We start from the raw sequence: 133,946 nt of genomic DNA, 5'->3' as shown, positions 1-133,946 counted from the left end.
CACTTCTCAACATCTGCCTTCCCTTGCATTTTATGCCTGAGAACATCTCCAGTTTTTTCTCAAGGCCAACATTATCCAAGATTATCTTAGCAAGTAGTTCTTGAGTGCAGCAAGCAGGGGCAACAGCCCCTGGTAAGAAACAAATATAATAACCAAAAAGGCAGGAGGCCAAAGTTAGAGCAGGAAGCTACAAGCCCAAGATTCTCATTCAAATTACTTGAATTGATTGCTCTGTTGATGTAATTACAATGCTGTTCTTATTCCATTCTTAATCTTCGTAATATATTGCTATCTTACATTTCTTTTTCTTGCTATGTTTGCCTTCCAAGTGCAGAATGTCATTATCTTCCATATGAAGATAATCATATGCCTTGAATGAAGCATTGTGCAACTTTAAATGGATTCATTTGGTTCAGTTCTAATCTTGAGTCTGTGGTCTGAACTTCCCAACCCTCTGCTAATGTACAACGTTGAAGTCCGGTTAGATAACCAGTCTGACACTATTCTTACTCTGGTAGAGACTCACCAAAATATTGCACACAAATGAGCAATACACTCTTGCAGTACACCCTTCATGTGATTCCTTTTCTTTGGGGCTGGAGGAGCAAAGAATTAAATATAATTATAAGCTACGGTGATCTGCTCTGAACCAAGAGGCATTTCTTTTCATTGTTGAGGTGTGTGGAAAGGATGATATTAAGAATAAAGTACTGCTTATATTTGCATCTTACTGTCATACAGTCTCTCGTCTCTCTTTCTCCCTCTCTCCCTCTCTCTTTCATCATTGCATTTCATTTTATGCACACACCATTCTCTGCCCTTCCTCCCCACTTGAAAAGGTTGTACCACATACTAGAGAAAGCAGCTTAGGTGGCTAATGAGAAGGCGCTGCAACTGTGGCCAGGGCAGGCCTGAGCTTCCTTTTCCCTTCCCAAGCGCCTTTGATGTAAGCCAAGACCTGGGAATCCCACTTGCAAAGCCACAGTGGAGACTGGGAGGAATATAGCTCTCTGCTCTCAGTTGCCTCAGCAGGATTTCGGTATTGGGAATTTCTCAGAGCACCGGACAGGAATTGTAGAGTTGAAAGGGACCCTGAGGGTCATCTAATCCAACCCCCTGCAAAGCAGTCTTTTCTCCTGGAGCTGACATATTATTCCAGCTGTTGCACTGGATGCATGAAATAGTGCTATAAAAATAAATCAGCGGTAATAAAAAAATTACTGTTTTTTTTTATTAAAAAATGTATTTATATTCAGTATTCCAGACTGGGTTCAGTGCGGCTTACGGCATATGAAAACATCTTTTTAAATACACAGTAATACAGCATTTCTTAACTGTTCTTAAAAACAATAGTTAAAATATATTGAAACACATTTAAAATCAGCATTGCATTATAGCAGGGGTCAGCAAACTTTTTCAGCAAGGGGCCGGTCCACTGTCCCTCATACCTTGTGGGGGGCTGGACTATATTGGGGGGGGGGAATAATGAACAAATTCCTATGCCCCACAAATAATCCAAATATGCATTTTAAATAAAAGCACACATTCTACTCATGTAAAAACACCAGGAGGCCCCACAAATAACCCAGAGATGCATTTTTAATAAAAGAACACATTCTATTCATGTAAAATGGCGCTGATTCCCAGACCATCCATGGGCCGGATATAGAAGGTGATTGGGCCGGATCCAGCCCCCAGGCCTTAGGTTGCCTACCCATGCATTATAGCACAGTGCCCAGCATTGGCTGTATTTTTCAAAGGCCTGTCTGCCAGCAGAAGAATAACAAAGAGGAAGCCAGTCTAACCTTTGGGGGGGGGGGATTCCATAACCTGGGAGCAGCCCCACAGAAAATGCTCTCTCTCTCTCCTGTGTCACCACCAACTGGGCCATTGATGTTGATGGGGCAAAGAGACGGTGCTCACCTGAAGATTTAAACTCCATGTTAAACTCTCCAGAAGATATAACACAGCCTATCAGTAGATATTTCATGTCCCACAACTTCTATGGTGCTTTGTTGCAAACATAGGCAACTTCTTCAGTGATAACTTCATTCTTTACTTTCCTACGGAAAACCGTTTTTCCTATTTTTTTCTGGGGAGGCCAGAATCCCACCCTAACTAGCCACGAGTTCTGCAACATTTTCAGAATTGAATCACATAAGCCACACTTGAGCAGTTGTGTTGCTTCTCTCCAACTGCCTGTGTAGAGTCCGGCATCAGAGTAAAGGTAAAGGTAAAGGGACCCCTGACCATTAGGTCCGGTCGTGAATGACTCTGGGGTTGTGGCTCATCTCACTTTACTGGCCAAGGGAGCAGCTTCCAGGTCACGTGGCCAGCATGACTAAGCCACTTCTGGCGAACCAGAGCAGCGCACGGAAATGCCGTTTACCTTCCCGCTGGAGTGGTACCTATTTATCTACTTGCACTTCGTGCTTTTGAACTGCTAGGTTGGCAGGAGCAGGGACCAAGCAACGGGAGCTCACCCCATCACTGGGATTTGAACCACCGATCTTCTGATCGGCAAGCCCTAAGCTCTGTGGTTTAACCCACAGTGCCACCTGCATCAGACTGCAAGGCATGAAAATGCTCTTCTAATAAAATGCTCTTCTGCATTTTAACACAAATCTACCTGGTTTGCACTTCCTGAAACAATATTAAATTTGCACTTCCCTGAATTTTGCAATGCAGTTCTCCAGCCAAGTAATGTGTACATAAATGCAAACCCAGGGGCAAGTTGTGCATAAATGTGCATATTAGTGATCATGACATCGAAAACTGCATTACAATAGGAAAAATTGCTTTGCAAAACTATGCATGTTAGGTTAAATTTCATACAAGCATCTCTGCTAGTTGAAATGCTGATGAGTTTTCATGAGGAATGCTTAAAAAAAAAAAAGTCCCACTGATGGAGAACTTCTGTGTTTGAAGCATCTCTGAAAATATACCCCAACATCCCTGTGTGCCGCCAGATCACATGCAATGTTTTTAATGTGGTTGTGTTGGGGCCCCAAGTTGTTTGAAAGCTGCCTTCTAAAGGAAAGCAGGCTGCACGAGGGAACGGATCAGGAAGACCTCCAGTCTAGTGAAGATGGGAAGAGAGGCAGCACTTCTGAGTCAAGGCATTGGGAAGAGGCTGCACTGGAGACAGCCAAAAGCCATGTGCCGAAATCTGCTGCTTTTTAGTTTTTCAAATAGGCAGGCATGCTATTTCTGTAACTTACCATCCAAAATAGTATACTTTTGTGAAACGAAGCAGGCCTGATGCTTTAGTATTTACAGCTGGGACTATAATTAAGCAGAGAATTGGTTCACCATCACTTGATGAATTCAACATGACTAAAATACATTCTTTCCCCAGACCTGACTGCTGGACTTCACCCCAAAGGTAAATTCCCACCCCAGGGTTCCTCCACTGCACTGATGATATATGTACTCTGAAAAAGTTCATGCGCCCTACAGAGCCGGTTGCAGGAACACCTGGGCCCAGGCAAAAAAAGTCCTTTCTCACTGAAGGCGCAACACACGCTCAGAGATACAGCACGGCTATTTCTTTCGTCAGACATAATGAAGCTGTAGCAAAAAGCCACGGGAAGGCTTCAGACGGCTATGACTTGCCACCCTGGGAGGCCAGCCTGAAGCAGGGAGCTTTTTTTCAAGTGAGCTCGCCATACAGATGAGTGACTGATGTGCATGCCAAAAACATTAAAGGCACCTTAGACCACATTTGCATACCTTTGATCTGCAAGAACAGCCAAGGCAATAACTTTTTACTTTATGCCAGCTTATCTATATTGTATGGTGCTGGTGGCAATGAACCTACTGATGTGGAGCAGCTGAGCTAGTGCAATGGCAAAGAATGTGCATCAACATTCCACCTGTTCAGGCAATTAAACACCAACGGTGTTTGCTGTTCTTTTCCTGTGAGAGAAGGGGAGCCGTCTGTTTGGATGAGATTAAAGAGGTCCTAAAAACAGGAATAGCTTTGTATGGCAGGCTGAGACATGGGAAGAGGACCCAGGAGAGAGACGCTTTGGGAGATAGAGAACCCAAGAATCCCCGTGCAGGGATTGGAGTGAAGTGTCATCAGTATGCTGAGGCTGATGGGAGATGTAGTCCAACAACATCAGAAGGGCCACAAGTTGCTCACCTGATTTAGTTATTTGCCTCAGTGCCAGAAATGTCCACATTTGGCCCATTTATATAACAATATCCCACCAGGGGCGGACTTTGATCATCTTTCGTAACATGGCACCCCATGTCAGACCAAAATTCAGCGCCCCCAAATGGATCTTCTCAATTATGAATCTTCACAATTTTTCACCCCTTTGGCTTGATGCCCTGTGCAAGGGAACCGTCCATAGCACCCTAAATCTGGCACTATATCCAAGAAAGAATGTTTCGCCAGAGCCACACACCGAATTTTCAAGTGACAAAATAATTCAAGAAGCACTTAAGATCTCATTAGGCCTAAAACAGGCTTCATGTCAAAGGCAAATGTGCTATGAAATTTCTGCCTGTTTCTTCCTCAAATCAGGAAAACTTGCAAGGGAAGAGCTGACACTAAATCTGAATTCAGCATGTGGAGAGGAACTTCACATTCCTCAAGTCTCGAGTGTATAGAACCTTTTATCTAAATAGTAGCCACCATAATAAACTTGTAATAGAGCTTGCACAGAAACACACAGAAACACAGAGAGAGAGGGAGGGAGGGAGAGAGTTACAGGAGGAAAAGGAGGCAGAAGCTTGAAAATGTTAAACTATGAAGACTGGGATATTTTGCCATGCAAAATTATCTTCATATAGAATCATAGAATCTTATAGTTGGAAGGGACCCCCTGCAATGTGGTAATCTCAGCTAAAGCATCCATGACAGATAGCCATCCAGCCTCTGCTTACAAACATCCAACAAAGGAGAGTCCACAACCTCTTGTGGGAGTCTGTTCCACTGTCAAAACGCTCTTACTATCAGAAAGTTTTTCCGTATGTTTGGTCGGAATCTCCTTTCTTGTAACTTAAAGCCTTTGGTTTGAGTCCTACCCTCTAGAGCAGGAGAAAACAAGCATGTTCCCTCTTCCACGTGACAGCCCTTGAGATATTTGAAGATGGCTCTCATATCTCCCTCTCAGTCTCCTCTTTTCCAGGCTAAACATACCCAGCTCTACTCCCCTCTCTCGTAAATGCTCCAGTCACCCACACAATATTCCCAATGCCCCACTTGAGCTGCCCACCTCTCTCCCAGCAGCCCTTGCCCCTGGAAGATGGTTGCCCTTCCCACTTTCCTCGCTCCACATTCTGGCTCCAACATCTGCCTGCTGCCCTCCTACATTCTCAGGCTTCCTCCCAAGCCTTCCTGAATGTAAAGGCTCCTCCGCCATCCCCCTCACAGCCGCTATCACTGCCCACCTCAACCACATACCTGCTGCCGTCACTGCAACTTGGCTCCCCACCCACAGACCTCCCAAGCAGCCATAGAGAGGGAAAGTGGAAGGGGGAAGAGCATGCCAGCTTCAGGCGCCACCATGTTCACCAGAGGTGAGGAGAAGAAAATCTTTGTTCCTCTTGGCAATGTTGTGATGGCCTGGGACTGGGGCTCGGACTTGGAACAAGAGGAGTCTCAGTCTGCACTGGATCCATTGCCTCAGGCATCATCTGAACCAAGTCTGGGGCCTGATCCTGAAGAGTTCCAGTCTGCACAGGTTTCCCTGCAACAAGCACCAGCTGGGCCGAGTCAGGGGCCTTAGCCTGCCCTGGCTCCAGATGCGGGGATGACCTCGTTGCCTCCAGCTGGGCCATCACTTACAGCTGCTCCACTACTGGTGGTCTAGTAACCCACCGATGTCTCCTGAGCTGCAGAGACTGAGGTCTGAGAGAAGGAGAGACCTGAGTACTCGCAGGGAGGTGAGTCGCCGGGGGATCAGGACCGGCCGCTACCGTGGCAAAGATAAAAGGCTGTCGGACCCCGCCCCAGGCTGCGGGAGCAACATTGCTATAGGCTAGATCCTGTGCCTGTCCTTGCCTGATTTCCTGCCTCGTGTCCTGCCTTGGCCCTGTCAGACTGACTCTTAGCAGAACCTCTGGATTCTGCTCCAGTCCTGGACCGCGTTTCCCAGGTTACCCCTGGGCCCAGCACAAATGTCCAGGACATTCCAGGATGCAATTAGAAGCCAGGAATGGCTTCTGTCAATTTGGAATGTTCCAGTCAAAATGGGGCAGTTGTGAGGTATGGTGAAGCTGATAGAGACAGCAATTATTTTAGGGGCATCTGATATGTGAGCAGGAAATCACTAGTTTTCTTGAACCAGAATATAATTGTAACAAATATAACTTTCTATATGGAAAAAAGAATAAAATGTTATTACAAGAAACCCAAAAAAGGGGCAGGGTGGGGGCAGAACATGGTGTTTGCTGGCTTTTTCAATGGTTTTTAAAATATACACAATTTTAATGTGCAGTGCCTTCGAACATAAACCCCATGTAAATTGGGAGTTGCCTGTACAGTTTTGTGACACACAGGATTTTTCTTTTTGGCTTGGCAGTCCTGAGAATCTGGGGTGAGGGGGGAAGTATTTTAGACTTTGTCAATTAATTGCTGTGGCAATGTTTAAATTTGACATAAGGGTTGGCACCCCCCAAAGAATCCTGGGAGGTGTAATTTGGTAAGAGTGCTGAGAGTTCTCTGGAGACTTTGCAGAACTATAATTCTGCCACAACCCTAACCCTTAACAAACTACAGTTCCAAACATTCTGTGAGGAAAGCCATGAAGTTTTTGAAGTGTTGTGATGCTGCTTTAAATGTGTAGTGCGGATGGGTCCATTTTTTCTGTCACAGAATATTTGCTGTCTGTGCGCAGTGCTTTTTTGTCAGAAATTATGTATGCTGAAGCAAGCTATGTCCCCCCTGCCCCCGCATCTAAGCATTCACTGATGCCTTGAACCATGAAACCCAACCAGACATGATGTGCTCCCTTCTGGATTTTTGTAGAAGCCCCTTTTCATTGCTTGGCTCCAGATTCTCCAGCCGCTTTGCACATTTTACAAATTCCAACTTCATTTCAAATTTGCTTTTCAGACTTGGGCTTTGTTTCAGGGCTTTGTCCTCACATGCCTTTGTCCTTCCTCCTCTCTGGGCTGACATTTGGGGTTTGCTCTCCTAAATGTTTTGCCTCTGAAGTGGCACCATCAAAACAGCCCTCAAACACGGATCGCTTTTCAAGCTCTTTCCTGCCTCTTTATTTATCTTCTTTGAAAGCCACTTTCAAACACCTCATCTGCAAAGACGTCACTGTTGCAGCCAGCCCTGCCTGGCTTGTACTTGCTGTACAAACTGTTATTAATCTCTTCCTGAAACAGAACCCCTGTTATCAGAAAAAAGGGAGCCCTGCCTTTCCACCTGGAGCGAGTGGAGCAAGGGCCCTTGTCTCTCGTAGGCCTCTCAGATCTTTTCCTGTTTGAAGAAAGAGAGGTGAACAAGCAAGGTAGCTTCAAAAGAAAACGGTCCCTGACGTTGCAGGTTTCACTTCAGTCCTCTTCCTGGAACAGAGAAGAAAAAACACACAAACCTGAAGAATCCCAGATCTGACAAGTTGGGGCTCAGCAGGGCAAACAGCCTGAGCAGTTCCTTTTTTACATTTTACTTATAAAAATATCTACAGTATATACCCCATTCATTGGAGAAAAAAAACAGTTTACAACAATTGCACATAAAACCATTAAATGAAAACTATATTAAAAAGTTAAAATAGGAAATAAGCTAATATTGTAAGATGTACAGTGGTACCCGCAGGTTACAGATGCTTCAGGTTACAGACTCCGCTAACCCAGAAATAGTACCTCGGGTTAAGAACTTTGCTTCAGGGTGAGAACAGAAATCGTGCGGTGGCGGGAGGCCCCGTTAGCTAAAGTGGTACCTCAGGTTAAGAACAGTTTCAGGTTAAGAACAGACCTCCAGAATGAATTAAGTTCTTAACCCGAGGTACCACAGTAATTCTGAATTGTGTGTATAAGCCTGATGGAACAGAAATGTTTTCAGCACAGGGTTGCGATACGTCCGGAATTTCCCAGACATAGCCAAGATTCGGTCATTGGAAACAGTGTCCAGGTGGAAATTGCTTAAATGTCTGGGAAAATGCGGATGTATGGCAATTTTTGTGTCTTGATTTTCACTTTTTGATATATGGTGACCCTACTTCAGCAGGTGTTTAAAAGTTGCCACAGAAGGCGCCTGCTGCACCTCTGTTGGCAGAGTTCCCCAGGACTTGCCCAAGGACACTAAAGGCTTGGCTCCCTGTTGTTGTCAAATGAGCCTTGCTACCACAGACAACAGCCAATGATGCTCCTGCAGATGATATTGGAGACTGAGCTGGGATATAAGGGTTTGGGTGGTTCCTGAGGCACCCTGGACCTAAGTTGTTCTGGGCTTTGTAAATAAATGCAAAGCAGCCGACTCCAGCAGTGGAAACGCAAGAGGTGTTGCCTCGCCCGCCCCACCACATCCACCACTGGTGGAACGCCCGCCTCTCACCAAGTTTCAGCAAGAGGGAGGCATTCCAGCACATGATGTCACTGCTCATCTTCCCCACTGCCGGGATAGAGAAGACAAGTGGCAAGGCCTTTCAGAATGCCCCCTTCTCCTGCCAAGCTCAGCAAGAGCGAGGGGCATTCAGCCAGCGGCAGAAGTGGTGGGGCAAGCGGGGGGCAGAAGGCAGCACATCTCCATTTTGCCTCAGGTGGTGAAATGGGATGGGCCAACCCAGACCTTGAACCTAGCTCAGTAGTAGATAGGCAGCCAGTGCAGATGCTTTAACAATGGCGTCACTTGTTGTCAACCAGGTAATGGTGCAGGAGAACTTTCTCCACCCACAGCCAGCCCCAGATTTGAGGGGGTCCTGGACAGAATGCCTCCAGGTGGGCCCTGCGGATGCGCAGCAGCTGTAACCTGGACAGTGCTGGGTGACTGAGGGGGGGCATTTAATTACCCCCAAATTCCACTTACTGAAGAGGCAATTTCCCCAGGGCATATTCAGTGCCCCCCCTGCAAAAAGGCACAACAACCAGGCTCTCCCCAAGCTCTCAGATTACTTTAGAACAGAGTTTAGAGGTAACCAGCCAATTTTCTCCCTCCCTTTTTAGTTCTCCTTTAGCAAACGTTAACGTTCGTGGTGCAAAACTGAGAGTACTGCTCTCCCTTAGGGCACCATCTGTTGCCATCTGAGAGGTGAAGAGGAGAGCGCTGGGCTTCCCCAGCTAGTTCTTTTGTATTTTCACCCAACTTCAATATATTTTAAGTGGTGCTTTGGGCAGAATAGAATCCACCTTCCAGCCATGCTCTTTCCGCTAATCACGAAAGTGCACCTTTCATTTTGGACATGCAGGTCCGCCTCTAATTGGCACACTAGCCTGGGAGCAGATGGAGGGCCTGATTAAGAGCAGCCCTTCTGGCAATCACAGATTCTCACAACTCAGACAGTGGCGTCAGTGGGCGAAGGGGGGTGCCACTGGGGAAAGGCCAGGAGAGGAAGAGAGCTTGAAATGTATGCAGTCTCCATCTCTGGGGAGAGTGATCCAGGGACTCAAATTTGCAAGCTAGGCTTTAAATGAAACCAAATTTGTTACCTTTAAAACTTGACTTTGGTGGGTGAAGAAGAGGAACTCTTCTAATTGGTCCCCACCTGGTGCTGAATAAAATACATTTTGCATTCTTTCATATGCCTCTAAGTAAGGACTTAAAAAACACTTGCTCTTTTCAAGAGGTATGTTAGAAAAATGTCCATTGTTTGGGCAGGCAAGAAACACAGTGCTTGTTTTACGAGAAAGATTTTTGGTGGCGTCAAGTGAATGCCTAAACCACCCCAAGCTCTGTAGCTACAGTGGTGCCTCGGGTTACAAACGCTTCAGGTTACATACGCTTCAGGTTACAGACTCCGCTAACCCAGAAATATTACCTCGGGTTAAGATCTTTGCTTCAGGATAAGTACAGAAATTGGGGTGCAGCAGCAGCAGGAGGCCCCATTAGCTAAAGTGGTGCTTCAGGCTAAGAACAGTTTCAGGTTAAGAACGGACCTCCAGAACAAATTAAGTACTTAACCCGAGCCACCACTGTATACACTTTTTCAATGGCTTTTGATGACTGGTGGCTACTAGTTAGAAAGGACACCCTGCTTGCTCTGGTGGGGGTTTTATGGGAGGGGCTAGTTGAAGGACATTTGTGCAGTCAAACCAACAATTCCTGCTTTGGCAGATGGGCACATGAAAAGACTGCGATTCATAGAGCTTTCTTGTAAAATTTGCTAGCGAGAACTCTGTGAGATACTTTCCTTTGTCTGCCTTGGCAGGAAGCTGTAACACTACAGACATCCTGATTGCATCTTTCTTCATAATGTTGGCAAGCTGACCACGTGTGCATGTCTGAGCTCTGCAGCTCGGACACCATTTTTGAACTTACATTTTGTACTTTTGTAACTTAGATAGTAGTTTTAAACCTGCCTTCATTTTGCTGCTGTAAACTGCTACTTCAAGACCTGCAATATGTATTTAAAAACTTTTTATTTTTTTATATACAGTGGTGCCTCGCAAGACGAAATTAATTCGTTCCGCGAGTTTTTTCGCCTAGCGAATTTTTCGTCTTGCGAAGCACGGTGTTGGAAAAGTTTTGGAAAAGCTTCAAAAATCACCAAAAACCTCAAAAAGGCTACCACACCACGTTCTATGAGTTGCTCCTCGAAGTCAAGTCGCAACTGTATTAACGGTGTTAAGAAAAAGGAAACAAACTTGCAAAAAACGCAAGACGTTTTCATCTTGCGAAGCAAGCCCATAGGGAAATTCGTCTTGCGAAGCAGCTCAAAAACCACAAAACCCTTTCGTCTAGCGAGTTTTTCGTCTTGCGAGGCATTCGTCTTGCGGGGCACCACTGTAACCATGTTTGTGTCATTATTTTTTTTAAGGGGGAGAAAGGATGTAATACCAGGAAAATCCAGTCTGTCTAGATTGTTGTGGTAGAAGGTTAAATAAACCTCGTCTTAGCTTCCAAGTTTAAACTTCAAAGGGTGGCGCTCTGTTGATCTCACAAACATGAGCATGGAAGGACAATACCTAAACAATATATCCTCTCCTAGTGTCTGAATCCTAGAAATGACATTTTTATTATTGTTTCCCATATTCCAAAGCTAAAAGATGAACATCCAGGCACCCAAGAATCAAAATCCCGGTTCCAGGAGTTGCTGGTTCAATCACAATTTGGATCCATGACGCAAAGGACATGGGCAGAAACCCAATTCCATTGAGCAACAGTGTTTTGCTGCAGGCTGGTCATTCTTCACTTGATGAGTGCACATTAAAATTAATTGGAATTACTCATGTACATCAAATAGAGAAGAGGGTCATTTTTTATTTTACTTTAAAGGGAAAGAAGAAGCAGACCCTTGAAAACACACACGCTGCAACAAGCCAGCAACCAAGGCAGGAGGGGGCAGAACACAGCCTTGTCAAAAGCAGCAACAAAGGAGGGAGACTTATGCGTTTGTGGCTTGCAATGTGGAGATACATAAATTCTCTCTGGAGCACAGTCGTGAATCTCGCAAGCCTGCCTGCTGATGTGCCTCCAAACGTCACAAGTGACTACAAAATATCCGGATGTTTGCCCATAGACCCCAACAGCGCCATCCCCACAGTCCTGTGATGTGCTTGGCTATGGAATTCCACAAGGATGAAGGGAAAATGGGAACCAGGACACCATCAGAATGGTAACCCAGCTGAAATCCATAGAAGTGTGTGTGTTTTTGTGCTGGTGTCATGTGCAGAGGAAGGATCCCAAGGCAGCAGGAGGGGGATGGCTCAAGGAGCTCAAAGAATCTTAGAGTTGGCCCAAAAAATTAGGGTCATCTACAGGTTTGGGGGGGGGGCTTGGCAAAGTGCCATCTGTGAGGTGCATCAGGGGCCCCACTGGTTGCAACCTTCATCAACCATCCACAATTTCATCAGTCATCCATAGCGATTGTGTTACACCTCACACCCATAGCAGGATGTACACACACACACACACATTTGCAAATACCCCCAGTAACCTGGGAAAGGTAAGTTGCATAAGAACCTAAAAAGAGCTCTGCTGGATCAGGCCAATGGCTTCAATGGGAAGCCCCAAAGAGGACCTGATCGCAACAGCAGCACTCCCCGCCCCCCCCCTGCAATTCCCATCAACTCACATTCAGAGACACATTGCCTCCAACACTGGAGACAGAGCATGGCCTTGTTATCCTCTGTGGATTTGTCTAATCCTCTTTTAAAGCAACCCAAATTGATGGACATTATTACCTCTTGTGGGAGCAGATTCCACATTCCCTCTTGTAACTAATAAAATTACTTTCAGGATATCCTTCGGCTAATTTGCACTTTGCAGCTGGAGGAGGAGAGTGCAGAGGGTGAAGCCAGAGCAGTGCGTGGAGCAGGGCCCTTTCCCCATCCTTTGCACCCCCAAGGAAACCCAGCAAACCTGCTGCACCTGGAACTGGGTGTGGAGAGTGCCCATAAAAAGCAAGTTTAGAGCAGGAGACCAGGGCCATGTCTGCTGTTTCCAGGAACTCTTCTTGTTGTGAGATTTTTGTGGGTGAGCTGAGAGCTCGTTTGGACCCTCAGTGAGAACCCAGAGACTGAGAGGGAGGGTGTGTCAGAATGAAAATGTGTGTGTGTGTGTGTGTAACTTTGTATTAATGTAACATTTTCATATGTACAGTGGTACCTCAGGTTAAGTACAGGTACTTAATTCGTTCCAGAGGTCCGTTCTTAACATGAAACTGTTCTTAACCTGAAGCACCACTTTGCTAATGGGGCCTCCCGCTGCCATGGCGCCGCCGGAGCACGATTTCTGTTCTTATCCTGAAGCAAAGTTCTTAACCTGAAGCACTATTTCTGGGTTAGCGGAGTCTGTAACCTGAAGCATATGTAACCTGAAGCGTATGTAACCCGAGGTACCACGTTAACTGTTTTTGTAATTTTTAAAAATTTAGCTGTTGCTGCTTCAGTTTTTTTGTACACCACTTAAAGACATTTTAAATATATTCAGCAGTATAGAAATTAAATAATCAATCAATCAATCAATCTTCATACCGGCTGAAGAACAGCCGCAAAATTTGATTTTATCTTTTTGCACAAAGCCCTGGGTGTGACTGTTCTGCTGCATCATGGAATTATGCCAGAAAGTATTAGGCTTTTGTTGCAGAGAATGCTAGATAAGCAAGGGCAGCAGGGCACGACCCCTTTCTCTACAGCAGGCTGGTCTCTATGGGTGTCAGGCTGGGACCTGACCCATCAGGGCCCTTACTGATGGCATTCCCTCCCTCACTGTTTCCTTATGACCTGGTTATACATTTTCCTGTTGTTAAGGTGTGCAAACATCTGGAATTGTCCTTGGTGTCTGTCCTAGCCTAAAGCTTTTCCCTGCTCCATAACGTCACTACATCTTCAGAAAAACCACTTTTCCCCACCCAGATCCCTGTTTTGGTCAGTCTGGCAAAAGCAGACACCGAGGGTGTGAGCACCATATTTTATTTTCTGCCTTTTCCAGCCTCTGCTGAAAAAGGCCCTCAGCAGCCTTTCCCATTGCCAACTGGTTTTATGTTTATATTAGGGCAGGGCGATATCTGGTTTTCAACATTGTGATATATCACCAGCTAACCATCACTATATACCGAAATACCACAGTCTGAAATAAGAGGCATTGGCTGGCTTCACGGTTTTTTGCACATTGTGATTTTTGCATAGCACACACACACACACACACACACACACACACACCATGTTTCACAATATATTGTTAGGTAAAAAAAAATTGAAACCAATATCATACTGACTTGAAACCAGTTTTGGACAATATATTGATATATATCACCCAGCCCTAGTTTATATATTGTTTTAAATGTGCACCCTGCTTTTCTTTATAAAATCAAATCAAAGCTGCTTACAAGTAATTCATAAAAAAGCATAAAGCACAAGGACAATTACTAAAATCAGTGTCACACCACAGAGGGGCCTTAGGGATCATCTGATTACATCCCAGCTCGATAACTGAGATTGTCAGCAGGAACATCACTGGTTGCTCTCCGAGTTGGCAAGGCTCATTTGACAACATCAAGAAACTAAACCTTTAGTGTCATCAGTCCTGTGGAATACTTTACCAATAGAGATTAAGCTGGTGCTTTCTGTGACAACTTTTTAATGCCTGCTGAAAACCTTGATATTCCACACGCAATTAAAAATACATCCTTCCACATTGGTTAATGGATGCCTGTTTTTAACTTTTAAATAAGTTTTTATTATGGTATTATGCTTTATTGCTGCAAATTACTTCTCTAGCTGAACAATGTTTACAAAGATGCATCATAACAAGGGACAATGCTGCCAAAAATGTGTCCGTTAGTCAAAACTGCATACAAAAAATGTGTTTATCAGGAGAAAGTCGTACCAAAAAAAGATGATGAATTTTCACGAAGATTTAAATCTGCAAATTGCTGGAGAAATGTGATGAACTGAATTTTAATATTGGAAAAATGAAAAATGGAGAGAACCAACATGGAGAGATCATTGCATCCTGCACTGTTTCTTCCTAGATTCACCACCTCCATCACCATGGGCGAGCCAGGATTTGGGGGGGCAGGACTTTTGTTAGGTGGGACGTGGGTGGCGCTGTGGGTTAAACCACAAAGCCTAGGACTTGCCGATCAGAAGGTCGGCGGTTTGAATCCCCGTGACGGGGTGAGCTCCCGTTGCTCGGTCCCTGCTCCTGCCAACCTAGCATTTCGAAAGCACGTCAAAGTGCAAGTAGATAATAGGTACCGCTCCGGCGGGAAGGTAAGTGGCTTAGTCATGCTAGGCACATGACCCTGGAAGCTGTACGCCGGCTCCCTCGGCCAATAAAGCGAGATGAGCGCCGCAACCCCAGAGTCGGCCACGATTGGACCTAATGGTCAGGGGTCCCTTTACCTTTACCTTTAGGACTTTTTTTGGGAGGGCAGAACCAATGTGATTGGTTAGTTAGTTAAGTGTTTCTATTGTTTTACTTGATCTAGGAGGGTAGCTGCCCCCCGCCCCTTAGCTACACCCGTGTCCACCACTCTGCTTAGCTTTGTGGGCACACACGCTAAACCCTGTCTGTGATGCCTACCCCTTTTCCCCAAAGAATGAGACAAGAGACCAGAGTGTGGGTTCAAATTAGCCACAACTTTATTGAGCTTCAGAAGTGGGAAACTTGGCACAGGCCTTGGCAGGTAACCCTCTCAGCCCATCTGGCTGAGGATACGCAGGCAGGTGAGATCCAGTGAGAGGGGAGTGTAAAGCACAAACTTACACAGCATGTCCTTCCACCAAGACTGTTTGAAATCGCTTCTTGTGGACGCAAATCCCCAAATTTCACATGGGGTGGCAATCTTCATAGTGCAGGCTCTGAAACTCAGGGCTACTCTGACAGGGTAGTGTGTCCTAGACCTGGACCTGTTTTAATTCTTTTTATTACATTTTTTTTAACTCGTGCTTATTTTGGGGCCATTTTATGCTTTATATTTATCCACATATTAGATTTTTGGCGCTGGCAACTAAATCTTTGCATTATTGTCTTAGGGTAATTTAAATGTCATTACGCCAGCAATATCGCCTTGAATTTTGCTTGGTTGCTTATCTCTAGCATTTTTGTATTGTCTTATTTTGCTATGGCTGTATGCTAATGCAATAAAGGTGTGTGTTTTTTTGCCCTTCCACCGACCTCGTCCCGGGAGTTTGACCTACATGCCGCCGCTCTAGGGCCAGGGACTCCGGGTTTTTTGCCCTTTAACGGGCCCTGCAAACACGACCGCATGGGGAGGGAGCATGAATGCATCCACCCCGACTTGATTCTGGAAGGAAGAGAACCAAAAGAGGCTTGGACAAAAGGGGTCAGCCTCTTTTCTTTGGCCTTTGCCCCACCCCCGGCCAGCTGTCCATTGTCCTCCCTGACCAAGGGCGGGAGGCACCTGGCCAGTGAGCCCTCGCTTGGTGCCGCAAACCCCGCCTGTTATGTACTGAAGTTCTCATCCTGGGCCAGCAGGGGGATGCTGTAGATACTTTTCACTCGGGTCCACATATGCAAATAAGGGATTGAAAGTGACATTCAGTGATTGGATAGTTACAGAAAATGGTTACAGTTGCGTTGTAGTGGAGCTCTATATAAGCAGGCTGGCTGAATCCTTCAGTTCAATTCTGTTCTGGCCTGTGAATAAACAAGAGCTGTTTGAAGAATCGCTGTGTCGTCTGATATGTTCACCCACAACTTAACACCGCCCACCTGTGGGGAAGGGAGGGTGGAAATTATCACAATATAGTTCAGAGAAGGGGGGAGGGTGGGCAGGCTTCATTTCCTGTACCCATTTTGCAATACAGTATGTTTGAACTAAGATCAACCAAAACTGAGTGAACTACCACAGTATTTCATAAAACAAAACACACAACCTCACATTTTGATCTGTGCAAAATTGATCAAAGTTCAAAAAAACCATAAAAGGTTAGTTCCGTTATGGTCTTGGGTTAGGCTAGGGGTGGTTCTGCGCTGTTAGGCCTAAAAGAAAAGACCAACTCTGATTAAGGTGATGTTTCTTTGGGGCCAAAGAGGGGGAGACACTGAACTCCATTTTAAAGGTTAATCATTAATGAGCTGCTGATCCTCACTATGTATTGATGAGCAGGGGGGGCTATTCCTTTCCTTCCTGTGCCCACATCACACAGGAAAGCAGCCTCTCTTGTTGTGTAAAAAGGCAAAGAGATGAGAAGCTTCCTGATCTTTTCACTTCTGTTCCTTTCCTGCCTTGCTGTTAGTCCTGAGATTCCAAAGAACAGGAAGAAGAAAGGTGAGTTGCCAACTTTCCAGATTTTTAACATGCATCTGTGGAAACTGCGCTGTGGCCGTGCTGAGTAAATGGTAGATGCTGTATGAGGACAGATAATGGGAAAATTCGAAAAAATGTGGGTCTGCTTCGAGCGCAAGGTGGGCAGGATTGGGCTCACGTTCTCCCCGAATTGGTAACTCTTATAACAGGACTGAAGTGGCTTTGCAAAAGAAAAAGAAAAAAAGATTAGCACCCATAAGTATCTGCTCATTGGGAAACTGAGTACAGTCTTCTGTTACTAAGACTGAAATACTTGTGAAAATCTAGGCGACCTCAAGGTAGCTGAGCAAAGCCAGCCATAGCTGGATCGAGCAAGGCACATCTGCTTGCAATAGTTTAATCGTGTGTGTGTGTGTGTGTGTGTGTGTGTGTGTAATATTTGTGGTCTCAAGGAAAATCCCACATCTGGGCTCTCATTCTCAGCTCCCTTTTGTTCATCTGAGTTGCCTGAAGTAGCACAGCATCCTGTTCCTTTGAATCAAAGAGACCCTGGCAAAACATCCGTTTGTGGAAGATCATTGTAAAGCGAGGAGGGCTGCTGCAAGCTCTGGTGGTTTAACCAATAGGTTTATAAAGTAATGTTTTCATTGGTCTCCAAGTGGACGGAGGCCAACTTCAACATGGTGGGAGCAAATTTTGGATCACTGGGCCTGAGAGCCCAGACCACTCCTGGAGCCAACTGGGCAGTGGCGATGGAGGAGGAAACAGATGGAGGAGGTGGCAATTTGTAGCATGGTGGGGGAAGCGCAGTGGGGGGGGGGTCAGGTTAAGCATGTCTACACCATCACTTCTCAAAACAGCCCCTTCTGAAGACTATGTTTCCTTTGTAAAAACATTGCGACTGTATGACCCTCCTTGCATTGCCTCCCCTTATAGCAACATGGGTGCTTACACACAGGTGAATATGCCTACTGCAAGAATGGAGTGGTGCTTTTTTATTATTTTACCAGGAATATATTATTATTTTTTAGCTACTTTGAAGGCTTGGGACATGGGTGGCACTGTGGGTTAAACCACAGAGCTTAGGACTTGCCAATCAGAAGGTCGGTGGTTCAAATCCCTGCGATGGGGTGAGCTTCCGTTGCTCGGTCCCTGCTCCTGCCAACCTAGCAGTTCAAAAGCACATCAAAGTGCAAGTAGATAAATCGGGAAGGTAAACGGTGTTTCCGTGTGCTGCTCTGGTTCGCCAGAAGCAGCTTAGTCATGCTGGCCACATGACCCAGAAGCTGTACGCCGGCTCCCTTGGCCAATAAAGCGAGATGAGCGCCACAACCCCAGAGTCGTCTGCGACGGGACCTAATGGTCAGGGGACCCTTTACCTTTTTACTTTGAAGGCTTATTGGTGGAACAGCAGTCTAGAAATATTAGTAAAAAATTAATACCATGATTTTTTTTTTTTAAATACAGGATGTAAGTGACCATTGGGCAGCTCCAGAAAGGCTGCTTTTTGGTTTCGAACTCACTCCTGCACCAACAATTGCTTGCTCTCTTTTGCTCTCACTCTCCTGCTCTTATAGGAGGCTGAAGTAATAGCTCTGTAGGCTCAACACTTATAAGAATAATAATTTTATTATTTATACCCCACCCATCTGGCTGGGTTTCCCCAGCCACTCTGGGCGGCTCCCAATAGAGGACTAAAAACAGAATAAAACTTCAAACAGTAAAAACTTCCCTAAACACTTAAGTTGGAATGAGTCTGAAACCTGAATTTAGAAGAGTTTAGGAGCAGCCTTTTAGAGCGGGGGTGGGGATCGAATCTGAACAGCCAGCTTTCTCTGAATAGCCTCCACCTGCCCTGGTATCGTTTAACTCTTCCTTGTAGCTAAAGTTTTGATAATTTCTATTGCTGCTCATAACCCACCTTACCTGTTCAAATCTGCCAGTGGTTGTGATGTAATTGGCACAGCAATCAGTTCTGCTTAAACCATTTCTCAAGGGAAAAAGTCACCCCTTTACATCGACCTGTACTGGGTTTGGGGGTTTTCATGAAAACCATATGTACAACCCTCTAGCAAACAGAGGAGCCCCTTCGCTTCTGTCCTTTAACAGCAGTCCTGCTGAACCATGTGTTGAAATGGTCCCATTGCAAAAGGCATGATTGCAAAAGGATATTGCAAACTCTTTTTTTAAAAAATGCACCCACTTGCAAAGGGAATACCTACTTAAAAGAGCACACCTAATAAAACATCAACTTGTGTGCTGAATACACTATAGAGGTCAAGTCTAGTTTTGGTGAGGGTCAATTTAGTCTTGTTGATTTTCTGCAATTTGCAGGAAGCACATTCAAAATGGAGACTGCATACAGCACATAATGTAAGGTTATGCCACCCTGCAAGTAGGTTTGTATCAAAATGCGAACCAAATCAACCTCTTAGGGACATGGGTCTCTTTATTGCGTCGTGCTTGCCATTTCCATGAAGAACTGGATGTTCCAGGAGTGGTTTGTAACCACGTCAGTAAAAAAAGAGCCTTTTTTTTGGTAAGCCTTTAATAAAGTACAAGCTGCTTATTTGCAAATAGACAAGCTGAGCCGCAGAAAGTAGTCACTAGGCCTAGGAATGCCAACCTTTCTTTTTTTTTTGTAAATAATTTTTATTTGATTTCACAAGTGTAAAATTATAATAATATCAAATACATACTCAGATTTAGAGATTTCTCTGAATCTCAAGACTTCCCACCATCCCCTCCATGGGTCCTATATTGTCATCAATTTCAGCTGCATATTATTTCATCATCCAGATTTTAAGCCTATCCATATCATCCAAAGTATTTGTTACATTACTAGTGTTGTTAAAATCCTGCTATTGTTTTCATTTGCTTACAGTGGTCCCTTAAATAAATTATAAATCTTTCCCATTCTTTCTTGAAAGTTTTGTCTTGGTTCCTGAGCCTTCTGGTCAGCTTTGCCATTTTGGCGTAGTCCAACAGCTTAATATGCCATTCTTCTCTGGCAGGGACTTTGTCTTCTTCCCATCTCTGGGCTAGTAGCATCCGTGCGGCCGCCGTAGCATACATGAAAAGTCTTTTCTGCTCCTTTGGAATCTTGGTACCTGTTATTGTTGTTGTTTAGTCGTTTAGTCGTGTCCGACTCTTCGTAACCCCCTGGACCAGAGCACGCCAGGCACTCCTGTCTTCCACTGCCTCCCACAGTTTGGTCAAACTCATGCTGGTAGCTTCGAGAACACTATCCAGCCATCTCGTCCTCTGTCGTCCCCTTCTCCTTGTGCCCTCCATCTTTCCCACATCAGGGTCTTTCCCACGGAGTCTGCTCTTATCATGAGGTGGCCAAAGTATTGGAGCCTCAGCTTCACGATCTGTCCTTCCAGTGAGCACTCAGGGCTGATTTCCTTAAGAATGGAGAGGTTTGTTCTTCTTGCAGTCCATGGAACTCTCAAGAGTCTCCTCCAGCACCATAATTCAAAAGCATCAATTCTTCGGCGATCAGCCTTCTTTATGGTCCAGCTCTCACTTTCATATATCACTACTGGGAAAACCATAGCTTTTACTATACGGATCTTTGTTGGCAAGGTTATGTCTCTGCTTTTTAAGATGCTGTCTAGGTTTGTCTACAATTCCTTAAAAAAATGCTTCTGGTTTCTTTATAAAGGTTATTTTAAACATTTTTTTTTCATTTCATTATATATCATTTCCCAGAGTGCTTTTACTACCTTACACGTCCATTAGGAATGCTAACCTTTCAAACAGCATTGACCCCCCGCAAAAGCACACACTCTTGCAGTTTCCACCGAGACTGCTTTTTTCCAGCCAATAGCGGAATTCAGTGCTTTTCTCACTGCTAGCATGAAGCTCTTTCTCCGGTCTCCAGCTACAAATGCACACAAGCACAACACTCATTTCCCGTCCTAGCTCTGCCTGTGACGTGTAAGCTGCAGATACCAGTTGCTCAGAGTAGCCACCGGTCATCACAAGCCATTAAGCAAGCGACTGAGCTGTCGAAAAGCCAAGAGAGGTGGGCACCTCTCCACTCAGCGCAGCGCAGCAGCACCCCGTAATGCTCTTTTAATGAGAACTTTGGACCCAGCCCTCTCAGCCAGCTTTTATCTCTGACAGGCATAGCTGAACAGTGCTTGCTTAGCAACGGCAGCCATTCTTCTGTCAAATACCACACTCACTTTCACTATGGTTAATTGGAATGATGTTGCCCAGTGCCACAGTCATCAAGATGCTGAATTCTTTTTCCGATGGGTGGAGAAATGCAAAGAAAAGCAGGAGCAGGAGCAGGAGGAGAATGCTGGCTCCACGACAACATCTGAGAAATTGATTTTAGCGCCAATTAAAGATTTGTAGCTTCAGGAAAGTTAGGGGATTTTGCTTCCACCTTGCTTTTGTATACTGAAATGGATTAAATAGAATACAACCAGCTTCAAAATATTATTTCCCAAGGCCTGGAAAACACCCACACCTGCTTCTTAACAATTGTAGGGTGACTTTTGAAATTCTAAGCATTTGCCATTCCTCCATATTGCTGGTGGCTAAATAGATAGCATTACCCACAGGCATTTCACAGGTGGAAATAGAAAGGATTACAGTGGTGCCTCGCAAGACGAAATTAATTTGTTCTGCAAGTTTTTTTGTCTAGCGAATTTTTCGTCTTGCGAAGCGCGGTGTTGGAAAAGTTTTGGAAAAGCTTCAAAAATCACCAAAAACCTCAAAAAAGGCTACCACACCGCGTTCTGTGAGTTGCTCCTCGAAGTCAAGTCGCAACTGTATTAACGGTGTTAAGAAAAAGGAAACAAACTTGCAAAAAACGCAAGACGTTTTCATCTTGCGAAGCAAGCCCATAGGGAAATTTGTCTTGCGAAGCAGCTCAAAAACCGCAAAACCCTTTCGTCTAGCGAGTTTTTCGTCTTGCGAGGCATTCGTCTTGCGGGGCACCACTATACTGCCTCCCTCCTCGCACATTTGAGGTGGGGAAAGCTCATTTACATTGGATATGTTGTTGTTGTTTTAATGCAGTAGTAGCCTGTCCTCAACTGGTTTCAAAGTCAAGAGTGTTGAATATATACTAGGACAGGGGATGAGGAACCTGGAATTGGGTTCCAACTCCCATCAGTCCCTGTCAGTACAGCAAAAGGTCAGGGATTGTGGGAATTTCAGCCCTGCAGCATCAGGAGGTCCACAGCTTTCCCATCCCTGATCTGGAGGCTGCTTTTCAAAGTGCGAGGCACACATTTGGCACCTGCTTTGAGGGTTCTGCTCTGGAAAAAAAGGAAACAGAAATAGCGCCTGAAATATACTCAGAGTCGCAAAGTGATTTCATGCTCTTTATTCAGCTCATAGTGGTGAGGAGGAATGAATGAATGTCCCCTCACAGTATCTGCTTTATATACACTATTTACACAATGGGCTGCACATGATTGGCTAATTCCGGAATTCTACTGTAAGCCAATCAGGTTGTGGATTCACTTCTATCTGGAGCATGATTGGGTGGTTCCTGCCAACCAATCATACTGCTGCATTGTTCTAGGACCAATCAGACTGCTGCCTTCTGAATCCTATTGTTCTAGGACTAATCAGACTGCTGCAATTTGGATCCTATTGTTCTAGGACCAATCAGACTGCTGCAGTTTGGATCCTATTCAACTCAGTACATAACACCCCTCCCCTCTAAGTTCCAGTCCTGCCCGGGAGGTCGCATTCATAGTCCTCAAGGTATGCCGGCAGCCTACGTGTGCGTTGCGGCCTGGGGTGTTCTCTGGTCCGGGCTCCAGGTTCTGGCTCGTGTTCCAAGGATGCTGGCTGTGATGCGGCTGTTTGGTCTGGTGCAACCGGCTCGCTCCGTCGTGCTTCTGGTTCCGATGTCCTTTCGGCCTCACGGGTTCTCTCTGTATTTACTGATTCTGCCTCTCCTGCTGGCCCCTCCTGCTCTATGGGCCTCACTGCCCCGCTGTTCCCTTGGGACTCCTCTGACCTGTCCTCCTCCTGGGTTTCTCCCGGGAATCGTCGCCGTATCTGGTCGCAGTGGCGGCGCCAGCATTGTCCCCCATCCGTTAGCACCTCGTACAACACGGGGCCAGTGACCCTGGTGACTGTGGCGGGTACCCATGCTGGGCCTGCCCCAAAATTCTTTGCGTACACTGGGTCCTGGGCCTCGAAGGTCCGGGGGTTCCTGCCTTTCCCCACCACTACCTCATCCTGAGCTCTATCGGGGTGAAGGCGGTCCAATCTGATTGCAAGGCGCCGACCCATTATTAGTTCAGCGGGGCTCCGGCCAGTCGTTGAGCTGGGGGTGCTGTGCTGTGCTAGAAGGAATGTGGCAAGGCGGTACTCCCAGTCCCCTTGCGTCATGCGGCGAAGGGTGTCCTTGGTGGTCCGCACCATGCGTTCTGCTTGGCCATTGGTGGCAGGGTGGAACGGCGCCGAACGGATGTGGCGGATGGCGTTCTGTGCTGTGAAGGTTTGGAATTCTCCTGACGTAAATGCAGTCCCGTTGTCTGAGACAAGAGTGTCAGGGAGCCCGTGGGTTGCAAACAGCCTGCGTAGTACCCGGATGGCTGCGGACGTGGAAGTGGACGGTACCAGTGCGACTTCCAGCCATTTGGTGTAGGAGTCTACCACTATGAAGAATGTTTTCCCCTGAAAGGGGCCAGCAAAATCCACATGCAGGCGTGACCATGGTGCTCGGGCAGACTCCCAGGACTGGACTGGGGCCCTTGGGGGATCTGGGCGGGATTCTTGGCAGGCCTGGCAGTGTTTGACCCAGGCTTCTATCTCTCCATCCATCCCCGGGCACCACACATAACTCCTGGCAAGGGCCTTCATTCTTACTACCCCTGGATGTGTCTCGTGTAGGGCTGTGAGGACCCTTTTGCGGAGCGGCTGGGGAACAACGACTCTGCTTCCCCATAACAGGCACCCCTTGTGGGCCGACAGTTCATGTTTGCGGGTTGTGTAGCCGGCGAATTCTGGCCCAGGGCTGCTGCTGGGCCATCCCCTCCACACCCAGTCCAGGACCCGGGAGATGACCCTATCTTTCTTGGAATGGTGGGCAACTTCTGGTGCCTGGATGGGGCGGTCAGGAAGCAGCTCCAGGCTCATAACCTCTTGTGCAGGTGCTGGGTCAGGGCCTGTTTCCGGTAGTGGTAGCCTGCTGAGGGCGTCCGCATGGCCCATCGCCTTCCCAGGTCAGTGAATCAGTGCATACTGGTAGCTGGCAAGGAAAATTGACCACCTGAGGACGCGAGGAGACAGCACTTGGGGGGTCTGCTTTTCGGGGGCAAACAAGCCAAGCAACGGCTTGTGGTCAGTCACCACGGTGAAGGGCCGCCCGTACAAGAAATCATGGAATTTTTTTACTCCCTTCGCGATTGCCAGACCCTCCTTGTCAATTTGCGAGTAGTTCCGCTCGGTTGCGTTGAGTGTCTGGGAAAAGTACGCCACCGGTACCTCTCTTCCATCCGGGAGTTGGTGCCCCAGGACAGCGCCAATGCCATAGGGTGAGGCGTCGCATGCTAGCACCACTGGCAGCCTCTCATCGAAGTGTGCCAAGACAGAGTTTGAGACAAGCAAGTCCTTGACTGCCTGGAATGCGGCCTCCTGGCGCTGGCCCCACACCCAAGGGGCCCGCTTGTCCAGGAGTCTGTGTAGGGGCTCCGCTACCGCAGCCTTGTGGGGAAGGAAGGAATGGTAAAAGTTCAATAGTCCCAAGAAGGCCTGAAGTTCAGTCTTGCTCTTGGGCGCTGGGGCGTCGCAAATGGCCCGTACCTTGTCCCCAGTCGGGTGGACCCCTTCTGCGTCCACCATAAATCCCAGAAAGTCCACCTGAGGCACTCCTAGTAGACATTTTTCCCGCTTCACCTTGAGACCCGCCGTCTGGAACGGTGCAGAACGGTGCGGAGGCGGTCCTCGAACTCCTCTGGTGTGGGCCCGGCAATCAACACATCATCGAAGAAGGGGGTGACGCCAGGAATCCCTTTAAGGAGAGAGTCCATTAGATTCTGGAATATGCCTGGTGCCACGCTGACCCCGAATTGCAGCCGCTTTACCCTGAACGCTCCTCTGTGCGTCACAATCGTCTGTGCCTCTGCTGTGGCCTCATCTACTGGCAGCTGTTGATATGCTTGGGCCAAGTCCAGCTTGCCAAAAATTTTCGACCCAGCCAGGGTGGCAAGGACATGGCTGACCACTGGCACTGGGTATGCGTGGGCCGTGAGGGCCTTGTTTATGGTACATTTGTAGTCTGCGCAGATGCGGACCGAACCATTAGGTTTGACGGGTGTGACAATTGGGGTTTCCCAGGGGGCATTAGGCACTGGCTCCAGCACTCCTTGCTCCACGAGTCAGTCCAATTCCTCGTCTATACGGGGTTTCAAGGCAAACGGGACCCGGCGGGCCTTGAGCCTGACCGGTCGTACTGTGGGGTCAAGCTGTAGCGCAATGGGGGGGCCCGTATACTGTCCCAATTTCCCGTCGAAAACCCCTGGAAATTCCTTGCATATAGCGTCCACGTCCACTTGTAAGCTAGTGTGGTTCACCCCAGTGACAGCTAGCCCCAGTGGTCCAAACCATGCCAATCCCAGTAAGCTAATGTAGGGGCCCTTGACCACAAGCAAGTCCAGTTGCCGCGTCCGCCCTCGGTATTGCACCCTGAAGGTCCCCACCCCCATTGTGGGGACCTTACGTTTCTGGAAGTCCCGTAGGGTGAATGGGGCCGGCCTGAGTTTGGGACCCCCAGTAGGACACAGTTTCCTTAAGGTCCTTGCCGAGATTATGGATAGAGTTGAACCCGTGTCAAGCTCCATGCGGCATGGGGCCCCCTCTATCTGCACCTCTACATAAATTTTCTCTACGTTGGGGTGGGGCAACTGGTATACCTGGCAGTCCGTGAGCTCCGTCGAGTTGCCTTGGTGCGTTGGGCCCCGGGACCTGGGGCTCTTGGGTTGGTCATCTGATGTCTGGTGTCGGGTGGGCCGAGCCCGACACACCCGGGCGATGTGTCCCGATTTTCTGCACTGCCTGCACTCTGCGTTGCGGAAACGGCAGGTCCTCCTCTCGTGACTCTCCCCGCAGCTTGCGCAGTTTCCTCGTCGAGGCAGCTGTGGTTTGTGCGCTGCTTGAGTGCGCTGCTGTACTCGGTGCACTTCCTCCCTGTCGGATCCTGAGTCGTCGGTGAGGTCTTCGTGGTGGACCCTCGGTTGGGATGGCAGGCTCGGCCGTGCCTCTTGCGTCGACCTCTCGGCAGCTTCCGTTGCCAGTGCCTCCTCCAGAGCGACCTGGAACGTTAGGTCCTTCTTAGCGTAGAGGCGTCGTTGCAGCTTCTCATCCTTCAGGCCACCGACGAGGCGGTCACGAAGCATATTCTCCAGCTCTGAGAAGTTGCAGAACCGGGCGGCTTGGCGGAGAGAGGTCACAAACCCAGTTATGGTTTCCCCAGGGGCTTGTCGCTTTGCGTAGAAGGCATTTCGACGAGCCACCACTGAGGGCTGCGGCGAAAAGCGCCCCTTCAGCTGTTCCATTATTGTTTTGTATGGAACAGTAGCGACATCTTCAGGCGCAAGGAGAGCCCGGGCGATTTCAAACGTCTCCTCTCCGCAGACGCTGAAGAATATCGCCCTCTTCTTGGCGTCTTCTTCGTCGGTGACCCCTTTGGCTTCTAGGAGGAAGGTGAAACGGGAGGCGTACGCTTCCCAGTCTCCAGATGCTGGGTTGAATGGCGAGAAGCTGCTGTTGGCTGCCATTCTGGGTTCCTTGTGTCCCGGAGCTGAAGCCTGCATACACGGTGCGAGGCAGCGGTGCGGCAGGTGGCGGTGCTGCGGTGCTGTGTGTGGCAGTCAGCTCAGCGGGATCCCACCTTCGTCGCCAGTGAAATATACTCAGAGTCGCAAAGTGATTTCATGCTCTTTATTCAGCTCATAGTGGTGAGGAGGAATGAATGAATGTCCCCTCACAGTATCTGCTTTATATACACTATTTACACAATGGGCTGCACATGATTGGCTAATTCCGGAATTCTACTGTAAGCCAATCAGGTTGTGGATTCACTTCTATCTGGAGCATGATTGGGTGGTTCCTGCCAACCAATCATACTGCTGCATTGTTCTAGGACCAATCAGACTGCTGCCTTCTGAATCCTATTGTTCTAGGACTAATCAGACTGCTGCAATTTGGATCCTATTGTTCTAGGACCAATCAGACTGCTGCAGTTTGGATCCTATTCAACTCAGTACAAAACAGCGCCGCAACCCCAGAGTTGGTCACGACTGCACGACTGGACCTAATGGTCAGGGGTCCCTTTACCTTTACTCCTGAGCAGGTGCAGAGTGCATTTCCCTCACTGCTGAAGGACTCCAGAGAGTCCTCTGTAAAATGAAATCTGGAAGGGGAGGAGGGTCGGAAGATGGAGCCTTTGAAACCCTGGACAGAAGAGGCCACATGTTCACATGGCAACAGTTGCTTGCAAATCCCTCACCTTGACACTCTCAACTACAAGGTTTGTTCAGGAGACATTGGGGCTGCAATAAGATTGCACCCAAATTTTCACTGACTGTTTTAAAAACATGCACGTGTTTTCGGGTTTCTTTGTCGCTTTGCCAAACTGCTTTCACTGGGGCTGTTTACCAGATAACACTTATCTAAAAAGCACCTCCAGGCGACAGAAAACAAATGAGAAATGCCAGCCAGAAGGAAACACAAGTCTGGAATTCTGTTTTCTCTCCGCCCCACTGCCCTGTATATTGCGAGATGATTTTGCAGCTTGGTCTTCTGGTGCTGAATGTGCAAAATGAATAAATGGTTGACACGACATGGCTTCTCCAAGGGGATCCTCTCCCCTTCCTTAGCATTTCAGAAAGAGAGAAACCACACCTTTGGCAAAGGTTAGGCTGGGCCTCGGGGAAAACGCTTGGCACCAGGCAGCTCTGCCTGCAACCATTTCCGATCAGCATAAGTACGTTTTTCATGGCAGTCACTGACAAGAGTGACAGAAGGGCCCAGCTCCAGGCATTTGCCAAGGCTGCCTCGTGAAGGCCACCCATTTGCCAGTGGCACTGAGTAAACTATTTCCTGACGGGGCCTGATGTGGATAAGCAACTAATCAGTGTTTTCCTACTCCATGGCGGAAGAAGAATAGGGCCACAGCAACAGTCCATCCAATAAACTGGTGGGACATTTGGCCCCAGAAGTGGCTCAGCCATAGGACAGTGTTGCTTTGGGTACAGAAAGAGCAGCACTTGGAGAAATGAATGCTGGAAGCAAACAGCCTAAGAAACTCAAAAAAGAATCTTTTGCTTAGTGCCAGGCGTGAGTCCTGTGAAGCAAAAGGAACTGTTTCTTTGCCATCTTCCATCCCTTTTTTCAAAATGTGCCAAAGGCTGGAGGTTTTCTGCAGACCCAAGGCTCAGGTACAGTTACCAGTTACTTAAACAGCATTAGGGTGCAATGAAGGGCATTGCATATCTTTAAAACAACAACAGGTGCAGCTGTTTTTTACATTATGTATCTCTCGCTAAAAAAAAGAAACCACTTTGGAACAGTAGCTGAATCGCTGTGGGAGTACCAGGAAACAGCAGACAGAGAGAACCCCTCTGGGCAGTAGCCTAAGCAGACTTTTGTGATTAATGTAACCCTTGAACATGCCATACTGTAAAGGACTTTTCAATATGAACGCATTCTGGTCATAACTCCAGGGACTCCGTTTATGGCCAGATGAGGACTGGTTTGTTTTCATTAAACCTTTTGTAGCAGGAGAATGTGCTGAGATTGGAAGGATGAGATTTCCCAGAACCTGACATCCTGTCCTTCCCTTCTCCTCTTCCTCTTTCACAAACAAGGTGGACACATGGATTGAATTAAGCGGAGCTGAATTTGCCATTCACCTCCACCACATCCCTCCCAGGGCCTCAGACTCTCTCCATTCAATTATTCCAAATTCTGCCAACAAGAAATACTAGCTAGAATGTGTGAAATATTCCCCCCTAGTTAATTATGAATGGAGGGACTTAATTTCTCCCTTGGTCTTCAGGCTCTAAATTCAATTATTCCAAAACCTGCAAATAAGAAATACTCACTAGAAATGCGTGTGTGAAGTTTTCACCCTAGTTAATTATGAATAGAGGGATTTAATAGCAACCCAGCAGTAAATAAGTACTGTACACTCCTTGAATTAATATCTTCCCCAGGCCTGAGAGTGTCTCTTTCTAGTCAGGAACAGTCTTCCCAGAGTACAAGCTGAGCAACAGGAACCAAAAACTGGGCACTATTAAAGACAACAGAGAGTGAGACATCTGCATCATATGAACAAAGGCTGTACTACTGGGCACTGAACCAAGGGAGTGTCCTCTCAAAGCCTAATAAGCGAGCCACTGGGCTTTGGAAGGAGACATGAGCTTCTGACTGGGTCCTCCAGTCCTGGAGTCCTCCCTCCTCCTTCCCAAAGCCTAGTTAGTGCTTTTCCAGCTTTGGGAAGGAGGCACAAGGACTGGGGTGGGGCTGCCAAATTTTGGCCTCACACAGGGCACCATAGTATCCAATTCCACTGCTGCCAATGCACATTTGCTCCAATATAAATTAAATGGAGTTCAATGAGGCACAGGTCACTGGGTTCAGGATTTCAGCATAGTTCTACAGGTGAGGTATGTTACTTTTATGCTCATTTAACAGATGGGGAAGTAAGCCTGAGAAAGAGTGATAGCTGATGCAAGTAGTCCCAGGCCCCAGTTAACTCATGAAGGCATTCCACTCCAAACAGGGACAGGCAGCCTTTTCCTGCTGAAGGTGCCGGAATTACCCTTGAAGGTAATCATAAAATAAGTGGAGAATGTGCTGTGTCTGCAGAACCAATGAGTGTGTGGCAGTTAGGGGTGGGCACAATTCTGCCCCCCTTCTTTGTGCCCATTACACAATTTTGACCTCTTCACGGCCATTTTAGACAGTCAGAGGAGCTGGGTGCCAATGTCTTCTTGGAAGGCCTACTGTGGGCTGGTGGGGCTGAGATGTTTGATGCCCCACAAGTGCAAGAAAACAGCATGTATGGAAGACAATGAGCCCAGAGCTCTTCTCCTTCACATGCTAAATTTCTATGCATCAGGGACGTCTTTCCTTTCTTCACATATACAACACTGTCAGCAAGCCTGAAGAGGTTGAGTCCATGCATCATTCTAACACTTAGTTCAGCTGACTGCACAAACTGGAATTAACCTTTGGGTAAGGAGAGGTGATGGGGACCACCAAAGGTCATGCATTAATGTTTAACTAAGTGTTTGCTATGCTTCCTTTCCAAAGGTTGTACTATTAAGAGCCCCAGGAGGAGATACATTTTTCCACCTCACTTTTTAAAAGGCTCGGATACATATAAAGTGGACGCTCCGTACGGGATGCATGTTCTCAACCTGCAGCGGCTCACCTGCGCACACATGAGTTGCAGTTCGACACTTCTGCGCATGCACAAAGCTCGATTTAGTGCTTCTGCGCATGCACGCCCGCCAAAACCTGGAAGTAACCCGTTCCGGTACTTCTGGGTTTTGGCGGTCCATAACCCGAAAAAACGCAACCTGAAGCGTCTGTAACCTGAGGTATGACTGTAGATTCCAAATCCTTTAAAATTCATACATAATAGTTACACTTTGCCTTCAAACAGCTCTTTAACATAGTTACGCTCTGTCACATTATTTCACAGTAATCCTCATAACAACCCTCTAACGTGGGTGAGCACCATGAGCCTACAGGATCAGGCCAGTGGAACCATCTAGTCCAGCATCCTGTTCTCACAACAGCCAGCCAGGTACTGACAAAAATAGAGTGGCTTGCCAAATTATTGGAGTACTACAATATATCCAAAACAATGGGAGAAATTGGAAGGATCTCAAAAGAGAAGATAGACAGGGACTGGAAGAAAAATCTCTTTGACCCATGCCTGCCAATCACAAGACAAACAGAAGTGTAGATGACCCTTGACTCTGCAGAAGGCAACTTCCTATGTCCAACAATCAACACACCAGCAGTGAGGCCCCAGGCGCAGGTGCCTCAAACTCTGCTTAAAAAAACCAAAAACTTCCCCCTCTGCAAAAAAAAGGAACGAAGATACCCCAGTACAAGCAGCATTTCCACTCTACAGCTCCCATGTCTTGCCTTGATGAAATAATACATTTTTTAATGAACATTGTGTGCCCATTTCCTAGAATGATTGGCAGCACAGAAAGCTGGAGGATATTTTCATTCTCCGGGCTAACAACACGCAGTTTATATCAAGGAAAACACAGGAGAGAGAAATATAAATATGTACCAATGGGAATTATGGTACCAATTCACGCTTACCCACGGTGGCATGAAGCACTTTCCCCAAGGTGTGATCACACCCTGCTCTGACAATCTGTGTGTGAAGGAGCCATGACTGGAGATTGGGGGGGGGGTCATATGCGTGGGGGTGGGAAAACCTTGTCCTCAGCTGCTCTTGTCCCAAGGGGCTGGGCTCAATCTGAAGGGCTCAAGGGACAAAAGGGGAGATTTTGGTTGCTGAGTGCAATTTGGAAATGGAACCAATTATTTCCCAATTCTATTAAATTTTGTATTTAAAACATTTCAAAACCTCTCTTCTGACACGTTTTAAAAATAAAACTGGTTGGCTTGTGGAATACAGTCGTACCTTGGTTGTCAAACAGAATCCTTTCCCAAAGTCCGTTCGACTTCCACAACATTCAAAACCCAAGGCATGGCTTCTGGTTGGCTGATTGGCCCCGGAAACAATGGCAACAACCAAAGCAGACGTTCAGCTTCCAAAAATACGTTTGCAAACCAGAACACTAAACTTCAGGGTTTGCGGCATTCTGAGTACCAAGGCGACTGTATATCATACCCTCCAACATGCTGCAGAGGAAAATCAGGACACACATCTTTTGGGGCCATGTCCTCACTGAAGCCAGAACATGACATCCCAGAATCTAATCAGAAGCCAGGATGGCTTCTGTAATTCCAGGGTGCCCCAGTCAAATCAGGAAATTTAATTAACAACAACAACACACACAGAGATAGGTAGCCGTGTTGGTCTGCCATAGTCAAAATAAAAAAATTCCTTCCAGTAGCACCTTAAAGACCAACTAAGTTAGTTCTTGGTATGAGCTTTCGTGTGCATGCACACGAAAGCTCATACCAAGAACTAACTTAGTTGGTCTTTAAGGTGCTACTGGAAGGAATTTTTTTATTTTAACACACACACAGAGAGAGAGAGAGAGAGAGCGTAGTTCTTGATCTTGTTTGCTTTTTGTTTATTGAGGCATGCCAAGGTCAACCCCCAAATGCCAATGCCTTTGTGAGTCAAAGATATTCATCGTTCAAACCCTGTGGTTTTCCCTAGGTGGGGCAGCCCTGCCTATTTGTCCCAGGCTTGCTCAACTGCTTCCCAAAATTTTAAACAAAGTGGCTTAGACCTCAAGATCACTTAGGAGGGGGCAAGTTTACCGCCTCCTCCCAGCAGCGGCCCCCACCCCACTCAAGGGCAGTGAGTTCAAGTCTGCTGAGTGGGCTCAAAGCACCAACCTTTTGGCCAATGGCAGCTGATGTCCCCCAGACCTGGTGGGGCTGCTAGAAGGTCCCAAGGGCATGGCCAAGTTGCTCTGGTTTTCTCTCCATCCTCAGTACTCTTAGAATCATAGAATCATAGAGTTGGAAGAGACCACAAGGGCCATCGACTCCAACCCCCTGCCAAGCAGGAAACACCATCAGAGCACTCCTGACATATGGTTGTCAAGCCTCTGCTTAGAGACCTCCAAAGTAGGAGACTCCACCACACTCCTTGGCAGCAAATTCCACTGTCAAACAGCTCTTACTGTCAGGAAGGTCTTCCTAATGTTTAGGTGGAATCTTCTTTCTTGTAGTTTGGATCCATTGCTCTGTGTCCGCTTCTCTGGAGCAGCAGAAAACAACCTTTCTCCCTCCTCTATATGACATCCTTTTATATATTTGAACATGGCTATCATATCACCCCTTAACCTCCTCTTCTCCAGGCTAAACATGCCCAGCTCCCTTAGCTGTTCCTCATAAGGCATCGTTTCCATGCCTTTGACCATTTTGGTTGCCCTCCTCTGGACACGTTCCAGTTTGTCAGTGTCCTTCTTGAACTGTGGTGCCCAGAACTGGACACAGTACTCCAGGTGAGGTCTGACCAGAGCAGAATACAGTGGCACTATTACTTCCCTTGATCTAGATGCTATACTCCTATTGATGCAGCCCAGAATTGCATTGGCTTTTTTAGCTGCCGCGTCACACTGTTGGCTCATATCAAGTTTGTGGTCAACCAAGACTCCTAGATCCTTTTCACATGTACTGCTCTCAAGCCAGGTGTCCCCCATCTTGTATTTGTGCCTCTCATTTTTTTTTGCCCAAGTGCAATACTTTATATTTCTCCCTGTTAAAGTTCATCTTGTTTGTTTTGGCCCAGTTCTCTAATCTGTCAAGGTCATTTTGAAGTGTGATCCTGTCCTCTGGGGTGTTAGCCACCCCTCCCAGTTTGGTGTCATCTGCAAATTTGATCAGGATGCCCTTGAGTCCATCATACAAGTCGTTGATAAAGATGTTGAATAAGACAGAACCCTGTGGCACCCCACTAGTCACTCTTCTCCAGGATGAAGAGGAACCATTGATGAGCACCCTTTGGGTTCGGTCAGTCAGCCAGTCAGTCTTGATTCTGACTTGCAGCAGCTCCCCAGGGTTTCAAATGGAAATCTTTCCCAAGTTGCACTTGAGCATTTCTGCCTGCAGAGCAAGTGTTCTACCACTGAGGTATTGGCCTTTCTGTTATGTACTGAAGTTCTCACCCTGGGCCAGCAGGGGGATACTGTAAATAGTTATGCAAATGAAGGATCGAAAGTGACGTTCAGTGATTGGATAGTTTGTATGCAAATGAAGGATCGAAAGTGACGTTCAGTGATTGGCTAGTTACAGAAAATGGTTACTGTTGCATTCTAGTGGAGTTTTAGAAAGTTGCAACAGTTACGTTGTTCTGGAGCTCTATATAAGCAGGCTGACTGAGCTCTTCAGTTTAGTTCTGTTCCAGCTTACAAATAAAGAGCTGCTTTGGAAGAATCGCTGTGTCATCTGATATGTTCGCCCACAACTTAACACTTTCCTCTAAAAAGTAAGGTTCTAGTCCTCATGGTTCTACATAAATAGGAAGCAGCTGTATGCCGAGTCAGACCCTTGGCCCACCTGACTCAATAATGTCAGCACTAACTGGCAGCATCTCCCCCAGGGTTTCAGCCTTATTTGGAGATGCTATGCCAGGAACTGGACTTGAGACCTTCTGCATATGCTCTCCCATGAATCTGTAGGCCCTTCCCACGAGGGACTTGGCAGCGCCCCCTCTGCACCCCCCCCCCATAAAGAAGCTGTTGTAAGAATTCTGGTGCTATGCATGAGGCATCCAAAACAACCGAGAGTATCGCATAAATGCTAATTATTAATACCTCTGTGGTCAATTAAAGTGAAACTTTCACCCATGTTTTTTATCTTGTCCATTTGCAGCTTTCATTTGGCAATAAAAATGTTCAGGAAAGCACTAAAAAAAAATTCCCATTACGCTGCAAAATATTTTAAGAGTGTTTGTTGGCTCAGGCATTTCAAGATGGTGCTGAGCTGTCAATTATGTTTCCAGTTTAGAGGAATACTGTGGTTCTCTGACCTAGATTTCAGGGATTTTTACTGATTTGTGATTGTGGTTCCCTGTTGTATTTATTGTACTGTATTTCCTATCTGACCCTGTGGCTGGCACACCTAGTGACCTTAGGGGGCGAGGACGAGGGGGGCGGGGGAGCCGTTTCTTCAAAGAGATGCCACTAATCAGATTGTACCCTGTACACTCACAGTATTCTATGAATGTTTTGAAATTTACCTCAGTGTCTTTCCTGGAACAGTTGCTGAAATTAATTTCCTGGCTGGTTCAATGACTATTCATTCCAGCTGATTGAAAGCACATACAGAAAGAAACCCAAGCTTTAGGTGGAAGAGTTTTAGTTGCAGAATATCCTTCTCCCTTTGCATCTAGGCAAAGCAATGTGGAGACACAGACGAGCCTTTTGGAATGCATTGTCTTTAAGGCAATGCTGCGATTAAAGACCATTTTTATCCCTAATTTGTACAGTTCTTGGGCATGTAGGGTGACGTGCTCCACCCCATCAGACCAGCCCAGAAGGGCTGATATCCGGCTGCAAAAAAAGCGCATTTGTGTGCCAAGGCAGGTCATGGAAGCTATTATTAGCTCTAATTAGCACACCCACGAGCATCTCCACCTGCAGAGCAGTGGCACTCAAGGTGAGGGAACGGCAGAGATGCTCTCAGATCTTGGAAGGCAACTCAGAAGCAGCTCACAAGTGGCTGGGAGTCTGTCTAACACAGGTCTCACCAGTATATAACTTGGGGCATTTAACTCAAAGGACCTCAGCAGCAGAAAGGGATCCATGTGAGCATTCAAATGATGACTATTTAAACCTGTCCCAATCCTTTCTCCAGCTCAGCCAAGGAGAGACAGAGAACCACTGAGTTTTGCCCTTCATGGGGAAAATTTGTTCAACTGTACATTTACAGGTTGAGTGGCAGGGCTTTTTTCAGCCGGAACACACCAGAAACACAGTTCCAGCACCTCCCAGCTGGGCGCCATTGCCATTATAAGAGAACAAGGGAGGCGTTCATGGTGAGTTCCCGCAACTCTTTTTCTAGAAAAATAGCACTGTTGAATGGGAATGGGAAGTCCCCAAAGTCAAGATAATGGAATTCCACTCACGTAACTCTATAACTCTATAAGGGACGCGGGTGGCGCTGTGGGTTGAACCACAGAGCCTAGGGCTTGCCGATCAGAAGGTCGGCGGTTCAAATCCCTGTGACGGAGTGAGCTCCCGTTCCTCGGCCCCAGCTCCTGCCAACCTAACAGTTCAAAAGCACGTCAAAGTGCAAGTAGATAAATAGGTGGGAAGGTAAACGGCATTTCTGTGCGCTGCTCTGGTTCACCAGAAGCAGCTTAGTCATCCTGGCCACAAGACCCAGAAGCTGTACGCCAGCTCCCTTGGCCAATATAGCGAGATGAGCGCCGCAACCCAAGAGTTGGCCACAACTGGACCTAATGGTCATGGGTCCCTTTATCTTTAACTCTATAACAGGAAGGTGGAGTCCAACATTTGGGAACCCACAGCCTCCGCCACCAATCCCTACTTGGAGCAGGGGCCTCTGAAGGAGGCATTTGTCACCTTGACAATTATCAAAATTACCAGGATGTAAAAGGCATGTCTTGTTACCAGCTAATAAAGGTTTTTGGTTGTTTTAAAAAACATTTCTAAAAATTTGAAGGGACAGCAAAAGAGGATAACTTATTAAGGCATACGTAGGTTGTTAACTGGCTCCAGAATATGTGTGTCTGAAGAACACCTATCAGGTGATATTTGGCTACAGCTTTGGCGCATGAACTTTGCTATGCCACACTGTGTCGTGTTAAAAGAAAAGCAGGATAAAATGATGTTTTGATGGTGTCCTATCCTAGCCAAAATTCAGAACTTTTACAGTACTAATTCAGATAAGCTCTGAAGATGGTGACAAGATAAATACATTTGTTCTGAAAGTGCAGAGTGATTTATAGACTGGAGTAAAGTCAGAAGGGAGATATCAATCATGTCTGGAGTAGACAGACCAACTGTCTCACGAACTGTTACTCTAAATAATAACAAAAAGCCTTGTCCACAAAGGAATGGCATTCCTTTGTGCTGAATTTAATTGTGGCAGAGAGGTTGGTAATCACGATTCATAAACATTTGTCACTGGGTGATGAATGTAGAGTCAGTCAGTCAGTCAGTCAAGTTTATTGCTTATAGCCAAAGGCTGCTGCAATGTATATATTGTCATTCAATAAAATATATACTAATTTGATACAAAAACTTAAAACATTTATATTGGATGAATGTAGAGGGAGCTTCGTGAGTATCCTGATATTATTAAAATTAACACGTTCTCTAAAATTGAGGGAAGGGTTTATTAAGAAACATGCTTTGTCTTCAGAATTGGTTTCCTTTTCATTTGCTTTTGGGAACTGTAGTTACGGTGATACTCATTGTGTTGGTTCTTTACTCTGTTTTTGATCAACAATTGTATTATTACAACTGCATAATGGCTTTATCATTAAGCAACTTTGTCACTGTCTGGCTTTAAAAAAATGAGACGCAAATACAGATATGCAATGATCTGTGAATATCTGTGAACACAGCATCTAATTGAGAGACTTTGCTGCCACAAGATCTGGTGAGGACCACTCAGATGGCTTTCTTTAAGGCTAAACAAAGTGATGGAGTACAATAAGGCTATCCATGCCTATTGGCCATGAGGACGATGTACTACGTCCAGTACTGAAGGCAGGAGACCTCTGAATACCATCGCATTTGGATAGAAACTGTTTCTCAGGCGGCTATTCCTAGTCTTTATTAACCCTGTACCTTCTTCCAGAAGGCAGAAGCTGAAAGAGATCATTTCCAGGGTGTGCACTATCCTGCGCTATCTCTGCAGCTTTCTTATGACACCTGGAAGCATAGATTTGATCCGAGGTGGGAAGAGTGCACCCAATTATTCTCTCCGCAGTCTTTACAACCTTGGACAGCATTGTTTTTTCCTCTCAGTGTTTTAACTAACTAAAGGGAAAGGGGGGGGAATGTTTTGGGTATCAAGCAATAAGGACATATGAAGAGTTTGCTGGATCAGGCCAGTGGCCCACCGAGTCCAGCATCCTGTTCTCACAGCTGCCAAAAAGATGATTGTGGGAAACCCCCAAGCAGGATTCGAGGACAAGCGCCCTCTTCCCTCCTGTGGCTTCCAGCAACTGGTCTTTAGAGGCATCGCCATCATGGCTAGTAGCCATTGATAGCCTTGTCTTCCAGAAGTCTGTCCAGTCCTCCTCTAAAACAAATGTTGCTTGTGGCACAGTCCGCATTGCAGACTGCAGATCCAGAAATGCGCCTTCCGTGCCTTCCCCATCTTGTGCAACTTCCAAGCTTTCAACAAGTGCCAATAGAGTGAAAGTGTTCGCGAGGTCAGCAAGCATAAAAACCAGCATTGCCAGTGAAAGTGGGCAGCAGAGCTAAGAGTAAGAAGGACCTAAGGAAATCAGGCACTGAGGAGAAGTGGGTGCCCTCAAACGCTGCAGAGGTTAGTTGATTAATTGCCTTGATTAATAGTAATTGTTCCAGGTCCTTTTGGAGCACTATTCCCTCCTCCTCCCCTCTGTAGTAAATTAAAAGCTTTCAGTTATTAATTGCACCTATACATCAAGAAAGGTTGTAGTTGTCTTCCCGGGTTGTGACTGAACGTTACTTATAGGCCTCAGGACCCCCTTTGGGCAGAGAACAGAACAGGAGTGTGCAACATCAGGACCTCCGATTGGCAGGAGTATGAAGACTCTGGATTGGCCAGGCCTGGTATGGATCCTCAGTTGCCTGATCCAGACCATTACTTCCATCAAACAGCAATAACAGACAGTGAATCTCCTGTTTGGGAAGGATTTGGCCATGACTGCCCACCACCCTGTCTTAGCCTCAAGAAGCATATTTTTTTGTATTGTAATTTTATGTTGTGAACCACCATGAGATCTACAGGTATAGGGCAATATACAAATTTAATAAATAGTAATAATAATAACAACAACAATGCTAAAAACAAGCCCCTGTGCATCTGTCACAGGATAACTTGGGGAGAGGGTAGGACCCCATTTCAAACCAAAACGAGGTGAGCTTCAAAAGGTGCTGGAAAAAATGTATGTTTTATGCATAAACAAATTGCAATTTACCCCGCCCCCAAATGACAAAATAACTCCTCATTCAGGAGACAACGGAGACAATTGCCTCAGATGAAGAGGGGTTGCAATCAAAGCACATCCCATTCTCTTGGGCACCTTCTGAGTTGGGCATCCTTGCCTTTTTGGTACTCCAGGATCCCTGTAGGGTTGCCATATGTCCTCTTTTTGCAGGACACACCCTCTTTTTCATGGGTATGTAAAACGAGAGTCGTTATAGCAATCTATAGTTAAAAGACGAAGTCGGCAAAAGTGTCCTCTTTTTTGCTCTTCAAAATATGGCAACCCTAGCACCTCTCCCTGCCTCCTTCCCTCCCTCTCAAAGTGGCCCCTGGTCTCCTTAAACCCTTTGGGTCTCTCTCTGTTTAGTAAATAAGCACCTGCCTGTGCATTGATAACAGTTTCCAGAGAGGTGGCAGCTGTTGTTGCAAAAACAAGAAAGGAGTCTTGAGGCACTTTAAAAGGCCAGCAGTTGATAACAGATTTTGGCTATAATCCACTTCTTCAAAGCCCCGGTACTTTCCAAAAAGAACCCCTGAGATAGTTGCATTCCATCAGGGATGAATTTAGGCTCTGGACTTCAAGCCCTCTTCTTGAGACCAGGAATGGGAGATCTGTGGGGCAATCCCCTCGCTTCCCTCAGCCCCAGCCAGCATGGCCAGTGGTCAGGAATGATGGAAGTCAGAGCCCAACAACATCTGGAGGAATCCCACAGCTTCCTTAGGTGTCTTGGACTGGCTGGATGCAGAGGAATGGTGGAAGGAACCAGCTGAGGAACTCCCAAGGGAAGAAGGCTCAGAGCACGGGGAATGGTGGTGGGAAAACAATGAGGGAGAAGAGGGAGAAGACTGAGAAGAGGCAGCAGGGCATGGTGAACAGGGAGCGTCTATGGCAGAGAGCTTCCCAGTAGTGATGTATGGAAGTGAGAGCTGGACCATAAAGAAGACTGATTGCGGAAGAACTGATGCTTTTGAATTATGGTGCTGGAGGAGACTCTTGAGAGTCCCATGGACTGCAAGAAGATCAAACCTATCCATTCTGAAGGAAATCAGCCCTGAGTGCTCACTGGAAGGACAGATCATGAAGCTGAGGCTCCAATACTTTGGCCACCTCATGAGAAGAGAAGACACCCTGGAAAAGACCCTGATGTTGGGAAAGATGGAGGGCACAAGAAGAAGGGGACGACAGAGGACGAGATGGTGGGACAGTGTTCTTGAAGCTACCAGCATGAGTTTGACCAAACTGCGGGAGGCAGTGGAAGAGAGAAGTGCCTGGCGTGCTCTGGTCCAGGGGGTCACGAAGAGTCGGACACGACTAAACGACTAAACAACAACAACATGGCAGAGAGAAGTTCAGAATCAGGGCCAAAAGCCAAAGCAGGCAAGTGGGAGGAGGGCGACCCAGAGGCAGAGGTGAGTCCAGCTGGCAAAGAGTCACAGGTGTCTCCCTCTCCTGCTGCAAGAAGCTCCCTCCCCCCCCCCCCCCAGTGTCTAAGAACAAGAAAAGGCATGAGAAGAGCGGAGGAGAGGTTGGCTTCATGCAGGCACAGCCTTCGATTGCTTGGGGAAAGAGGGGACTTAGATGGCTGTGAGGAGGCGCCGAGGCGGGGACTTTTTTCTCAACAACTGATTCATGAAGTAAGCTGTGCCTTGTTAGGTTAGACAAGTCTGTGAAGATCACGCTTTGCTAATAAAGAGTTAACTCCAAGTTTCAATGGTGCAATTTACTGCCAGCTCGCTCTGTGACACCACCGCTGCTTCAGATAGGAATGTAATTATTTCACTAACTTTTGCATTTAGTAAGACACCCCTGCTGCATTTGGGGGCCCTCCGATACCTATGCCAGTGAGGGCCCTTGGTGTCTTCCGCAAAACCCTATCCCATGGGTAGGCAAACTAAGGCCCTGGGGCTGGATCCAGCCCAATCGCCCTCTAAATCTGGCCCACAGACAGTCCGTGAATCAGAGTGTTTTTGCATGAGTAGAATGTGTGCTTTTATTTCAAATGCATCTCTGGGTTATTTGTGGGGCATAGGAATTTATTTTCCCCCAAATAATATAGTCTGGCCCCCCACAAGGTCTGAGGGACAGTGGACCGGCCCCCTGCTGAAAATGTTTGCTGACCCCAGCCCTGTCCTGATGGCGCCATAGCACTTCATTTCCCTCTGATCTCACACCATTTACAAAGCTGTCAACTTACAGATTTGAAAATAAGGGACCAGCAGCCAAAATAAGGGATTTTAGTCAACCAGCTGAAATACGAAGTTAAAAGGGACCAGATAATTTGGGAGAGCAGCCCCGGCTTTTAGCCCTTCGTTTCCAGAGGTTGCTGCTCAAGACACCAGCCGATGAAACACTGCAATTAAATAACTACAAGCAGCAACCACTTTTCACGCAAAACGAAGTCCAAGCTAAGGTGCTGCTGCAGTTCTGTATCTTTTCTCTCGTGCTCCATCTGCAGGGCAATTCCATCAGGCAGGGCGGGAAGAATGGGGGGAAATAGGGCCCGAAGTACAGTGGTGCCTCGTAAGACGAAATTAATCCGTTCCGCGAGTCTCTTCGTCTTGTGGTTTTTTCGTCTTGCGAAGCACAGCTATTAGTGGCTTAGCGGCTATTAACTGCTTAGCGGCTATTAACGGCTTAGCGGCTTTAAGAAAAAGGAAACAAACTCGCAAGACGTTTTGTCTTGCGAAGCAAGCCCATAGGGAAATTCGTCTTGCGGAACGACTCAAAAAACGGAAAACTCTTTCGTCTAGCGAGTTTTTCGTCTTGCGAGGCATTCGTCTTGCGGGGCACCACTGTAAACCCACAGATCAGACCATCTATGCTAGTCTACCACTACAAATCTATGGGAGAAGCGCTTGCGGTCCTTCCCTTGTAAGCCCTTGGAACACCTGCCCACGCCTACGCCTACACCTCCTCCTCTTCCTCCTCTCTCTGAACTGCTTTCTCTGTGGTTGCCCTCACTCTCCTCTCAAGGCTCCTCAGCAATTCATAGGCCATGCCAGGCTGCCCATCTCATCCAGGTCCTTTGGCGGCACAGCCTCAGTACAGCCTAGCGGGAGCAGGAGCAGCGGCGACGGGCAGAGGGGAGGCCCCAGGCAGAGACGCTCAGTTCAGCGGCCGTGAGGAGGATGGCGGCAGAAGGGCCCGAGGCTCCCGCCAGTTCCGGCGGGGAGGGGCTCCCAGGGGCTGAGGCTGGTGAGAGGAGGCCAGAGGGGGGCAGGCTGGGCAGCCAAGAAACACAGTTGGAGCCTCCCTCCTCCCTGGCCAGCAGGGAGGGAGGGAGAGGAGCTGCTTCCTTTGAAACCCGGGAAATTTAAGGGACATCCATCAATAAGGGACAGCAGCGGGACATGGCGCTAGGATAAGGGACTGTCCCTCCAAATAAGGGACGCTTGACAGCTATGACCATTTACTTTCCCCGCCCTCGTTCTGCACCCAGGAACAGACCTTCACACATCTGGCTGTAGTAGAATTAATAACAAAAACAACACTAAATTGATTTAATCTTTAAGATATCACGAAACCCTGCACATTTGTAATGTTTTCCAAAGTAATGGCACCCTTACAGTTTGTTGCTGAGGTCTCAACATAATCAGGAGCCCAAGCTGAGCATCTTTCTCTGTTTTGCATTCTCCTCAAAACCTTGGATCATGAAAAAGGGTTGCCTCAACATTTTTGCCGCAACCTTCTGGCTGCCTAGATTGGAGGCTGCATTGCAATGGAGCCCAATGAAATATGCATGCCGTGTGCTTATTCCAAAGACCTAATAAAAATACTTCTGCTTTATTACATTAAAGACAGGCTGTCAGAGCAGTTCACAATATTGCAGCAGAATGAGAAAGAAAGGGGTGAAAAAAGGGGGATGCGGTAAACGAACTGCATTGCTTCTTAGTTTTATGACGCCAGAATCGGCCACTGTTGAGAATGCGATGCTAAAAATAAAGGCCGTTGATCCTGAAAGCAGCCAACTTTCAATCTGCAGAAATGGCAGTGGCTGCATTGCTTGTTTGGCCCATATTTCAGGGCATTTAGTAGCAAATCGTGTGGCTTCGCAATATATTAGGTTAACAAAACTGGAAGACGAAAGTTCCAACTGGCCTGGGAGCCTAATATACACAAAAAATTAAAAAGAGAATCTGAGAGCCCCGAACTTCCAGATCTAATAAACTGTGTGGGTGAGACTCTATGAGAGCCTGCATATACAAGGCACTTCACACTTCCTTCTGCACAGCAAGGAAGTATTTAAATCCCCCTTAATTCAGGGGCTAAACTGAAAGTGCTTACCGGGGCGGTCCTACCAAGGAGAGTGACATATGCTGAGAGGCGGGGCTGCCTCAAGACATTTTGAGGTGAACCCCGAAATTGGGAATCAAAGGCCATCACAGAAGGTGAGGGCTTGTGGTGACTCCAGCTGGCCAGGTGCAGAGCCCAGGAGACCCCCAGAGGGCAGCCCCCACCTAGGGAAGGGGAGGAGAGCGGCAGCACCTCCTATTTGCCAAAAGGCTGCTGGAGAAGTGGCGGCTGAGAGGCTAGCAGATCCAGTCTTCAAGGAGCACAGCTCTTGCTGCTACTACGGCTGGGGCAGCATACGAAGATCTGCTGCCCCTGTGGATCCTGACACCTGAGGCAATCACCTCACCTTGCCTTATTGGTGAGCTGGCCCTGCTGGGCGGCAATTGGGGAAGGTTTTTGGTCTCTCAATTCCTATACAACTTCCATGATTAAAGACCATACCAAAAGATTTGCTGGGCGTCTATCACTAAACATAAGGCCTTACAGAATTCAGACTCTGCTACCTCTTCCGTGACCCGGTTGTCTATACAGTCATACCTCAGGTTACAGATGCTTCAGGTTGCGTTTTTTCGGGTTACAGACCCGCCGAAACCCAGAAGTACCAGAACGGATTACTTCCGGATTTCAGGGGTTGTGCATGCATTAAATCATGCTTTGCACATGCACAGAAGTGCCGAATCGCAACCCACACATTGGCAGACGCGCCACTGCGCGTTGTGAACGCTACAGGTTGCGAACGTGCTTCCCACATGGATCACGTTCGCAACCCGGGCGTCCACTGTACCTTCAAAGTACTTTCAAAGTACATTTCCCCCCTCAAATAATTCTGGATGCTGAAGTTCACACCTCAGCATAGTTGCAATTCCCAGCAGCCTTTAACAAACTACAGAATTCTTGGGTGGGTGGGTGGGTGGGGGAGGTGCTTTGAATGTGCTTTAAATGAATAGTGGATACACAGCCTTATAGTTCAATTATTGCTGTTGCTTTACTGTATTCTATTTTAGTATATGTTGGCGGTTTTATTGTTCTTTATTGATTTTATTTGCATGGGCTCCTTTGGGAGGAAGGGATACAAGAAATAATAATAATAATACAGTTGTACCTCAGCTCCTGAACGCTTGGGAGTCGAACGTTCCAGCTCCCGAACAATCAAAAACCGGAAGTGACTGCTCCAGTTTCCAAATGTTCTTTTCTAAGCTGAATGTCCGACGGGGCTTCCACAGCTTCTGATTGGCTTCCTACAGCCAATCAGAAGCCACGCTTTGGAAGTGAAACATTTCGGAAGTTGAACGGACTTCCGGAACGGATTCTGTTCGACTTCCAAGGAACAACTGTAATAATACAGATGAATTTTTTGAGAACAGTGAGTGGATTGTAAAGCAGGCAACAATTCGCTCAACGAAAATAAAAGCTGGTGGGTTTTAGGCAGGGAGAAATGTCCCGGGCAGTCTACTGGCAAGCAAGGGAGTGCCCATCATAGCTCCATGAACCCTCCCATTAATTAGAAATGGAGACCTAAGCTATAACAGCAAATGAAATGCTTTTTCCCCAGAAATGAGTTTTTTCACATACAAATGGCAGCAATACTTGCCCAGCTAAAATGAAGGTCTCACATTGTAAGGCTTTCATGAAACATCCAGAGCAGAAGTTTTGCTAATCATTATTACTGAGCACAGCTCTCTGTAAGTTCTCTTTACTCGAAAGGGCCTTTATATTTTGAGCTTGCCAAAACGGGCCAAATTGTTTCTGTCAAATATTGGTTTAATGTAGAACTTGCCTAGGATTGTCACACCACAGGATAAAGCAAGGACAACCCAGCACTGACCTCAGAGCATCTTCCCTCTCTGATTCACTGCTGCTTCTTTTTGCAAATGAATGTAGCACATCTAATCTAGAGCAGGCCATACTCTCAGGTGGCACCATAATGGGCTTGTGAATAAATGGGACAGTTTATGGAAGACATTCCAAATGAGGTACCTCAGAGCAGGCCTTAAACACAATACATTTCTCAGCACTAATTGAGGAAATTGGCATAAGGAGCTTCTTGAGCCTCTAGCTGCTGTGGAACTGGGCAAGTGGGAAGGGACCTTATCAGAGGCAAAACACCCACCAGCTGACCCAGAGGGGCCTGCCATGGGGCTGCCCGTGCCTGCCCCACAGACAGGAGATCTCTTTGCTGAAATCCCCATCCCTAGTGCGGATGTGCTCAAGTGGTACCACTGCAGCCTGTGTTCCACACCCAGCATGGCAAGGACCCCATGGCATAGTACCTGTGCCTTGTTAAATGGAGATGCTTCCAGAGATTGCACTTGCCGCCTTTTGCATGTAAAAGAGGTGCCCTGCCCCTCCCCAAAACTCTGGTGTGTTTCATATGAACACGTGAACCTGCCTCCTGGGGCCCCTTCTGTCCTGAACTACAGGATAAGTGACAAGTCCAGTGGGAGTGCACGATCCCATGACAAATGCCAGCACACAGTCTTCCAGGGCAACAAGTCCAAAGTCCAATGTCCAAGTTCCCACCTCCGTAGCTACCAAAGAGCTCCCTGGAACACCCAAGCTGTGGTCCAACCAACATGGGAAGTTGAGCAGACACAGCACCTCCGCTCTGGTGATGGGTCCTGCTGCTCTGGTTCCTGTGCACTGACCTCCATGCCCTTGCCACCCTCCATTGCCCCATGAGTACTTTCTACGCCAACCTCTCCTTCTCCATCCTCAGCCTGTCCTGGTGTGTCCCAGGCATGGCTAGACCCGTCTCCAGGATCCTCTTCCTCCTCCCCGCTGTTCTGCAATTTATGACACCTCAACTGTATCAGCTGCACTAGCTCCTAGTCTGTTTCCAAGGGTAATTCTGGTTGCCCTTCGTAGTTTGGGAAAGCACTCCTGGAACAGCCATCTCCTCTCATGTGAAATCTGCCCAACATATTTTAAGGTTGCTGTTTCACTCTGTTTTCAAAGGCAGGGTTGGTGTCAACATGCAGGAAGGTTTTCTTTGTGAACTCCCTGCTCCAAGAGCTATGGGGAGCTCCCCCTCTTTTATCTTTGATCAACTGACACTTGAGGGGTTTGGACTAGATAAGCCTGTCAGGAGTTCAGCCTACACTCACGTAGGACCCTGGTAGAGACACATGCCCGGCTGGCATGTTTTCTCCCTCCTGGTCAATCATTCGGGAGCTTCAAAAGCTTTCTTCAGCCTGAACATCATAGCAACCGATGCCAACTGACACCGGCACACTTAGGGATTGCAGAGTCTTCACAGCTTGCGTGACAGAACCCCAGCAACTCAGCATTTTGGCTAATCTACTTTATTTACATATAAACACACAGAGAGCACTGCAACATGGCTCCCTCTCTCTCTAGCATCATGACTGCAATCATGGAGCAGGAATTCTAACAGAGCCTTGGCATCCCTTCCAACTCTGCAATCAATGCACTAAGAAGCAGCAGACTCAAAAGCTTGTTTAAAAAGGGACAGTTTTCACAGAATCGTAGTTCTATGCAAACTGTCCCTTTTTAAACAAGCTTTTGGGTCTGTTTCTTCTTAGTGCATTTATTCCTCGTGCTGATGTTTTTAGTATTGTTAATTTGTGTTGTAATAATTAGACCGCTGTGGCTTTTATGTTGGCTGTTTGCTTGTAAGCTGCTTTGAGCAGCTCCTTTTCTGAGGGGAGAAGTGGGCCAGGCATGGAGATGTCCCTGGGGACTGATCCTGGGATCTTCTCCATGTAAAGCCGGGGCTCTGCCATGGAGCTCCAGACCCTATAACTGGGAAGGGGGATAATGTTGCCAAAACCTAGGACTGGATGCCCCCTGCTCAGGATGTGGGGATTTGAAGTGCCGGATGTCCATAGTGAACCAGAAGCCCTGGCCCAGGAAGGGTACAATGAGCCAGCATATCTCTGGCCCCTTCTAACTGCAAGGTCTTCCACTCAGTAAGGGTAAAGGTAAAGGGGACCCCTGACCATTAGGACCAGTCGTGGCCGACTCTGGGGTTGCGGCGCTCATCTCGCTTTATTGGCCGAGGGAGCTGGCGTACAGCTTCCGGGTCGTGTGGTCAGCATGACTAAGCCGCTTCTGGCGAACCAGAGCAGTGCACAGAAACACCGTTTACCTTCCCACCGGAGCGGTACCTATTAATCTACTTGCACTTTGACGTGCTTTCAAACTGCTAGATTGGCAGGAGCAGGGACCGAGCAACGGGAGCTCACCCTGTCGCGGGGATTCGAACCGTCGACCTTATGATCAACAAGTCCTAGGCTCTGTGGTTTAACCCACAGCGCCACCTGCATCCCTTCCACTCAGTAGCTCTACTCAAATCAAAACCACTCTGTCTCAGCTAACCCCATCTCCACAGAAATGAATGACCACTAAAGCAGGAAAGGAGAGGGGAAAGTAGATTCTGACAGACCTGGGACAGAAAGAGGCACGTAACTCACAAGAGTTCATGGTCATTCCCTCATTAATTCAACAAATTCACTGTTGCCAAGGCACCAGCAGTGGGCTGGGTTGGGCTATGGAGTGGAATGTTTGCTTTGCGTATTTGCTGCTACAATTGTTCATTGATTTGTTCCACGTTAATCGTTCCTAAGCTTGCAATGCAAAGAAATGCTGTTGCATCTGTTGGACCCTGGAGAGGAATCACCAGCCTGATGCCACTGCCTTGACTGGCATTTGCAGGGCCCTCTCTGCACAACCCACTCCAGGGCAGGTGAGATAGAAGGCAGAGAAGGAAGTGCTGAGGATGACACAGGAAACCCTTTTGCAAGAGGGCAGATGATCCCAAAGATGGGTACCATGGCAGGGACCTTGAGGCTCCTGAGCTCTCAGAAGGGTTTCCCTCCACTCGGCTGCATCCCTCCAGCAGCTTGGCTGAGACCAGCTGGCGTTGGGTCCCTCCCTTCTCTGAACTGTCTTGAGCAGTGGCCATGAGACCTCTTTCCTCCCTGTCACTTTCTCCTTTTGTGTTGCATTTCTTACATAGTAAGCCATTGTTTTAAGTGTATTTATCGAACTTTGTCCCACCCACCCCCCAAAAAAAGCTCTGGAACGGCTCTGTAAGCAAGACAGTCCCTGCCCTCATACCTACAGTTTAAAGAGACACGATACAAAAAGGAAACGAATTAGGCGGGAGAAGGAGATAAGCAAATACATGTATAAATTCTTAGTTGCAGTTTCTTCTAATGACCAGCTGAGGTAACAGCTGCTGTCTAGGGATGGATGATGGAGGCAGGAACCTGGCTTCTCACCAGAGCTGGTGGGGGGTTGCCTTGAGTTCTTTGGAAGGAAACCGGCATACGTATAGAATTATGGTGTGCAAGACAACACCATCCATTGCCTAAGAGAGTGCATTGGGAAGGGTCCACAGATCCATGACAGAGCAGCTGCTTTGCAAGCAGAAGGTTCAATCCCTGATGGGCCGTTTCCAGAGAAGACTAAGAAAGACTCCCTAGGGAACCACTGCCAGACATAGAGAGTCAGGACATAGAGAGTCCTGACCTAGAGGAACCAGTGGCCTGGCCTGGGATAATAATGTCCAATGTTCCTCTTGTGGAAGAGGCTTCTTGTGCTCTTCTACAAGTAAACTCCAAGTTTACTCTCACCTCTTCAGGGGATAGATATGGGCCAATGGACACATCACAAAACTGGAGTGAGTCTTTCCCAGCCACACGCTGCCCGGCTTCCTCTCAGACAAATCACAGCCCATTTCTGTGGGCTGCTTTGTGCACCTCTACAGCCCCATTCCCTTTTAAAAAAATAAATATTGATTTTTACAAATAATTTCCAAAAATCATATAACATACTGTGATGGGATGATGAGCTGCTTGTGCGTAAAATCGTAGTCCCTCAGAGTTTGTGCAACTCCACAAACCTCTGTGTGTGACAGAGCTCCTCAGACATGTCTGCTCTAGTCACTTGCAGATTCCGACAGTGGTTGTTTTCGGAAGCGCTTCCAGCATAAAAGCTCCTTAACGGAAACACGTCTTCGGGACTCGCGGCGTGACAGCTTCTGGCGAGGAATGGGTCTCCCTATGGGAGCTTCTGACACCTCCCCACTGTTCTCGCTGGACGTGTCCCTGAGCCCTCCCTCTTGCTCGCTTTCCCTCAGAGATCCTCCTCTCTCCCTGCTAGTTCCTGCTTTAGCTGCTGCGTCTCTCTCAGCCTCCGTGAGACTTTCCTCCAGAGACCCATCTCTCCCCCTGCTGGTCCCTGCTTCAGCTGTTGAGTCCCTCCCAGCCTCCGTGAGCCTCTTCCCCACCTGTTCCTCCGATGGCAGTTCCCTGACACATACTTTCTTATCTTATACAATGTTTTGGACTTCCATCAACTGCTCCTGAAGATTTTTCAGTCTTTATCTGCATTTCATTATTTTCAGTATTACATTTAATACTCCTTCACTAATAATTCTTATCATAGTTTTCTCGGCAATATTTCGCATAAACCTCCTTACAAAACTTCTTGCAATCCTACTAGCGTAATCTGTTGATTACAATTGCTTTTCAAATAGTTCATATATTTACTCTGATCCCGCAGGTTTCGAATCCTTCCTGTCATCTTATCCAATTCTGCATAGTCCATTAATTTTGTCTGCCATTCTTCTTTTGTCAGTAGTTCTTCTTGTTTCCATTTCTGTGCTAACAATACTCTTGCTGCTGTTGTTGCATATAAAAACAGTTTATTGCCCTGTCTATTAATGTCCTCACTTACAATGCCAAGTAGAAATGCTTCTGGGTTTTTTTTTATAAATGTATATTTCAACATCTTTTTCATCTCATTATATATCTTTTCCCAGAAGCTTTTCCCTTTCTGACATTCCCACCACATGTGATAAAATGATCCTTCCTTTTCTTTACATTTCCAACATTTATTACCTGTTTTATACATTTTACCTAATTTCACTAGTATAATATACCATCTATACATCATTTTCTTCACATTCTCTTTTAAGGCATTGCATGCTATAAATTTTATTCCTCCTTTCCAGAGTTTTTCCCAACCTTTTAACTGTATGTTGTTCTTCAGACCCATTCCCGCTCCACCAACTGCCGAGGCCCAGCCCAGAGTCCATTCTTCCATGACAATGACCTGGGATCATTTGTTTTAAAACCTTTCTAGTGCTTTACTCTGTTTTTCTTCAAAGCAGTTTATTTTAGGAAGTAAAGAAAATCCATAAAGCCAATAAAAACCACCCACTATTAAAATAATCATTAAATTCGAAAGAATCGTCTGGCTGGATTGGTTCAGCAGAAGCCCCCGTGTGACACCAGGCCGGCAGCTTGGCAGATCCTTGTGCCCAAAGCTCAGCTTTGAGATGCAGGCCTAGGCTGGGCTCCAGGATACTGACACTTTCATCGTTTTTCTATGCCAGGAATATTCCAATATCCTCTTGCAGGCTGGCAGTGGGGAGAGAAGCAGCATCTTTCTGGCTCAACTCCCCTCCCCATTTCAAAAGACACATTCCTAGTGGTCCACTGCTCCTTTCTTTAAGTCTGCAATGCAGAGATGATGGATGCTGAATTGAGGTCTTTTTCATCATTTTTTGTTAAGTTGGCATTTGCACAAGATTACCTTGCTGTGGCATCGCAGTGCAGAGGGAGAAACAGGAGTGTGGAGGGAAAACAAAGTCTCGTGATGACTACCAGCATCTTCTGTAGAAATCAGAGAGGGAACTCCAAAACTCTAGCGGCTGACATTCTAATATTGTGCGTGCCATCAAATGCCAGCAATGCCCTTCAGCTCTCTATATTGGACAAACAGGCCAAACCCTACGCCAAAGGATAAATGGACATAAATCTGACATCAGGAATCACAAGACAGGAAAGCCAGTAGGAGAACACTTCAATCTCCCAGGACATTCAAAGCAGCTGTCTTATTACAAAAGAATTTCAGAAACAGACTCGAAACAGACTTGTGTATCTGAAGAAGTGTGCATGCACACGAAAGCTCATACCAAGAACTAACTTAGTTGGTCTTTAAGGTGCTACTGGAAGAAATTTTTTTATTTAGACTTGAAAGAGAAGTTGATAAATTACAACTTATCACTAAACTGAAAACTATGGAGAGACCTGGTCTTAATAGAGATATTGGATTCCTGTCTCATTACATATGCTAATAATCTCCATACTATCCCTTGCTTTTTCCTGTAGTACTACCGGTAATTGCAGTCTTTAACATTCATCAACAGGTTTACCATACCCATTGAGTCAATCACCCATCTCCTACTACCCTCCTGAGAAAAACCCCATCCCACCCTCCCACTATATATATAAGGGTCTGGTGACTTCTGTTTCAGTGTATCTGAAGAAGTGTGCATACCTAGAACAAACTTAGTTGGTCTCTAAGATGCTACTAGACAATTATTTATTTATTTTAACATATTTCTAGCAGCTGAATTAGCCACGGCCCAGTCTTTCTGAAAGTCACCCACACTCACCTGTGGAGTCCTTCCAGACTCTTTTTTTTAAAATGATATTTATTAAAGTTTCAGAAAAGGTTACAAAAATAAGAAAAAGAAAAAAAGAAAAGAGAAAATACAAAATACAGAAAAATAAAAACAATTAAAAACAAATCAATCTTTCCATATCTTGTCTTTCATTTACTTGTTTCCCTGACCTCCTCACACCTCACTTTTTTGTATTCCAGTTCAGTTAGTTAATTCAGCAAATCCTTTCCCTCTTTGTTTTTATCTTAATCCTTTATCTTAATATATTATAACTTTAGATTCTGAGTCCTTCCAGACTCAGCCTGCACGGCCAGCAGTAAGTGAAGGTGGGAGTTGGAGTCCATTCCAGGCAGCCCACCCCTCAACTTCCCCAGCCCTGCTTTACAGGTTCCTTCTTCAGAATCTGGAGTCTCCCAACAGAAAAGAATAGAGGAAAGTCGCAGGAAAGGCCTGCTCTTCACCTGTGCTCTGATGGACACGTGGAACTCTTGTGTGTTCAGACCTTCCTCTGAAATGTGAGGTTGGAAGGCTTTGGAGCTGAGAGAGGGAAAGAGAGCTTTTGCAGGTGTGGGGCTGGTTCTCTGTGGGTATGGAGAGCCTGCACCAGCAAGAGGTTGCTGGGTGAAAGTGGTTCTCCTTGAATAAGTGATACTTAACATTAATAAGTGTAATCCTAGCTAAGAATTTCTTTTTTAATTAAAGTGATGAAAAGAATGGCTTTGTTCTGACATTTACTGCTCACAGCTTGCCTTTTTGCTTAATGTGATTAGTTAGTGTTGTGGTGCTTGGTGGCAGATAAAGTCTTGTTAAAGTTATATCAGGATGCAAGTCACATTAATGCTGTAGAAATTAACAGGGATGAAGTAAATAGTTCAGGAAAACCAGTTCAAGCTCCAGCAAATGAATTAGACGGTTGAATCTGGTTCTGAGACTACAGATCGATGAAACTATGAATTTGAGTTTCCAATCTTCAGTTCACCACATTTTTGTATCAGCTTCCAATTCATTTTTAAGTTAGCATTTTTGGGTACATTTATGCTGATAGACACGTTTTATATGCAATTTTGCCTACCATAAATATTTCTACAAATTCCCGGAAGGCAATGCCTTTTTATGTTCCCAAATACATGTACTCTTTTATGCATGCTTCCCTTTAAGATACACATTCTTTGGTTGGATAATTGCACGGCAAATTCTGCAGGGTAGCTGCCACTTGGCAGAGCACCATTTGGTTTTTTCGGGAAGTGTGGCAGGGGGTGGGTGTTCACATTAAAATGCACACAAAACCAAATTTCTCCCCCATATTTGAATTGTGGCAAAATGGCCACAATGGACAGTTAATGTCACTACTCTTCTTTCAATGGTATCTCTTCTTGCTTCCATCGTTGGGCTAATAATATTCTCACTGCAGTTATAGCATAAAAAAATAATGTCTTATCCTGCCTGTGTATTTCTCTACCTACAATTCCAAATAGGAAGGCTTCTGTTTTTTTGTCAAATGTATATTTCAACATTTTTAAAAATTCATTATATATCATTTCCCTGAATGCCTTCACTTCCTTACATTCCCACCACATATGATAAAAAGTACCATCTTTTTCTTTACATTGCCAACATTGATTATTTGTTTTATACATTTTTGCTAATTTCACTTGTGTTATATACCATCTATACATCATTTTCATTACATTCTCTTTAAGTAAACTGCATGGTGTAAAGTTTATTCCAGCCTTCCATAATTTTCCCCAATCTTCTAACTGAATATTATGACCAATATATTTTGCCCAATGTATCATACTATTTGAAAGTCTTTCATTATTATTTTTCTTTACCTTGTTTATTGTTTTATCTTTTTTGTAAACCACTTTGAGCTTTGAGTTTTTTGTTTACAATCAAGTGGTGTATAAACTTTATGGGGGAAAACCCCCCAAAATTTCTGAAACATCTCTTTACAGGGCCACAACTGCAGCCAATCCGAAGGACCAGTCATTCCCGCTCCGAAACAAAGTTCCTGCTCTACTCAAATACCATTGAAGAAGGCTGCCTGATCGAATTTAACCAGTTCGATACTCTTGAAAAATGCCGTTTCAATGCCTCTCTTCCTTTGGTGATGATAGTCCACGGATGGTCGGTAATGAACTTCACAGCACCTTTTCTTTCTTTCTTATGCAGGGATGTTGCTCAGCTGAACTTTGATATCTAGATAAATCTGGCCTCATACAGAATCCCCCCACTTCATTTTTTCTCAAAGGTTGTTCATTGGCCTGATCTGTGGAGGAGGTGGTAGAGTCCTGACACAATGTTATGGGCTGTACCATCTAGAGGCGGCAGGTGGGCATTGCCATTTTTCAAACTCCCTACCAGAAAAGACAAGCATAGCTGGGAGAAAGGTTCCCTCCTCACTCTGCTCTGCTAATTTTCTACATGGAGAGAGGTTGTTGGGGGGTGAGAGGGAGGGGCGTAACAAAGGGGCATTCAAACCTACCCTGCACTGGCACAGCCCCTTCTCCCATTTCAGGATTTTACCACGTTGCTTTGCAAGGCTGGAATGTGGGATCAGACTCACAAACCAGCATGGGGCTGGAAAGGGCAGCGTGGGGAGCAAAAAGCACCCTGGAAAAAGTGTGTCTGCGGCACTGGCCCCCTCACCCTGCCCACGCTACACCTCTGCCACCTCCTTTTGCTCAACCTCAACCTCTTGCTACACCAAGGATGCCTAATGCAAGTGTTTTGAATGACTCCAGACCATTTGCAGACACGGGTATGTTTAGCCTGGAGAGCAGAAGGCTGAGAGGAGATGTAATAGTCATCTTCAAATATCTGAAGGGCTGACACATGGAAGATGGAGAAAGCTTTCTTTATGCTGCTCCAAGGGGGCAGGACCCAAACCACTGGATTCAAATTACAAGAAATGAGATTCTGACTAAACATTGGGAAGAACATCTTTGGAAAATTGAAGATGTAGCGGAGACTGTCATAGTTTTAAGAAATATTATTTATTCACATATTTACACCTTCAGTCTGCTTGGAGGAATTCCAGAACTTACAGCATGGCCATTCCAAGAGGGACTTGTTCCCCACAGTAGTGCAGCACTGGAGTGCAAGGCATCTCTCCCAGCCAGCCTTCAGCCAACCTGCCCAAGATGGATCTCTCCCTTTGTTCTTCTTCCCAGCACACCTTGCTAAAAACTGTCATTTCCTGTCACTTCATACCCAATTAACCTAGCAACCTTCTTTATGCCCAGGCCCAGGTTTCCTTTTGGATGGGCCATCAGCACCTTTTGTCATGTTAACACCTCTATCCCAGGTGAGGCCCTGGCTTGGAAAGGTAGCTTAGCCTGTATCTTTCCACCGGCCTGCAGTCTTCCTTTCAATACTCCAAATAATCGAAATCCTACCATTTATTAATTTCTAGGGTCCCAGGCCACCCCTTCAAGCCTATAACAATATATTATATTCACTCACCCCAAAAGGATGAGGAGAATCTATTTAGTCATGGTCTTAACCATACATCTTTTAAAAACAACAACATGCTATTACTTTCAGTTGGTTTCACATGCAGAACTATACTCCTTTCCACTGAAATAAGGGTGTGTGAGAGTAAATATGAGCATGTCACCATACAGATGTCAAAAATATAAAATTTCTGTCCTGGGAATTGTTCATGCTACAGCAGATGGACAAAACTGGAGCCCCAAATCAAGGATGTGACAGGCTGTCTTTGGCCATTAGGAAGCAATCACCCAAGGCACACCGTTGGGGTTTGCAAGGAGTTGTTGGCCTGGCTGTCAGCTGGCTGTGAGCAATTCTCCAGGCCCTGCCCTTGCTTGGGCTTATCAAGGAGGGGGTCTCTTTCCCAAGTCCTCCCTCCAAGCTACTAATCAGTCACATGCAGGCACCAAACGAGTTATTGGGCTTTATTGGTTTCTTCTCTGGCACCAGCTACAGAACATCAACCAGCAAGTCTAATACATGGCGTGTTCTCCTCTCCTCCGGCAGGTTAACTCAGAGATTTATAGGGGCTGGGGAATTCTGGCAACCAGCCAATCCCATCACATGCTCCAACTTTGGGGACTAATTGTTACCACCTGCTTGAGGGGCTCCACCCAGTGGTACTTGCTCACAAGCTCACTACTTCATGACAGAGCATCATGAATTTTACAGACTTGGTTTTCTCCCATGACTGCAGGTGGATGGAAGGCTAGAAGGCTGGATTTGGAAACTGGCCGAAGCCCTGAAATCCCAGCTGACACAAACAAACGTGATCATCACTGATTGGCTGGCCCTTGCACATGCGCACTACCCCATTGCAGTGCAGAACACCCGAGATGTTGGCCAAGAAATCGCTCGATTCCTGGAATGGCTGGAGGTAAGCATACTCAGAGAGAGGAGACAGTATGAAGTGTGTGTTTAATGCCTCTTCCCTACCACCCCCAGCTCCTCCAACTTAAAATTTGTAAATGTGTCTTGTGCCGGCCACTTATAGCTATGGGCTGGTGTAGAGGTGAGGGACCACTGTCCCAGCACCAACCCTGCAGAGCAGACCACTGGCAACAGATCCTCTGCCTTGCTGCTACTGCCTTTGTTGGTCTGGTCTACGCAGGAGGTGGTAAAGTCCTGATGTGATGGTATAGACCAGGCTTCCTCAACCTCAGCCCTCCAGATGTTTTGAGACTACAATTCCCATCATCCCTGACCACTGGTCCTGCTAGCTAGGGATCATGGGAGTTGTAGGCCAAAAACATCTGGAGGGCCGAGGTTGAGGAAGCCTGGTGTAGACTCTACCACCTTGAGGCAGCAGATGGGCAATGCCATTTTTCAAAGTCTCTGCCTGAGAAAAAAATGAGCATGACAGGGAGAAAGAAGAAGAAGAAGAAGCGTTTGGACTTGATATCCCACCTTTCACTCCCCTTAAGGAGTCTCAGAGCAGCTAACAATCTCCTTTTCCCTTCCTCCCCCACAACAAACACTCTGTGAGGTGAGTGGGGCTGAGAGACTTCAGAGAAGTGTGACTAGCCCAAGGTCACCCAGCAGCTGCATGTGGAGGAGTGAGGAAGCGAACCCGGTTCCCCAGATTACGACTCCACCGCTCTTAACCACTACACCACGCTGGCTCCTACTTCAGTCCTCTCTTGGCTGTGCTAGTTTTCTACATGCAGTGAGCTGTACCATCAGGGCAGGGTTGGAGGAAGGCTCTCTTCTCAGGGCTCATCCACGCTCCTGCTTGTCCCACCAACTTCCTCTGGGAAAACCCCCTATTTACCACAGAATTGGAGCAACCAGGTTTTCTATGGATTCACATTTGCTCCAATTCCATGGTAAAAAGTGGGTTTCCCTAGTGAAAGCAGTGGGGCAAATGGAAAATAGTTTGGATTCAGGTTTCTTAAGCACAGGACAAGCAGAAGTGTGGATGAGGCCTCAAAGCTTGCACTAGGGTTTTCCTACTAATCACCAGCTGCAACCATACGGTCTTCTGAAGTTACTGCAAAGAAAGCATTAGCCTAGAAGGAGGAGTGATTCTCTCCATTGTGGTGGCAGAATTTAAACAAGGACGTAAAGTGTATTCAGTGTTGATTAGGGAGAGTGGAGTGCCCCGGGCCAATTTTGACCCCACAGGCTTGTATTCATATCCGCTCTCTATAGCCTGTCATTCTGTCAAGTCAGGTGCAGTTGAGGCGTCTTACATTTCAGACAAGGATGCGGCATTTGCAATGTGCCAGTGTCTCAGGGGAAGGTAGAGCATTGCTTGAAGCAAAGGGTGAAATGAACAAGCATGACAATTTTCACATCTGCAAAGCAATCCCTTTTATTTATCATTTATTTGTTTCTCATTAGTTTCATAAAATTTATATACCACTTGATTGTAAACAAAACAAACCCAACTCAAAGCAGTTTACAAAAAGAATAAACTAATAAAATAATAAGTGACAAAAAACAACTATTTAAAACATTTAACAAAATAATTAAAGTCAACCATAAACTAAAAACAGATTTAAAAACATATCAACATTCTGCATATCTGGGTCTAAAGAAATACATTTTTAAACACAGTTTTTCTGCCATGGTAATAACGAACAGAGTTCCTGCATTATTCGAAAAGTAAAACAAGCAACTCCCTGTGATTTCTTTCCTGCAGCGTGGGATTAAGCAGGCAGCAGATGATGCGCTGCTAACTTGTGGAATTAACTGACACATGATGTGGTGATGGTGATGACCACTAGCTTATAGAGCTTTTAAGAAGGACAAGTTATATTCCTCGTCCACCAGGAGCTATAAGGCATGAGAGCTAAATCAAGACTCTACTTAAAGACACTGTCTGGCTCTGAAAATCAGCTGTTTGAGAGTAAGAGCTGGAGTGTGTGTGTGTGTGTGTGTGTGTGTGTGTGTGTGTGTGTCTGACTTCAAACTCCATTTGTGGGTTTCCCAGGCGGCTCTGGCCACAGTGGGATGTGAGATGCTAGACTACGTGGCCCAGCAGACTGATCAAGCAGGGCTTTTCTTGAGTGCAGCCTCTCTCTGAATCTCACAAGTTCAAATTAATTCTGAATGTGGTCCCAAAACCGTAGGAACAGCTTCCTAGACCAGAGTGGGTGCATGATAAGGTAAATTGGGGGAGTTGGGGCAACATTCCGCCTGCAAGGGAGCCTGATGGATTCGGGCCACAGGGTACAATCCAGTTTGACATGCTGACTGGAGCAGACTTGCCCAACTTGGAGCTCTCCACCTGGCGTTGAAGTCCAGCAAGTTCCATCAGCCACAGGCAGCAGGACCAATGGGTAAATCAGCAACATCTGGAGGACAGCAGGTTGGGAAGGCTGAATGAGTGTCACACGTAGACTGGGGAGACCCAGGTTCAAATCATATTGCAAGTTGCATATTATAAGTCATATTGTGAAAAAGTAAATGCAACTATCTCAGTCAGTAGAGCAGGAGACTCTTAAACTCAGGGTCATGGTTTTGAGCAGTGGTCAAAAGATTCCTGCAGTGGACAAGATGACCCTCATGATCCCTTCCAATTCTATGATTCTAAGTGCAATTAACCATCGTCATCATCCCCACTCAGCCATGAAGCACCCTGTGTGACCCTGAGCCAGTCACTCACGCCTACCTTCTAGGGCCATTGTGAGGATCAAATAGCCTTGGAGGAACAGCTGAGATTTTAGAATCCAACTGGGAGGTTCTCCTGGGCAAACCCCACTGAAATAAATGGGAGCAATGCAAGAGCACAACTGTACTGTTCCAATGGGGCTCGCACAAGAGAACTTCCCACCAAGTTGTGCCTCATGCTCATTAGTGGGAGGGACTGAGGTCAGTTGGATTTCCATCTCGGGCACCCAAATGTCTTGCGCCAGCCCCAGGCTGAGCCTGCAACAACAGTGCATGCCCCACACTTTGCCTGCACTTACATGGCTGCCGGGTATCTTCCAGGAATCTGTCCAGTTCTCCAGAGGCAATGCTCACCTGATTGGGTACAGCCTTGGCGCTCACGTCTCTGGCTTTGCCGGCAGCTACATTAGGGGTGCAAGGAAGATTGGCAGAATTACAGGTAAGAAGAAAAATCCCGCAAAGCATCCCTTGGGGGAAGGGCCATGGGAGCTCAGCAGTAGAACAGCTGCTTTGTGTGCAGAAGGCCCTGGGTACCATCCCTGACAGCATCTCCAGGCAGGGCTGTGAGAGAACCCTGCCCAGAATCCTGGCGGGCTGCTGCCAGTCCGTGTAGACCCAGTTGAGCTAGATAGACCAGTGGTCTGACTCCATATAGGGCAGCTTCCTGTCTTAAACCCCTCAGTCAAAACCGAGGTGGATAACTTTTTCCAGGCTGCATTCTCTTCTGGGGATGGGGCGAGGGGACATCCCTGTACCCCGCTCAGTAGAAAAAGTGAGTAATGAATATAGTTTACTTTTATACAGTAGGATAATTTCTACACACCTATATGCAAAATCAATTATCAGCTAATAATATTAATTAGGTTTTCTGCCATACGCTTCCTATTTTAAGGGATAGTTTACATGTTTGGGAACAAAAATCATTTTGCTTGATTCAACAGTGCCTGTGAATCAGAATCAGAATAATCTTTATTTGCGTCAGCCACCAGCCATAGCAATAAAATAAGATACAATGTACAGAAAATAAAGGTAAAAACTTAACCACTGTATATAAAATACATTTAGATCAATAATCAAATGACAGATCTTATTCTAGTTGCCCCCGCTAAAAACTTTTCAGTTTTTGCTGTCCCCAGTTAATTCTGCACTGCCAAAAGAAAGGACACTGCAGCAATGGACAATAGCAGAGGGGTGATAACCTCACTCTTCAGTGGCTGTGGTGTTGGTCCTGGGCTGAGCAGGATAATCTTTCTAGAAAGCATCTCTGTAGTATTTGCTCATATTTGGCAGCTGCAAGAAAACCTCAGCGCTTAGAACTAATTGTGCCCAGAACAATGGTTGCCTTGCCTTCTGATGTGCATTTGTTGAAGTTGCTCCTATTGTGTGTGGTCACATTAATGAGAGCTCTCATGACGCTCATTGTAGGGTCTGGCATAATTCCCGTAGATTTCATGGGACTGAGAAATAGGGGCCTTCAAGTGAGTAAGCCACATGCAAACAGTGCTTGCATCAAAGATGAAAAAGTGCTGGGTTCTATCTTGGGCCTGGTGTGTAAAAAGGGTCCAAGCCCAACAGGCTTCCAGTCATAGACTGTGACGCAGGCCCCACCATTTCTGCAATTAAATCATCATATTCCAAATGCTTCCAGGATGTCTAGAACAGTGCAGCATTCCTGCTTAGGAGGAATCAGTGCAAAGGAGACCTCTTGCAAAAGGAAAGCTGCCTTGAATAGCTTCATTCATAGCAACCTATCTCCACATCTTGCATTGCTACCTACCCCCTTCTTTGAACCCAGTTACACAATAGGCTGCTGTGTGTTTTCTGTGTCAAAGAGACGCCTTCCAAAAACATGAGGAGGAGCAACAATGAAAGGTTGAGGGGATGGAAAAGACAGAGCAAAAGTAGGGGGCGGTCTGGTTACTCCCCTGTCCCTGCTCCACCTGTTTGATTTTGGTAAGCCAAGAGCCAGCGCTGCTCCCAGGCCAGAAGTGGTGGTGCTTTGTTCTAAAGGTGAGACAGAAGCAAAACTCGAGGAGGGTCTTCAGCAGAGGAACTTTTGCTCAGCTCCCATGAACATCATTTCCAGGCTGAGGCTTGGAAAGATGGAGCCATTTGAGATTTTCCACCTCGGAGAAATCAAGGGCTAACATTGCTCTCCTCCCCACACTTTTACTGAAACTTTGCAGAATCCCACACCACCTTTGCCCTGTTCCCTAAGTGTTATCATTAGAATAATTATTATTTATTGCCTGCCTTTCACCCCAAGATTCCAGGGCATGCTACAACATTAAAGCACAATGTTCAAAACAGTTTATAACAACTTGCAATTACAAAAATGTGGTGTGATTTCTGCAGGCAAAGCACACACTGTATCACTGAGCTATGACCCACCACCTCCATTCCCCCTACCCTCCCCCTCTTGGAGGCATTGAACTTTACATCATGTAAAGGCACAGTCTGGAGATGGTGCCCTCATCACAAGCCCTGGTTTGCATTTCCTACAGGGCTTGACCCGGCTGGCCCTCTCTTTGAAGGCATGTCCCCAACAGACCGCTTATCCCCAGATGATGCAGACTTTGTCGATGCCATCCACACCTTCACCCAGCAGCAAATGGGCCTCAGCGTTGGCATCAAGCAGCCTGTTGCTCACTTTGACTTCTACCCCAATGGAGGGACTTTTCAGCCTGGATGCCACATCATGCATGTCTATAATCACATCGTGCAGTATGGAATTACAGGTAAGGAACATAACAAATGTAAGAAGCGCCCGGCTGGATCGAGTTAATGGCACATCTCCCTCAGCATCCTGTTCTCACAGAGGCCAACCAGGAAGAGAGAAGGAGGTGTGGTAATGTTGGGGCTCTGCAGGGTGAGGCCCACAAGTGTGCCTGCCATCCCACACTTTCAGCACTCCTCCTCCTCACCCCCATAATATACTGTTGCATCCCATACACACCTTTAGGCAAAATCTTCTCCCACAGGATCTGTGCATATGATATTTCCACAGCTTTGAAGGAGATGATTGTTATAGTCTGGTGCAGTAAAACCAACAATGAGTGGCCCCTTAAAGGCTGACAGTTTTAATGTCGCTGAAGCTGTTGAGGAACAGAGCCCCCTTCATGCAAAATGTGCGAACAGAGCCCCCCCCCCTGAGTGAAATGGATTGAATTCCAAAGTTTGTAGGCGTATGTGCTTGGGGAGGCCCAAGCAAGAGAACAGGATGGGTTGTCCTTAGTGCTTCTAAGCATCAGCTGAAAGAGCTTAAGGATCCCCATAGTGGCAATGTCCCAGTAGCACTCCTGTCCCCAATTCCTATTGCCTTCTCTCCTGCTGTTCCCCTCACTCAGTCTTGTATGCCTTATGGCCCACAAACAGAACACAGCCTGCCAACCAGCTGCCCCCCATCTTCCTGGATTTTTCTGCCTCTGCCATTAGAGCCCGGCATTTCCCAAGATGCAAAGAGAGGACTGCACTTCTGGCTGCTGCCCCTGTTGCTTGGCATGAGAGGGCCTCTGCCTTGCTGCTGCCCTTCCCAAGCAGATGGGGTCTCAGGGATGGTCTCCCTGCAGGCAAAAGTTCTGAAGTTCCTCAAGTAGCCCTTCCTCTTCATCAGTGCCAGATTTAGGGTGGTGCAGGTGGTTCCCTGAGGGGGTGCAAATTTGAGACAATCCATAATTGAGAGGATTCATTTGGGAATGCCAAATTTTGGCTTCCCACAGGACGCCATATCATAAAAGATTGCTGAAATCAAGTCCTGTCTTCATCTTCCTTGCAGTCTGTCTCCTGGTTCTTCTGACGGAATGATTCAAGAGTAGCAGCGGGTGGTTTATTCTTGAATTCATCCCTGGGATGTAGATAGCTGGCTCTGTCCTTCAGATTGGTGCTGGTAGGAGGGGGCTTGTCAGAAGAGGGACATGGCAGCAGAGTGCTGGGGGAGAAGAGACCAGGTTGGGAGCTCTTTCCATTCCCTGTGAACAAGAGATCGCGGAAGCGCTTGGTCCTGCTGCCCTGTTTTTGTGCAGGTCTGGCTCAGACCGTGAAGTGTGCGCACGAAAGGTCCGTCCACCTCTTCATCGACTCCCTGTGGCACAACAACCAGCATATCAAGGGCTACTGGTGCAAAGACATGCAGACCTTTGACAAGGGCCGGTGCCTCAGCTGCAGGGCAAAGAGGTGCAACATCCTGGGCTACCATATTCGGAAGGAGAGGGTCCCTGGCAGCTGGCGGCTCTTCCTGAAGACGCGAGCCCAGATGCCTTTCAAAGGTTGGTGTGAGCAGATGAGGAGGGAGCAAGAGATTGCCGCCATGTCTCCTGGGAAGCCAAGGCAGCCAACGTCTATCTGTGCTTACACAACATATGGGTTTAGGTGTGTCTCTGAGTGAGCATCATAGGTGTAGCCAGGATTGGGGGGGGGGGCTTTTGTTGTGGGGGCAGAACCTCAGTTAGCTAGCTTTGTGTTTTTATTGATTTAGGGGGAGCAGCTGCCCCTCCCCAACCCCCCAACCCCCGGCTACACCCATGGTGAGGGTGGAACCTGAGTTTGGCAGCCCTGATATGAAGAACCACCCCTTCCTGGGCCTCTGGCTGGAGACAGATTTGCCAGGTGTGCTATCTCAGTATGGGAAGGGGCAGGGGTGGGGACAGGTTGAGAAAAACGCAGGGAGGATTGTCAGATCTGCAGGCTTCCATTACTCAGTGGTTCTGATGAATTTCACCACACAAAAAAACAACAACACCAGGCCATGCCAGTGTATTTGCCCAGAGAGGGCCACAAATGACCTCCTCCTTCAATGGCACTCCAGATTTTATTTGGAATTTGTCCGCAAACAGTCACTCACACTGGCATTGTTTTTAAAGTGCAAATAGGCAGCTGGAGAGTTTGGGCATTTTCAAGGTGAGATTGTGGCTTACTGTGGGAGATTAGCAGCAAAAGCTAACAAATGCATATCCTTGCTAGTTAGTATGAGAAGGGGATAAGACCACAGAGCTGTATTGATGATAGGTGGGCCATAGAAATACAGTTGGCTGAGAGGGCTCTGGGTGACGTCATTTCCCCTCCTCTCCTGGACAGGAAGGAACATACAGTGCTCCCTGTTCCTTTCTCTCTCCCTTTGACTAGCCATGGATGCAGACATGCCTCTGTTTGCTCCAGCTTCAAGCAGATGCCTGAGGCTGATTATACTGTAAATATAAAGATTTTGCCTGAATAGTTTTTACTGCTACTGTTGCTGTGAACCAACACATCATTATAAAGTAAGTAAGTTTTTAAACTTGCTTTACAAGTTGCTGCCTGGTTCTTAGTTAAGTGGAATAAGGAAGGGAGAGCCAGCTTGCTTCATAGCTTGGACCTGTCCAAAAGAAGGCTTTATAGCCGAATTCCTATGCTTTTAATTTTGCTGTCAAAGATGGGATTTTGAAACTCTGTTCAACCCACACATGTGGGTGCCTGGGGAGATAAATTGCAATTAATATATCCTCTCCTACCCATTAAAACCAATCCCACACTTATTGTCTCTCCCATGGGTGGGGGGTAGGGTGTATTCCCTGCCCCCCCTCCTGCCCTCCTGCCTCTAACTGCTCAACTGCCTTCCAAACTGAGGCTTACAAAACTCTGTGACTCCCAAACAGAACACAGCCTACTAGTGACGTGAGTTTTTTCTTCAATAACATTGTTGGTTATTAGATAAATTCTATCCAACATTTTACTCAAAGTACTTGTAAAGGGGGACAACAACATATAGTTGTCCAATCCACAATAAAAGCAGGTAAGTATTTAAATTACTTTTTTGAAAAACAGACTGCTAATTGCCAATGAACATTATTTTCAATAACAACCTCGTACTAAAGAGACGGAGTGGAGTCAACCCGTCCCAAACGGTAATTCTAAATTCTGAACTATGAAAGGCTTGACTTTGCTACAGAAGACGCTCAGCAGCCAGGCTTGCGTTTTCACCCAAAAGAGCAGCTTCCGCCATTGCTGTGCCCCTGCTGAAGATAAGGAGAGCCTGGTGGATCAGGCCAGTATCCCATCTAGTCCATCATCTTCTCCTCACAGTGGCCACCCAGATGTTTGTGGGAAACCAGTAAGCAAGACCTGAGCGCAGGAGTCACTCCCCCCTCCTGTGGTTTCCAGCTACTGGCGTTCAAAAGCAATTGCCTCCTCTGACTGGAGGCAAAGCATAACCATCATGGCTAGTAGCCATCAATAACCATAAATTTGTCTACTTTAAAGCCATCCAAGTTGGTGGCCATTGATGTTTCCCATGGGAGTGAGCTCCACACTTTTAACTCTGCACTGCATGAAGAAGTACTTCCACTGAAAAGTCCCTTCTGCCTGGTGTCAGGGCCGAGCTGGGCTGAACTGAGCAAAGGAGGAGACACAAAGCAATGCTCAATCCACAGATCTGAAAGGTCAGAGAGGAGCATGAGCGAGGTGGACATTCCTGGGCTTGCAACAATGGCAGCAGAAATAATTTCTGGTTCTAATCAATCATGCTAGTTTGCATTTACAGTGGTACCTTGGGTTACATACACTTCAGGTTACATACGCTTCAGGTTACAGACTCCGCTAACCCAGAAGTATTACCTCGGGTTAAGAACTTTGCTTCAGGATAAGAACAGAAATCTCACAGTAGCAGCGCGGTGGCAGCAGGAGGCCCCATTAGCTAAAGTGGTGCTTCAGGTTAAGAACAGTTTCAGGTTAAGAGCAGACCTCCAGAATGAATTAAGTTCTTAACCCGAGGTACCACTGTACATGGCATTTCAGACTGTTCCAAGTGCTCCTAAACATCACCATCATTTGAATTTATATACCACCCTATACCCAGGGGTCTCAAAATATAAAACCACAAAATCGAAGATATAAAATCATGATATAAAACCACAAAACACCTAATAAAAATAAAAACAACAACCTATATCCCCCCGAAAAACACATTTTAAAAGGGCATATTATGTAAATTGGATCAACCAAAAGGCCTGGTTAAAAAGGAACATTTTTGCCTGGCGGCTAAAGGTGTATAATGAAGACACCCAGCGAACTTCCCTAAGGAGAGCATTCCACAGCAGGGAGCCACTGCAGAGAAGGCCGATTCTCGTGTTGCCACCCTCCGGACCTCTTGAAGAGGTGGCACATGAAGAAGGGCCTCTGAAGATAATCTCAGGGTCCAGGTAGGTTCATATGGAAAGAGGCGGTCCTTGAAGTATTGCAGTCCTGAGCCATTTTAAGGCTTTATAGGTCAAAACCAGCACTTTGAATTGGGCCCAGAAACTAATTGGTAGCCAGAGCAGTTGAACCAGGATCAGTGCAATACTCCCAGTGCACCAGTGAGCAACCTGGCTGTTGAATTCTGCACCAGCTGAAGTTTCTGAACCATCTTCAGAGGCAGCCCTACGTATAACACATTGCGGTAATCTAACATTGAAGTTACCAGAGCACAGGCAACAGTTGTTAGGCTATCCCTGTCCAGATAGGGGCGTAGCTGGGCCACCACCCGAAGCTGATGGAAGTTACTCTGAGCTACTGGGGCAGCCTGAGCCTTGAGCGGCAGCAAAGGATCCAGGAGGACCCCCAAGCTATGAGCCTGCTCCTTCAGAGGAAGTGTAACCCCATCAAGAGCAGGCGACCTCCCAGCCATCTGGTCTTGGGAACCACCCACTAACAGTGCCTCGGTTTTATCTGATTGAGCTTCAGTTTGTTGGCTCTCATCCAATCCATTACCCAGGCAAGACACTGGTCCAGCACTTCCGCTGCCTCACCTGCAGATGTAAAGGAGAAATGATCTTGGTCATCCTTGCATCATCCATGTGAGGTGGGTCAAAATTATTATCCCCTGGAGTTAAAAGTTAGCAAGTTGCCAAAGGTTTCCTGAACTAATGAACGAAAGATGTGACATTCGAATGCAGTGTGACTTCATGACTCACAGCTCAGACCTGGCCGGGGAGGGAGTGGCGGAAGCGAGACCCTCCCTCCCCTGAGGCCCAGCCCTGCTCTTCCCCCACTCGGCATCCACCCCTGAGATCTGCTTGCTGGGGCTGGGGCTGCCGCCATTGAAATAAGACATTTTGAGAATGTCAAGTTATCCGAAAGGTCAAGGCATGGAACAAGAGCAGCCTTTCATCGTAGGCAACGGAGAACAACAGTGCAGCTATTATTCCGGGGCCTGTCAAATGATCTGGTATGACTTTCCTCAAAACGCTGCAGCGATCATGTGAGAATGCCAGATAGGAACAACAAAACCACACGCCAGAACATGGATGCATTTTGCAAATGATTAAAGCAATCAGGGATTCAAGGCTGAATCCAATGAGGCGTTCCCCTTGCCCTGGAAACAAGAGCATCACGGTCAATGCTGGCTTCCGGGTTTCTTTTTGGGGAGGGGGGTCTTTGGGAAAGACATTCTGAATGTCCCCCTTTTCTCAGTGAGTTTACCCACTTGCTACCATTGTTGCCGGCTACTGCAGTTGCTCCTCTGCCCCATCTTTGTTACTGCCTGTGTCTTCAAACCAGCCAGTGCCATTGAAGGCCAACATGGTGGTGGCTTGTGTGCCAGAGTGTGACGCAAGGCAGCCAGCCAGTTGCAACAGTGGTGAGGAGGAACCAGTACATGGAGGGGTCATGAATGGGCGCCCTGCTGGGCTGTTGCTCCTAAGCAGGTGCCCTGCCATTTTGACCCTTAAAGGATGACCCTTTAGGATGATTGATGGCATAATCTATAGTCTTACAACATCTGAAGGGCAACACGTTGTGGAAAGTTGCATTAGATGAAGCAAACAAACTGAATTATTTTATGGGAGAACCACTGCATTTCATTTTATACCATTTTATGGATCTGAATTTTGAGCTAAGGATTCAAACACCATGTTGCATTTGCAATGGGACAGGGGTGGGCAATCTTTGTGGCCCAGCAGGCCAGATTTTATCTCCTCCCACACCATAGGCAGACTATGACAGGCGGGTGGCCCCAGCCCCAGCTGCTAAGCATCTGACATCATGATGGACATCAGGCAACTGATAGTTCGGCAGTCCTACCCACTGGTCAAAGTTGGTCGGAGGGGTGTCTGCATTGTCAGCACATTCCCCACAGGAAACTCACTGGTGAAGCAGCACCAGCAGAATTAAACCCTGCCCTCCCCCATCTGACTGAGAGGTGGTTTTGGGGAAATGGCCTTGCAGCTCCCCTAGACCAGGTTGGCCCCTGGAGTAGGGAGAAAGAAGACAGCCAGAGAGTACCTGTAAAGGCAGGTGCATATTTTCAGCCAGTGGTTTCCTCCTTTCCACAGTTCATCACTATCAGTTCAAGTTCCGTTTCATCAACGAATTCAAAGAGAGGCAAATAGATCCAACATTCACAATCTCACTGACAGGCAGCAAAGACAACGTTGAAAACCTCTCCATCACTTTGTGAGTACTGGATAATATTGTTGCTGTTGTTTTAATTATTTTTTATTAAATTTCTATACCGCCTTCATCCAAGGATCACAGGACAGTTGCAATATAAAAATGCAAAAATATATAACATTGTAACAAACAATAACAATAACAACCTACCCTACAGTTTAAAAGGCCATAGATTGTTTAATTAGCCAAATTAAATGCTGAATTATAAGCCAAATTAACGCCGAGTGTGCTCCTTTACTGTGCCGGGTATAGAATCTATCTTTGAAACCAATGTGTGTGTATCAGCTCAGAGAGGAGCGTGGGCAGTAACAAATATTTTTGTGTAGAATAGGGGTGGGGAGCCTTCACCCCACAGGCCACCTCTGGCCAGCCAAGGATTCAAATTTGGCCCACAAGGACATTAATCCTAAACCAAACCCATCTCACACCTGACGACGTGTGGGGCAGGTAGAGACACTGCTGCCACTACAGTTGGGAGCTTTAAAAGTGCACTGGAAAAGGAAACCAAGAAAAGCAGGCAGCTCCAGTTGCCCGCCTGTCAGCTGATGCTTTTTGCCAGCACTCGCTTCCTGCTGGATTGCTGCACGTCTCACCTCCCCCACATTAAGCACCTTATCTAGGCTGGTACCCACGCACCCCACTTCCTTGCTTATCTGCCTGGCTGCTGACAACAGCCTTACATTTTTATGTATATAGGAAGATAATATGGATCAACAGAGCTACCTGCATTTTTGGTCTCTCATTGGGAGCACAGCTTTAAGGGTAATCACAATGAGCTCCTGGACATCCAAACTGACCACCGTGTTCGCTATCCTTTGTAACACATATTCCTCACATGGTCTCCATTTTGGGGGAGGGGGTTGGCTGGATAGTTAATGACTTACTGATACTATTTTGTATTGACTCTGTGAATTGATTTTGTTTATATTATGTTATGTATTGAAGTGGTGTATCAGTGAAGTTCATTTGATATACAGTGGTGCCTCGCAAGACGAAATTAATCCATTCCGCGAGTCTCTTCGTCTAGCGGTTTTTTCGTCTTGCAAAGCAACCCTATTAGCGGATTAGCGGATTAGCGCTATTAGTGGTTTAGCGGCTATTAAAGGCTTAGCAGATTAGCGGCTAAAAGGCTATTAGCGGCTTAGCGGCTTAGAAAAAGGGGGGAGCGAAAAAAAATCGGAACATTTGCAAGACGTTTTCGTCTTGCAAAGCAAGCCCATAGGGAAATTCATCTTGCGAAGCAGCTCAAAAACGGAAAACCCTTTCGTCTAGCGGGTTTTCCGTCTTGTGAGGCATTCGTCTTGCGGGGCACCACTGTATAGCAAGCATAATTTGGTGGGAAAGAGACCCAAGGATAAACGAATGTGTGAAAGGTACATTGGCGTCACACATGCATTTTGGGTGAATTACTTGTCCATTGATTTCAATGGGTCTGTGCCTTGTATGATGCTTGGATTTTTGCTTTCTCCCTCTCCAACTCTCCCTTAAGAGTCGAAGGCATTACAGGGAATAAAACATACACTTTTCTTGTGCCTCTGGAAATTGATATTGGTGAGCTGATGATGATCAAGTTGAAGTGGGAAGGGATTGCAATTTGGGAAAACATCTGGAACACTGTTCAAACAATCATCCCATGGGGAAAGGGCGACCGCCGACTGGGACTCATCATGGAGACGATACGAGTCAAGGCAGGCGAAACTCAACAGAAGTAAGTGTCATGGGACAAAGAGGGGTGACTGCTTATAGCCCTGTTGGAGTTTGGGCCATTTGAGCCAAACTGGTGCCATCTATATGACTCCAATCAACATCTTTGCTGGCTGGGGCTGATGAGAGCTAGGGGCACCAGAAGGCAAAGGCTGCATTCGAGGATGACCACAGCCAATTCCAGTACTGCTTGCCTTCTGCAACTGATGTCTGGAGCAGGGCTAGGGCACTTGTGGGGCTCCAGTCATTGCCGGACAACATCTCCCATCACCTTTAAACACTGGGCATGCTAGCTGGAGAACTTCATGTCTCTCATCCTTGCTCCAAGGGACAAGCTGCCCTTCCTCTTTGGCCCAATAGCAATGTCTGCATTTGCACTAGGATGGATTTTGCCCCCCCCCCCCAAAAAACACCACAGATTATTAAGACCCTGAATCTTGCATCACATCACAGAACATGTGTGTTCCAATTTGACAATATAGACAGTCCCACACAAAAGAGAAGACCCCCATAGTTAAGTGGCTGTGTTTTTCGGGCAGGAAGGTCAGACTTAGAAAGCATTTCCAGTTCTAAAAAGGAGCAGATCACAGGGGAAAGAAGTCTTTTTCATCTGAGGCCTTGGAAAGTTGCTGCCAGAGTAGACTGATAATAGTAGGATACAGGAAACTGCCTCATACGGTGCCTCTGGCCACTGTCCCCTCGTCTTCAGCACTGCCTACTCCCTGGCTATGGCTGCCTAGGGTCTGTCCATCTAGCAAAGCAGAGCAGGATCCCAGGACCTTCTACATGCAAAGCATATGTTCTATCACAGAGCTATGGCAGAAGTGACCAATAACATGACCTAGTTTAAGACATCTTCTCTATGTGGACTTCCTTGCCGAAGGACGTCCACCTGATCATCAGCCTTGCAGTGCTGCGCCAGGCAATGAAACTGCTTTTGTTCTAAAGGCTGTTGCAGCTGTTAGGATGATTGGCTTCCCTTGCTAATCATCCCTGTGCCCTGCTGTGATGAACTGACGGCTGTCATTGGTCTTTGAGCTTCCAGTCTAGTATTTTATGATGCCATTTTTAGAGTGCACTTTTTAAACACTACGTGTCCTCTTGGAGATATGACTATTACAATTAAATAAACAAGTAATATTTTGTTTCTCTCTCTTCTCTTCTCTCCCCCCCCCCAATCTTCTGCATAGAATGACATTCTGTTCTCAAAGCCTTGACGATTTACACCTCTATCCAGGCCAGGAGAAAATGTTTGTTAGATGTGAAGTAAGCTCCCAGCGGCTCAGGTGAAGATACAAATAAGCAAGAACCTGGAAAAACTGGCACTGCTCTTCAATCACTTTCAAGCTGTACCTTTTCTTTGGGTTTTTATTTCTTAGCATCTATAATTTTTATGTATATATCTTGGCTGGGCAGGGCAGGGCGGGGTCATAGAAAACCCTGCTGGATCCCAAACTTCAATTGTTTACATTTATCCCGAATGTTGACTAAAGTGTGAAAGCAACTAAATCAGCTGTTAAGTAGGCCAGAATATGCATATTTTATAGATGGTTAGACAGCATGGATTTTTCATTATCAACTCACTCAATAAAGGGACATACCATTTTACACAAAAGGTTTTCTGGTCCAATCTGGTTAGGAAATTTAAACAGCACGTCGAGATCTCAAAATGAGCAAAATTTGCCAGCCCAGTGCCCTCCTGTGCTGGCTGGGGCTGATAGGATTTGGAATTCAAAACATCTGCAGGGGGCCAGTTTGGTGAAAGCTGACTTAGTTCATAAAGCTATGACCATGTCATGATAATATACAGTCCAGGGGGTACATTTGTGTCCTGTGGAAACTTCATTGAAATGCTGGGGCACTATACAAAAGCATTACAGTGGTACCTCATGTTACATACCGTCCCCCTTACAAATGCTTCAGGTTACGTGCTCCACATTTGTAAATGCCCCTTGTTACAAACTTTGCCCCGGGATGCGCGCGGAAGTTGCGCTCAGGTGGCGCGGCAGCAGCAGGAGGCGCCATTAGCGAAAGTGCACCTCAGGTTTCAAGCGGTTTCCAGTTACGAACGGACCTCTGGAACGGATTAAGTTCGTAACCGGAGGTACCACCGTACTGTAGAGAAGACTTGCATAGCTGGTGATTTTGAAAGTACACTTGTATAACCCCTCTTGCACTCATATAACACCCCTTCAACAATTATTATTATTTATTGAATTTATATACCGCCCTATACCCGTAGGTCTCAATGAAATGGTAGAAGGCACCTTCGGAATTTGGATTCCCTTTGCTATATCTAGGAGGGCTGGTCCAAGACTGTTCAGTGCTTCCAGCGAAGGGCATTATCTGACTGGATTGGTAGCTGAATCTTCTACCAACACTGGCCATAGGAGAGCAACTTCCACTCCACCCAAGGGCAGCAAGCAGGCCACATGCACACACACCCCTTCCTCTCCATCTTGCTGCTGCCTCCTGCCTCATGCCAAATGGGTCAAGCCCAGCTAGACAGCTCTGCAGGGAAAATACTGCCCATTTGCTTCCCTTAAGAGGGAAAGCCAGTCCTGTTAGCCATACAAGCATTAGTAAAATTAAGGCTTATGGCTCAAGCTTAACACTGGTGTGAAAATGAAGTCTTGATTTTGTGCCCATAATGTGTTTTGGAATTATAGCCTATAATTCTAACACACTTTATGAGCACAAGATCAAGGTTAAATTTCATACCAGCTAAATTAAAAGCAAGCATTCATTGGAATCACATGTTTGGGTGCATGTTTAGTATGGCATGAACATATATTCCCACTTTGACCAGCATCTGCAGTAGAACAAACCACCTTCTCAATCCCATCAACATTACGAGCTAAGGGCAGTCTTCTGCAAGGCTATGGAAGCTTCAGCTAAAGTGATAATTGCAACCCCATGAGCACGTGGCTAGTATAAAGGCCAGCCCAAGACGTCTTGTTCTCTGAGGCAACAGAGATAGCAGCCTCCCCATTCCACGTACAAAAGCCAAACACCATTGATGGGACAGAACTCTCCACTGCATCTGACAGCAACAGGCTTGCTTAGGCGGCGCTGGGCAGGGCATGACACTTGCAGCTTTGACTGCTCTCCTCCCTGCAGTATCTGCGTTGTAGCAGGGCCAGCCCTGGCTAGCATGGTTATCTGAAGCCATTTTCAAATTTGTTATGGTCCCCAAATGAAACACTGGTCTGAACACATTGGCTATACTTGTTGAAACCTTGCTTTTAAACTATGTGAACCAGAAAATCAAGTTCTGCAAACTGTGGGTTTGATCTGACTTAGCCATACTTCCCGAAATTAACGGGGCAGGTTAGCCACAACTACTGTATGCCTGGGTCCAGCGCTAGAATCCTAAACATATACATGCTCTGCAGACTTTCAGGTAAATGTGTGTTTAAGACTTTTGTTTAAGGATTTTCACAACTTGGAAAAGGCGCTACAGCTGAGCAGTATGTTTCTGTGTAGGGATCCAGGACTCATCACCTTTTAACCAGAGATACTAAAGATTGAACCAGTGACGGAAGGCAAAGCAGTTGTCCTACACCAAGTTATGACGCTTAGTGCAGGTGACTGAAGCAGCAGGGATGGGCTGTCATTCTTTTGCCACTAGGGGCCCATCCACACTTGTCCCATGCCTATAGAGCATGGGTTCGAGCGGTTTCCCCCTCACCCCACTCCTTTCTCAGACAAAATCTGTGGAAAAAACCTGAATTGCTGTTTGCTCTGACTGAATGCTGTTTGCTCTGATTGGGTCTACTTTGACCAGAACTTCCTGGGATACAATCCTTTGTTTCCCACATAATAGGGAGTGTTTTCCACAAAAGAAGTCCACCAGAAAGACAGTGCTTGGAGATGAGGGAAAACATGCAAGCATGCCTATTACTCAGCCACCTTAAACAGAAACGTGCACAGTAAACTTAGTTGCATCCAAAGTGCTACTTTAAAGGGACGCAGGTGGTGCTATGGCCTAGGGCTTGCCGATCAGAAGGTTGGCAGTTCGAAACCCCACGACGAGGTGAGCGCGCGTTGCTCGGTCCCAGCTCCTGCCAATCTAACAGTTCAAAAACATGCCAAAAAGTGCAAGTAGATAAATAGGATACCGCTCCGGCGGGAAGGTGAACGGCGTTTCCGTGCGCTGCTCTGGTTTTGGTGTTCCGTTGCGCCAGAAGCGGCTTAGTCATGCTAGCCACATGACCTGGAAAAACTGTCTGTGGACAAATGCCGGCTCCCTCGGCCTGTAAAGTGAGATGAGCGCCGCAACCCCAGAGTCGTCTGCGACTGGAATTAACTGTCAGAGGTCCTTTACCTTTTTTAAGTGCTACTTTAGGTGCTCCAAGTAGTATTTTTGACTGTTTCTCTTGGCCTTTGAGATTGTTACCCTATGTGTCATATCTGAAATTACAACTCCAATATCTGTTTGCCATATAAAATGAAGGGGTCAATATTTAAGACTGAGGTCAAAGCCTCACATCACTCAAGTGCCCAGAACTAATTGCTCTGATCAGTTTACTTGTGCAGTCCACCCACCAATGCATAGTGTTGCACTAATAAAATTGACATTGATCAGAAATAGTCCAATCCATCCCTTAAAAAACACACATACACACACACACACATACACGCATGCACACGAGCCTCTAACCCACAAACACGTTTCAATAAAGCACAAATATTTTGATAATCACACCATAGCACTGTACTGAGATAAAGTTTTACAGGCCTGGATGAAGCATTTGCAGATACAGCAGCAGTATGATTTGGGGCATGTTTAACTGAGACCCCCCCTTTTTGAGCCACACCAATAAAATGAGATCTACTAAGAAGCACAAGACGCGGGTGGCGCTGTGGGTAAAACCACAGTGCCTAGGACTTGCTGATCATATGGTCGGCGGTTCGAATCCCCTCGGCGGGGTGAGCTCCCGTCTTTCGGTCCCAGCTCCTGCCCACCTAGCAGTTCGAAAGCACTCTTAAGTGCAAGTAGATAAATAGGTACCACTTTATAGTGGGAAGGTAAACGGCATTCCGTGAGCTGCTCTGGTGCAGGATCGCCAGAGCAGCGATGTCACACTGGCCACGTGACCCGGAAGTGTCTGTTGACAGCGCCGGCTCCTGGCCTCTAGAGTGAGCTGAGCGCACAACCCTAGAGTCTGACAAGACTGGCCCGTACGGGCAGGGGTACCTTTACCTTTACTAAGAAGCACAGCCTGCTTCTGGCAGTGAAATGTAGGAAGGCACATCAGAATTGACTGCCCTTCAATTCTGAGAAAGAGCTCAACTTCCAGGGTGATTTCATCAGGTCTATTTATTAATGCATCTCAAGTTTTAAAAAAAACCTTACATTTGTTTGCACAATACTTTATTTTATTTTTGCAACTTTTTAGTAAAAATTTCCAAAGTGAACCAAAAAAAAAAAAAGGATACTGTATAAAACACAGTGGACATTAAACTGACAGTAGTATTAGATTGCAATTTGCCTTGATAATCTTGTTTTAATTTACCACATCTTAACTTGTAGTGGAGAGTTCAGTGCACTTTTCTCTTTGCAGAAAACATGAAACTTAGACCCAAAATAAAACAGGGTAGCCAGCTCTCTGCCAGGCACCCTAGCCACAGGAGAACATTACAAGCAAGGAATTTACATGTTCCAAGATCTACCACACTCAAGAAGTTACTATGAACTCTTGCAGAACAAAAGTCACCATTTTAGAAATGCAAACCTAGCTTCCAGCCTTTGCACAGTCTGAAGAACAGAACAAGAACAGAACCACCCCAAAATGTATTTTAAAATGGTTTAAAAGCAACTACAGATTTCTAACTAGTTAAGATCCTTCAGAATTATTTATAGTCTATTGGTCTGGGGGTTTCATGTACAAAATTTGTCTCTAAACCATGTACAAAAAAGCTGTATTTTGAAAAAAGTCACCACATACTGTACAAGTTTTACAAGGAAGAGATTTCATTATATTCTTTTAACATTTTTGGCCTTGCTGGCTTGCTTCACATTATGAGAATGTGTGTGTAAACTGTATACTCTTGGAAAACAAAACAAAACCCTGGCCAACCCCTTAATAAAATTTGCTTCCCAAGCAAAGCCAGAAATATTTTTACAGCCATTTGTTCCCTAATTAGCTTGGTGCTTTTGGAAAAACAGAAGCAGTGTATCACAAGCTTGAATAATGCCCTCTTCCATTTCCTGCATAGCAGTTAAGCATATTATGACATTGCTTTTGTTTCTACTTTGTTTTAAAATGCCAATTATTTACACTCATAATAAAAACTTTGGGCCATTGTGCTGTTGAGCTTCCGGACTCCTTTAAGCGCCTTTTGTGGACATTCCCCAGCCTACACAATTAAAACACAACTACAGCAGACTCTGCAGCAGTTACTTTTGTTTTAGTGGTTATCCTTAAGAACAGTATCATGCTGAAGAATTACCAAAATACTTAAACAAAAAAATTAAACAACTTTTCATCTCTCCCATATCTGTCAGAACTGGGAACCTAATTACCACATATTAAGACTATCAGAGCATATCAAAGAAAGTCAGTTGCAATCTTCTGAGGAAAAATAGAACACACTTGTCTTTCTACCAAAGCATGAAAAAAGAAGTCGATCATTTAACAGGCAAAGATTTTTTTCTTCCTTTTTTTGGAAAATACTTATGCTGAGCTCTCAGAAATCATATATTTTACATAAAAATTAATGATGGGAACATTCTGGCATGTGCTATCCCCAGGACAGCAGCGGCACAATGCGAGAGAGAAAGCACAATCCAGAGGAAACGTTTCCTCCACAAGCCCCCTTTGGATCAGAGCAGAGCTTTGTTCATGTTAGTGGGGCTTGTGCAGGATGAGAAATCTGGGTTTTGCATCCAGAGTGAATGTTAGCAGTAATTCTGACCATAATATAGATACATTTAAAAAAGGATTCGAACTGATTCACAATTCCTGCATAAAGCATTACAGAATCCAGACTTTTATACACCTTCAACCTCTGTTATCCTGAGTATGTCAATTAAACAGTAATTTCTTCATTAAGAGCGTAAAAGGTTTATAATACAAAGAAACATCCATATTGCAATTCTCTTGTTTTACAATTGCACACAGAAGTACAGGTGTACATGAGAAATACAATGTCTGCATATAACATTTTATGTACATTGGCAAAGTAATGTCTCCAATGTCTAGCTTCCTAGCCTCAACAGTTGAAAAATATATGCTTTAATTCATGTGAAGAGGAGTTTCACAAGAGCCATGTTTGCCTCCAAGTGAAGAAAAGGCAACAACGAAGAGCACAGGGAGGAGAAGGTCGAAATCATGGTGCTGAAGGCGGTTAAAAATCTGCTTCAAGATCAGCCGCTTCTCTTTCTGGGCAGGGAAATGCGAGCATTGAACATCTCCACATCTTGCCTTTTTTTCTTTCTTCTGCTTTTTAGTTGAAAGTTAGACCAGGGACAATGACTTAATATAGGTTTTCTTTGGAGTGAAATTTTCCCACTGTAGGCACTAGGAAGAACCAAGGCAAAAAACAGCACTTAACGTCTCATGTGTCCCATCTGATAACTCTCTCGGGGCCTCTGGCGTGGAGGAGGCTGAGCTGTTTGGGGCGGTCTCCTTCGCTTCAAAGTGCCTGCAGAAAAAAGCATAGTTTTAAAAAACATATTGCCTGTTTAGACACTAGTCAAAACCTAAGGCTTACTGTGTTATATGCAAATGTGCAAGGCCTTTGATTGCCTGTCTAAGGTAAGAACAAAGATGCCAAGCACAGAGTGCTCTAGATCAGTTCTCCCTCTTCCTGCAAAACATCGGGGGGGGGGGGTACATTAAACAAGGGAAAAGCAAAACAGTGGTTGAGACGACCATTTTATGCAACTGCAAAGGCCTGTCAGCATAAAGTAAGTTGCCAGGTGAAGCCTGAAAGTCAAAATGCCTGCTCAGTTTCTGCTGGTGGAGTGCTCCACAGCATGGGACTGGTGGTGACACAAAAAGTCTGATCTCTAGGCTGAGGCCAGTGAGGCCCCTGCAACACAGAGGACAACAGCTCTCCTCTGGATGTTCTCCGTGATTGGGCTGTAATACAACAGCTCAGGCAGTCCTTAAAGCATCCTGAGTTTTGTTTATCAACACAAGAACCTTGAAGGTCCTGTGTGAGTGCCTGGAGGCGGTTGGAGGATGGATGGCGGCTAATGGATTGAAGTTGAATCCTGACAAGACAGAAGTACTGTTTTGGGGGGACAGGGGGTGGGCTGGTGTGGAGGACTCCCTGGTCCTGAATAGGGTAACTGTGCCCCTGAAGGACCAGGTGCGCAGCCTGGGAGTCATTTTGGACTCACAGATGTCCATGGAGGTGTAGGTCAATTCTGTGTCCAGGGCTGCTGTCTACCGGCTCCATCTGGTACGCAGGATGAGACCCTACCTGCCCGCGGACTGTCTCGCCAAAGTGGTGCATGCTCTAGTTATCTCCCGCTTGGACTACTGCAATGCGCTCTACGTGGGGCTACCTTTGAAGGTGACTCGGAAACTACAACTAATCCAGAATGCAGCAGCTAGACTGGTGACTGGGGGCGGCCGCCGAGACCACATAACACCGGTCTTGAAAGACCTACATTGGCTCCCAGTACATTTCTGAGCACAATTCAAAGTGCTGGTGTTGACCTTTAAAGCCCTAAACGGCCTCGGCCCAGTATACCTGAAGGAGCGTCTCCACCCCCATCGTTCTGCCCGGACGCTGAGGTCCAGCGCCGAGGGCCTTCTGGCAGTTCCCTCACTGCGAGAAGCAAAGCTACAGGGAACCAGGCAGAGGGCCTTCTCGGTAATGGCGCCCGCCCTGTGGAACGCCCTCCCATCAGATGTCAAAGCGATAAATAACTACCTGACATTTAGAAGACATCTTAAAGCAGCCCTGTTCAGGGAAGTTTTTAATCTGTGATATTTTACTGTATTTTTTGTTTCTATGGAAGCCGCCCAGAGTGGCTGGGGAGACCCAGCCAGATGGGCGGGGTACAAATAATAAATTATTATTATTATTATTGAACCTGGCCCTGTAAGCACATGGGCAACCAGTACAGAAGTTTTAGCAGAGGTGTCACATGCTGCCAGCTTTCTGCCCTCATCAGTAGTCTAGCTGCTGCATTCTGTCCTAGCTTGTCCTATGTGAACAAGGCCCACACAGAGCACATTGCAGTAATCCATTCTCAATGTTAGCAACACATGGGCTATCAGATACAGCTGTTGCACCAGACTAAACAGGTAACGGCCACCTAGGTCATTTGCACTTCCAATAACATAAGCTTCATACCTACTCCTTTAGAGGCAGTACAAGCCCATTAGTGTGAAGGAGTTAAGGATACCACCCATTATACTAAGTCCACAAAGATTTGACAGCTGAAGGGACAACTGACTTTTAAGCCTCTGAGTATCCAATAGGGCAGCACCTTCTCATAGGTTTTCCTCTTCTATATACAAGAGCATTTTGAAGAAACACAGCCCTGCCCTTTCATAGTGCAACTACTACAAGGTGCCAGTGACATTTTCCATTATACAGAAGAGGTTATACAGAATTTACAGAAGTCACAACATGAAGGTGCTTACCTGGGAGAGGTTTAGGTGGTGGCAGCTTTGGGTTGCTGCTTGGGGTATGAACACTGCATATCTTAATGAAACCGGCCATAAACATGATCAGTGCAATCCCCATAAGCAGGACAGCCCACCAGTATATCTGAAATATTGTGACAGAACACAAAAGACTATTTTTAAGATAGATGTGCATGTACAACCCTACTGCATCTTAAAATCAGTGCAAAGAGATAGCTTTATTCCTCAAATGCCACCAGAGGTCTCTATGAATGAGATTCTAGGACCCCTGAGAGCCCCCATGGAGTTGGGGAGAGGCCCATGGATCCCAGCCTTTGCTGCTGGCTCCTCAGCTGCAGCCCACCTGCCTTACTCTATGGTCCACCAGAAGGGGGTCTGGTGGTGGCAGCAGAGGGCATGCAGACCCCAGCAATGAAAGGAGAGTAGGTGGCTTGTTTTGACTATATCAAGTAAAGCTGAACGAAGCAGCATCGTTGAGGGCCTGTCAACCACCTACTGTTTGGTTAAACCTTTTATAAAAGCATACCTGGGAGTGGTTTAGATGGTTATAAAAGCAGTTACAGCACTAAAGGAAAAATCAAATGGGTAAAGTTCTCAGGAGGGAGGCAAATGAATCCAGAAACCAGTTCAACTACCCAAACCTGGACAGGTCATCTGCTTTCTCAGGACAGGCACTTGCCCTCCTCACACCTCCCCCACCCCAGCACTAGAAACAAGGCTGAAGTTGGACGATTCACAAATTGCAAAGCAAAAGCCATTTAACCATTAGCAAATCTAATTATTGTGTTGAAGTTTCTCCACTACATTCTCTGGCTTTAATTCAATTTGAATTTGCAGGTTAAAATCAAGAGCAGTCACCCATATATTAATGCAATCATTTTCCAAAAAAGTAAACTGACTTGAGTCTAGAAAAGTGAATTTTCCCAGGACTGATATAGAGAATAAAAGGTTAAGCTCCATCTTGGAAACTGCCCAAACTCCATAGGAAAAACTAGACAATACCGCACTAATAGAATTACTAAAGGAGGAGAGATTGGAAGAGGACACTGGTGGGTTGTGACAATGGCAGCTGCATTTCGCTGGGGAGAGTAGCATTTGAGAGAGAAAAAGACAGAACACAGGACAAGAGCAGGAAAAACAAATAAGAGACGAGTGACATCTCACTTTTTATATATTATAGAAGTGAATCTCCTGTGGGCAGACAGGGTGGGAATTGGGGTGGGGAAAAAGGTCCCATTCTCTGTTCTGTAATCCAGTGTTTCCCAACCTTTTTTGGGCAAAGGCACACTTGTTTCATGAAAAAAATCTCGAGGCACACCACCATGCCAGATGGGGAAAGGTCACTTTTTACTTATTGTCAGGGAACTGACATCAGAGGAAAGGGAGTTGGTAGGGCTCCCAGAGACTGGGAGAGAGTCAGCAGCCAAAGCAGGGACCAGCAGGGGGAGCGAGGGGTCTCTGGAGGAGGATCTCAGTAATGCTGAGAGAGACGCAGCAGCCCAGGCAGGAAACAGCAGGGGAGAGAAAGGGGTGAGAGACACGTCCAGCGAAAATAGCGGGGAGGTGTCAGAAGCAACTGTAGGGAGACCCATACTTCGCCGGAAGCTGCCACGTCGTGAGTCCAGGAGACGCGTTTCCGTTAAGGAGCTTCTTTGCTGGAAACGCTTCCGCAGGCAGCCACTGTCAGACTCTACTAGTGACTAGAGCAGACATGTCTGAGGAGCTCTGTCACACACAGAGGTTTGTGGAGCCGCACAAACTCTGAGGGGGCACAATTTTAAGCACAAGCAGCTAATCATCCCCTGACACTTATGTTAAAAAAAATAAAAAAATAGTAACAGCATAGAAGGTAATGGTTAGGCTAGCATCCCTCTTCCAAATATGCTAGGTTTTTATTTGCAGGGACTGTTCTACATGGGAAAGCATTCAGCACTGTCATTCTCCCATCTGCCATCTGAATTGGTACTATTCTGGGTCAACTTACTCTGCTGCATGTGTAGATGAAAATGGCACCAAGTGTGGGGGAGGGGGCAGAACAGGTTTCAGATACAGGATATTAAGCATACACGTATTTCAGATTGAACTGGTTGCTTGCTTTGCAAGTTTTCATTTCCCAAATGACTGCCTTGGCAAGCGCAATACCTACCAGGCTCAACGCCAGTCTCGCGCTGCCGCTTCCCGCGCTCTCAAGGACCCGGGAGGAGGAAGGCGTGAAGGGAATCCCGAAGGCGCGAAAACCTCGTGCATGCGCAGGCCTTCCGCCTGCGACAGCCCAGTAGGCCGAAGCGAGCGGTGATGGGATGTGGGAGGGAGCTCGCTCGCCGCCCCGCGTGTGCCTATGTGGGGCACGTTACAGCCCCGTGACGTCAGCGCCACGCAGGCAGCCAGGCAGGCAGGCAGACGGCGAGAGCCCCGTGCTGGGCGGCCTCTCCTCGCCGCCGCCGCCCCGCCTCTCGCCGCCTGACTCACCCGCCTCCCTCCCACGGCACACCAGGCAACGTCTCGCGGCACACTAGTGTGCCGCGGAACACCGGTTGGGAAACACTGCTGTAATCTGTGTCACAAAGGGCACTCATCATATGCAAATCTCCTGAGAGCAGAGGGCTGGCCACAGGTGCTATTCTGACTTGGCATTTGGGAATTATGTTAATCATTTTGGCTAAGTGATACATCAGTGATGAAAGGAGGCAGAGACCTTCTTTCCATGCCCAGGTACACAGTACATACTTGTATGGCAAAATATTTAAACCTTAGCCCCAAGTTGCATGTTAGAGCTAACAATGTGCCCTGTACCTGGAAATGCTGAAGATAAAACTGGAACAGGACAACATTTTATTGAAATTTTTAAAAACAGTGACCAAACATAAAATTTGTTAAGAGAAGAAAAGATGGATACTGCACCAGCAGTTAGATTGGCCAGATTCAGAGTAAGGTGGCAAAAGGAAGCTGAAATGGCTGCACTTTGGCAGTGTATAAAGAACCATTTACAACTGAGACATATACAGCAGCTATAGATTCGGAAATCAGAGGGCACCAAAGAATTCTACCAACTACCATTTACTGCACACAAAACTGAGAGCTGCTAAGGAAGAGCTGACTGCACGACCTGTCTCCCATGAGGTCTCATTAGAAGTAGTACAGATATGGAGGCTGACTGGTCACCAGACGAAACAGAACGTGTCTGACAATCACAATTCAGCAGGAATAAAGGAATGCAGTGGCATCCAGGCCTGAACAAGCCACCAACCATGGTAAGACAATGGCAGAGCTTCTCTAATGTAATGAGGTGAGAATCAGCCCCTCAAGAGACCAGATTTAAAGGACATGGGCATGGGCTTAGCTGGGGGGTGCAGCCCCAAGTTGCACATATCAATAAAAATCAATAAAAATACTTAACTGAGGTTCTGCTTCCTCCAACAAAATTCTGCCCCCCTTAACAAAAATCCTGGCTACGCCCATGGACACGGGCAATGGTCACTGTTTGGAAAATGTGCTAGGTCAAAAACATATTACTGCAATAAACCTAGCTACTGAGTGTGTGTATGAAAATTTCTTATCTGGCAATTCCCATTCTTTTCCATTCCTAAACAACCCTGAAAATGTTTCATTATAACATAACATTTCCTGTTCTCCTGGAATAAAGGGAAAATGTGAAATGAAACACAGTAATATCCAGAGGAAGAACTGTGAGAGAGACACTAAGTTGGCCAGCAGGTAATGGCTTTTCCCACCTGCTTTGCCCCACCGTCCAGCCCTAGATTTTATAAGAGAGCTGTTTCCAAACTCTGAGGAGAGACTCTGTTTCCATCAGAGGGTGGCTGGTTTCACCAGTGTGGCCCATGTCTGGTCTGAAGAACCGTCAGAAGGGATGTGTTATGCACATGTGAACAGTGGTACCTCGGGTTAAGTACTTAATTCGTTCCGGAGGTCCGTACTTAACCTGAAACTGTTCTTAACCTGAAGCACCACTTTAGTTAATGGGGCCTCCTGCTGCTGCCATGCCGCTGAAGCACAATTTCTGTTCTTATCCTGAAGCAAAGTTCTTAACCTGAAGCACTATTTCTGGATTAGCAGAGTCTGTAAACTGAAGTGTATGTAACCTGAAGCATATGTAACCTGAGGTACCACTGTATTTCAATGCGCTGAACAGAGTGAAAGAATATGATTCATGGGGGTGCAGTATGAATTTAACAGAGCTTAGTGTATTTTGGGCTGCTTTTTTGTTCATGTTGTTAATACTGTTTTATAGATTATACATGCTGTATTGATTTGTTAATCATATGACTTTTGCTTTAATTACAGTGCAGCTTGCTTTTTAGTTGCTGTTTTGTTAATAGTGTTTTATAGATTGTAATTATTATATTGATGATTTTTTACTTATTTCATTTGATTCATGCTGTTTTTGTGATGTTCTATTATGCTCTACCATGTTACTATTATTTATTGTTTGCAAGCTGCTTTGGGATTCATTTGAATGAAAAGCAGCATAGAAAATATAAACATCAAAATCTATTTTTCCTGGCACTCAGCCAATACAGATGCACACAAATCAGTGAAGCTGCACCAGTGCCTGCCTATTGGATCTTTATCTCACCCTTCCTCTAAGAAGCACAGGGTTATGCAGTTTCCCTCATGTCAACCCCCACTGTACTAAGACCAATCATGCCTTGCCTAAGGTCACCTAGTAAGCTTCATGGCCAAGCAAGAATCTAAGCCAGCTCTTCCTGGACCAAGTCCAATGTTCTAGCCACAAAGCACACTGTCTTCTAAAGCCTGGAAAGTGCACAACAGCCTTTTTCACCTCTTGTCATACCCAAAGCTGGCAACAAGCTTTATCCATTTGTGTCTAAATATATCTATCTAAATATATCTATCTATTTGTGTCAATATAATATAATATAATATAATATAATATAATATAATATAATTAATATAATATAATATACAGGGAACCTTTGGTTCTCCAGATGTAGCTGAACTACCTATATGCCCCATCAGCCCCAGCAATCATGGCCAATGTTACACATAAGCAAATTCTGAAAACTAGAAATTACAAGAGCTCACGAGTAGAGCTTCTAGCAATTCTTAATGGCTTTTCGTCATCCTCCCACCCCACTTTACTTAACAGTGTACTACCACTCTGCTTCATTAGAAAAAGCATACAACATTATTAAAGCAGAATCTGTATGATTGCAGGAGAATTTTACCATTATCCATATTGAGGGCGGGGGGGGGGGAGAACCTGACTCCTAGTGGTGCATCAATAAAACTGCTAGCATGCTACCCTTTGGGTAAATATTTACATATTAGCAAAGCAGATGCTACAATGGCTCTGAAGAAAATGAACTACTGCTCTTGTAAAAGCACTACTCATCAAGGTAGCATTGTAGAATTGTGGCAATCAAAGAGGGGGTTTTTTTTGGAGGTGGGAAATAATTCAAATTCAAAACAACTGAAAATGGCAAGCTTTACCACAGTTTACAACATAGTATTAGAGATTTCTTATGTTTAAAAACTTACAACAATCCATTCTGCAATGTTTTCATACAGCTCTGGATTAAAAATGGCCTTCTTTAACCTGGCTAAGGGGCCGTCAGCATCTACCAATCGACACCTCATGAACACATCACAGTAACCCTTAAAATCATTGCAGGGTGACCCAGGCTGCAGGGTAATAGTTTTGTGATCGAAGAAGTTCTTCCATTTAGCAGATCCTGTACTTGCACAGGAGTCTGGAAGCACTGGATAAAGCAAAAAACATTTTAAGAACAGATGTTATTTTTAGGAAGAGCAATACAACAAAATGCATCACAAGCAACAGCCTGCCCACAATTACATGTGTATTGAAAGAACGTAAGAAGTACAGGACAGCAATCATTACTTAAATCAGGGGTAGGAAATTGATCCATGGGTCATTTTGACAGGTGGGTGGGGCCACACAACTGCCAATCACTTGTTGTGTCATGATTCTTCCTTTGCCACCCCACTTCAAATTCAAGCCAGGATTGCAAAGCAAGAAATCTGTGGATGAATGGAAATGCTCCAAGAGTGGGTTGCCATTTCTCATATCATGGGTTAAGATCTTGCTGCCTTTTACAAAGAGCAGGCAGAGGCTTATTGGTTATCTCAGTGCTAAGCACTACAGCATTAAAGACCAGATATAAGCTTATCTCGGTACAAGTACTGATGCACTTAGCACTAAGATCTGAGATCCCTTGTCATCACTTACTGCCAAGATCAGAGATAACAGATCTTTACGCCTGACATCACAGGTCACTGGGTAACTGATAGATGGATCCAGTTTGCCCGAAAGGCCTCATGGGTCAAATTCAGAGGTCTGGTGAGCTTAATTAGGTTGGTGGGCTGGAGGTTCCTCCTGCCCTCAAGTTAAATGGATAGTCTTCATGAGATTGAAGTGTTACAACCAGGACTGAGCCAAGGCATTTTGGTGGTTGAAAGAGAAAAGAGAGGAACACCATTTGAACTAGTAGAATAGCACACAATGCACTGGGATGGTTTCTCACATGAGTAATTTCATTTCCTGCTGCAAAGGAGCAGAGATTTTTTAAATAAAGAAAGCTTGTGCACAAGGACACGGGTGGCGCTGTGGGTAAAACCTCAGCACCTAGGACTTGCTGATCGCATGGTCGGCGGTTCAAATCCCCGCGGCGGGGTGAGCTCCCGTCGTTCGGTCCCAGCTCCTGCCCACCTAGCAGTTCGAAAGCACCCTTAAGTGCAAGTAGATAAATAGGTACCGCTTTCTAGCGGGAAGGTAAACGGCGTTTCTGTGTGCTGCGCTGGTGCTGGCTCGCCAGAGCAGCTTCATCACGCTGGCCACGTGACCCGGAAGTGTCGGCGGACAGCGCTGGCCCCCAGCCTCTTAAGCGAGATGGGCGCGCAACCCCAGAGTCGGACACGACTGGCCCATACGGGCAGGGGTACCTTTACCTTTAACTTGTGCACAAAATAAGCCAAGCTTGAACCCTGACAGGATGGAGGTATTGTCAGTGAGGGACTTCCATGTCAGAGATGTTGGTCAATTGCCTGTTCAGGTGGCACAGTCTGGGGATGAATCTGGATCCCAGGGAGCCTCAGTGGCTAGAAGTGCTTTTACCAGGACCTCTCAGTTGATTGTGTCCTCACACTTGGCTGTCCTTAATGGCACACAAGATCCACCTCTTGAGGCAATCATCTTTCTTCATGGTAAGGTTCTCTGAATAACTCTGCAAACTTTTCCTCAGCTTCAGTTTTATTAAATAAAAGTATCTGAAATTCTAGTATCAAAATCCAAGCTTACACTATTTATGTTTTAATGCGAAGAGAACTTACTTTTCTCCATGCAGCATACATGGCATAATTCTTTATCATCCTTTGCATCCGTACTGGCACATGTACATTCTTCTAAACCATACTTCTCACAGATAGAACCAGCACATTGCTAGAGAAGAAAATATACTATTATCTTCCATACATGCTTTACATTCCAGAAAACCTAAGGTAGTAGTAGTAGTAGTAATAATAATAATAATAATAATAATAATAATAATTTATTATTTATACCCCGCCCATCTGGCTGGGCTTCCCCAGCCACTCTGGGCGGCTTCCAAAAAAATATTAAAATACTATGATACATCAAACATTAGAAGCTTCCCTAAACAGGGCTGCCTTCAGATGTCTTCTAAAAGTCTGGTAGTTGTTTTTCTCTTTGACATCTGGTGGGAGGGCTTTTCACAGGGCGGGTGCCACTACTGAGAAGGCCCTCTGCCTGGTTCCCTGTAACTTGGCTTCTCGCAGAGAGGGAACTGACAGAAGGCCCTCGGTGCTGGACCTCAGTGTCCGGGTAGAACGATGGGGGTGGAGACGCTCCTTCATTCATCATTTGTACAGGAAGAACCACCATATATTGTGAACTTTTTTTGGTACAGAGAGTAATACCTTTCCCACTCTGGAAATAATAAAACTGGATGCAGCAGCTGGTGGCACTTGATATAGACTGGGCAGAATACAAGGCCTGACAATGCAAAGCTTCAGAATGCCATTTCCTAAACAGTAAGAAACTTCACAGGTTCTCCACTTGTTACCCAATAAAGGAAATGCTTTATTCCAGCTGGGAGAAATATACAATCATCCTGGGCCAGCAGCATGTAAGCTGAAATTGATTCCTTAGCTTTTCTGTAACATCTCTAGAAGACTTACTCCATTTATGCAAACTTGTGTATTTCTGTTGCAGTCCGTCAAGTTAGGCTTTGGTGCAGATGTTGGACAGAAAGAAGTGTTGCCATTGCACCTCCCTTCTTCCGCACACTCAGAATCATTTCGGCACTTTGCTCCAAAAACCCTGAATGTACAAGATGGTGTACAACAAGGACCTTGACTGGGGCTGTAAAAGAGAGGGAAATACTCAGTTGCCACTTCTTAACAGGTACCTCCTGTCCCCTTATTCAGCCCACACATGCCCTTTCATTATTTAGCTGGAAGGATTAACTTTAGCTTTGGTTCTACAGCCCATCACCAATATAGATCAAAACTTTAACCGATAAGCTTGCTCTTAAAAAGGTGCCTCCTAACACTGTTTAATCCCTATGACTGTGGGTATAACAGGGTTGTTTAAAGTCTCATTGATAGTTTTTAGCTGAATTCAAAAGCTTAAATCAGTAGTAAAAAGAACAAGGCACTGAAAAGAACATGTGGGTCCCCCTTCCACGTGTAACACACTCAGCCCTACTTGTGGCACTTCCTTCAGTTTCAAATAATTTATTAGCTGCCTTTCAAGTGTTCAAGGCAACAAATAAATAAAATATATTCAACAAAAGCAAAACAGAGGTAACAACATCAATAGGAGCAAACAGCCTAGTCAGCTGAATCAAAGGCCAAACAGAAGGGATGTGTTCTATACCACTGGCAGGAGGAAAACAGAAAATTGGAATTTGGAACTCAAAAGCAGAGCCAGAAAAGAAGACTAAAGCTAGCATGATTGACAATATAAAAAGACATGGACTTTGTCACCACCGGTGTTCTTGAAAAAAAAACTCATATACTACTGAAAAGCCTCAAAAGTGACTCTATTCACATGTATCAGGGCAATTAAAATTATTCAACCCCAATGCAAATCAGGTTTATTATCAAAATGTGCAGACTTTCAGCTGTTTGCAATGAGCAAATCAAACAAAAGCGATTGAAATAGCTCAACACAACAGATGCTTCAAGTGGTTTCCCCAAATTCAGCTGAAATTGCAACTTATATTGGCTTCTTCAGTCTCACTATTATTCAACCCCTTCAGGGCAAGTATCTTTAGTACTTAGGTAGCAGCCTTTTGCTGCTATGACCTTCTGCAAAAGAGATGCATAGCCAAACAGCAGTTTCCGGCAGAATTCCTGAGGAATCTTAGCCCATTCCTCAGGAGCAATGGCCTCCAGTTCAGTAACACTCTTGGATTTGCATGCTGCAACCGCCTTCTTCAAATCCCACCAGAGATTTTCTATGAGGTTCAAGTCAGGTAACTGTGATGGCCACTGTAGAACTTTCCAGGACTTCTGCAATCAAACCTTGGTGGAATCTGAGGTATGCTTGGGATCACTGTCTAGTGACGTCCAAGCTTCAGCTTCCTCAGATAGCACGATGTTTCCTCCTAGGATTTCCTGATACTTCAGTGAATCCATCCTGCCTTCCACACACTGCAAGTTTTGAGTGCCAGAGGATGCAAAGCAGCCCCAGAGCATCACCGAGCCACCACCATGCTTCATTGGGTTCTTCTCAGCGTATGCTTCATTCTTCCTCCTCCAGATATAGCGCTGATCCATGGGGCTGAAAAAATCCAATTTTGTTTCATTGCTCTACAGAACAGAATCCCAAAACTTCTGTGACTTATTTATATGATTTTGAGCATACTGGATCTGACTTTTCTTGTGCTTTTGTAGTGGTGTACGTCTTGGGAGTTCTGGGATGGAAACCTTCTGCATTTAGTACGTGCCTTACTGTGCTCACTAAAACCTCAGTGCCTGCTGCCACCAAGACTTGCTGCAGCTCTTTTGCAGTCACTCAAGATTTTTTCCCAGCCTGCCTTCTCAGAAATCTGCTTGGTGCCACAGATAGCTTTTCCCCCCTGCCCCATCCAGGTAATGTAACCATTGTTCCTTTAACTTTGAGCTTGCAAACTATGTTCCCAACTATGTGCCTCTAGGAACATTCAGTGCCTTCACTATCTTTTTGTATCCTGCTCCTTGTTTGTGAAGGCCGATGAGCTCTTCCCTTACCTTCTTGGACCATTCTCTTGACTTACGTTGTATTTCTAACATGCAGCCAAATTTGATGCTCAGCAAACCCCTAGGCCCATGGGTTTTCAACCTTTCGGAGTCCATGGCTCCCTTGACCAACTACATTCTTTCTGTGACACCTCCTCTCCTTGGGAGTCCTCCAGGCGGCAGCCGCCACCCCTGGTCTCTGAACCCCCTCCACCCCAAAGAGAGGTGCATCCACATCCCATCCACAGGGACCTGAAATATGCCCCCAGTCTTAGCAGCCCGACAGAGACTGGCCAAAGATGAACATGAGGCCAGCACCTTACTCACCTTAGGAGGCAGCAATGGGTGCCAATGAGCCTGCACGGCATAAAGGCTCCACATCAGTGCTGGGCATTCAGTTCCCAGGCAGGCCTTGCACACAGCAAGCATCATGAGACAACACCTGTTGTATTTGTGCTGTTGTGAGGGATTCTATTCAGGGAGTTGGGTAATAGTGAGACTGGAGAAGCCAGTATGCCAGCTGAATTTGGGGGAGCATCCACTGTATTGAGCTATTTCAATTGCTTCTGTTTGATCTGCTCACTGCAAACAGCTGAAAGTCTTTAATTTTGATAATAAACACAATTTGAAATGGGGGTTGAATAATTTCAATTGCCACTGTAAATTGTGGTTTACAGATACTTATTGGCAAAATGTTCAGGGGCAGCAATAATCAAGCAGTTGGATAGTGAAAACCAAGTTGGACATCAATACCTGCACTGCTGGCCTGGTTTTAGTTTGCACTTCTTGTCTTCTGGTTGGTTTGCATCATAGCAACAGTCATCTTTACACTGGTCACTGTAACCACAATCACACTGCTCTCCTTGCTCCACCAATCCATTCCCACAGATAGGTTGACCAGATTCTGAAAAGCAGGAAGATCTTCAGAACACTTTGTCCCTTAAACATATATTGTGAGATATTTAGAGAAACACTGGAGGTCACAGTGATTAACTGAACCAAAACAAAAGGGAAATTCCTTTTAAATAACCAGAGCAGGTATGGGAAACATTTCCCAGAACGCTTCTAATGAGTGTGTTGCAGGAGGCAGGTATCAGCTTGCTCTGACTTTCACAGGGGGGGGGAGTACCAAGTTGCATTTTTTGTTGTTGCTTAAAATGTTCTATTTACTCAAAACATGTGGATATTGCTCTTCATCCAGTAGATTCCAAGATAGTGAACAAATATAATGATTTTATTGATAAAAGTATTTCTATGCTGCAATATAAACTAAAAAAAACTGTACGAAAAAATTCTTAAAATGACTAGTCAGTTAAAAAAAATATCCTTTGAACAGCCACATAGGCCTGTGGCATGAAAGAATATTTAAGTGATGCCTGCAAATCAAAAGGAATGCTTGCCGAATCTCTGCTGGAACTTTAAATTGTAACTTTAGCAATAATATTTGGCAACAGCTAAACCATAGGCTAAGGCACTGCATGCATTTATATGCCTGGGAATACAGAAACGTAACCAGGAGTAAAAAGGTTGCCACTTAATGGTGTGGTGCATTTCTTTGTGAAAAGATGCTTTGCAATCAGGACACCACCAACACAAAAACCCTCTCCTTTGTTGTGACACAGTGCACATCTGTTAAGAAGGGCCCTTGAAGAAGAGCTCCAAGCAGATCTCAAAACAGGGCTAGGTTGGGACAGGCATTTGAGTCTTTAAAGGTAAATGCCAGCACCCTGAACAGGACCCAGAAAAATAGCATCTATGTGAGCTTAGGGGGTGGGACACACTTGTGAACAAGCAGAGCTGTAGTTTATTGGTGACAAGCAAGGTTCTTGCTTGCTTGGCTTTCTTTTTAATCTATTGGAGGGACAACTGGCCAGTGAAAATTTCAAAAATGACAAATTGGGGAGTCTTGAGACACTCTAGATTTCATACTGATACCCTATTCCCATATCACCCTCCCCCCAAAAAACATGGATGAATTATCGACCTACCAACAAAACAATTATTTCTCTTTTTTTCAAGAACTTGACTGATATTCCGAACGCTACAGATAGAGAATTTGTTGTTGTTAAGTTTGTCCCCAGATGTTGCTCTTGCATACATGATGTAATTGCCATTTTCTTTCTGTCCCAAGTTTTTAGACTCTCCTGGAGTGCATTCTGTTCCAGAATCATGCTGCAAGAGAGATAATTCTCGGTTTAATTTTCTGTTGTCTTAAAGGCAGCTTTACAGTAATAGTGTTAGTGGAGGAGTGAATGTTCCCAGGATAAGAGGCAGGCAGGGTTAGGGAGAAATGATATTTGCAGCCAGTTTTCCTGGAATTAATGTGAAAACTTTTCATAGAACATTCACCAACCAGCACCCATAAGCAATATTATATTTTTGTTACATTCGATAGATTGTTTCTATCCATTAATAACTAATATGTTTATCCATTAATAACCAATATGTTATCCCCTTATCTGCACAATATGAACAGTCTGAGCACCAACTGAAGTAAAATTTAGACTTAAAACTGCAACAAACCATTCTAGCAATAGATAAAACCAATGGCTTCAAGTTACAAGGGGATTCCAACCAAACATTTGAAAAAACTTTCTGGCAGTAAGAGCTATTTGACAGTGGAACATTCTCCCTTTGGAAGGTTGTGGGCTCTCCTTCCTTGGAGGTTTTTAAGCAGAGGTTGGATGGCCATCTGTCATGGATGCTTTAGCTGAGATTCCTGCATTGCAGGGGGCTGGACTAGATGACCCATGGGCCCCTTCCAACTCTACCATTCTATGATTCTATGAAAACAAAAAACATTTTAATATTTCAAAATGCTTTGAGCATCCAAACTCCAAGTTCAGCATAAATTGGCATTGCTAATCCCAACATGTTTTATATCCCAGTGGAAGGTGTTCAGTATCAATACAAGCTAGTCACATAAACCATAAGAGACGTGGCGATTTTTTCTTAAACATTGGCATAAGTGATAAGATTTATATTTAACACTATCAAAAGCCAGGACAAAGAAATGGATTCTCCACATTATGTTAACCAGACTATGTATCATTGCTTACATTTTAGCATGGCAAGTTGCAATAACTGTGTCCACACAAGAGAGTGTGTCCGCCTTTGTATTTATACAAACAGCACATTCCACATGGTTATTGCAAACTACTCCTGCCACATCTCATACAAGTCCTAGTAATTTCACTGAAGCTTGCAAAGGGCATGTTCTTGGAAAGCAGAGTTCAGTCCTTGTTAACATCTATCTTGCAGAAGCTTGCTAGCACATGTGACCCTGCAGGCTGTGAAAAACAAGGCCAAACTGTATAGGAACAAGCCAGTATTCTTTCAACTATGCCATAGCAAAGGCTCTAAAATGTCATTTCAGAGAGAGAGAGAGAGAAGCATTTGCTCTGTTGCACAGTCATAAGTGCACTGTGAAAGTATGATAATTCCTGATTGCCCAAATTAAAGAGTCAAGGCTTGGATGCAACAAATTGTTAACTTGAGAGAAGCACAACTCACATCAGTTCTATTTACACAAAACGGGAAGCGAGGATTTCAGCACAACTCTTGAGTACCCCTTATCTGCTGTAGAAGCAGGGCCAGATAGGAATGCAGCTGTAACGCTCATACTTACTGGAGAACCAAAGTTATGTCCAACTTCATGTGCAAAGGTGATATGAGAGACCTTAGGAGGGACGTGGGAACCATAATTCTGTACTGTGATGATGCCAGTATTTAAGGATTTCTTTTTGCCGTCAGAATAAAGCTTGCTCTTTTCACATATACCACCAGAGCTCCCTGCAGTTAAAATTAAGCAAAAACATTTTAAAAGGGGATTATTCTAGATTCACTAGAAAGCTATGAATACATATTCCAGTTAAGAAAATGCCACAATAGAGCTTTTCTCGCCATTACTTTTGTTATCAAAACATCTCACCCTATATTCTGGCATAATTAGCAAGGAGCAACTGTAACAAAGCTCTTTGTGCAGACAAATGGTGAATGACAGGCAGATTTATTGGCCACGTTTAATCCCCTGCAAAGCATTCCCTTCCATCAGAAGTTCAAATTTCTGGCACATTCCACACTTTACTTAAGTGGACATTTCATTGCTTAGGGTTAAGTGAGGAACTGTTTTAGTTTATGTAATTTTACTACTCCACCTCTAGTATCATTTGGAATAATCTCCAACACAGAACTTCTGCCACAGAACAACAAACTGACAGTGAGCTTTTCCTACGAATTGGCTGATTGACCTTAGAGCAGGCTTCCTCAACCTCAGCCCTCCTGATGTTTTGAGACTACAATTCCCATCATCCCTGACCACTGGTCCTGCTAGCTAGGGATCATGGGAGTGTAGGCCAAAAACATCTGGAGGGCCGAGGTTGAGGAAGCCTGCCTTAGAGAGCGGCTGCTGGTCAGTGTAGGCAAGGCCAAGCTAGATGGGCTAGTGGTCTCATTCAGTGCAAGGCAGCTTTCCATGATCCTATGACCACTTTCCACAATCCTATCATTCCATTCAGGCTCTATTTGAAGTTTTGATTCTTTGCTCCAACATGTATCACTGACCTCCCATTCTGTTGCCAAGTTTGGAAAGGGTCTCACAACTGGGATAGTTCAATCAGTAGAGCATGAGAATCTTAATCTCAGGTTTGTGGGTTCAAGCCCCACATTCCTGCATTGCAGGAAGTTGAACTAGCTGACCCTTGTGGTCCCTAAGAACATAATCTTAGGATTTTAGCAGGACAAGTATTTTAGAGGGGGGACCTACAAACTATGCCTCAGTAAAATATCTAATTTTGGACTGAGGAAAAAAAGTTTTATCTTATACTGGAGAGGAGAACCTGCAGCCTTATGTGACCCTTAGCCTTTCATATGGCTTTCAGAGAGAGACGGAGTGGGGCAGAGAGAAAGCTTTACAATCCTGCACTGCCACAAACTTTTCCCACCCTCAGCTGCAACCCCCAATGGCCAACAGTCTATTCTATATGGAGGCCAACATGCACTTGCAGGGGTAGACTATAAATTCTTGAGGTCCTCAAATATGTGCTTCTTAAACTGTGATTCTTCCAAGTGCTACAGTTCAAGTGCTTAAATAGCACACTTTGCTGTTGCAAAGTACTTAGCCTAAGAATATCTGCTTATCTCAGCAAGCAGTATGACTCATTCTTAAGAGTATATTTACAGACCAACTGTTCTTCGGGAAGTTTGGGTTGAAACCACAAAGACAAAAATATCAGTTAGACAAGTCACACCCACTTCTGAGTTACCACAGTTATCCAAAATTGTCTTCCTGAAGATGAAACAACTGATCAACAGGAATTTTAATAGGATGGTGGGATAGGTTGTGACCTGAAAATAACATAAATTGTGCTATGCAGAGGTTAACAGTAGTCTCTCGAAGGTTTTGTTTTGTTTGTTTGTTTTTGAGGAAGGGGCTATGTTACGTCTGCAGAAAAATAATGCAAGAGTTGCCAAAATAACCAGCCGTCTGTGGGCTTTAAAAATAATATTTGCAGAAGGAGAAAGTTGATAATTTTCCCTCCTTCTTCTATACATTACTTATTAATGTATATGTTGTTCTTCAGTCAATATTGACTCCCAAAGCAGCTTAAGAAAGGTTATTTTTGCCATCCAAATGCTATGTAGAGAAATGCCCTCAAGTGTTTTTCATGCACCCAAATGCCCTGAAGTGAAACACCCATAAGTCACTTGCATAGTGGTTAGTGAGTTCAAGCCATAATCAGTTCAAAAGACATTCTCCTGTTTAAGGCTTGCTCCCCGAAGGTGACTTGGATAAGTACAAAAAGGAAAATCCTAATGACAATGCCTGAAAAGGACTACAGGATAATGCCTTATGCCAATTATCTAACTCAGTACTGTCTACACACTGACTGGCAGTAAGTCTCCGGTTTCAGACAGGGCCTTTCCCAGCCCTACATAAGAGATGCTGGGATTAACCTGGGATATTCTGCATTCAAAGCAGGAGCTCTGCCCCTGAACTATAGCCTTACCTAAGCCCATTGAAACAGAAACAGATCTGCTTTGCCACTTGCTTTTAGGAAGAACCTGGATGTTAAGTAGTAAACAAGTGAAGTTACCTCTATCCAAAGACCAGACATGAGCAAGGCAACCTGTCTTCTGTCAATGGGCTACAGTTAGCAGTGGGAAAAACAACTTGTAGTCTATCATTCTACTACTGCCTTCTCTTTCCTCTTCCTCTGTATCCCAGAGACTGTTGCAGAATGGACTGGCCACTCTTGCCAAAGGTTTGAACTGACTGACTGCAAAGCGTTTTGGAAATTAGTCCGAGTTTCACATCCTCCTAGCCTTGGACTGTGCTAGATGATCCTTCCACTTTGGTTAACTGCAATGAGGGCAGCTTTAGACACTTAATTGAAAAGCAACTCTTCCCTTTATACTACAGTGGTACCTCTGTTTATTTACTTAAATTTGTTCCGGAGGTCCGTTCTTAACCCGAAACCGTTCTTAACCTGAGGCGCGCTTTTGCTAATGGGGCCTCCCACTGCCACCATGTGACTTCCACTTGCATCCTGGGGCAAAATTTGCTACCCGGAAAACCTACTTCCGGGTTAGCGGAGCTCGTTACCCAAAGCAAGGAGGATGGTACATAACCAGAGGTTCCAATGTACACAGTTTAAATGGGCACTGATGATACCAAATGGGAGTTGTTCTGGTATTGTCTAGCACAGAATTCACCAACATAGTGCCCTCCTGGTATTTTGGACTACGACTTTTATCAGCTGCAGCCAGCACTGCCATATGATGCTGAGGTTGATAGGAGTTGTAGTCCAAAATGTCTGGAGGTCATCAAGTTAGGAAAAGTTATAACTTTTTTTCTGGCTGGTTAAGATTTATTTCAACACTTCAGCTGTAGGGTGGAAGTTAATCTCCTGTGCCTCATATACTTTTGTGGGAGTAAGGAGCATATGACAACTACGTAGTACAAGTGAAAAGAAGTGTCACCTCAGTCAGGCAAGCCTGCCAGGTAGCAAGGTATGCTGCCTTTCAGTAACACTAGGAGTTTAAACTAGGCAACACAACCATTTAAGAATGATGGCCATGATGGAACTCTGTGTATAGAGCCAGACCATTGCCACAACACTGACAGGCAGCAGCTCTCCAGCATACAGGTAAATAGATATCCTTGCTAATAGATATCATTTTAACTGGAGATGCCAGATTGGTCTTGATCTTAAGATCTTTAACACACAAGATGCCCTCTATACTTCACTCAAGCAACATAAACTATTTTAATTTTTTTTTTACCTGAAGGTGCTCCAACCCAAGCCAAGCCAAGGACACCATCATCAAAATCACGATCAGTGAACACATAGGCTAAACAATAGTCATCATGATTCTGCTCAGAATTGAGTTCCAAAAATTTCTCCACACCAATATTTGGAAACCTGAAGGGATTGGTAGGGTCTTTTTCATCTTGAGTAGTGTTGATCTAAAAGAAAAGGTTCTGTGGTGTCAAATAACTCTTGCTAGCCAAGTAGCAGCTTTTCAAAGATGTAACCTATGCTCACTGTAAGAATCCACACTGCAAAAGACTGATTCACAGATATAATAATATACATTACTCAATCTCACCAGTTTAACATTCAGTGACTCAGAAATGAATTATATGAACAGTACCCGCTGAAAAGCATTCAGAGGGGAAAAGAAAACTCTGGTGCTTGATCTGCAAAAGCAGTTCAACACATGCAATTTGTGGCTTGATGTTGCAGTCATTAAGAGGCATGGTATGAGGTGACACAGGACCAGAGAAAAGATTATTTGCCAAGAGCCAAGGAACTGCTTTAATCACCACCCAAGGACAACAAGTAAATGGTAACAATGTAATAAGTTCAACAGATGTACTCCAATTCCTAGGGGCTAGTAAATTTAAACAAAGAGGAAGCAAAAGCACAGGAGAAATCCCTTGAACTCTAAGGGAAAATGTAATTGGAATCAAAGAACATTTGCAGTTATAGGAAAGCTTCAGGGCCTCAATACCATCACCCAATAGTACAGATGGAGTGGCATAAAATTTATATTGGCCAGAAAATGGAGATAAAATATCACACCCAGAATCTGAGTGTCAGAGGGATGAAGGTCAACCAAGCTTAAACTTTAAGAAGGGGTGGGAAAAAATAACATTTGCCTTTTATTGCTCTCAAACCCATAAGATTTGTTTTTCATGTCATCAAGTCTGAGCGCTATATTATTAATATTCCATTATATAATCTCTCTGAGACAAAGTGACTAGGTCTAAGCCCACCAGCAGGTTCCAAAACCGAGCAGGTATTCAGACCCAAATGTGAAGTCCAAAACTTCTCCACTATACTAGGCAGGGCTTCTTAGTAAAGAATCTAATTTCACCAACTGGTTTTCCTTGAGATTTTCAGAATCTCAGTCACCCCTCTATTAGTGGAATTTGGAGGAGAACCTCAATGCTTATGTTAGTCAAAATGGTACCACACACAAGAGGGAAGAACCTCATGCTGCTCTGTGGCTATGGAAGACTGAATGTGTTTGGGGGAGGATCGCAAGCTGCGGGAGGAGGAATGAAATGGGTAACCTGGAAGAGGTATGGCCGGCTGGCATCCTGACCAAAAACATTTCTCTATGCAACGTTTTGTTGCTGGTTTCATTTGTAGCGAAGATTCAAAAGTTGCCTCCACATCTTTTATTCCATTAGTGTAAATAGGGTAGGAATTAACAGTATGTTCACCAGCACTGGACTACTGGAATAAATAATAGGCAACTGAAAACACTTTATTTAGCAGGAATGGCTACGTTAGCTAGAGCTTGCAAGGAACAGAAATTCTAAAAATTAAATTAGAGTACTTACTCTTATTCGTTTCACCATAAAACTGATATTTCGGATTCCTGAGAAATCTGTTGACTGGTAAATTGTGTCAATTGCTTTAACATGGCTGGATATCTAAAACAGAAGAAGGTTAAAGTTCTGTGCATGTAGTTCTCTGAGAGGCAAAATGTCAAGGGAGCTGCCTTAAACCATTGATTCATTTAGTTCATTTACTTCTTTATTTAAAGAAGTATTTATGTACCACCCATGTACAGCAATATAAAAGCAGTTTAAAAACTATTAAAAGCAGTACAAAATAACAGGCTGTTGCTCTGGAGTTCTAATCCTACCTGGAGATGAACCTGGAACCTTTTGTATAATAATAAGCATGTCCTCTACCACATCCCAGGGAAATTTCAGGGTCCACCCCCTGCATGGGCATTTATCATATGTTCTAGAGCAGTGTTTCCCAACCACTGTTCCGCGGCACACTAGTGTGCCGCGAGATGTTGCCTGGTGTGCCACGGGAAAAATTAAAAAATTCGAAAGATTTTTTTTTTAAAGTCAAATTTTCGATTGGGGCGCCGTCACTAGATGACCCCTGGGGTTCCCTCCCTCCCTCCCGCTCTGCGCCTCCCTCCTCCTCCTCCTCCTCCTCCGGGGAGGCCCTTCCTGGCTCTCGGCCAAGGCTTGGCGGCTGCCACTCACTCACTCGCTTGCCCACCCGTCCCTCCATCCCTGCACCCGGCCTCTCCCCCTCCGTCCCCGGCGCGGGGGCTGCCGGGATCCGTGGTCCCCTCGCCCTTGGGTTCCGCGTCCGCGCGAGGTGCGTGAACTACGTTTCACAGCGTGGCCTGGCGGGCCGGGCGTTTTGTTTGAAGCGCTCTTCTCCCGGCCATGGAATGAGCGCAGCGGCGGCGGCCGGGCGGGCAGGGGCTCTTCCGTGCAGACCCCGCGCAGCCTGCCTGCGCCCCCGCGGAGATCGGGCAGCAGGATGGAGCCCAGGGATCCCCGCGGAGGCGGAGCGGCGGAGGCGGAGGCTGCCCCCCAGGTAGGGCTGCGTCGGGGGTTTTTAATTTTTGCAATGCTGCATCCGCGCCGGAGGGGACGCATCGGACCGCGGGGAGACCCCTTGGCGGGCGTGCAAGGCAATGCATGCATGCAGGCGTTGCATGGAGTGCAGTGCAATGCAATGGCAACGTGGCGCCCTGCATGCATGCATGCAACTTCCACCGGCGCTCCGGACTTGGCAGGTGAGGGGGGTCCCCAGTGGGCAGCAGAGAGAGCCGGGAGGGCGAAGGGGAGCCGGGGGGGAGCAGCGCTGCTCCCCGAGCCGAGCCCGGGGGGAAACTTCGGCGTCGTTGCGCCGGGTGTTGGAAGCGGAGGCTGGCGGGGGCCCCTCACCTGCAAAACCTGGTCGCCTCTCATATATTTCGTGCATTGCATTCATCGCCCGCTTTCTCCTCCAAGGAGCTCCCGGGGGCGCGCGTGGTGCTCCCCGTGTTATCCTCGCAACAACAGCCCTGCGAGGTGGGTCAGGCGAGTGGCCCAAGGGAGCACCCAGGGATTGTCCTGGCCAGGTGGGGTGATTTGAACCCTGCTCTCTGCCCGGTCTTCGTCCTCATTAACCCCCACATGTGCATGACTGTGCATGACTGAGGTTTTCCCCCCTCGTCTTGGCTATGGTGTGAGTCTGTGCTGTTAATTAATGGGGTTCTGCCTTCGGAGAAGATGAGCCAGCCCTCAAGGAGGTGATTATGTAATTTGCTAGCAATTCATGTCCCTCCCGGCGTGACGCTGCGCGCTGACGTCACGGGGCTGTAATGGTGGTGTGCCTCGAGATTTTTTTCATGAAACAAGTGTGCCTTTGTCCAAAAAAGGTTGGGAAACACTGTTCTAGAGACACATAAATACCCATAGTGCACACCCACAAGTAACTATAGGTTCTGTTGCTGACAATGTGCTTTTTATGTGTTGTGCAAAAAGTTGTATACATGACAATTTCCCAGAAAAAAACAATGTAGGCTACATTAAGATGACTTTTTACATAAAGGACATCCTCCTTTCACCTCCTTTAAAAGAAAACTATCACTTGAAGCAATAGCTAAACACTTACCTGTGCAATCACAGCTTCTCTTGTTCCATAATATCTAAAGAATAGGTGGTCTGTCTGAATATAGAGTTGACAAGTGTTTTTTTCAGCTTGTGCAGCTCGTTTTCTTCTTAAAAGCTCTGGGCCATGATTGGTAGATTCTTCTGAAGTTTGCTGCAGCATACAAAGCCAAGGAGCTTAGCAATATAGATAAATAACACTTCTATACAGCCTTCCAGTTCAAAGAATACAGAGACCAACAGCACAATCCTAACCATGACTACTCAGGAGTAAATCCTATTGAATTCAGTGGGGCTCACTCCTGGGTAAGTAGAATTACGATTGCAGCCTCAGTTACACACAATGAAAAACGTTATGCACTGTAACACAATAGTAACAATCTGCATTAAAAACAGGGGGGCGGGAAATGAGAGAAAATAAGGCCTGTTAAGAACCTTCAAATCAAGCAGGGCTCCAACATGTAGATGGTAACTGTGGGCAAGTGGTGACTAACAATTTGTATTGGCTGGTAAATTCTGATGCAGTAATATGCAAAGATGTGTTCAACACCAAAGCTTCTATCCTCCATAATTCAAGAGTTGGCTGTCCTCTTTAGTGAGAGAGTGGTCTGACACATCTCTGCACTGTCCACAATTACAGTTGCTTGAATCCAGCCACATTCCCCTATTACCATACGTACTGGTACAGTGACTGGGCTCTTAAAAATGTTTGCCTCCAATTAATCTGGCACATGCAAAGTTTATCTAAGGACTAAGAGGAAATAAAATAGCTCATGAGCCAGTTGAATGCATGAATGAAGTTTCAATGAAAAAAGACACATTTCTGCAGCCTGAGGAAATTTTCAGCCAAGTTTTTTAGGCCTGCTACTGACAGGTATTTAAAATGTTCTTTAAAGCTGCAATTAACTTTTAATCAAAATCAGAAAACCTAATAAATCAACTTAGCTTAATGGTATCCATGTTCTTGACTGTAAAGCTTCAGGAAATTTAATGTAAACTGCATTATCAGGTAATATGATTCAGATCCAAGTAACAGTTTAACTAGTTTTGTGCCATCAAGGGTTCTTTGAGCTTGTATTTCTCATACAGTCCTCCTATGACATATATCAATTCCTTTTTGAAACTGAAGGGGGAGAGTCTGCAATAATGACATAGTTATCACAAGGCATGATCCTTGGTCATGGCTACAGTAAACAGCTCTTTGGCTTCTGGCTAAAGAGTGTAAGTTCCTTTACAAAGCTATGAGCCTCCTAATATGGAGTAGTGGGGGTCAGGAGTAAATGATTATATTTATATACCTGGTTCATGGGCTCTTCTACGCCAGTCATTTGGTACTTTCTCATTCTTTCAAATACGGAATGATCTGCACAGCCACCTTGTGGTCCATATTTATGTGGGTATCCTAGAACACAAACCAAGTGACTAGTTGGATCTTAATTATGAAACTAGTGACAGATCTGCCTAATACTTTGTAAGTTACTATCAAATCTTTTTAGTGAAGACAATCTGCATGCTTTCCTCATAAGCTGTTTTGAACTTCAGATATCCATTTCCCTCCATGTTTAAAACAAATGCATCCTATTTTAAGATTACAATGATTTCAAAGTAACTAAAAAGGGAAAAAAGAGTTAACTAATGTCAATGAACAGTTTAATAAAGACTATGTCAGTTTTGACTATGCAGCGTTTAAGAGCTTGCATACTGGAGAGGCACAGAAGAATCAGGTAGTAGGTATGTACAAAGAGGAGCCAACAAAGAGATGTTCATGGTTTGATACCGCATGCTCACAACAAGGCTGCAATTATTTACAAATTATTTCTAATGTTAAATAGTGCCTCCAGCTGCAACTTAGTTATTACTGATATGAGCAATAATTAGGCCCAAATGCCACTGCTACCAGCAGGTTGCACAAGTAGAGGACTCATTCACATGTAACACTAACATGGCTTACTATAAATGTGAGTGTGTGTGGATACTGTGCTCCTCCTCTGGACCTCCTGTGAGGTTAAGGCATGGTTTTGCTTTAAAATGTTATCCATTTTCTTTGGCTTGTGGTTTGTCTCCCTATGGACAAGACCATGAGCTGTAAACTCTAAAGCAGACTTTGGTTACAAGCTCATGGTTTGTAGAGGAAGCTAATAAAGGAATTTAAGCAAACCAAAGGATATGTATCAGGCGATACAGGTGGCCTCACAAAAATCTCATCTGACAAAGGCCAAGGTAAAGGAGGTGTCTTCAGCAAACAACGAAAACCCATTATGCCCCCTCCTGGGCTGCCACCCGCTCCCCATGATTCTTGAGGGCAATGAAAGTGCCAAGTAGGCCCTCTCTGCACACATTAACATCAGACAGGATCCGTAAAGAAAGAGGTCGTTATTCAGATATTTGGGGCCTGAGTACTTTAGCGCTTTATGGCAGCATCTTGAACTGGGCTCAGAAACTAACTGGCAACCAATACAGCTGTTTCAAAACAGAGGTCATGTACATTTTACATGAAACCCCAGCTGATCACATGGCTGCAGTATTTTAGACAAGATGAAGTTGACAAATCATGTTCAAGGCCAGCCCTACATAGTGCACATTGCAACACTCTAATTGGGAGGTTACCAGAGCATGAGTCCAGTGACCAGGTAATATACCCTGACTGGCTCTCAGGTAGCATTCTTGAGGCAAAGAAGCAGCATGGCCAATAAGAAATAATCATTTAATAATAAATTTAAAAAATACAGCCAGGCATTATGGGAGTTGTAGTCCAGGAGCATCTGCAAGGTTAGCCAGCCCTTTAGTAAGATGCCTAACTCATGCTCTAGAAGAACACTGGCATTACTCATGTGTTTGTTTGGACCTGAACTCGGTCAAAGGAGAAGCAATATATATTAATTTGGGGTTTATTTTTTCCATCCCAATTAAGTAAATGATGCTATAATACAAAATATACATGTCATCTATGACTTCTAGGGCTGGAGGTTACTTGTGTCACCATTACTACTCTATACGATGATGCAAGAAACAGTTTGGTCACACTTGCAGAGAGTTCAGCAGGACACACTTCACCTTATTCAATGCATTCCTGCCCCTAACCTTGGATCTTGAAGCTCAGGGGAAATTGAATTTTTATGTAAAATGCCCATATTTCAGTGGGAGCTTTTCTGTCTTGAAACATGGTTGTAGATCTGAGACATGATTTAATGTCACGAGACCAAATCTAGTCTCAACAAGCACAATCTTCCAGGTGGCTATTTTCCCAACTGCAATTCTCTACAATAAGGTGAAATACAGTTACTAAAGTAGTAAAACTAGAATTTGAAAGCTCCAGTATTCTCATCTTCTCTCATTAAAAATATCATTTCACAAGAATGCCGTTCACTGTATTATATTATGACTATCATTTCATTTTCCTGGTATGTATTAAGAAACACTATGACATAACAAACAAAACAAGCATTCCTATATAAAGCAAATCCAAGGCACTTGGTGGGGGAAGGATTCAGTCAAGCTATTTTCAGAAAATATTTAACAAAGTACTACTCAATGCTAAAATTAGATATATACCAGCTTTTGCATTTGCAATTTGACCAATTAATCAATATTTTCTTCATAATATCACAGCTTCGAATGGGTGCTGATCTAGATCTACTGCTAGATAGTTTCTTTTCTCTTTAAACTTTCTTCAGCTGGATAGCTTAGTTACAGCATGGTGCTGATACTGCCAAGGTTGCAGGTTCGATTCCCATAAGGGACAGCTGTATATTCCTGCATTGGAGGGGGTTGGAGTAGATGATCCGCAGGGTCCCTTCCAACTCTACAATTCTGATTGTATTATCAGCTTTTAATTCTGATCTGAACATATGAAAGAAAAGGGGGTATAATCAAATGTGCCAACAAGCCCCAAAGCAGTCCCATTTCCTACCACCCACCATTTATTTAGTACCAATAGTATATTACAAACCCACGATTAAACTGCAAATCTTGCTCTACGAGAAAATTTTCAGTGATTTCTGCATTTTATAACACAGCTTTACAGCAGAGGTTTTCAACCTTTTTGAGTCCACAACTCCCTTGACCAGCTATCTTTTTTCTGCAGCACCCCTGTGGTGCTCAGGAGCCCAGTTATATCACCCCTTGCCTGCAGAGCTAACAGCCTCTTACCCTATTTTGAACACCCTCCTTCAGCCTTCTTTCCTCTCCTCTCTCCTCAGGAGTCCTCTGGGCAGTCGCTGCAGCCATCCCTGGTCTCTGAGCTGCCCCCCCAAAGAGGTGTCTGCTCCTGCTACCCCACAGGGGCTTGGGCAGAGGGTGCCCCTGGCTTTAGTGGCCCAACAGAGACTGGCCAAAGGTGAAGATAAGCACAGTACCTTATCTTGGGTGGCAGCAGGGCTGCTGCAACAAACAGTTGTGCAAGCCTTTGGGAGGCAGAGATGCGAGAGGGCATTAGAGGAGTGGGGGGGAGAAGGAAAATTGCCCATGACATCCCTGACCATCATTCAATGCACCCCAGGGTGCCGCACCACACTGGTTGAAAACCACTGGCTTATGGCAAAGAACGAGTACTAGTTAATGAAGACAATTCATTTCGAAACAGAATAGAAAGGATTTTTTAAAAAGAAAAAACCCTTATCACTTACATATTTAATATCACTCATAGAAAAAGTATGAATCAAGATCAAGAGTAAGAATCTAAAATAGTTCACCATATTTTGAAATTAGAATAGAAAGGTCGCCTTTTACTGGCCACCAGTTTCACTGCAACATGGACAAAGGGCTTTGTAGAAAGTGGACAAGAAGATCCCCACTTGCAGAATAGGCTTTTGTTTAAACTCTGAATAAGACTTCATTGTGATGCTAAACATATGTTGCATTGTTGTGCCTGAAAAGCCGCTAGAAGCATATTCCTGCCAAAAACTGAAAGATCCAGCAACCAACAGGCTCATCCATTAGAAATACAGATTTCGTCTATCTCAAACAATCTTCTCAGCTGATGCCAGTTTTGTTACCTTCCCATAGTGTAGAGTGCCTCAAAGCACAGGAGACAAGACTTCTCATAATCAAATACTCACTAAATTCACTTTATTCTCTGTCAGCTGAATTTGATCTGATAAACCTCAGACAAAATGATGGACACCGTCAAGGTGGTCTGTTTGTATAAAAACTAGTTTTCCAAAATGAATGTCCTAAACAGGAACATCAAGCTGTTTTGCTCCCATACATTTGGGTTTGCAGTAGTATCTTCTAGCTCTACCTCTCCTTTGTAGCCTTGCCAATTCCATACTTTGCTTCCAATCCAGCTGCTAAACTAATAGCAGAGTAGGTATAGTTGGGTTAGATGTAAAGGTGGGGGAGGTTCTGCAGCTGAGAAAAATTCTTTGCCTGTACTGATGTGAGATCTCAAGGCAAAGTGGCTGCTCCTGGCTCTCTCTCCCCTCAAAGGCTCCGGCTTCTCCTCCCCTTTCCCTCTCTCTCTAAAAAGATTTCAAGGCACTGCTATCCCAAGAATAGCTGTTGAGCTCTTCAGAGAGCAAGTGAGTGCTCACTTCCCTGTCCAAAGCCCCCCACATCTCCATTGTTAATGCAAGACTCGCTGCTGTTGTGATCGGGAAGGAAGAAAGCAAGGAAGGGCGGTGGCAATAACAGGGTAAGAGAGGAGTCTGTCCACGTGTCAGAAGCGCACGGAGGAAAGGCCACAAAGCTCCCTTCAGCAAATTGGAGAGGGTCCGGCTGCATAAATTCGCATTTTGCGTTGGACCCATCTTCCCCTAACTGACCCTGTCATACCTCAGAACCTCAGCAGGGGGCTGAGAGTGACAAACGCCCAGTGCCTAGCAGGCTTCCTCAACCTTGCCCCTCCATATGTTTTTGGCCTACAACTCCCATGATCCCTAGCTAGCAGGGAATTGTAGTCTCAAAACATCTGGGGGGCCGAGGTTGAGGAAGCCTGGCCTATGCCAAGGCTTACCTACACCTGAATTCAATCAAGTGATGGATATTTTAATACCACAGCATGCTGAGAAGAAAATCTCCCAGAGGGAAAGGAATAAAACTCCTCTTGGATGCCTTTCCTTTTCCTTCCACGCAGCTGAAGTAAACCAGCAGGGATAGTGCCCTCTTTCCTGCCAGCTCAAACTTATGGAACCGGCCAGCTCAGCAGCTGTGAAGAGCCCACACAGCCCTTTGGGAGAGGGAGAGGGGGAGAGAGAGACTTTTGCTGCTGCTCTGCTTGGCGAATCAGGTGTTTTGCAGGGCAGAGTGGTGCCCAGCAAACATTATGTATCTGAGCTCCTGAGTGAAGACCAACAGCATTAACTAAGCTGCTGTGATGGCAAGGGCTGTTCATAAACATTCTAAAGCTCAAATCTGATGGAATGTTGGTCATGCACTTTCCAGGAGAGGTGAAAATGCCTGAGATTAGAACCTTATACAGACTTTAAGGGCAGAAGCCCTGCAAAGAAGGCTGTGAACTGGGAAGGAATCTGAGGTAAGGAGGTGAAGGGGTAGGGATCCCAGAAGAGGAGGTAACTGAAGACAAACAGGAACCTCAAGGAAGCTTTAAAAAAAAAGCAGAGGCAATAGAGAAGTTGATGAAGGTGGGAGATAGGAGCTGAGTTGAACTATGTTTGCTAATAATAATAATAATAATAATAATAATAATAATAATAATAATAATTATTATTTATACCCCGCCCATCTTGCTGGGTTTCCCCAGCCACTCTGGGCGGCTTCCAAAAGAATATTAAAATACTGTGATACATCAAACATTAAAAGCTTCCCTAAACAAGGCTGCCTTCAGATGTCTTCTAAAAGTCTGGTAGTTGTTGTTCTCTTTGACATCTGGTGGGAGGGCGTTCCACAGGGAGGGCGCCACTACTGAGAAGGCCCTCTGCCTGGTTCCCTGTAACTTGGCTTCTCGCAGTGAGGGAACCGCCAGAAGGCCCTCGGTGCTGGACCTCAGTGTCCGGGTAGAACGATGGGGGTGGAGATGCTCCTTCAGGTATACTGGACCGAGGCCATTTAGGGCTTTAAAGGTCAGCACCAACACTTTGAATTGTGCTCGGAAACGTACTGGGAGCCAATGTAGGTCTTTCAAGACCGGTGTTATATGGTCTCGGCGGCCGCTCCCAGTCACCAGTCTGGCTGCTGCTTTCTGGATTAGTTGTAGTTTCCGGGTCACCTTCAAAGGTAGCCCCACGTAGAGTGCATTGTAGTAGTCCAAGCGGGAGATAACCAGAGCATGCACCACTCTGGCAAGACAGTCCGCGGGCAGATAGGGTCTCAGCCTACGTACCAGATGGAGCTGGTACACAGCTGCCCTGGACATGGATTTAACCTGTGCCTCCATGGACAGCTGTGAGTCCAGAATGACTCCCAGGCTGCGCACCTGGTCCTTCAGGGGCACAGTTACCCCCTTCAGGACCAGGGAATCCTCCACACCTGCCCGCCTCCTGTCCCCCAGAAAGAGTACTTCTGTCTTGTCAGGATTCAATCTCCATCTGTTTGCCGTCATCCATCCTCCAACCGCCTCCAGACACTCACACAGGACCGTCACCGCCTTCACTGGTTCTGATTTGAAAGAGAGGCAGAGCTGGGTATCATCCGCATACTGATGAACACCCAGCCCAAACCCCCTGATGATCTCTCCCAGCGGCTGTATGTAGATGTTGAAAAGCATGGGGGAGAGGACAGAACCCTGAGGCACCCCACAAGTGAGAGCCCAGGGGTCTGAACACACATCCCCCACCACCACTTTCTGAACACGGCCCAGGAGGAAGGAGCGGAACCACTGTATGACAGTACCCCCAGCTCCCAGCCCCTCAAGACTGTCCAGAAGGATGTTATGGTCGATGGTATCAAACGCCGCTGAGAGATCCAGCAGAACTAGGAAACAACTCTCACCTTTGTCCCTAGCCCGCCGGAGATCATCAACCAGTGTGACCAAGGCAGTTTCAGTCCCGTGATGAGGCCTGAATCCCGACTGGAAGGGATCCAAATGGTCCGCTTCTTCCAGGCGTGCCTGGAGTTGTTCAGCAACCACTCGCTCAATCACCTTGCCCAAGAATGGAAGATTTGAGACTGGGTGATAGTTGGCCATCGTGGCCGCATCTAAATATGGTTTTTTAAGAAGCGGTTTAATAACCGCCTCTTTCAGCGGGTCTGGGAAGGTTCCCTCACGGAGGGAAGCATTCACCACCCCACAAAGCCCATCGCCCAGCCCTTCCCGGCTAGCTTCTATAAGCCAGGATGGGCAAGGATCAAGGAGACAGGTGGTCGGTTTCACTCGTCCAAGCAGCCTGTCCACATCCTCGGAGGTAACAGATTGGAATTGATCCCACGCAATTTGACTAGACAGGACTCTAGCACTCTCCCGCCCTGGCCCTGCTCCCACGGTGGCATCTACCTCTTCCCGAATCTGAGCGACTTTATCTGAAAAAAAACTTTGCAAAATCATTGCAGGAGATCATGTGGCCCGTACTGGGCCCCGATGTAGCAGGTGGTTCCGCTAAATTGCGGACCACCTGAAAAAGTCTCCTGCTGCTGTTTTCTGCAGATGCAATAGAGGCGGTGAAGAAAGTCTTCTTTGCCGTCGCTACCGCCACTTGGTAGGCTCGACATTGAGCTCTAACCTGTGTCCGGTCAGCTTCAGAATGGGTCATCCGCCACCGGCGCTCTAGCCGTCTCAACGATTGTTTCATTGCCCTCAGATCCGTGGAAAACCACGGGGCTGTCCGGGCTCCATGCAATCGGAGAGGGCGCTTTGGAGCCAAACAGTCAATAGCTCTGGTTAACTCCACATTCCAGCGAGCAACCAGGGAATCAGCTGAAAGGCCATCAACATGGGATAAAGCATCCCCTACCACTCTCTGGAAACCATTTGGATCCATTAAGTGGTGGGGGCAGACCATCCGAATCGGTTCCACCTCCCTGCAGAGGGGAAGGGTCGCGGAGAAGTCAAGTTGCACCAGGAAGTGGTCTGACCATGGCACTTCTTTTGTTTCGCTTTTACTTAGTGTCAGAACACCAACATCCATGGAGGTAAACACCGGGTCCAAGGCATGTCCGCGGCTATGGGTTGGGCCAAACTTATTCAGGGACAGCCCCATGGAGGCCATGCTTTCCACGAAGTCCCGAGCGGCCCCTTGTAAGGTCGTGTCAGCATGGATATTAAAATCCCCTAGGACAACCAAACTAGGTGTCTCCAGGAGAACATCCGCCACGACCTGAAGCAGCTCGGGCAGGGAATCCTTGGTGCAGCGGGGAGGTCGGTACACCAAAAGGAATCCTGTACTGCCCCTATTGCCCACTTCCAGAACATGCACTCAGAGAACTGGGTATTCCCAATAGGACGCCTGGTGCAAACTAATGACTTCCTAAAAATCACTGCAACCCCCCCTCCCTGCCCACAAGGCCTGGGTTGCTGTGTCTAAGAGAAACCTGGTGGACAAGCAGCGGCAAGAACAGGCCCATCTGCTTCATCCAACCAAGTCTCTGTTACACAAGCCAGGTCAAATCCTCCATCCATGATCAAGTCATGGATGGCAGTGGTCTTATGAATCATTGACCTGGCATTGCACAGCAGCACCTTCAGGTTATGTGGGTATCCCTTGCTGATTCTAGTATCCGTCCGGTCAGGACCAGACCCGGAGGCAGGGATAGTTCTCAAACAACGACTAAACCTGCCTCCTCTGTAATGACATGGTCTGGTCTTAGCGTAACTCCTCCTCCTACCCGTGATCACTGAGATCGGTTGTCCCAGCGCATCCCCCTCTGTTGATAATTATCCTTATCAACTTGGGCTACTGATTTTCCATAATATGATCTCAAGAAATGTACTACCCATTCCTTTCACTTGAACCCAGAAGTTCTTGGCACACTGCCTGAACAGATAGCTTTTTAACCAAAGTTGGCAGGAGCCAGAGCAATGGCCCCAGCATACACTAGCACCAATTTGTCCTCCCTAATGAAGAGACTAGGCTGGTCCTTTTTTAAAACAACAAAGGGGTCATGGAAAGGGACAGAGAGCAGAACACAACAAAGGAAAGCTTTATTGCTGGCAGAAGTCCTTCCAGGATTCCCTAATGCTATCCTCAAGACACAGACAATCACTAGAACTGCTAAGCCACACATTTAATTTCAGAGACTGACAGCCAGTGCAACATATCCAATAAATTAAAATACTAAGGAAAATTGCTTCTACAAAACCTACAAAATATGTGCAGGTCTTGCCCACCCTTTATCTTGTATGATACTAATAGTTATTGCTTAAGAAACACATCTGATATAACATTCCAAGGCAACATACCTATGGCAATTTATAGCTGTGATGTCACTCTTCAGTTACATGCATTCCCTAACACTTTGGTATCCCAGACCAAGGATATATGTGTAATATCACTTCCCATGTGGTGGTGTTGCTGTTGTTGTTTGTACCCCACCATAAGTTAGCCCTTAGGCATCTGTCATCCCCACACTTGCAGTCAAAGAGATTTATGGTTTTTATCATATATTTACACAGTAGCACAACAGCGAATGCCTACATGAGTATGGGAACAGCTTTCACGCGGTTTGCTTTCATAAAAAATCAAGTGTCGCACCATTTTAGGATATTTGTGCTGCACTGATTATTTTCACGGTACATGATAAACAGAAATACTTACTAATATCATCTTCGTGATACATGACTGAATGAAAAGGCAGGGCTCTGTCCTTAATATATCTTTCTGCTGGTTCAATATAGAAGGTCCCAGTGTGAGTCTTAATGAATCCTTCAAATCTTCCATCAACAACAGATCCATGGCTAAAGCTTCCCTGCTCACCTTTGGGGGAGAAATAAAAGATTAAAGAAAATAGTGCACTGGCAGTTTTCATACTCAGGCATCAACCACCAATAATTAAGCTTCTTAAACTATGCTTGCAAACAGCTGATACCCTCCCCTGCCAGCTGCCTTCTCCTTTAACCACCATTAACATGCTTTGCTCAAGGCAGGAAAGTTGCAGAGCTATCCCAGTTGCTTCAAAAATATTGTATTAAATACCATGTGACCCTTATATGAATGCTTAACCAGCTTATTATAAAACCTCTACCATGAGGTTTTGTCACAGATTTAACCTCTGAAAAGAATAGTTCGATTGGCCGATCTTGCTGAAATTGTTTACCACTTTTCAGCAGGTGGCAAACAGTCAAAAAAGTAATACACCATTCTGCACATAACTGTACAATTCCAGTTTATCATTAGTTTTAATAGTGAAAACATCATTAGCAGGGTCAGTTCTTTAATGTTTAAATTCCCACTCTCTTAACAAGCCTTTCCCTTAAAGTCACAGAAAAATGAAAAGGATGTCTTTTTGATAGATGTTGACTAAACTTATTCCAAATTTTTTTAAAAAAACACACGTCCCAATTATCCATAAAAAGACTCGTAACATTAACTTTGTGAACATTATTTGTCAATACACAAATAATGAGTTTTAGCAAACAAGATGTCCTGCAATATTTCTGACACCATCAAGCCACTTACTGATTTGCTGACTTTTTGTGCTATGAAGGAATAATAACCTTTCTAATAATTTCCAAAAGGTTAAGTCATGTTAGTCTGCTATAGCTAAACAACAAATTGTGGGACACCTTAAGAACTGACAAATTTACTATGATATAAGCTTTCATGGACTACAGTCCACTTCTTCAGATGCCTTCAAGTGTTACAGGAAAATAAACACATAGCTGGTAGTGGTGGTAGAACTGTAAACAGTGCAATCAGAAAGAAATTAAATGCAGGAAAGTACAGAAGGTGATAGCTACATTAACAATGGCCAATAAACTCTTTTTATTTTATTTTATTATTTTATTATTTTTTGGTAAAAGCAAACATCCTAGCATTGGTAGGTCAATTGATACATGTAGTGTGATCCTAATTTTTATATATATATATAAAACCTTTGCCCTGATTCCATCTATGCATGATAACAATTGATCACTTAATCCTCCCTAGGTGTATCTCCATAAAGATCATTTACCCTTCAACAACTAGGGTTGAAAAACACATGCAAAGTATCTGCATGTGTGTGAGTGCAGCATGTGCTATATGCATTTATTTGTGTGGCTTTATTCGTTTCAAAGGCATAACAGGGATCCATGCTTGGATTTTAACAGTGACGTAGCGTGGGGGGTGCAGGGGGGGCCGGCCGCACCGGGCGCAACATCTGGGGGTTAAGGTTAGGGGGTGCAAATCCACAGGTTAGGGGGTGCAAATCCACGGGTTAGGGGGCGCAAATTACTTGCCTTGCCCCGGGTGCTGACAACCCACGCTACGCCACTGGATTTTAACACAAGCAACAAAGGTACTTCATATAAATTCATACAAATAAATTATTTAATCCAGGTTTGAAGAATATTTGGCCCTTCTTTTGTTGCTGAACGACAACTCCCATCAACCCCAGCAAGCATGGCCAATAGCCAGGGATAATGGCAGCTGTAGTTCAGAAACCTTTGGCCATCTAAATATTGCTGAAGTGGCTTTAATTTGAAAGATGACTTACACCTCTGACTTACACCTTTTCTCCACTGGTGCAAAGGTCTCATGCAGAAGTTGGGAATATTTTTGAGCCCAAGGCCCACCTTCCTTCAGAGCCAATCTTCTGAAGGTCGTCCTCCAGTAGTGGGTGCAGTCAAAACAGTGAGGGGGTGCTACATGCAGGCAGGATGCACACATAGTGCACCTTCAGTTAAAGGCAGTTGGCCAGATGTGAGGCTCACCTGAGGTAAGTAGCTTTAGCTTATGCGATTTGAAAAAAACAATGGAAAGAGAGCACTTCAGCTTAAATCCACATTACTTGCAACTTTTAGAAGCAGTTTTTAGGTGGACTTTCCAAAAATATTTTAGTTATTGAGACCTGATCTATTGTTCACTATTACACTTAAAACAGATTTATCACTAACTTAAGACAACAACAAACTTTTTAAATACAAAATGATTGAACTTACCATAAATGTGCCCAGTATATATGTGGGAGGTATCGTAATCAAGTACTTTATCTGATATCTCTAGCTTGAAATCATCACTAAAGAGAGACATATCTCTCTTCATTCGAAGGTTAAATTGTCTGTAAAGGGAAGACAACAGAACTTAAATGTAAACAAAAGAACATACAAAGCTGACTTCTACAGAGTCAGACAACTGGGTCCATCCAGCTCAATACTGACTACACTGGGCAGCAGGGGTTCTCCAAAGTTGCAGATGGCATTCTCTTCTAAGCCCTATCTGAAGATGCCAGGTGTTGAATCTGGGACCTTCTGCATACAAACAAGGTACTCAACTACTAAGCTACAGGCCATATTCAATTACAAAAATACCTCAAGAACATGAGCTGTTAAGAGTGAGTGAGAATGAACATCCTGAATCTTGTTAAATACTTTCCTTCTTTGATATTCATAGGCCATCAATGTAGCCCAATTATCCCAAAATACCATCTGGTACTGCAGCCATGCATTCCCAGTTTCCTTTATTATAATCTTTAGGTTTCCTATTTCAACCACTTATAGGAAAACATCTGCCCCCTGCCTAGAAGTACACATTAGGAATACTGCTCTGATTAAAACTGCAAGAGACAGTACCACATGGCAAAATCTTATAAGCAGGGGACAAAATACTGGGGGTGGGGAGTCAGGTCTAAGCAGGACAATTTGCAGCGAGCTTTTTCTCACTCCAAAACCCAGAAATCTTGGAGAAATCCATAAATTTTTATTAGTAAGTTAGAGCGGGGCAATTTCTCTTTGCTCTTTCATTTCCGGCAAGAAGCCAAGTATAGGATAAAGCTCTTTTGCAGTAATCCGGTCTATTAACTAGCTGGGCCTACATCTACTTCTGCTCATTAGTAATTCTAACTAAAAAACCCTAAGCTAACAGAAAAGCAGGCCCAGAGCATAAAACGGAGAGGAAATTCACAGTTGGAACCACGCAAGAGAGTAAAGGCTTTCCCAAAATGAATTTCGCTTTTCATTTAATATTGATGTCAAGTTGTCCAGTCCACCTGTCACAGGAAAAGCGCCTTGTGGATGAAGTTTGTTCTGTAGGTCAGATGTCCCCTATCCCTGGATTACTACTATGGGAATAAACTACCGATTTCTAAACACTATAAATATACAACTTTTAAGAGCTAGATGGAGACACAACCGGGTTCTACACAAACAACTATCCACTAAAATTACATTCACTTGAATTTTGTAAGATAAACTTCTGAAAGTTAGTTTTGGTAAATGCAAGTAGAATAGAGCTGGTGGTGTGCAAAGCAAGAGTAAACGAAAAGAGAACAAACGTGTTATTTTTTCAGCTTTTTTAAAAAAAACAATGTAGCTGCATTGGCTTATAAATGTACACAGCAAGGAGCAATTTATCCTTCATTCCTTCAGCACCTCAGCCTTGAACATTAACAGATGAAAAATCAGCTATGTCTATACAAAGGAGATTTCATTGTGCCCCAGACTGTAAACTAGATTACAGTGGTGCCCCGCAAGACGAAATTAATTCGTTCCGCAAGTTTTGTCGTCTAGCGAATTTTTCATCTTGCGAATCACGAAATCCCATAGGAATGCATTGAAAATCAATTAATGCGTTCCTATGGTCAAAAAAAGTCCAAACAAAGCCAAATTTGGTACAACAACAGTTTATTAACTGCTCTTTAAAGTCACACATACTGTAAAGAGCAGTTCAAAAATTGAAGGGAAAATAAATTAACTTTATAAACAAAACATGTCTTTGTTTTTAGACAAAGGAAACAAAGTCGCGAGACGTTTTCGTCTTGTGAAGCAAGCCCATAGGTGAAATTCGTCTTGCAAGGCAAATCGAAAACGGAAAAACCTTTCGTCTAGCGAGTTTTTTGTCTTGCGAGGCATTCGTCTTGCGAGGTACCACTGTAGTCAAAGTCTGTCCAGTTTCTGAAGTCTTGAAGCCAACAGGTTGCCGAAAAAAGTTGCAAAGTGCTAAGTGCCTTTACACATTGAATGAAAAACTTGAAGGAATTCAGCAGCCAAGAACCATAACTATAAGTACAATGCAATGTTAATACAGTGGTGCCCCGCAAGACGAATGCCTCGCAAGACGAAAAACTCGCTAGACGAAAGAGTTTTCCGTTTTTTGAGTCGTTCCGCAAGAAGAATTTCCCTATGGGCTTGCTTCGCAAGACGAAACGTCTTGCGAGTTCTTGCGAGTTTGTTTCCTTTTTCTTAAAGCCGCTAAGCCGTTAATAGCCGCTAAGCTGCTAATAGCTGCTAAGCCGCTAATAGCCGTGCTTCGCAAGACGAAAAAACCGCAAGACGAAGAGACTCGCGGAACAGATTTTGTCTTGGGAGGCACCACTGTATTAAGTTAATTCTTTACCATTCCTTTATATTTGATGAAATTTAAGGAATATAAAGTAATAAGCTTGATCTGATACTTACCTTCCATGAGCATGGAAATCTAAGCGTAAAAATTGGTCTTCATGTGATACTGCTCTTTTGGCACGCTGGTGTTTTTGGTGTAATGAATCCACATCATATGACAGGCCTTCATAATGTCTTATGTGTTTATTTAGAGGATTTCCGTATTGACCTGTGAACAAAACAGTGGATTGATAAATCAGTCAGTCCAGGCACATTTCAGAAATAAGGGAAAGGCTCTTTCCCCAAACTATTTCTATTTTCATTCTCCTTTAATTTTCTAAACCTTTTGCTTAGAAAAGTAAATTGAGATTGTTAATACAAACTCAACGTCAAATGGTAGCGAAATTCTTGCATGTACCAGTTGTAACTCCAAAGCATGTTGAAATACATTTACGATGTTGCTTATAACTTATATTTTTGATTCCAAACACTATTACTTCAGATTAAGAAATATCAAATATTTTCAATAGACAGTCAGGATAACTTGCCCTTTTCAGAACTATAAAAATACACACTAGGAAGTACCTACCAAGCCAATCACCAAAAGAAAGAGAAAAAGAAACAGGGACACTAACTTCCCTTTCTGAGGAAACCTTTAAACACATTGGGCTACCTCTTTACCCTAGCCTGAGACTGTACTATTTTAAATGTTTTTAATTCTGAATTTTGAATTGCTTTAACCTTCCCTGGATCTGCTAGTGAAGAACTAGGAAATTTATTATTAAACTGATAAATATTAGCATTTTGAGTTGTGCTCTGTTTTGGGCAGAACAAAGCCAACAGACTTTCTTTGGAGAGTGAGCAGGCTTTAGAAGTGGACGCAGAAGACAAAGGTACAGATGCTCACCCATACTTGGAAGCTAAAAGGAGAGTCACGGACAAATCTCCTTTCATCAGCCAAACCTCTTAGGGGTTAGACACTTCCACTTTAATGAAATTATATTTCTAAGTGGGGAGGGGCAACAGCTCAGTGACCCAGAAGACATGCTTTGCATGTAGAAATCACTAAATTAAATTCCTAGTCTTAGGGCTGAGCAATATATCGCCCAAAACCGGTTTAAAGTCCATAATGTGATATTGCTTTCATAATTTTTGTCCTGGCAATGTATCATGAATCATGGTTTGTGCTATTGAAAAATCACAATGTGGGGAAAACCTTGAAGCCAGCCAATGCCTCTACACAGCTCCATTCTTATTTCAGACATTGTGATATATCAGTATATTGTGATGATTAGCTAGTGATATATCACACTTTTGAAAACCAGGTACCAACCAGCATTACCCGGCATATCCATAAAAAAAAAAAAAATCAGTATCAAGTGATGGGAAAGATGTTTGCTTCAGAATCTGGAAGGCCACTACCACAGGTACAGATAAATTATAATCTGGCCTGAAAAGAGCTTTCCAAGATTATTTTTTTTCCTAAAAATATTGAGAACTAGATTATGCTTATACTGTACTTCTCAGTTTGAATAGACTACTGTATCTACGAAAAGAATTAACCCGCTAATTAAAAACAACTGCTTAATAAAACTGACAAAAATGAAAAATCTAACCAGGGTTAGATGACAGAAGGAAATGGAGCCAATATAGTAAGAAGGATTATAACAAAAAACAAGAGAGACCGTTAAAGAGTGAAAAGAACTAAGGACATTTTTCATGGGAGAATTGAGCTTAAGGAGAACACCAATTGTGAAATGAGTAGGCATCATATGGAATTGAAACAAGTTCGAATTCAAGTGTGTATTTCCATCCAACAAGTTTTGAACCAAACACAGGGAGTTTTATAAAAGAAACAAAACTTGTCCAAGTATATGTGCAGCCATGTAACAAAGGGCTGTAGATCAGTAGTTGAGCATCTGTTTTGCATGCACAAGGTTTCAGGTTCAATCCTCAGCCCCTCCAGGTCCCCAGCTTGAAATCCTAGAAGTCCTGAGCTAGATGGACCAAAGGCAGCTTCCTATGTTCATATATTGGTGGTCAAGGTGCTAGAACACTATTTTTCTCCTGCCCAAATGAAGCCAACCCCATTGGACATCATCCAGAAGCAGCCATTCCATTATGCAGCATCCGAGGGAGAGATGATAAGTACAGCCAATTTATCAGCTTATCTGAGAGACCAGCAATGTTTGGCACCTCTTCTCCTTGAACTGCTTCCAATCCAACTGATGGTAGTAAGAACTTCATGACTAAGAACAAATGCCCAAGTTTGCATTTCCCCCGCCTGTCTCCCAAGCCCTTTTCTTTTTGGGTTTTGTCTTTTTATTTGCAAACCTGACTTACTGATTTTTGCAAACTGCTCTGGGAGCCTTTTTGGTTGTTAACAGTCTCTGCTTTGGTGGCAGTTGTACACTTCACTGCCCAGCCTCAGCGACCACTTGCTCCCTAACTGGTCTCACAGCACATGGCCCCAAACATGTGCAAATACTAAAAGGAACCTCAGTTCCATTACTTCCAGTCAACAGGGGGGACGATATTAGAACATAAGTCTGACACAAATGAGTAAGAGGGCCAAAGCAAAATACTTACAAGGCGATATTTAGCAAATATAGTGGTACCTCAGTTTTCGAATGTAATCCGTTCCGGAAGACCATTGGAATTCCGAAACGTTCAAAAACCGAGGCGCAAAGAGCGGCCTGCAAATTCAATAGAGAAAATGGGGGGGGGGAACGACTCAGTGGAAGCCGTTTGACATCTGAGGCACGTTTGAAAATGGAAGCATTTACATCTGGGTTTGCGGCGTTTGAAAACCGAAACGTTCGACTTCCAAGATGTTCGAAAACAGAGGTACCACTGTACATTTTTAGTTTTATACAGGGTTTTGTCTTTTTTTTTTTTTAAGGAGGCAATTCAATGGTTAAGACAGCACCAGTTTTTAGGGTGAACAGCATTTCAGACAGCACTCTTACCAACAATGACTTTATCATGATACACCATTTTGCTTTGTAGAATTGCAACTCTCCCCCATCCCCTAACCCACCCACCAACAGCAACAGCAAAGTCATCCAAGACCTGGTTTGATAGTGAGCTGCAAGCACTGATATGGAACTGATCTAAATAGTAATAAGTGGACATGGATAATGAGCTTTTTAAAAAGGTTTAGCAACCCCCTTTCCTGGTCTCTTCCTCACTTTCTTCCAATCTAGAAAACTGATCACTTTTGTATCTCTTGGCTCTTAAATACAGACAGAGCTGCAAAATCACTCTAGAATTTTTCAAGTTAACCATATCAAACCATTTGGTGAACTAGTGATGCAAAACCTATGGGTGGGGTGGGGGAAATAATATTCCAACTGATATGAACCGAAGGTTTATGGGGCACCGAATAAAATATCACTGACGAGCACTAAAAAGAAAGAACTAATCCTATGTTATTCTTTCCTCTTCTCAACTTTTTTCTCCAAAAATTGTGGTTTTTGTTTCTACATAAAATTTGGGCTGTACATGCTATTTTTGTTATGCCCAAATTATATAACCATCACTTTTAACTACCAAAATGTCAGATTTTAGCTTTTGTTTTATTTTTAACTCCCCCCCCCTTGTTTACCAGCTCAAGCTGCAGGCAGCTCCATCTAAATCTGGATATTTTTGTAATAGTTTCAATAAAATTAAAGCATTTTACCCTACCTTTCTGTAATGTGCCAAAGGTGGTCAATAAAATAATAAATTATTATTATTATTATTATTAGCCTCCCCAGCCACTCTGGGCGACTTCCAACAGGATATTAAAAACACAATAAAACATCAAACATTAAAAACTTCCCTAAACAGGGATGCCTTCAGATGTCTTCTAAAAGTCACATAGTTTTTTAACTGTTTGGCATCTGACAAGAGGGCATTCCACAGGGTGCATGCCACTATGGAGAAGTCCCTCCACCTGGTTCTCTGTAACTCTCGCAGTGAGGAAACTGTCAGAAGGCCCTTGGAGCTGGACCTCAGTGTCTGGGCTGAAAAAGGTGGGTGGAGATGCTCCTTCAGCTATACAGGGCCATGGCCGTAGGGCTTTAAAGCAGTGTTAGAAACTCAGATATATAAACTATGCACCAAATGGCTCCTTAAACCAAGGTTAGAGTCACCAAAACAGAATGTCTAGTTGCCATTTTGGGGCAAGGCAGTCTTATTTTTCAAATGATGAACTGACTGTGATTGATTTAAACATCTGGCTAGTTCTGATAACAACCTTGAGCTAGGTTAAAAACTTTGAGAATTTAACAATATCCTGTCAAGATATCCTCATATATATTGGCCTATTCCTACCCCTTTTTTTTAATGGTGACACAGACCATTCATAATGTAATAATACTCTTCACAACTCTGAGCTGGGCAGAGGTGTAAGGTAAGCAAAGACAAGCTACAACAATTACTGGTAACTATAACATTGTTCACTGTTCCTGCTCAAGCTGCACAAAAACACATTAGGAATCTTTAAATTCATTTTTATTGTACAGATAAAAGGTAACTGATAGAATTCTACAGGATGTGGTAAGGTAAAGGTAAAGGTACCCTGCCTGTACGGGCCAGTCTTGCCAGACTCTAGGGTTGTGCGCTCATCTCACTCTAAAGGCCGGGAGCTAGCGCTGTCCGAAGACACTTCCAGGTCACGTGGCCAGCGTGACAAGCTGCATCTGGCGAGCCAGCGCAGCACACGGAATGCCATTTACCTTCCCGCTGGTAAGCGGTCCCTATTTATCTACTTGCACCCGAGGGTGCTTTCGAACTGCTAGGTTGGCAGGCGCTGGGACCGAACGACGGGAGCGCACCCCGCCGCGGGGATTCAAACCGCCGACCTTTCGATCGGCAAGTCCTAGGTGCTGAGGCTTTAACCCACAGCGCCACCCGCGTCCCTTAGGATGTGGTATTAGTGTGTAAAAACAGTCAAAACCAAACATCCCCAGAGGGCGGACTTGCCAGGGGCATAGCGTGGGGGGCCGGGGGTCGTGGCCCTGGGCACACAATTTTGAGGGGGCGCGAACCAGGCACCCCCATGCAGGGTTCCCTGTTGCGCCTTGCTTGCTGTCTGAGGTCTCTGGGCCCCAGAACCTGGCCTAGCCCCACTGTCACGTCCCTGGCCCGCTCGCTGAATGGCAACCCAGCCAGCAGTGGCCTGCTCCTTGCTCAGACGGTGAGCAGGCACAGATGAAGGGAGGGAGGCAAAGAACAACCCTTGCCTAGCCTGGCCCAGTGCTCCTCTTGACAGGCATTGGGGGAGATTTTCCCACCAAGGCCAGTGTTGGCTGGCCAGGCTCCCCTCTGCATGGGTGGGCAGTGCAACAGAGGCCCCCTTGGCTCTGGTGGCAAGGGCTGAGCTGGCATGGCAGGTTCCGTTCACACTCTGCATCTGCCTGGTGGCGTCCGCTAGGCTGGTGCAGGAGGTTTCATTTGCCCTCCACACCTAGCCCCTACCCAGCCTGCACACTCCCACCCCGGGCACCAGCAACCAATGCTATGCCACTGGTCCAGGCACAGCGTTTGAAAATACTCTATCGCCAGTTCTTGCGGGTGGAAATCTTGCAACAGATATCTTGCGGGTGTGGGGATTGAAGGGGAACCTTTTCATTGTTGTAGGAAAGTAAGCAAACAGGAAAAGTTTTTTCACACACTTGAATTAATTGTTTATCTCCTGCAGGGGCAGGGGCAGGGTGGAGTAGAAAGCACATTGTAGTTTGCAACCAAACACAAGCAGGTTAAATGTTTTTTTTCCTGTGCTGCCTGATTATTTAAAATGCTTCTAATGGTAACCTTGCATCTCAAAAGTGAAATGGCTCTAGCAGTAAAGCAGTGCATCTTTTCTTGTTTGCCTTTCATTTCATCTTATAATAATATTTTTGCTGGCTTGCTTAGAAGAATAATGGTTTACACCCTTTATTTGGATTCTACTGCATCGTTTTTTCCAGGAATGCAGGTTGAGCACTGGGGTGGGGAAAGCACACTGGAAATTATGACAAAAAGGAGGGTTGGGGGGGTTTCCTTCCTGTGTATCCCATTTTGAAATTTGATATTGTGTATCTGATGGTGTATTTGGTGTGGAGGGAGGTGTGTAAGACAAACAAACATTCTTAAGGTGTGTAAGTCGAATAAACATTACTATCTCTTTAAAGAGATAAGAAACACATTCAGGTCTAGTTCTTTGTTCCAGTCTTGCCCATTTGTGATAGTGAGTGATATTTAATGGATGTGGATTTTCTGCTTTGTGAACCCAAGTCTGCAGCATTCCTAACCTTTCCCGGAGATGAGTTAGCAAAGTCTGCTAATGACACAAAGTTGTTTGGAGTAGCTTTTAACTAAAAGAGGCTGTTAGGCACTCCAAAAGGATCTCTCCAAACTGGATGAATGAGCATTAACATGATAAATCTGATCCAGTGTTAATAAGTGCAAAGTGATACACGCTGGGGGGGGGGGGAATCCTAGCATTACATATATGCTAGTGAGGTCTGAGTTGGTGGTGATTGACCAAGAACTTAGGGTCATAGTGGATACCTCAATTAAGAAGTTGACCCAGGTTGTGGCAGCAGTAAAATGGGGAAATATATTTTAGGGATCATTAGGGAAAGGATTGGAAACAAACTGGAAATATCATAATAGGTAAAAAAAGGTAAAGGACCCCTGGTCGGTTAAGTCCAGTCAAAGGTGACTATGGAGTTGCGGCAGTCATCTTGCTTTCAGGCCGAGGGAGATGGCATTTGTCCACAGACAGATTTCCTGGTCATGTGGTCAGCATGACTAAACAGCTTCTGGCGCAACGGAACACCACGACAGAAACCAGAGCGCACGGAAACGCCATTTACCTTCCTGCGGCTGGGAAAGAGCAATGGGAGCTCACCCTGTCGCAGATTTGAACCTCCAACCTTCTGATCAGCAAGCCCAGCACCACCTGCCTCCTGATATCATAATGGCCTTATACAAGTCTGTGATGCAGCTGCACTTGGAATACTGTGTGCAATTCTCGTCACCATGTCTCTTAAAGAATATCATAATGCTGGATTTAAAAAAACAAACTGGTGGAGTATCATCCTACTTTTTAATATATTTGCATGAGTATTCCTGTACCATTTACAGGGAAGTGCTTTTCTTTTCAGAAATGAAAACATTAGAACTTTGAAAATCACGTTATGAGGGCATGACTGTACAGAATGAGACACGGTCCCTCACTGGCAGAAGCTGCGACTTTGCAAAGTGAAAGAAAAAGCTTCTTCCTATTGAGAAGCAGTGTGGTATATGACTGTATGACTAGACACACTAAATCCCCATGGAGTTCACTGGGTGTTACTGTTGTATACACGCCTAATTTTAAGCCCCACTGTGCTCTCTGTATGACCTGCTTTGCTATGGCTGGTTACAACCCTCCCAATACCACAAATTGCAAAATAAACCAAATAAATTCTCTATGGAAAAATAAACAAAGTGCCGCTATATGGGGGGTAAATAGCCATTCGGTTTTGCACTCATAACCCAGGTTCCAGGGAGCCATGTGGCAAATACCTTTTCTATCCCAGTTTCTAAGACTCCTAATTAGATGGCTATGGGAATCCGACAACAAGGACAAGAGTGCACTCTTCCACTCATGTTCCCCAGCAACCAGTATCAGAGGAATAAATGAGCAGCATTATAATAATTATATTTTATTAAAATTCAAAACTACAAAAATTTCACATATACAAAGCATTAAAAAATTATTTAGTTTTTTCAACTTCCCCTCCCGTTTTCCACAGTGTTTTTAATTTCTTCCCCTTGCTGCACCTTACCTTTTCCCTCTTACATCATAACCATCATACAACAATCTCTAATTCCTTCTGTTGCTCATAGTTCAAATCCTGCTCACGAATTCATCATACTATAATATTTCTTTAAATGTTTTGAAAAAGACTTCCATTCTTCCACAAAAATCTGACTTTTCATTAAGCAGCTCCAAAATAGCTTATTCTTTATATACCAGGTTCCACAAAAAGTTGTTAATTAGGGATTTTCAGAAAGAACAAGTTTAAAAGCTTCATATAGACTGGCAATATTTTTGGGTACAGAATAATATTTTTGCAAGTATTTTTTAGACAGCCCTGTAAGTCCAACAAGCAAGTAAATACAAAATCTGTTTTAATTCAGAAACAATTAATGTAAGAAAACTTTCATAAACTTCATAACTTTGGACAACAGTAAGTTGCATATGATAGGAAACAAAAATAAAGAATACTGTGAAGCTGGAATTTTCCAAGATATCAAAATGGTGCCTGGGAACTCCACCATACAAGCAAACGCTTGCCTCTCCTTTTAACATAAAGGAGAATAGCCAAAGAAAACCAGACTAACCAAAATGAACAGGAACATGCCTTGTAAATACTAGCCTCAAGTACATAAGTACTCCTGGATTCATGTAATCTGCAAGAGCATCTACTGTACACATTTCACTTTCATCAACATACCATGTTAATAAACACTAGAACCTAGGACCAGGAGCACACCTTACCTGCCAGCCTGCAACTATCAGCAATTATTCCAGATGTCTGTGGTTGAAAGAATATGCAAACTGTTGGATCATTTTGCTGACTGTTTGGATGAAAGTTAATGGGTTTCCATTCTCAGCTCAAACTTAGGAAATGCTCCAAAGAATGACCTTATCTTGAAAGTTTTAGTTTCCAGGCATTAAACTAGCCACAAAGTCAAACAACCTTCTCTTATAGCAGTAAACACAAAGCTTGACACTACAATCAGTCAATACAGATATATGAAATAGATTGAGATTATAATCTATTGTTTCAGTGACTGGAATCAAGGGGCAGCAAACCTCAGGCTTATGCTGCCTCTCCTTTTCACCTTATTTAGTACTAATTTATGTGCAAGAGGAAGAGAATTAATGCTTATGCTTTCACTTTGGAACAATTACAGTGCCATGTTACATTTAAACGTGGGAGAGCTCAGTTTGTTCAAATTAAAGTTAGTTAAACCAAGATGCACTGGTCCATGGGGTCACGAAGAGTCGGACATGACTAAACGACAACAAAACCAAGATCTGAAACCAGTTTGATAATAATGCTTTTTATATAGCCCTTTCACATCACTATGAATACTTGAAAGCACCATACAAAATGCACTTCACATGCATTATCTAGTTGTAATACTTATAACAACCCTATAAAGTAACTGAGCATTATTATCACACATATTGCAGATACAGAAGCTGTGTCTGAAAGAGCAGCTTGCCAAAGGCCGCATAGCAAATTTATGGCAGAGGTGAAATCTGAACTGAGGTGTTTTGATCCGGTGTTTGTTTAAACTAACTTTGTTTAATCCTCAGCTTCCCAATTCAGATGAAATATGAAACTGTAGTTTCATAATATGTAGTTCTGAAATATTCTGAAACTGTAGTTTCAGAATATGAAACTGTAGTTAGTTCCAGCATAAAAACAAAAGCTGCCACTCTTTCTCAGGCATAGAGGAAAAAGAGAGAGGACAGTGTCATGGACAGTTTCAGGTCATCTGAGTCAAAGTTTCGGTGAATATGATGTCAAATATGATGCTGGAATACATCATGTTCCATGTAAAATGCTGAAATAGTTGTAAATATCTCCTGACTTAATGAATCGCTCTCTAGTTAACTGACAAGAATTGAGTTTTTAAATTACTTTGAATTTTATAAGTTCTGAGCTTTGACTAGGTCAGACAAATTCCAACTCTCATCTACTTAAACAACATGGGTAATAGTCAAAAATGATGGAAATTGGAGTTCAACAACTGAATGACTGCAGGTTCCCAATCCTGAACTAGGTTCTGGGTTTTTTGCACTATATGAAGCCACTTTTATGCCCATTTTTTAAAGTATACTGGAGACTGCAAAGGCTAAGAAGATGCTAAAATGCACATGCAGAAATGCAATCATGGACTTTCTCTTAGGACAGTAGGTTGAAGTTTACTATATATTATCCAAAAAAACCAACATGCCATTAACCCTACCAATCATCTCAACAGCATAGGTTATATGGTGTCACAACTAGATTCAGACTTTGAGGAGACCAACTAAAAGTATGTTGATAGACAAAGTTTCTTTTCAGTACAGTATACTTAAGATTGCAAATTCTCCAACACTTAAAAACACTGAGTCCAATTCACAATTTCTGAAGCAAGGACTGAAACCTTTAATGTGGTGTTATTATTTAAGTGCAGAACAACAGAAGGTTGATAACCGAGTAAGTCTGAAGTGTGCTATCAATCATTTGCAACCACTGGTCTGCACATACTCATATGTGAACATCGCAAGTCAGTGGTTCTCAAACTTTTTCCTCTGGGCTACACTTTCAAAATAAAAATTTGTTTGCGACAAAAAATACATTGGGGCGGGGGGAGAAACAACAACTAGCAGCGCTTCATTTATAATACAGCACACAACTACTTTATAATATGATCACGGGACACCCAGAAAGTATAAATCACTGCAGAGTATAAAACAATCATTCCCACACACTTGATGCTCTTGCTCTCATTTTGAAAAGATATGTCCCTACTCTGCAACTAAAAAAAAAATATTTTTTTGATACTATACGACACTGAAATGTTTAAATGTTTCTCCAATTGTCTTTGAATCTTCCCACCACTCGCCATCCTTTCCCACTACATTAGTGTGGCATGCCACACCCTTTGAGAACCACTGCCCTAAGTAGAAAAAAAAACTATTTAACTCACAAAAGCTTCTGCGTGAACTTAGTGAAATGTAAAAGTGGTTTACTTTTAAATAGAGCCTTTCCAAGAGTCAGGATCTTAACTGAAACCATACTACACAGGTGATGTTGAAATGTTAGTTAATCTTGTTAATCCACGCCCTACTGCACTTCCTGATAAGAATTGCTCATAACCAAGTTCTATGACATCATCAGGACCACACCTTGTGCCCTTCCAAAGAAGACATGTTTTGCCACTTTTAAGTGGGGGGAAACAGTCGTGCCTCATTTATGACATACCTTTGGTGAATTAGAGCCCACTTCACAGCTCTCATCAACAAAAGTTTGCACCACAATAAATGTATTTTAAAAGACTTGTTTTTTTCCTAGCAGAGCAGCATGTCTGGAATTGGAATTTGTCACCATTCAGACAAAATTATTCTGATTCCAACCTGCCAAAGAGCAAGTAAAACCAAAACACCCTTCAATGGCAGGATACTATAAGATAAATGTGTTTATTCTGCCTTCCATAATATCAAAATTTTAGAGTAACTGCCACTACAGCACAGAGCAAAAAAAGTCCCCATGTATCTTTAAGACTAATAAAGTGGTTCCCAATTGGTGGTCTGCTCAACCCACCCACATAACAAACTATCATCAAAATTTTCAAAAGTAGTGGGTTCATGACTTGGCCTTTGAAAAACCACAGTAGTTAGCTAATTGGGAACCACTGGACTAATAGATTAGGCTGCAATCCTAATCTTGTTTAGCTGGTCATATAACCTATTGAATATAATAGGATTTACTGCTAAGTATTCATTGTTAGGACTGCACTGTATGTCTATGAAAACTTGCATCACAATATGAGGCCCCCTTCATTATGTACAGTTACACAAAATATAATGACAGAATAAATGTGCTAAGAGCTTTGTGACACTTTAGGGATGTTATGTATAAAGACAAAGCCACAATCCCAAACCGCTTCTTGAGCACTCACAGTAAGTTGCAATGATGGGGTGAGGACTTCTAATTTTGACCCACAAGAATTGCTTTCTGATTTAAGTAAGCAAAATTATTCAGCTTACTCAAAATATGGATAGTGAACCACAGACAGAATGATAGCAAAAGATAAAATAGAAGAAGCAGATCTGCCATAAATTACAACATTTTAACAAATCTCAACAATATTGCACTTCCTCTTTTCAGAAATACCTCACCCTGCTTTAGAAACTCATTTAATGTATCATTCCTTCCAGGTATCAGATACAATACACAACTTACAGAAGGCCTACTCTCCTCCTGAAAGTCTTCTAGCTCTTTTGACTTGATGCCCAACTGGATCAGACTCACAGTGGTGAGAAAGAGGGATGGCACAACAGGAAGTAAAAAAAACCTCACTGCAAACTACCCCATACTAGGTGTGAGTGCAGAGGGCATATTTACATGTATCTAACTGCCTTGTTCCCCTTTTTCACACAACCCCCCCTCCATTCATTTGAGGCAGCAGGAAGGAGAGGAGAGGAAATCTCAGAGGGGAAAGTCAGATGGGGGAGAGGGTAGAGAAAAGGCAGGAAAGACATGAAGGCATATATAGACTACAATAGTTTTCTAATGTTTTACAGTTATTGGGGGGGGAGTGTGCTACCCCAAAGCAATTACTGTATGCACATAAGACTAAGTGGAGGAGAAACAGTCTCCTCCAAGTGTCACTGTAAAAGAGCCTTACTTGCAAACTGCTTTTAGGGAGTGTGTTTTTTCAATCAAGTGGTATATAAATTTTATCAAAACAGTAATAAATAAATAAATCAGCCTGCAAGCTCCATCTTGGAGTCTCTAAGCTGACCTCATGGCTGCAAGCTTTGCACTTTTCCCCATTAATGTATTTTTATTATTTTGCCTCGTTTCACCTGGGCTTTGTCTAATAAAGAGTTCTAGAGAACTCAAACGACTGCTACACAGTAGTGACATTTTTGGCTGCTTCTAGTTAAAGGGTTACCCAACCGTGGGTTTTTTATTTGTTGATTTTCCCCTTAATGGGTCAAACGGCCACCTTTGCATATGTGTGTGTGTGTGTGTGTGTGTGTGTGTCTGTATAGTTATACTTTTCATAATTACAGTTGTTTCTTTTACGTAGGGCCCGGAGCTGTCCTTTTAAACAGAAAAGCAGGAGAGGGGTCGAAATAAATAGTGTGGCGGCGGCAGATAGGAGTGAAAGGGAGACACCAGAGAGTGTGGAGGAGACTCCCCGCCACCCTCCCTTTTCAAAATGGGCCCAATCCAACAATTAAAACACGCCGAAAAAGAACTGAAGCCGCTATCGGGGCTGGGAAAGGAAAGAGCGGCGGGGGACCCAGAACCGGAGTAGAGCGGGAGCCGTGAGGGAAGCTGCCCCCGGGGGCAGGAAGGAACCTCGGCTGCCTTAAGTGGCTGCTTCCCGGGGCGAGGGAAGGAGAGAGAGGGAAAAGGAAGGAAGAAGCGGGGGAACCACTCGCCCTCCTCCGACGCGGCCTCGCCTCGCCTCACCTCCGGCTCCGGCCGCCCAGGAGCAAAGCACGACGAGCACCCTCAGCAGCACCATCTTCTCCGCAAGGCCCCGCCGCCGCCGCCTGCCAGCCAGCCAGCCAGGCGGCCGCCTCTCCTCCTCTTCCTCCTACCCACAAAGCATCCGCCCCGGCCGGAGGAGGGGGAGGAGGAGGAGCCGAGCGGCGCCGCCGCCGTCGCTGCTGCTGGGGCTGTTCTCCTTCCCCTTCTCCGCCTCCCGTCGGCCTCGCCTCAGGCGCCCACCGAAAGCGCCTCGGAACGAGCTCCCTCGGTCGCCTCAGAGTCCAGTCAGCGCCCGGCGCGCGCACCCGCGCACTCCCCCCCTCCTCCCTCAGTCTTTCTTTCTTCCCCCTCCCGGCCGCCGCCGCCGCCGCCGCTGCTACCCTCTTTCTTCCTCTCCGTGCGCGCGCACGCCCGGCCGCCTCCGCTCAGCCACTCAGGGGCGACGGAGGTGAGCGGCGCCGAGCACGCAAGCGCTGGGAGATCGCCGGGGAGGCGAAAGGAGGCGTGGCTGTGTTTAGGCCCGCCTCTTCGCCCTCCAGCGGTCGGTCGTTGCTTGGGGCCACGCCCCTTACAGTCTCGTGTTTTCTTCCTTTCTTTCCCGCCCGGCACAAGGCAAAAGCCCGCCTCCTGCCTATCACGTGGCCCGGGGTTGTTATTGTTAACTTGAAGGCCTTGGCCGGAGCCGGCTGGCGCGTGCGCAGTGGGTCCCTCCCCTGGGGCGGGAGTGAGGGGCGTTGTTTTTTCCTGCCATCATTGTTTCCTTAAAGGGGAAGGTGGCGGCTGGGTCATGGCTGGGGCAGCGGCGTGCAGCAGATCTAACCCGCTGTATTTGCAAATCCTTTCGCAGTGCAATTTTTTCCCCTTGATATTTGGCCTTTTGGGGAGAAAAACATTCTAGCAAAAAACTACATGGGAGGATCTCGTCTATTCCGTGATCTTTTCTACAGAATATCACAAAGGTTTTGCAAGTGGATCACCTCTAAGCTTTCTGAGGCTTTCCCCCCATTATAACGGGTGTGGCCTGTTTTTGTTTTAAAGAGACATGCAATAGTAACCCAACCGAAAAGGTGTTGGGACCTTAGTCTTGCCCATGTAGCAAACCTTAGCTGCTCTGTTGAATTGCTAATATGTTGTTTATGAAGAAATACTGTACTTTTATTGAAGCTTTCCTGACTCCAGCTTCTTGGTACAGTATTAGGGCAATCCGTTGCAAGGTTTAATCACAAGGTATGCTTCCCAAACCAGTGGGATACCACATGGTGTCAAAGTAGGCCTTCACTTTCAATAAACCGTAACGGTTTTTCACAGAACCAGAACTGTAGAGTTAGAAGGGACCCTGGGGATCATCTAGTCCAGTGTTTCGCAACCTTTTCCCAATTGTGGCCCCTTTCCAACCTTGTTTCCTTCCTGTGGCAGCCTGTCCTACCAGTAGAAAGGTAGCTATCTAAATGTTTTATTTGTAAATAGAACAAACAAAATTATAATTTTTATAATTTATACAAAATACAATTACATAAAAAAATATACTTTAAGTATTTTTCCATCAATGTGACCCTTGCGCTTGATGACCAGAAACAAGCTTTTTTATATCTGGTTTGATTGCTCTGAAGGATAACCGAAGATCACCTTTGTCCATTATGTTAAGGCAATTCTGTTTTAGGCTGAGTAACTTCTTTGGCAATCACTCATAGCTGAGTAAGATTGTGTTCTGCGGGACCATCACCTTGTTGTGGGGAATGGGCTTGTATGTTCCTATGATCCTTGTGAGCGGAACCATCAGGAATCTCGTACTCCCAGCATGGTCACCCAAGGTGGTAAGGTCAAAGGGAAGGAGCTAGACAAAGAATGATCCAATAAGTCCAACAACGGAACAGGTGGAAGATAACAAGGCTGAGTAACATACCTCCTTTCACAGTAGTACGGTACTTGCATGAAGAAACAGCACCCCACGCACTAACACTGCTGCAGCCACGCACGTTACCCGAGACATACGAGATGCGGACAGCTTGGTGCATGCAGCGGTGGAGTACGGAAGTGGGAGGAAGAAGGAAGCGGAAGCAACGTTGCCGCAGAATGTGCGTGGGAAGCACCATCACTTCTCTGTTCACTCTACAGTGGTACCTCGGGTTACATACCCTTCAGGTTACAGACTCTGCTAACCCATAAATAGTACCTCGGGGTTAAGAACTTTGCTTCAGGATGAGAACAGAAATTGTGTGGCGGCAGCAGCAGGAGGCCCCATTAGCTAAAGTGGTGCTTCAGGTTAAGAACAGTTTCAGGTTAAGAACGGACCTCCGGAACGAATTAAGTTCTTAACCTGAGGTACCACAGTACTTCTCTGTTTTCTTTTCTTGGTTACTTCTCTGTTTTCTTCACTTCTCACTTCCCTCTGTGGTCCCTAGTCACATGCTGAGGCCTCCCATTTGCGCAATGTTCACCTGTGGCCCCCTTGTAATATCCAGGGGGGCAGGGGGCCATATGGCCTCCAGTTGTGAAACGCTGATCTAGTCCATAGAAATATGCAGCTGTCCCATAGAGGAATCAAACCTGCAACCTTGGCGTTATCAGCACCACTCTATATATATCAGGTTTATATCAGGAGTCGGCAACCTAAGGCCCATGGGCCACAAGCGGTCGTTTAACCGGCCCATGGACCCCCGCCACCCACTTGGTTGGCTACAGGAAGCTCCTGCAGCCAATGGAAAGCTGTGCACGCCTCCTCCGCACCGGAAGGACCGCCAGAAATAGCATTTGCGCATGCGTGTGTGCATGCACGCTGGCCCTCTGCAACGTCTGCAGGACCATAAACCAGCCCAAGCCACAAAAAACTTTCCCGACCCCTGATTTATATAGAGGAGTCTTCGCAGTCACGGTCAAGGAGTCATCACCAGCCTTTAAATAACATTGTGACACTAGAGAGTTTGAATGTTATCGGTTTGGATAGCTCAAATTTAATGAAACAGAAGGCATTGCTACTCTAGCACAAAGCTCAGGACTGTGAGTTTGGAGCCTTAGAGGACGTGATGATAAGAGACAAAATTGCTTTTAGCATCCTTGATTGCAACTTAAAAGATAAACCTACTGAGCATTCCCGTCTTACACCTTTTCAAGCAATAAACATTTTCAGAGCTCAAGCCCTTACAACTTACAATGCCTGTATACACTCAAAATAACAAGCAAAGGCACACAGTGCACCAGGAGGCAAAGATTTATGTGCGGTCTGCAGTTCCTAAGGACAGCTCCTCAGCTCTGGGCCATTCCTGTAAGATATGTGGCAGTGCACATAAACCAAAGCCTTGCCCTGTCTCTGGAGTCTCATGCCCCAATTGTGGGGACCAAAGCCATTTTACAAGTATCTACAGAAGGAAGCATGCTGCTTCATCCAAACAGGAACAAAGTGTGGAGTCCCAGCTGTAGGTATGTTAACAGCCTCCCAGGCTGCAGAAAGTGCAAATGGTTCCCAGCCATGGTTCACTGATATTAATATGGGTGGGAGGTCATTCAAGAGACAGGGAGCCACCACAGAGAAGACCCATCCACATATCAATGGGATAGTTGATATGAAAAGATACCCTTCTTCAGATATTTCGGTCTCCAGTCATTGTAGGGCTTTACATGTCACCTTAAATTGGGCTTAGATATGGATTGGCAACCAGTGAAGTTCCCTTGATCAGTATGTATGGGTTCAATCCGCTGTGTCCATCAGCACTCAGACCACTGCATTCTGCACTAGATGCAGCTTCCAGGCTGTCTTCAGTCCCCATGTGGAGCACAATGTAATAATTTGACCTTGAGGCCACCCAAGCATGGATCTAGTAAGCTATGTGGAATAAGTTCCAACATTTGGGACTTTTTAGTTTAGAGAAAAGGCAAGTCAGAGGTGTCACGATAAACAGATATAATGTTATACATGGTATAAAGAAAGTGGATTCCCAAACATTAGAATTTGGGGCATCCAATGAAGCGGAATGCTGGAAGATTCAGGACCAGGGGTGTGTCTAGGGCTCAGTCAGGTGTTGTGCCTCTGCACACTGGCTTGGAGTGGCTAGGAGCCGCCCGCCCCCATTCACACACTCCCAAGGCCACTCCTCCACTGCTCTGGGCAACCGGGTGAGGTGCACAGGCTCCTCTGGGCATCTCGGCAGAGGAATTCTGTTGCTGGCCTGGTCTCCAATACATCTCCTTGCTAAGGGCCCAAGAGACACGGGCACCAATACAACTCCTTGTCAAGGGCACAAGGGAGCTTAGGTACACCTCCGTTCATGGCAGACTTCAGGAAGTATTGCTTCACACAGCATATTCTTTTGGGGTGGAAGATTACAACCACAAGCACTGCATTGCACTGCACACATCTGTTGGATTAGGGTCTGGGAGACCTGGATTCAAATTCCCACTTAGCCATGAAGCCCACTGGGTGACCTGGAGCCAGTTGCTCTCATTCAGCCTAGCCTAGCCTACCTCATGGAGTTGTTGCAAGTACAGTGGTCCCTCGGGTTACATACGCTTCAGGTTACAGACTCCGCTAACCCAAAAAATAGTACATTGGGTTAAGAACTTTGCTTCAGGATGAGAACAGAGTTTGTGCAGCGGTGGCGCAGCGGCAGCAGGAGGCCCCATCAGTTAAAGTGGTGCTTCAGGTTAAGTACAGTCTCAGGTTAAGAATGGACCTCCGGAACAAATTAAGTACTTAACCCGAGGTGCCACTGTATAAAAAGGGGAGCAAGGAAAATCGGGCAACCACCTGACCTCCTTAGAGGAAAGGTGGAATATAAATACAACCATAAAAGTGTCTTAGAACACTGTGGTATGAAAATATTTGTAATATATGAGTTAGGTTCCTCTGGCACTAGCAAGAATGTACCGGTGTCTCCTGTCTAAGAGACTGAATGGCAGAGCTAGATATTGGTTGGCCGCTGGTAGAAACAGGATATTTGGCTTGATGGGCCTTTGATCTGTT

The 133,946-nt window shown here is 45.3% G+C and overlaps 2 protein-coding genes across 2 annotated transcripts; one reads left to right on the top strand and one right to left on the bottom strand.

Moving 5' to 3' along the window:
• Positions 1 to 16,704: 16,704 nt before the first annotated feature.
• LIPC (lipase C, hepatic type) lies at positions 16,705 to 71,231 on the top strand. Its single transcript, XM_082198621.1, has 9 exons — positions 16,705 to 16,862; positions 53,359 to 53,534; positions 55,593 to 55,772; positions 58,832 to 58,949; positions 61,015 to 61,248; positions 62,533 to 62,775; positions 67,795 to 67,915; positions 69,402 to 69,620; positions 70,807 to 71,231. Exons 1-9 carry the CDS (start codon positions 16,778 to 16,780, stop codon positions 70,904 to 70,906), a joined length of 1,476 nt encoding a protein of 491 aa, XP_082054747.1. The 5' UTR covers positions 16,705 to 16,777; the 3' UTR covers positions 70,907 to 71,231.
• A 3,690-nt stretch (positions 71,232 to 74,921) lies between these two features.
• Positions 74,922 to 129,341, bottom strand: ADAM10 (ADAM metallopeptidase domain 10). The gene is made up of 16 exons (XM_082198449.1): positions 128,969 to 129,341; positions 115,821 to 115,971; positions 113,367 to 113,485; positions 111,043 to 111,201; positions 101,695 to 101,798; positions 100,401 to 100,550; positions 98,327 to 98,419; positions 96,757 to 96,940; positions 93,101 to 93,264; positions 91,461 to 91,644; positions 90,226 to 90,376; positions 87,427 to 87,610; positions 86,560 to 86,668; positions 84,751 to 84,971; positions 79,228 to 79,354; positions 74,922 to 77,266 (listed from the first exon to the last, which is right to left on the bottom strand). The coding sequence occupies exons 1-16, from the start codon at positions 129,021 to 129,023 to the stop codon at positions 77,172 to 77,174; spliced, it is 2,250 nt and encodes a 749-aa protein (XP_082054575.1). The 5' UTR covers positions 129,024 to 129,341; the 3' UTR covers positions 74,922 to 77,171.
• Between the last annotated feature and the right edge of the window lie 4,605 nt (positions 129,342 to 133,946).

The sequence above is a fragment of the Podarcis vaucheri genome (genome assembly GCF_965113315.1).
Source record: "Podarcis vaucheri genome assembly, chromosome: 14".
NCBI classification, from domain to species: domain Eukaryota; kingdom Metazoa; phylum Chordata; class Lepidosauria; order Squamata; family Lacertidae; genus Podarcis; species Podarcis vaucheri.
The sequence above is the reverse complement of the archived record's forward strand: the minus strand, read 5'-3'. Positions and strand labels throughout refer to the sequence as shown.

Excerpts from the sequence above, each read along its gene's own strand:
- LIPC (XM_082198621.1), top strand. The coding sequence starts at position 16,778 with ATGAGAAGCTTCCTGATCTTTTCACTTCTGTTCCTTTCCTGCCTTGCT. Across the intron at positions 53,535-55,592 it reads TGATAGTCCACGGATGGTCG|GTGGATGGAAGGCTAGAAGG; the intron begins GTAATGAACTTC and ends CCATGACTGCAG. Across the intron at positions 58,950-61,014 it reads GAAGATTGGCAGAATTACAG|GGCTTGACCCGGCTGGCCCT; the intron begins GTAAGAAGAAAA and ends CATTTCCTACAG.
- ADAM10 (XM_082198449.1), bottom strand. The coding sequence starts at position 129,023 with ATGGTGCTGCTGAGGGTGCTCGTCGTGCTTTGCTCCTGGGCGGCCGGA. Across the intron at positions 91,645-93,100 it reads GACATAACTTTGGTTCTCCA|CATGATTCTGGAACAGAATG; the intron begins GTAAGTATGAGC and ends TCTCTCTTGCAG. Across the intron at positions 79,355-84,750 it reads ACATTGCAGAATGGATTGTT|ATATACTGGTGGGCTGTCCT; the intron begins GTAAGTTTTTAA and ends ACAATATTTCAG.